This window comes from Myripristis murdjan, chromosome 15 (assembly GCF_902150065.1).
Source record: "Myripristis murdjan chromosome 15, fMyrMur1.1, whole genome shotgun sequence".
Taxonomy (NCBI): Eukaryota; Metazoa; Chordata; class Actinopteri; order Holocentriformes; family Holocentridae; genus Myripristis; species Myripristis murdjan.
The window spans coordinates 22,916,703-23,023,879 of NC_043994.1; the positions used below are offsets into that span (position 1 = coordinate 22,916,703).

General features: G+C 41.2%; 12 protein-coding genes across 24 annotated transcripts; 3 read left to right on the forward strand and 9 right to left on the reverse strand.

Moving 5' to 3' along the window:
• Window positions 1–841: 841 nt before the first annotated feature.
• On the reverse strand, window positions 842–15,740 carry rrbp1a (ribosome binding protein 1a). 8 transcript variants are annotated; one of them, XM_030070783.1, is made up of 27 exons: window positions 15,540–15,740; window positions 12,012–13,014; window positions 10,786–10,940; window positions 10,531–10,653; window positions 9,823–9,975; window positions 9,309–9,427; window positions 8,845–8,998; window positions 7,522–7,660; window positions 7,098–7,279; window positions 6,952–6,986; window positions 6,789–6,864; window positions 6,597–6,634; window positions 6,373–6,454; window positions 6,225–6,262; window positions 6,042–6,123; window positions 5,853–5,945; window positions 5,671–5,763; window positions 5,498–5,587; window positions 4,629–4,721; window positions 4,440–4,511; window positions 4,237–4,332; window positions 3,515–3,598; window positions 3,219–3,296; window positions 2,458–2,541; window positions 2,216–2,314; window positions 1,463–1,606; window positions 842–1,365 (listed from the first exon to the last, which is right to left on the reverse strand). In XM_030070783.1, the coding sequence occupies exons 2-27, from the start codon at window positions 12,994–12,996 to the stop codon at window positions 1,327–1,329; spliced, it is 3,426 nt and encodes a 1,141-aa protein (XP_029926643.1). In that variant the 5' UTR covers window positions 12,997–13,014; window positions 15,540–15,740; the 3' UTR covers window positions 842–1,326. The 8 variants fall into 8 exon arrangements, with proteins under 8 accessions (XP_029926643.1, XP_029926639.1, XP_029926644.1 ...); XM_030070779.1 differs by having other exon boundaries at window positions 6,597–6,637; XM_030070784.1 differs by having other exon boundaries at window positions 5,853–5,942; window positions 15,540–15,739.
• A 5,051-nt stretch (window positions 15,741–20,791) lies between these two features.
• snx5 (sorting nexin 5) lies at window positions 20,792–28,382 on the reverse strand. Of its 2 annotated transcripts, none has more exons than XM_030070053.1 (14): window positions 28,244–28,382; window positions 27,978–28,048; window positions 26,310–26,414; window positions 26,061–26,171; window positions 25,654–25,775; window positions 25,318–25,441; window positions 24,817–24,912; window positions 24,612–24,717; window positions 24,391–24,466; window positions 24,074–24,113; window positions 23,887–23,973; window positions 23,572–23,731; window positions 23,359–23,444; window positions 20,792–22,520 (listed from the first exon to the last, which is right to left on the reverse strand). In XM_030070053.1, the coding sequence occupies exons 2-14, from the start codon at window positions 28,011–28,013 to the stop codon at window positions 22,470–22,472; spliced, it is 1,200 nt and encodes a 399-aa protein (XP_029925913.1). In that variant the 5' UTR covers window positions 28,014–28,048; window positions 28,244–28,382; the 3' UTR covers window positions 20,792–22,469. The 2 variants fall into 2 exon arrangements, with proteins under 2 accessions (XP_029925913.1, XP_029925912.1); XM_030070052.1 differs by having other exon boundaries at window positions 27,978–28,146; window positions 28,244–28,367.
• A 164-nt stretch (window positions 28,383–28,546) lies between these two features.
• mgme1 (mitochondrial genome maintenance exonuclease 1) lies at window positions 28,547–31,459 on the forward strand. Its single transcript, XM_030070054.1, has 4 exons — window positions 28,547–29,269; window positions 29,933–30,167; window positions 30,264–30,396; window positions 31,115–31,459. Exons 1-4 carry the CDS (start codon window positions 28,717–28,719, stop codon window positions 31,247–31,249), a joined length of 1,056 nt encoding a protein of 351 aa, XP_029925914.1. The 5' UTR covers window positions 28,547–28,716; the 3' UTR covers window positions 31,250–31,459.
• A 1,517-nt stretch (window positions 31,460–32,976) lies between these two features.
• On the reverse strand, window positions 32,977–44,790 carry LOC115372298 (glycine N-acyltransferase-like protein 3). The gene is made up of 5 exons (XM_030070056.1): window positions 44,672–44,790; window positions 44,459–44,566; window positions 34,762–34,876; window positions 34,465–34,597; window positions 32,977–34,320 (listed from the first exon to the last, which is right to left on the reverse strand). Exons 1-5 carry the CDS (start codon window positions 44,744–44,746, stop codon window positions 33,921–33,923), a joined length of 831 nt encoding a protein of 276 aa, XP_029925916.1. The 5' UTR covers window positions 44,747–44,790; the 3' UTR covers window positions 32,977–33,920.
• Window positions 44,791–47,700: 2,910 nt separating this feature from the next.
• LOC115372299 (glycine N-acyltransferase-like protein 3) lies at window positions 47,701–49,891 on the reverse strand. The gene is made up of 5 exons (XM_030070057.1): window positions 49,817–49,891; window positions 49,606–49,713; window positions 48,551–48,671; window positions 48,254–48,386; window positions 47,701–48,109 (listed from the first exon to the last, which is right to left on the reverse strand). The coding sequence occupies exons 1-5, from the start codon at window positions 49,889–49,891 to the stop codon at window positions 47,710–47,712; spliced, it is 837 nt and encodes a 278-aa protein (XP_029925917.1). The 3' UTR covers window positions 47,701–47,709.
• A 2,104-nt stretch (window positions 49,892–51,995) lies between these two features.
• On the reverse strand, window positions 51,996–55,289 carry LOC115372297 (glycine N-acyltransferase-like protein 3). The gene is made up of 5 exons (XM_030070055.1): window positions 55,014–55,289; window positions 54,803–54,910; window positions 53,789–53,909; window positions 53,492–53,624; window positions 51,996–53,331 (listed from the first exon to the last, which is right to left on the reverse strand). Exons 1-5 carry the CDS (start codon window positions 55,086–55,088, stop codon window positions 52,932–52,934), a joined length of 837 nt encoding a protein of 278 aa, XP_029925915.1. The 5' UTR covers window positions 55,089–55,289; the 3' UTR covers window positions 51,996–52,931.
• A 1,645-nt stretch (window positions 55,290–56,934) lies between these two features.
• On the reverse strand, window positions 56,935–60,326 carry LOC115372956 (glycine N-acyltransferase-like protein 3). Its single transcript, XM_030071125.1, has 5 exons — window positions 60,113–60,326; window positions 59,903–60,010; window positions 57,765–57,903; window positions 57,476–57,605; window positions 56,935–57,339 (listed from the first exon to the last, which is right to left on the reverse strand). The coding sequence occupies exons 1-5, from the start codon at window positions 60,185–60,187 to the stop codon at window positions 56,940–56,942; spliced, it is 852 nt and encodes a 283-aa protein (XP_029926985.1). The 5' UTR covers window positions 60,188–60,326; the 3' UTR covers window positions 56,935–56,939.
• Window positions 60,327–62,427: 2,101 nt separating this feature from the next.
• LOC115372833 (cystatin-like) lies at window positions 62,428–65,607 on the reverse strand. The gene is made up of 3 exons (XM_030070978.1): window positions 65,303–65,607; window positions 64,086–64,196; window positions 62,428–63,044 (listed from the first exon to the last, which is right to left on the reverse strand). Exons 1-3 carry the CDS (start codon window positions 65,507–65,509, stop codon window positions 62,967–62,969), a joined length of 396 nt encoding a protein of 131 aa, XP_029926838.1. The 5' UTR covers window positions 65,510–65,607; the 3' UTR covers window positions 62,428–62,966.
• Window positions 65,608–67,251: 1,644 nt separating this feature from the next.
• LOC115372742 (cystatin-like) lies at window positions 67,252–68,464 on the reverse strand. Its single transcript, XM_030070841.1, has 3 exons — window positions 68,215–68,464; window positions 67,908–67,991; window positions 67,252–67,544 (listed from the first exon to the last, which is right to left on the reverse strand). The coding sequence occupies exons 1-3, from the start codon at window positions 68,419–68,421 to the stop codon at window positions 67,476–67,478; spliced, it is 360 nt and encodes a 119-aa protein (XP_029926701.1). The 5' UTR covers window positions 68,422–68,464; the 3' UTR covers window positions 67,252–67,475.
• A 504-nt stretch (window positions 68,465–68,968) lies between these two features.
• ephx5 (epoxide hydrolase 5) lies at window positions 68,969–73,208 on the forward strand. The gene is made up of 10 exons (XM_030070701.1): window positions 68,969–69,141; window positions 69,262–69,316; window positions 69,436–69,646; window positions 69,748–69,928; window positions 70,065–70,274; window positions 70,352–70,481; window positions 71,434–71,645; window positions 71,879–71,987; window positions 72,133–72,258; window positions 72,384–73,208. The coding sequence occupies exons 2-10, from the start codon at window positions 69,294–69,296 to the stop codon at window positions 72,583–72,585; spliced, it is 1,404 nt and encodes a 467-aa protein (XP_029926561.1). The 5' UTR covers window positions 68,969–69,141; window positions 69,262–69,293; the 3' UTR covers window positions 72,586–73,208.
• Window positions 73,209–73,429: 221 nt separating this feature from the next.
• Window positions 73,430–77,099, reverse strand: mad2l1bp (MAD2L1 binding protein). Its single transcript, XM_030070702.1, has 4 exons — window positions 77,079–77,099; window positions 75,787–76,219; window positions 75,406–75,689; window positions 73,430–74,110 (listed from the first exon to the last, which is right to left on the reverse strand). The coding sequence occupies exons 1-4, from the start codon at window positions 77,082–77,084 to the stop codon at window positions 73,589–73,591; spliced, it is 1,245 nt and encodes a 414-aa protein (XP_029926562.1). The 5' UTR covers window positions 77,085–77,099; the 3' UTR covers window positions 73,430–73,588.
• Window positions 77,100–77,310: 211 nt separating this feature from the next.
• Window positions 77,311–106,165, forward strand: kif16bb (kinesin family member 16Bb). Of its 5 annotated transcripts, none has more exons than XM_030070696.1 (19): window positions 77,311–77,481; window positions 77,620–77,689; window positions 77,800–77,916; window positions 79,208–79,324; window positions 80,101–80,198; window positions 83,861–83,976; window positions 84,079–84,221; window positions 84,562–84,730; window positions 85,231–85,356; window positions 85,967–86,151; window positions 86,289–86,354; window positions 93,188–93,307; window positions 93,486–93,537; window positions 94,680–94,817; window positions 96,196–96,278; window positions 98,746–98,834; window positions 101,393–101,575; window positions 102,443–102,530; window positions 103,299–106,165. In XM_030070696.1, the coding sequence occupies exons 1-19, from the start codon at window positions 77,435–77,437 to the stop codon at window positions 105,576–105,578; spliced, it is 4,287 nt and encodes a 1,428-aa protein (XP_029926556.1). In that variant the 5' UTR covers window positions 77,311–77,434; the 3' UTR covers window positions 105,579–106,165. The 5 variants fall into 5 exon arrangements, with proteins under 5 accessions (XP_029926556.1, XP_029926555.1, XP_029926557.1 ...); XM_030070695.1 differs by having other exon boundaries at window positions 77,312–77,481; window positions 102,440–102,530; XM_030070697.1 differs by having other exon boundaries at window positions 77,312–77,481; window positions 101,402–101,575; window positions 102,440–102,530.
• The last annotated feature ends 1,012 nt before the right edge of the window (window positions 106,166–107,177 follow it).

The window sequence follows — 107,177 nt, forward strand, 5'->3', positions numbered from 1 at the left end:
TGACTTACCTGCTTGTAGAAACAAACTGGGAGAGGCTATAGAGGCAAGCTCTGACCATTTCTTGCCAGACATAGTCCGTACATGCCTAAAACCCTGTACTCTATGTGGTGAGTGGGGCATATAAAGGGAATAAAATTGGATTCTTTGCATTGGCAAGTGAGCAACTGCCAGTGATTTGTAGCCACATCCACTGTTAGTTTAAAGGAGTCCAAATGGAGCAACTGAATAAAAGCCACAGAGGCCATTTTGGAATGAGCAGATAAAAGCAGCTAATCATCAGCTGTGTGTATAATTAATTCTCTGAACTGAGTGGATCATTTAAAGGCCTGGAGTCATCACCAGGATGTCTGGTACATCAGCAGCCCGGTATTATCCATGACGAAATGCTATTATAATCCAGCATAGCGCTCATCCATGGGGTCATGAATCCCCAACAACACAACCAAAAATACTTGCATTTGTGAACACATTTCCAACCAGATCAAGGTTTTGCCGGCCCACTTTGAGCCTTGACTTCTCTAATTTCTGCACACTGGAGGTAAAATTTGTACCAAGACTGCTTTAAAAAAAAAAAAAAAAGACATGACAAATATTTTTTAACCTTCACTGTGATGCCTGAGGATGCCTTCAGAACTGGGCTGTCCATCATTGCAGTCCATTATGTTTGGTAAATAGATACATACCTACCAGCAGTTTGATGTTTTGTGTTTGTCACTGGATCTGAAACTAATTCAGTATCTTCACAAATCAAGTAGTCAATTCAACTGAGTCTTTGCTTTGTCTAATATTTCCTGCTGTACAGTACATGTACAGTAAATGCTGAAGAATCACAGACAGGCAATCACATAGCTACACTGTAGTTTATTCATTCATACAAATTCAAATTCATACTGGGTCGTTGGCAGTAAGCTACAGAGGGTAGCGTACCCGAAATGTATTGCATCGTTGTACCATAAAATGTTCCCATCATTCAACCACATAGAAAAGACACATACAAAGTAATTGCACAGGTTGATGTACGTTTGACGTACAATCAGTTTCCCTTTTAACACTGAACTATGGGGAAATATGTGGGATAAGGCAGGGGGATAAATAACTTCTGACATAGCCAGAATTGTTGATGGAATGTGGGTTTCAATAAAGTTTGCAGCAGGATTTCTCCTCTAATCTTACATTGAAATCTTCATAATATCAAACATCTGATTCCTAAAGTTGCAACAAATGCAATTAACTACAGTACAAGAGAAAAAAAAAGTTTTGGAATGCATAACTATGGTAATCATAAGGCATATTTGGTAGTTTTGTGTAGTGTCTGCAGTCTTAGTCTCAGACAGACGTTCCTTCCTTCAGCTCCACATACTCTCCCTTGAAAACACACAAAAGAAACATGTCAGAATAAACAAGCAGGCGGGTCAAACCAATTCAGGCACAGAGATGCACAGAGCAGAGTCAGTGCTCTCACCTTGCTCTCCAGGTGCTCCTGCAATGTTCTGACCGTGTCCCTCTCTTTGGTGAGCTGCTCTTGAGTGGCTTTGAGAAGCTGCTGGAGCTTGGTGGCCGCCTGGCCCAGGTCTTTGGACAGCTTCTTCTCCTTCTCCAGACGCTCCTATTCCGACAGCAGTGTGAAACATTACTTCAGGTCAGATTTGTAAACTCAAAACACCACTTGGACACTGTTCACACATTATGTAAGATAAACTGGGGCAACTCTTCACAAAAGGAGTAATACACAAGAGTTTAAATGTCAAAACACAGCACAGACGATAGTTCAGGTTAAAGCCAGCCTAAAAAAAAATGTTTTTCAAGGGCTGACTGACCTGGCCAGGTCATTTTAAAGCTATCTGGTATGATGGAAGCTCAATAAAATATAATCTTCAATTTGGTCCATGAAGTGACCAGAAAAGCTCCGCCTGAGGATATTTTGAGGCCGCTGTTAAAACCTCTGAGATACAGCTTTACACTAGCACAAATACCTCATGCCTTGAAAAAAAAAAAAAAAAAATCAATACTATTTTAAGACAATCCTGAATTGGATTGGTAGCCATTGAAGAAAAGTGAAAATAGGGGGTAATTCACTGCAGCATTCAACAGTAATCTGCAGACTCTCTGCTGGGTTTTGTAGGTACACAGGGAGCTACAATAGTCTAGTAGTGATAAAATAAAAGCATGGATCATGGCTAAAGGTCAGGTCTTAGAGCATTATTTGTTACAACACCTTTAGTTGAGCAACATCTTCTGTGTCAGCCTGCGGTGAATCTCCAGCGGTCTTCAGGAGATCCAGTTGAGCTTGGAGTTCTGATACAGTCTTCTGCGCCTGAGATAAGACAGCAAATTGGACAAAGATGTTACCCACTGTCTGTTTATACAACTTGTCTTTGCACAGATCTGCTCAGCTGAATATTCCCGTTTTCACAGCCACAGTATTTACTTAATGGCTGCTACAAAAACAGACAGCACCTGTTCGTACTCCTCAGAGAGCTGCTGCGTCCGAGCCTCCTCCCCGAGCAGCTTCTCTGTTGTCTGATTCAACTCACACCGGACCTGATGACAGACAAATACATTCACACATGCATGTTATGAGCACATAAATGTGAGTATGTAAACACTCTTTGTGCCACTACTACTTGCCCGCACGCACAAACACGCAAAAGCTGTTCAACCTGTGTGCCAAGTTAGTTCACCTCTCAGACAAATTCAGGCAAAAGGTTCAAGTCAAATGCAAAATTCGCTGACGCTAAGAATCATTCAAAACAAATATCTGAGAAGTGAGGAGAAAAAGTGAGCATGCCAAGAAAGATGAAAAACAGCAGTGGTTAATGTGGAGCAGACAGCGCACTTGGTCAATGCAAACAGTGGTTAGCATAAACAGCTGCTGGGTCTGGAAGTACTGGACAGACTGGAAATACTGCAACAGAATCATTTGTTACTCAATATCCTGGTACTGTGGAAACATCCCTCATTCAGGACACGGCTTTGACCAAAGTCTGTTCATGCAGCAGAGGGTGTATACGACTGCCCCATAATCCAAATAGGTCCATAATAAATTTGCTGCATGTAAATCCATGACAAATTTCTGAGTTTTCTGCCAGACTGTAGCCAAACTTAGGCGCGTGATATCTAATAGGGCATTTTTTAGTTTCTGGCCTAGTCAGCGGAATCCACTGTCCAGTACTCTCCGACAGGAAGTGAAGGGTGCCCTGTGACCTTTGCACCCTGACCTGACTGGGTTGAGCCTCAGCTGGGCCGTTCTGCTCTCGCTGAGCCCGCATCGTGGCTTCGCTCAGCTGCTCTTTGACCTGAAACAGGAAGCCGTTGCTCGTCACTGGTTACATAACCTACATCCATCCACGAACCCCTTTTGTGTTACACGTCACTGGTTACCTTCCCAGCTGGTTGTGCGGATCAAGGAGAAACACCTATGAATTCCTTGAAATGCCACAGCTCATAGAAATCACTTGCACAGGGAGCCAAATGTCTAAGTGCTTTTGTCCAGAGGATGGGAATATAGACTTACCTGTGCGAGCTCCACCTTGTGTGCCTGGGCCTCCTTCTGGGCCGAGTCCAACTGGCTCTGGCACTCTGACAGCAGCAGCTTCAGCTGGATACACAGCACAGAGCAGAGAGGAATAAATATCACTCAGTGAATAGCTGTGGCTGTAAATACACAAGTGTAGTTGGTCAGAATTCGGCAGAGAGCATCAACGCCACAGATTAAAGCATATTTAATAGTGAATACAGATTTTTTATCTGACTCTTTCCAATGTATTTCAGCTCAATTCAATTTTGATTTTATGTGTATAGCCTCAAATCATCAGAGAAGTTATCTCAAGGTGACACATCACAACATCAACAAAGAAATACACATTTTTAAAAACTGCAGTAAGGAACTTCCTAGTTGTGTACAATTTGTCTCCCTCTTGTGGGAGTAAATGCTGCATGAAAAATACACTTTGAATTGCTTTCAGTGTTCATGTCACGGAATCATCAGACAAGGTAATTAGCAATGTGATATGAAGTGCTGTTGATGTAAAAGACATTACTGAAGGTCAACAATGCTCCAGTGAAGATGCAAATGCAAATAGCAAGGAGTTTTGTCGACCAGCCACAGGCTTACTCACCATTAAGTGTGTGCACCGCTCACTTAAAATATTGCTAAACAGGATAACTACAAATAGGAGGGAAAAAAATTGAATGACGTGCATCATGCAGTTAAAAAGGGGTGAAGAGCGACAGTACCTGTGCCATCTCCTCAGAGCTCCCCTGGCTGTCTGATGTGGCAGACTCTGACTGCTTCTCCAGCTGGGCCTCCAGAAGCATCACCTGCTCCTTCAACTGCAGAGGGATCCAAAGAGACAGTTTTATATAGCAGAACACATGTACCACAACCTGACAGCTTACCTCGAGAGACGATTACAAGTGCATGTGGCATTATTTCCCACCTGATCTACACTTTGGTTTTCAGTCTTCAAGCTCTCCACAGCCGCCTCCAGTGTGTGGGCCTTCTCCAAAGCCTGGGAGAGAGCGAGAAAGGGTCTACTGTTAGGAAAAACAGAGCACAGCGAGGGGAGCCACACAAAGTGGTGTAGCTGATGGTCAATAAAGACGTATTATAGTACAACAGAACTCACCGTCCTCAACTGCTCCTCTGTGGCAGCCATCTTGGTTTTCCATACCAGCTCTTCCTCCTCCACACTCTTCTGCAAGTCTTTCAGCATTCCTTCCTGAGGGATAAAAAAATAAAATAAAAAGATAAGACAAAACCTATAAACTTACCCCTGTTGACGTACTTACACATAAATCAATGCACATATCGATTTAGCTTATTTTTAGAGACCACTGAACATGTATATAGATTTGGCTTGAGCGATACCCAAAATTTTATATCATGTTATTGTTTTGTTGAAATATCAGAATTTTCAATATTATCATGATATTTGTGAGACTTTTTTTTTTTTTTTTTAAATCCACTTACTTAATTCTAAATGCTTCTCATTAAAACCAGATTTACTGTTCTATATGTACAGAAACTGCAAATTAATCAAAACTAAAAACTACCTAGGCATGCTATTAGTTACTCTGTGCAGCCATTAAACTGTTGTATAAATAACTGTGCTGTGCCAATAATTTGACTTCTTTTAAATAAAAAAGAAGTCAAATAAAACAATACATCTGAAACAAAATTAAATATTATATCAAAGGCTGCAAACAGTTATGCTATTATTACACAAAGTCTGAGAATTGTATATAAATATTAAACTGAAACGTCTAACACCTTTCACAATGATGCCACCAAAATAACTACACTCAATAATAATAATAATAAAAAAAGTTGTCTGCTTTGGTTTGGCTATGGTCCTGCGACTTTGGGCAGTAGTCTGCGGTGGACTTCAATATTGCGGAAAATATTGCATATGGCTACAAATGTCATGATATGTGATATTACTGGATATGGGCCAAACATAATATAAACCGGTTGCATGTCATAGCAGTCATTCACCGTTTCAGCCAAGACTGTCCTGTACTGTTCACACTCGGCCTGCAGTGTCCCATGGCTCTCCTCGGCCTCCTTCAGTTTCTCGAGCAACTCCTGAAGGAGACATAACAATCAGAACCTTTTCCGCCAGGCTAATTCAAACGTGTATACAGAAATAGTACATCGTTATGGCTTACAGGCAACTCTGTGTTCGACTGAGACTCCTGGCTCTGCTGGCTGTGAGTGAGAGCCTCCTGAGCTTTCTGTGCAAAGGCTTGTAACCAGTCGGCCTGAGTGGTGGAAAAGCAGGCATGAATAATTAACATGACCATTATTTTATAGAGCTCCTCATTTGCGAAATCTGTGACATCTTTCCTACCTGCTCTGTCTCCAGGGGTATCTGTGGGAAAAGTGTCTGAAGAGTTTCTTTGGCTTCAGTTTGAAATGCTGTCAGTTGTGCAATCATGTCCTGCTGAGAAAAATGGATATCGTGATCAGGGAGGCGATTAAGAGCAAAGCTGTGGAATCAGTATCATGCTGGAAGCTGTACGGCTGCAAATGCTCTTACACCATCATCGGCTGGTGATTTTTCCCTTGCTTCTCTCAGCTGCTCTTGTAGCGACGTAACTAGGGCATCCCTCTCAGTCAGACTAGCCAAAGAACAATAATAAACAAAGCAGGCAAGATCAAATTACTAGGACTGATAATGTGTGAGATTGTAAAGTTTACTATGAGAGGCTCAGTGACTTACCTGCTCTGCAGTAGTGCCAGCTCTGCAGAGTTATCTGTCTGCTGAAACAAACAGGAAATACGAAAGGGTCAATGGAGCTGATTATGTTTCTGTGTTATGTGGCGACCTTTGAGGCAGAAACATGCAACAAACTGGAGGGTAAGCTTACTGGTGTACTCTTCAGTTGCTCCATTTCTTCTTTGACATTTTTAAGCTCATCCTGAAGCGACGCTATAAGGCTGGCATCTTCACTAAAATGAATAGGGACAAACAGTTTGGATAAAGATCTAAAAAATACATATGTATTTATAACATGTTTTGGAATAATATAACAACTAAGTGGCAAGCCTGCAAGACCTGAGCCAAATGAATTGCCAGCCAAAAGGGCCATACCTGTTATTTCTCTGTTGTAGATCATCAGAAGTGTTTTCCTGCTAGAACAGCAAGTTGATTGTGATCAGCAGAGAAGATGACAAAATGTATGTATCAATTAGAAAAATAATCTTCTTAAATAATCAAGGAGTGATACTATTTAGACAGTATCCATATGGCAATGGATGAACAGAGAGATGCTTTATCACTTACAGCTGCTTCCTGCTTCATCTGTATCTGTTTCAGTTCCTCGTGAAGCGTGTTTAACTGGTTGTCCCTCTCCTGGAGGCTGAAAGAGGATGCAAGCTTTTAATTAAGGTCTGGAATAGATCTGGATCTGACGTTAACTCTGAAGTGAGAAGGATCAAACACTTACCTGAGCTTTAGCTGTTCCAGTTCTGCTGAATTCACCTGCCAAATAATACATGACCAACATCTTTAGAAATCAAACTTATGGTGTTTTCAGTCATGTGACCAGTTTGCAAAACTGCCAAACAGTCTCTGCAGACAAAAGTGTCTTACCTGGTTGTTATCCTCCTCCTTTTTGTTCTGACTTGCCTCTCGCAGTGAGTTGATGGAGGCCACCTGCTGCTCAAGCTGCCTCTTCTCTCCCTGAGTCTGCTCCAGCTGAGCAGTGAGGGCATCCACCTGGGCAGAGCGCTCCCTAACCTCAGACTCCATACTTGCAACACGCAGCTGAAGCTCTGTAGGGACAGGGATCACTGTCAAAAGAAAGCACTCACTGCCTATTCTCAATATTTCGTATTCTGCAAACCCATCGCCAGTTCCAGCAAAATCCCACGGCCCACTAATTTCACAATGTATGGCATCTAAAATCCAAATAATTTCCCCCTTTAACCCTTCACTCTTTGTATGCCAAATCATATCTCTGATCTGTTCAAAACTGTGATCCCATTCTCTTCCACAATGCACTAATTTCCCTGACCTGAGACAGTGCTGCTGTCCTGCTGGGCCTTCTCCATGCTGGCCTGCAGGGTGCTGTTGTTGCTCTGTGCTGCCCGGAGCTCCTCGCACACCTCCTCCAGTCTCCTCTGTAAAGCCTGCTCACCCTCTGCATGACTGGCCTGACAGACAAATGAACATAAGTTTGTCAAAAAACAGCAGGGGGCAGCAAAGACTCACTCTGCACTGATGACATGCAAGTCTACAGTAGTACACCAGCAGATCATGCCCCATTCCTATAAGGAATCCTCCAAATGATAGCTTTTCTCCCCACAGTCAAAACAAAAAGAGTTGGTTATATTTTTCTAGATAGTTACAGGTTTTAACATTATTCAGTATCCTCTGGCCTGAGAAATGGCTGGAGAAATAACAATGAAAAGTTAAGTGCAGTGAAACACACATCATGTTGGTCAAAATAATCCTTATTTGGAACTTGGAAGTGTTTTAGTTTAAGGTGATTATAGCGATGACTTGGTAACCAACTGCTGTGACAACAAATTCAGTAGCTGCAGCTAATGCAAATTTCTAATGTTTGTGTGGAGATTACCATTAAGTCCAGCTATGCATTCATATTTTAAACAGGCAAACTGCTCTCGAGTCAAAGAATTGGTTCATAGGATCAAAAACATCATCCCTTCTTCATCCAAAAGCCTTCAACATGTGTATATTGACTACAGGCCTAAACCATTGCATAACATGTTGATAGACCTTAAACTCCTGGAAGGGATGTTAGTAAATGATTAGACAGAATGAACACTTAACTGTCAGGAAGTGCTGACTCACTTGCTCTGCATGTACCATAATAGTTCAGGCAAACAACATTCCATGAGTATGTGAATGCAAAGGCTTAGTATGTGTTAAGTACTGTACAACAAATGAAAAGAAAATATGATGCAGTGGAATACTTCATGTTTAAAAGTCACGTCAGATGCAGTGTCAGTGTCTGCCTGCTCTTTTACTTATAGTTATAGAGGGCTGAAGCGGAGTGATGCTTGGGCACGCACGCATTCCAGCTGGTGTTGAAAAGCATTTCCCCTGCAGCCCCGTTATTGTGTGGCTGCATTCCAGCCCAGCCCCAGGCTCTGTGATTACAAGGCTATCAAACTTCCCATGACACAGCATTAGAGGGCAGGGGGACAGGTGGGCAAGGGCTTGGCTTATCATTTGGAGAAAATATGAAAACTAACTGGCCTGAAGAATAATAGGAAATTTCACCAATGCTGCATTAAAGGTAATCAAGTTAGACTCATCACATTCACAGTCACTGCAATAGAGAGGATGTGGTGTTCCCACAGGATGAGCCAACCTGCAGCACGGAGAGCTGCTTCTCAGCAGCAGTGACCTTGGCCTCCAGGCTTCTTTTGATGTGCTCATCAGCCTGCAGACTCTCTGTCTTCTCCCCAAGCTCCTTGGTCAGTTTAGCACAGTCCTGACGCAGCTTGGCCAGCTCTGCATTTTGTCTGCGGAAGCCAAAGAGAGAGAAGGAGAATGAGGGTGAGGCACAATTCATGCCTGACACACACACAGGCTGAACTCAGGCCAGCCCCAAAATCTGGATACTATCAGACTCCACAGACATACCTGTGAGCTCATAATGGTACATACTGTACTCTACATTGAAATTAAACTGTCAAAATCCCAGTGTTAAGAGGTAAAATACATGACTTCATGAATCTGCTCATTACTGATTCTCAGCTATCAGTTTTCTTTCCTCCAGACTAATGCAGATTAGTTCCTGCCATGCCCGCATAGGCTCTGGGAACCACTCACTTGCTCTCAGCCTGGCTAGTTGCCTGGTTGAGGGCATCACGGAGAATGGAGTTCTCCTGCTGCAGACGGGCCAGTTGGGCATTAGGACCTTTCTCCAGTTGGTCCTGCAGGCTGAGGATCTGACAGTTGATGGAAATATATGGAAATTAATGAGCAGTCAACTCACTCACGCCTCATTTAAACATTTATTTTCCCCCTATGTTTTATTTCAGTATAAGCACTTTGCAACATGTTATTTTTGATGAACTAGCCATAAGCAACACATCCCTCTTAAAATTGTGATTAAAATTAAATTTCTCTATAGGAACATGTAATGAAAGCAGACCATTAGCAGGAGAAAATGCTTTCCTCCTACTGACATTTTGAGAACTTGAACCGCATAGCATGTGCAATGTTATTTTCACTTAACAAAAAAAAAAGCAGCAAACCAACTCCTCACAAACAATACAAATCAGTTACATTTGAACAAATTTGATTTCCATATATATTCAAACATTTGTCTATGAGAACTGACCTTGGCATTGAGCCTCTGGGTCTGGGCTACATGGTCCTGGTAACTGGCCTGCATGCGAGCTTGCAGAGCAATCATCTCCTGCTCTCGCTTACTCAGCTGGGAACTCAGCCTGGTCTCAACACTGGCCACCTTGGATTTCTCAGCAGCCAGCTCCTGATTGGCACAAAGAAAGGAAGAGTCACGTCTGGATTACCTTTAACAAGTCTGTGGCCAGCAGCCAAGAGCGGTTTCAGGAAGTTTGCATGTCCCTTTGTTGGGAGTAGACAAATGACGATCGGTCATTTCCTCAAGTAAAAATCAGCAGCACTGATGCAGAGTTGTAGGGCTAGCAAAAGCAAAACTTCTTTATGAAAAAAAAAATAAGATGTAATTACTCCGAGGTTTTCTTGAAATCAGTTTGGAACAGAAGCATGAATTTGTTTAATGTGATTTGCAGCATTATTAATTAAAATACTGCAGGTTGACTAAATCAGAAATGTTTCACCAGGTTTTTTTTTTTTTTTTTTTTTTTTTAATGTTTTCTGGGATTTTCTTATTCATTCCAGGTTTTGTGCACTGGGTTAGGAGTCAGTGGCTTGACCCACCAAAGACACATGGTAGCCTAGGCCAGACTCTGGCTGACTCTGAAGGGAAACACTTCTGTGAAAAGAAGTGTCAAATTTCAGTGCAGTTTTTTGTAAGCAGAGATGGCCAACACATACAGCTAACCTTAGAGAGTTCTCTAAGACGGTTCTTAGCTGCCGCAGCATCCTCTTGTTCAGCTGCAAGCTGTTTCTCCCTCTCATCCAGCTGCTTTTTCAACATTGCCACTGGATCTCCTTTCTGAGTGGCCTGAAAAACACACACATATGCAGAGACACCAGAGTTGATAATCTGCCAGCTCTCACAAGCATTCAGCAATCCATTATGTGCCTTAACATTGCAGCTGGTGTTCCCCATCACCCAGTCTGCAGTCTCCCATACCGTTTGCCATGAGTCCTGAATGATGCCAGCCTTCTCCGACAGAATTTCGATAAGCCTCTGAGCCTCTCCCTCACTGAACACCATGCTACTGATGGTGGAAACCAGAGACTTGTAAGGCAGGTACAGGGGGACATCAGCTGAATCCACTGTTGCGGCTAGAGAGGCACAGAAACAGCATTACAATGAAATTTACAGTAGCAAAGCAATAAAGAGCAACATTAGCAAAAAAATAAGAAAATCTCAACAAAGTCCAGATAGTTTGCACGCTGATTTATTTCACTGATATGCTTTAAGGGTAAAAGCCAAATATTTTTGAGGGCCTCATTAGACTGCTACAATAAAACTGAATTCCCACACTGCCTCAGGAAACAGCCAGATTGTGAGTTCCCCTTTGGGACCAGAGCCCTGGGCAGCTAGGGCTGGCAAAATGATGGGGCACTGTGGCACCAGGCAGAGACAACCCTCAGGCAGAGGAGAAACCCCCTATTGTCGGGGCACTGAGAGCCTTTGTCAGCTAACAAAACAGGGCAGTGGTGTTTGAACAGGCCAGCGTGCTCTATGCCCTCAAGAGCTGAGTGCCAGACATTGCCCACCTCTGCCCACTGGCACTACTTCCCATGGATCCACAGCTCAAGGTTCATCAGAACTGACAGGGCATTAACCTTTTAGATTATGTTTGTATGTGCATGTGTGTGTCAGTTGTGGAGACGTGCCCCCACTCCCACCTTCAAACACTTTCCAGTCTGAGAGCTATACCATCACTAGTGTTATGGCTGATGTAGTTCCTGCCTATACAACCACTTCCATCAATTCAAAAGAGAGCGCAAGTGTAAACAATGATCATTGTAGGGTTACAACAATGTTTTGATGTATGCATTCTCAAGACACAGCAGTTCTATTGTTTACATTGCTTACATTTGGGTGCTTGTTATGTTGGCATAATTCAACCTTATTCTACTGCGGCACTAGACATATAGATGAAACATATGAAAAACGAAAGAGTAAATTTGGTCAGGCCTTGATTTTATACTACCCATATCTGATCAAGCAGACTGCCATTCAGCTAGGGGTTACCTTAACACAATTGCCTACTACATAGCTCTGCAGTAAGAATTGGATGTTCCTTTTGTTAACATTCCATGAACTGATTTTCTGTTGGTTTCAACAGGCAAGCTTTTAGGCACCCTTTCTCTACCATCTGGACTACACTGCAGTTGTCTGCTTACCAGTTTCATTTTTTTTCTTGGAGGCCTTCTTCTTGGGCTCCTGTGGTTTTGCTGCAACAGTGGCAGTCTGCTGAGATCCCACTGGGGGCACTGCCATCACTGGGACCTCTTTGATGACAGCCTCTAGCACTGGGGCAGGTTTAGGGGGCACAGCAGACTTGGAGGGAGCTGGGGCAGACTTGGTTGGGGGTTGAGAAGACTTGGACTGGGCAGCAGCAGACTTAGCTGCAGCTGGAGCTGATTTGACTGGGACTGAGGCAGGCTTGACCGGGGCTGGAGCTGGAGCTGGAGCTGACTTGGCTGATGCAGAGGCAGACTTGGCTGGGGGAGGGGCAGATGCAGTGGCAGTGGCAGGGGCAGAGTTAGGAGCAGGGGAAGACTTGGCCGGGGCAGAGGCAGGGGCAGAAGCAGGGGCAGACTTGACTGGGGCAGGGGCAGATTTGGCTGGAGCTGGGGCAACTGGGGCTGTCTGAGTAGAGGCCGGCTCCACCTTGGCCACCTTTTTCTTCTTTTTATCTTTGGGTGAGGGAGCAGGTGAGGACTCAACAACAACTGGGCCTGGGGCAGCAGTGGCCTTGGGCTGGGTGTCTGCGGGTGCTGGGGCTGGAGCTGGCTTAGGCTCAAAGGCAGGGACAGGTTCAGGAGCAGGAGCAGGAGCAGCAGCTACAACAGGGGCAGAAGCAGGCTCAGGGACAAGATCAGCTTCAGGGGCCTCTGGGATTCTCTCAGGCTCTGGGATTTTTCCATTCGGCTTTTCTTCCTTCTTCTTTCCACGGTTCTTCTTCTCAGATGCCTTGTCCTTCTTCTTCTTATCAGTGCGAGGCGGCTGCATTTTGCCCAACTCTCGGCGTTGCTTTGCCAGTGCCTCCTCATAAGAAGTCTCCTTCATGGAGAAGGTGGAGACTAAAGCAATCCCTATGGCAGAGATTACCATGAATCCACCAAACACCATAATCCCAAGAGTCTGGGGGTCATAGATATCCATTTTTCAGGTTTGGTTATCCTGTCAAAGAGAAAAATATATAACAATAATAGACTTTTTATCACAAGTTAGGAAGTATGATGGCTTACTTTCATACTGGCATAATCTGATGTAGGACACCTGTTTTTAACTAAAATATTTGTCTCTTTTTAGCAAAACAAGGAAATTTCCATAACCCACTGAAAGGGGAGCTCTACGAAAGGAAAAAACACTTAACATAATCAAGAGTTAAAGAAAGTCTTCCTGTTCCTATGCTTTGATCTTGTTTTCAAGGGTTTGTTTCTCAAGTGCAAACAAAATCTAAACAATTCATAAACAAGCCAAAATTCTAGTAACCATGCTTTCCCTGCAGAATTTAAAGAGGAATAATAATACTTGTGTTTCTATGCCTGAGCAATATGAAACTGACTGCAGCTGAGTTTCAGAAACAGAGCTTTTCATAAGATAGGACCATTATCTGAGTTAACTCAAAAGGCCTCAAGGTGTCGCTGTTACTCATTTTCATTTTTAACTTGAATCTGACTGAAGACAGTATATAACAGAGGACAGAGCGAACTTGCATACAATGCCTTCCTTTGTGAGGAAAATTCATTCAAAAGCTCAAATTCACCTTCAACCTCATATTAGCAAGTATCAAACACAGACTGCTCAAGTCCTACAGCCAGCATTGGGTACAATGGTTCAATGAGGAACTGCAACTACTGCAACTTACTAAGTTAAACAAAGTAAATCTAAATAAATAACAACACCTGGAGGATACTTGGTCTATCTTTTAGTATGCTTTAATTAAAATCTCTCATGCTGAATACCATATTCATTTCAATTTTGAAACTCATACAACATAGACTAATATCCCAACTTCATTACTGAGAGTGCTATACATTCTTATATTCTCAAAAAGACAGATAACAATGAAATTAGGTTCAGATTTTTCTCATTTTTTCCATAGAACAGGGAAAGATGGATTATTAAATAAACCAACTCATTTTGCTATTTTACCAACCAAATATGAATTTTTAGAATGAGAGAACGTCTAGACATTGGAGAGTTGTATGCCAAAGTAGACAGCAGATGATGAAAACTTTTCAGCGACAGCAAAATGATCAACATTTGGTGACTGGTGTTAATTTCCTCCCTTGTAACAACTCTTCCCTAAGGGCCTTTCAAAAGCTCAGTTCACTAAACCAGAATGTTTAGCCTGCAGGGGGGAAATCTGACTGTGGGAAACGACACAAAGACTGACACCTATTTTACTTTTTTTTTTTTTCAAACAAAATAAAATCAATCACACCTTGTATTTATGATGGCAGTGATTCAGTGATTCTGTCGGAAATATTAAAATGCACTAAAACATCTGTGTCTCTTCACATTTTAACATAAAAAAAATGTGCACAAGGCGAGCAGCGCCAAAGAGCTGAACTACTTCAGAGTCACCATTCATTAGAATGAAAGCCAAGAGTTTGCCCTGCCTCCTAATCTGTGATGTCACACATCCATGCATCTCCACTCAAAAAAAAAAGAAAAAGAAAAAAAGAAAAAAAAAAAGGAAGAAAAAAAAAAGACCACTGTGCAAGTCCCAAGTCAGGACAACTTTCTTGAGATAAAAGTACATTTTCTGGTCCATGAAAGATAGGATGAGCAGAAGATAAAGCTCACTGGGGTGTAAAGGTTAAAACAAATATTCTAGGAGTCCATAAAGTCAGCCTCTTATTCAACATGGTCAACGGAATACCTCCAGGGGGTGCATTCTCACAAAGACTACAGTCTTCACCTGAATGCCTCTGATTTGGAAAGAAAACTGATTCACTTACCAAAAAAAAAAAAACCAAAAAAAAAAAACAAAAACCTGTAGCTCTTGACTAAATTCTGGTACAATATGCAGATGCCCTGGCAGAGCTGCTCTTCAGTGTTTAATCAGTCCAGTGCTGCGTTTCAACTGGGATTCAGACAGTTATGGAGAGGTCCATCAGACTGATTCATTTACAACAATCCACATACTGTCCCATTTCATAACACATACACACACCAACCTCCAATAAAAGTATCTCTGGTAATCAATATTATAACATTAACTACAACAAACTGCTATAGAAGTAAAAGAAGAAAAAAAAAGTTATAGATGTCTGTGTAACGTTAGAGAGCGACCTATGTAATTTATCCAGTCTTATCGAGATAGAAACAGAAAAGTAACTGTACTATTTAACCACCCGAATCTTTTTTTACACATATCACTGAGGTTTATCATTATTTGCAAGCTAGCTTTGCAGCTAACACTCCATCAATGGACTTGGCTTGCATCCGCTACATAACATTAATAAGTATTTGCGGCAAACTGCATTACAAAAGCTATTATACATGTATGGACTAACTAGACAGCGATCACAAAACCGCAAAGATTTTCAAGTAACTTTGGGGTAAAAGAAAAAAAAAATTGGCTTTATGTAACACTAGTTAGCCTTGGAGTTAGCGGCACAGAAGTTAGCTCTCCAAGCTAGCTAACGTTGGCTGTGTGAATTTAAAAAAAAATCCAAGATTCCCACTCTTACCTCTCTGATGTAGCTACGCTTGCTTGCTTGAGAGAGATGCGGAGGACAGAAAGCTTTGGGCTGTGGGTGAAAGTCAGGCGTGTAGCTACCTTTTTTCTCTAGCTAACTTGATTTTTTCCCGAGCTCTCCCTCAGTCCAGTGGAGAATCCGTGGTCTGTGAAGTCGTGGCACTTTGAGCTGGCTAGACGCGCTGGCCCCTTGCCCTAGATAGCGACCATTAATCCAGAAAGCACCGGATTGGCTGGGATACACTCAACCAGGAAATGAACCTGCTGGGAGTTGTAGTCTCTCGCCTGCATATGGCTGACAAATTACAGGAAAAAACAGTGAGAAGTGTCTTTTTAAGGTGCTGAGCGACCACTAAAGACTAATAAATGCACATTGAGAGTTGACTGGCACAAAAAAAAAAAACAAAAAAAAAAACACATAGGCACTGGTCTGCATAGTGTTGGGAAACAGTGTGTGGCATACACCAAGAGACTGCTATCGGCCCCTACACTGAGGGGATCTGCTGGCTCCTGGTCTCTGCAAATCATTAAGTTATTGTGACTGATCAGCTTTATCCTATGATGACACATTTCTATCCTGATGAGAGCAGCCTTGCCTAGGATGACAATTTTGGACCGATGTGATAGGCAGCACTCTCCACCTCCATCGTCAAAACACCAAATCAAGTGATGGTGTTTTGGAAAAATGGTGTTATGTCTCTCCCAGCAGAGTCCCATCCCAGACACGTGGAGAGTCCATGCCAAGGTGCTCTGAAGCGGTTCTGGTGGCGCAACAGCTTATTAAGACACTTTATGTTGTTTTTTCCTTTGGTTTATGGTTGTTTTTTCACCCACCTGTACATGACTGGGCTCACTTAGTCTGACCATCTTTACTATGACAAAATATGTGATTTTTATAGCATGTCTATATGTTAAACAATAAGCATTTAGCTCATTAGATATAATAATGATATACAGACACATGCTACCATACAGGGAGGGAATCTTTATTCATCATTCATACAAGACCAGGAGTCACATCCCCTTCATCCTCCTCCATCCATAGTTCAGCGCACAGCGACATCCTGTGAGGATCATTTTATATCCAAAAATTACCCAGCAAGAGGCTTCCCATGCTATCATCACTTGTCACACCCATTCTGTATGCACAAATGTCAACCTGCAGGATAACATTGTTGGTACTATAATGACGTCCAAGGTGTGAAAGTCCTGCTTGCGCCTCCTCAGAATATTTTTAACCTGTTGCCACACCTTCCTTTATCTCAAAACACAAAGGACGCACATCAATACCAGCTCATACATCATTACAGTCTTGTAAAATGCACGAATTAAGCGCGGAACATGGCCAGACGCATCTACATAATCAAATCAGATCCTCTCCGTGTGCAGGCCAGTGGTGCTCAGTCATTAAAAAAAAAAGAAGGAAAAAATTCTTATCACAAGCATCCTTGATGTTAACATTCCTCAAGTTGCAAAGAAAACTGATTTGATAAGTGGAGACTCTTGTTACAGAAGACCTGTCACATGCTCTGACGTTTGTGCAATTAGTCAGCATTTATTTTATATTACCTCTCATTTCATGACAATATACCAAATGACCACTTTATAAAAATAAGATCTTTTTCTAACATGCCATAAAACAGTAACTTTAAAAGTGCTCTAAAACATTACTCCCTGGAACTTACTTAAGGAGAATAACATTTTTTATAAGGGCTCTATGAAACAATGCAATGTTGTATCAAAGTATACAATCTTGAGAGTGTGTGACTGACAGTGTACAACCACTTGTTTAGCCACTGGTCTCATGAACCTCTGGGCCGTGCTCTTCACTGAGACACAGGAACCAAAGTGTCGAAATGATTCTACCCTGCGTTTGAATTGTTTCAGCTCAGTGATGTGTGACATTTTCACTCTCCTTTCTCATACTGGTTTTGCATTCTCTCATTTGCAACGCCCTGCGGTGACTCATGCCAGCGTCCGACAGCTCAACACTGACCAGATTCCAGTTCACAACCCCCTCTTGTACTTAATGTACACAAGCCTCGCTCCTGTGTACTTTATAAAATATCAGTGTTCATCTACTAATAGTACCGCTTGGTGTTATGTGATCATCATGATTAGTTAGCCAGCCTTTTCACTTCTAAAACACCATATAAATCTCCTAAATAGTGTATTGCCAACAGTTATTACATTCAATTCAGACTTTGAAATGATGTTGTATGCAGAAGGGCAAAATACCCTAGCAGAGCACTGCAGGGAAGGGCACACTAACCTTCAAAAAATATTGATCCAATCATGCAACTTGCAGAACTTTTCAGTCCATTCATTCAGCTGTTCACTTCTGTGCTGATGACAGAATTATAGATGTAGTAACAAACATTATTGTTATGCAAAACTGTTAGTTTCCTGTCTTGGATATTGACTGTTATTAACGTAACCTAACAAAAATATTCTGACTTTTAGATTGTGATAGCCTTAACTTTAGAGTTATGTTCTTAAATATAGGTTCTTAATTCACAAAAAATCTGTTGGATGTTGTGCAAACATTGCAAACATACTAAAGTACATATTTCATAATGCATTATCAGCCAAAGGACCGTAGAGGATTTCCTGAAGTCCTCTACCGGGCTGCCATATAAGGCACTATGTATTCTCTTAGCTAGAATCCAATAATTGTTATTATCATGTACACCGTCTCAGAGTTTTATGAAGCTCAAAATTCTGTATAAGAGACAATCTGCAAATGTCTCCCATTGAAGAACAATACTGTAACAGCTATTTATAATATGTATGCAAGAGAGGTGAAGATGTTCCGTTGTTTGAGTCCAAGACCTCCAGCTCTGGTGGTGTGTCCCTTCTTTTATACTGCAAGAGTCTGTGTGTCTAACCAAATCAGTTGCAAAGCGTCGCCAGCTCTCCTGGAAAGTACAAAGTAAGCCCTGTGTCAGTGACTGTACAAGATAGAGAGAACTGGAATGGGTTACTGGTGTCACTGCATACATGCATCAGTTTTATCGGATGGGTATTGAGAAGACAGAGTTTTGTTCACTTCTGCATGTGAGGAGAAGTCAGTTCAGTTTTTTTCAGCAGACCCTGCAGGTGCATCTTTTTAGTGAGTCCCTTCAGAGGACACCGAGTTTCTATTTCAGGAGGCATTCATGCTTCATAACTCGGCTCCTCCTCCAAGGCTTCCGTGTGCATTTATCTTGATTTGCTAGTTGAACAGTGGAGAGCTGTGAGACACAATAGAAGACCTAACTATACCCACAGGCTCAGTCAGCACAAGTCAGATGATGGGACATTGTAAGCATGTTAGCTCTTTCTAGTTCATTAACTGAACTACCATCTCAACCACAGGGTGTTACACAGTGATCAAAGAATTGTATTTGTATAACTTGTATAAAGACAAGTATTTGTTGACAAATACTTGTATTTCGTGACATGAGACAAGGGAGAAAAGGTAGATCTGAAATAATTCTATTTCCATTACCTTTGCTCTCATATAATTGGATTGTGTAGAAGCAAAGTTGGTAAAACACAATGTGATCATAAAGAAAACAAATGAGCTAAAATTAATTCATGGCCAATAGCTGATACTATTATGAAATCACTGAATATGTGCAAAATCTGATTTATCATATAGTACATTCGGTGCCTCCAAATTATTTAAGCGTGCCTCAAGGGCAATAAGGTATTTCACAAAATCAGCAAAATAGGTCTTTGAAACAAGCAGACTTGTACACATGCTTTAATTTATACAGCCAAGCTCCAGGAACAGCATGGACTGCTCCTCCTATGCAGAGGCTCCAAACGTCAGTGCTTCAGAAGTTTTATTTTTGTCATAAAAGCAAAAACTGGAAGAAAAAAAAAAGTTCTGCCATAAATTACGAAGCATCTATCAGAAGGCAGCTAAAAGGAAAAAATGCCAAAAGAAATGCTGAGTTTATGTCTCAAAAGTAGTTTTATAAACCAAGACAGCAAAACACAGTAAGGTCACTGTGAGCAAATGCCTTAAAACTGATGCATCAGTATGTTTGGCTGTCTTACTTTTTCCACATGTTCCAAATGGAGCGTTTGCTCTGTCAATCCTGCAGAGCAGTAATTCTGTAAGGGCATGCTGTCAAGCATTTGTTTGCTCTGAACAAACAAACAGCTGGCAAACAGCTGGGAAAATATGCTGTGTGTGCTTGTGATGTGTTGCGATCTCATTGGTCGTAGTCCGGGGTTTCAGCCAATCACTGCACTGACTAAACACTAGAGGTCACTGTTAACAGGTCAGGTTGTATTGTCAATATTGACAAACCCTGCCAATCATACACAGGTATATACAGCACACACATGCGACCAATTCTCAAGAATCCTTCCTGCTCTTCTCAGTTTAACGTCAGCTTTCACTGCTCCACAGAACTGATGCGCTGATAAATATAAAGTTTAACAGTGAACATAAGGCCATTTGCTTGTTAAAAGTGAACATGCTGTACCAGTATTTTTCTTCATATGCTATTTATCTTAACAGGCCTATTCCTTATGTTTTTCTGAATGGAAAAACTAGACTAGACACTGAGATACATATTAACATGTTCAAAATAAACCAGTTTACTGCTCTTCCTAAAGGCAATGCCACCAGCAGTGAGCACATATGACACACAAGCACATCCTGGAACCTGATATGTATGTGCACAACACACACAAACACATAAAGTATACTGCAAACTCTGTTGGACAGTGTGTAGTGAATGAGGTGAGTGCTGAGAAATCTAGTCAAACCTTTTAATCAGACTTTGACAATGGCCTTTCATTGCAGAGAAATGTATTTGTTTACAATGGGTTGCTAAGTGCTGCTCACTAAGCAGGATATGTAGTATGCATGTTGGTGGAAGTTATTCTCATGAGTACTCTGGCATTTCCTCCTAGCTTACCTAATACACCACACTGTCCCATCCCACAATCCATTATCGTCAATGGATTTAACACAGACTTACATAGACATGTACTGAGACCCAAAGGCCCACATACACAAATCCCATTGATTCAGCTCTGCAGAAGCAGATAGACACCACCACCTAGTGGTTCAAAGGGTGTCCCTCCCAAAAAGGGGTACAGTACATTGTCTCTTACTATAAAAAGAAAAACTGCCCATTACATTAAAAAAGAAAGCCAGTTTTATAAGCCAAGAATGGTACAAAAAACAAAGAGTCATGTTCTACAAAACCCAACAACAAATACAGATTGCTGCAGAACAAATTTGGGAAAGTAGGATTTATTCGATGCCATTATTACAAATTTATAAAATGCTAATGTTCTGTAAGAAAAGCATTATGTGAAGTAATTCACACAGCGAGAATCCATTAGAAATACATTCAATTATCAAAAACTCTTATCTTTAATGCATTTTTAAACACTCCACTGAGCTTGGTAATGATTGCAAAGTATTTTTCATCCTCTTAGTGCATTTTATCTAAACAAATTCTTAAAATTCAACAATGACTCATAAGTAACAAAAAGAAAGCTAGGGCAAAATAAAGAAGAAAAAAAAAAAAAACACAACCACTATCTGAAAAGTGTGTGAATGGGTAAGCGTGGCTGGAATGAAGGAGCTGGTGAAGGCATAGTATGTGAACATTACAAGCTGATCAATGAAACTCAGGGTTTTGTGGCTGTAGCTGGTCATTACAACCCTGAGCAAATAAACCCCAGGAAATACACACTCAGATCCATATTCAGTACAAATATATTTTTTTCTCCTAAAACTGTTCAAAGATTAAATAGCCACGAGCTTGGCTTGTCTTACTAACCTCTTGCTCACACCTTTAATCATGTGTGGTTTATACAGCATATAGGCTTCAACGGCTGGCTTCACAGCAAACCAAGATCCAGTCTACAAATCTTACTTAATTGCTGACACAAATCAAGGCTGAGTTGAAAAAATGCATTTGTGCATAAGTCTGAAGTCATTTTGTCGAGGGAGTGTGCATCTTTGACAACTGTGAGATCTGAACCCAAGATTACAGAGGAATGTAAGAACAAATCCAACTGTCCATTCCTGCGGTGCTTTGCAGCTATTTTTGAACACGTAAGGATCTTTTTCGTCTTCTTAATCATGGAAGAGCACTTTGCTAGTGGTTTAGAGAAGTCTGGCTTGGTTGTACACTTATCTCAGAGTCCAGGAATGCAGAACATGAGGACTTTTTTCCAGGCATAAGTTTTTTTTTTCTGTTGTAAACTGTACATTTTCTATTTGAAACAGCCCCATCTGTGAAACGGTTTCATACCAAAAAAAAAAAAAAAAAAAGCCTTAGCTGTAAGCAGATTAATTATATGAATTATACGACAAAGGTTATGGTTATGCAATGAGAAAAATAATCCCCTAAGCCCATTAAAAGATAATCAAAATGCATTCAAAACAGCTAATTTTGATGGATTAGACTCTACACTACTATTTGGTGTATGTGAAGAAAGGAAGAGTTTAGAATGTGCCTTTATGCAGGCAAAACAAACAAACAAAAAAAAAAATGATCAAAAAGGCAAAACCTCCACCCCTTGCATCATTTATCATGAAAAATATGAGAAAGCAAGAACTTACAGAATAAGAAAAATAACTACTATTCATGCTGCAAAAGTATGGAAGACCTTAAGGGTGCTGGCAGCCTCAGTCTCTGGAGCCAAATACATCAGGTAAGAATTCCATAGATCATGGAAAGAGAAGACCACAAATCAGAGGACAAGGAATCTGTAAACATGGAGACACACTGCTAACAAGACACTTGCTCTTGTGCAGATTTTTTTTTAAAGTGGCATCTGACCCTGGGGAGTAGGAGCAGAGATAGTGCTTGGGTTTGGGTCCATGCCAGGCTCTAGGGACATCAGGATTCCCTTCACTATGTCTGGTCACTTGGTGATGATAGGAATGTCTGAAAACTGGTCAGTTGCTTTTGAGCAGGTCAATGCATCCCTGCAACAGAGTCACATTGTTCTGTGGACAGAAGAAAACAGCAAAGTTATTCTCCTGAGGTATACCTTCTTCTGAGTGGTTTGCTCCACTAGAAGTCATGGGGTGTGTCATAGCGCCTCAGTCTGCTGCTTGTGACTGGGTTGAAGTCCCAGGTTTGTTGTTTATTACGGTATAAACCTATTCACTTTTCAATGTCTCCTCACTTAAAACACATCCACCCTCACACATTATAACACTGGTAAAATGTGACAGTGGCGGCAGATCTTGCATTCTAGATCTATTTTGTTGTTTGGTGGTGTTTTTTTCCCATAGATGTTGTGGTGGCACAACAACTATGGAAAGCGTTTTATAAAACTTGTATCATAAATCTTGTCACTTATCTTAAACATCAACAGAAAACATCAGGTGTTGGTGTCTGTCCCTATTTTTGCACTGATGTTTAACAATCAGAGGTAGAAATCTGTTGTTTAAGAGGAGAGATTCTAATTTCACCTCTGGCAATATCCTCAACAGACCATAAGTCACAAGACATGTTGTGTTTTGTTTTTTTTTCTTTTTGAATAAGGGGAGGAGGCTCTTGCTTTTATTGACAAAAAGAACTTGCTCTCTTGTAGTTACTGTTAAACTGTGATGCTCCTTCCACTGACATGCACTGATTCCAGCAAGTACAGGCACGCTGTGTCAAGGCAACATAGGTATTCGGGAAACATCAGAAATTGTCAAAATGAAGCAGAAGTATGCAAAGCAGGTTGAAAGAAAGTGTGTACCACCGGTACTTTATAACAAAATTGGTGGAATGTACTGAACATCACACTCAGACAAAACGTCATACAGCAGGCGGCTGTACTGTGCTGCTCACCTTGGCATGCTTGATCTCAAGCTCAGCCATCTCTATGAGGTTCTTCCTGAAGGCCACAACACGCCTGCCCTTGAAACTGGTGAGCTCTACAAGGAAAACATGGAGCATAACAGGCAGGAGTTATAGAGTGGTCTTGCACAATGGCTGTATGCATGGCACATAAAGAAATATGCACCGAGTGAACCTGCATCAAGCATGCACAGATGCACAAACCTCTCTTTCCAGACTCTGAGAGCTTGTCAAACTTTTGCAGGCACTGCTGCTGGTGTTCCTCTGCCTGGGGAACGTCCTTGCTCTTCAGTCGTGCCTTATCCAACGCCTTGTTAGAGTGCTCATAGTCAGCTAAAGCCCGAGCTCGCCGGTACAGAAGGTCCTAGCAGACATGGCCCACATTGTTAAACCGGTGGAATAAAAAAAAGATGCTATTGTAATCATAACACAGAAAATGTAAAGATAATAACAAACTAATAATAAAAATTTCAATAACAAAGCCTGTCTCTTACATGAAAGCAGAAGAACATGCCTCACCTTGGCAGCCTGGATGTCTCTCATGTAGTATCTTAGCAGCTCAGTAAGTTTCAGCTCTTGGTCAGATGCCACTCTGCCCTCTACTTTCTGCAGGGCCACAAATTAAGACATAGCTAATACATGCTTAAATAAGGGGAAACCGGTGTGAAAATCGTCTCATTTTGTTGGTAAATGAGGTTTTTCTTACCCTAAGTTTCTCAAACAGGTCTGACAACTTGTCCAGATGTCTGAGGGAAAAAATAAGGCATTAAACCATCTACCAAAGATGTGAATTGTCTTAATATCATTATACTGCAATCATCCTAGTTCTCACACCACAACATCTTGAAAATTACTAATACGTTCCAGTCAACTGCAATATCAGATAAGCTTCATCATACTGAAAAAAAACAACAACTTCAGGTGTTTTTTGTATTGCTATGACTGTGTTGCCTAGCAGAGCATTTTGGCATCACATATAATCTTAAATAAAACTCGAGAAAGTAAGGGATGTAATGCACTCACTTCTTAAGCGCTGTACTATCATCGGCAGACAGAGTGTTCAGAGTGGCTGAGATGTGAATATAATCATCAGCAACATCTGAAATTAGAGAAACAATGGCCAAAACCATACATATTACAAATACAGATACATTAATTTCCACAGCATCCACCTCATTCAGCTGAGTATCAGTTTGCACCATGCAAAATACAACATATTCTGGTAAAGTAAAATCTTCAAGTACTTTTGTGAGAGCGGGTCATTTTCTCTGCTTTGGCAGTGGAATCTTTTATCTTGCTGTAATAGTCAAGCAGAAAAGTCTTCTCCTGTTCAAAGAAGTCATCAACTTCCTATGGGGAAAAACAGCCTTTGGTTATCTGGAAAGATGAGTAAAAACATGTGTCCCTATTGCAGTCACCCATACAAAACAGATCATGCAGAAACCTGACCTTTATCCCTGAGATGATGACCTCATCAGCCGTCTTCACCATGTTCTTGAAGAAACCTCCAAACATTTCCTTTGCATTCTTTCTTCTCACACTGAGCTAAAACAATCAAAGTTGTGAAACAAGAAAATCAGTGTCCCAAAACCTAGTGTGAAAAGATAATTTACTTCTAATGCAAAAGTTGACTGTTTCCAGGGAAGTGAACTGTGCTTGTTGTGTCGTTACTTTATTGTTGGAATAGCATTATTTGGCACAGATTCTCAATTTCTACACAAAGTACATTTTGTGGTATGTATTCTTCTGTAAGACTGCTGTCTAATTACACTGGTTCAATGTGTTATATTTTAACAAGTTCTGTTAACCAAAACCACTGTGGAGGACTAGACAGGAATTTATGCTGATCTCAGCAGGATGTAGGCTGTGTCACAAGTCTCCTGTAAACACTATTTCCTCTCCAACCAACTGACGGCCCGGGAAAGGAAGTCAGCAATATGAGGAACTCACATCCTGGTCATACTCCAAGAAAATCTGGAAGTTTCTGTCCTTGCTGAGAATGGCATGAGAGGACAATCTCTGCAGGAAAATTTCATGCACTTGGACCGTCTTCTTAAACACAGCCAGATATTCACTGGAAAATAAATGAATAAATGAATAAAAACAGAACACATTCACAAAAAAGCAGAGGCACAGCAAGCAAATTTACTGTAGATTTTTTCCTCCTGCAACAATCACTGGACATGTGTGTTTTTGAGATTTAATACACCATTGTGATATAGAGAGAACATGATTCATTCAGAAAAATGTGAAATATAGTGACTGGCTTTATTGTGTCACACTCACGCCTCCAACTCTTGTTTCATCTTGTTGTACTCCTCCTTAGTCATAGTGGCTTCACCTTCCCCCAGTTTGTGCATCTTCTCTCTTGGGCTCTCAAAATCGGGCTTTGGGGGAGCTGGAGGAATCTATGATAGGAGAAGTGATTAAAAAAAAAAGAAGAAGAAAGGACACAAAACTAGTCTAAATGCTCTTATTGGCAATTTAGAATATATAGGGCCTATATAAAAAGAATTCTTCAACTGGAGACACACACACAAAAATAATTATCAAAAAATAGAAGTTGTAACAGTCACTGGTGCCTTTGTTTGACCTTCCTCTTTTGTCAATCAGGACACAAACCCATACAGTGGTCATACTGCAGCCTGTGTACATGTGTGTATGTCGTATCTGAGTGTAGTACAGTAACTCACTATAAGGCCAGCATAGTCCTCTGTCTCCACCAGAGTGTCATGTAGCCAGATGAAGTCTTCATGCTGTCTGGGAACTGAGAACTCCGGCTTCTGGAAAGCACTGAGTGTGGTCTGGAAATGTTGGCGCAATAACATTTTTTAATATGGAAAACTGTTAACGCATTATTCAATAGCCTCATTGACATCTTTGAAAATCAAGTGAAATCTACAGTTGTTTTGATGTGTAACTGTTTAGGTTTGTGTTTTTACCTTTGTATGGACAGTAAATTTGACTTTGTCTCTTTCACAGAGTGCATCAGGAATGTCAATGAGGAGAGAGGCATCATTGTTTAGGTCCACAGACACAGAGCGCGTCTAAGGAGAAAGAACACAACATGATTTTTTATTCACCTCTGCATCTTGGTGTACACGTATTATATTGTAAAACCTTCAACCAATGTGTAAGATTACGATAAGTCACTGACAAAATGCTGGAAAATTTTGGCTGTGGATAGTATGCTTGTTAATGCTGCTTTCAACAAATATCCAACATGTTTTTGGTCTGAACATTTATCTTGATGAAATCACAAACAGTATTTTTTCCACTATATTTCAGCCAGATCTAAAAATAATCTACAGTGTTACTTTTTGGTAGCACACAGGGGAATTCATTTGAAGAAACACCACTCGAAAATAGTAACAAAAATAAATGTGTTGTTAATAGAAATGTCTTTAGCTCCTTGTTCAGCTGAAAATACCTCACAGCAAGGTCTATCCTGGTAGAACGGCTCTTTTTTTGCATCTATAGACTACCTGTGCACCCTAAATTGAATAAAGCACAAAATTACATCAGTGCAATCCCTGCTTTGATGGACTTAATGCACCCAATGTGTGAGTGGAGTGGGGCAAGTGGCTTGGAGGCAGTTTTGCTTGAGGTCCAGGCACAGACTTCAGACTTGCACTTACTGCAGTTTCAGAGCACTCTTATTTGACGGTTACATTCAGGATTGAAAACACCAAAGGCCAAATATTGGTACTGACAGGTACTATTTGTGGCAGCAACATCTAATGTCTGTCTATTGGTTGCATACAATTATGATGTTCTTCATGATGAATTACCAACTGAACCATTGAATAGCTAACCGAGTCTTAAATTAACACACTATCCCTGAGTTTGTACATGAAATAACACTTAAAATGGGATGGATGATTTCACTGAAATGTAAATTAATTACTTTACACTCCTTACACTCCTAGATGATATCTTTTTTTTTTTAAGGTTACCAACCCTTGACATGTAATTCAATTTTGGACAGACCCAATAAGTTACTCTCTTACATGCATGCATGCATGCATTCTCTTGCATAGACACAATCTATTTTGGGCCACACTTTCAGTACTGACCTCTCCAGCAGCTGTGTCACTACTGAATCAAATGGAAGGCATTAAATGGCATTATACGTCGCCACCTGCCAGCTTTAACTCTGGAGCACTGTATGCCCTTTATTGTGGCCTTGTCGTACTGTAAGTCCAGAGCCTGGACCACAGTGTTTTTCTATCTAAAGTTAGTCACTTCTCAGTGCCCTGCCCAACAGTGCATCAAAGTAAATGCAAATATTTTGACGCCGCTCGGGCTATGCTCTACCTTACCAGCTAAACACAGCCATTAACTTTATAAAGTTACTGTTTTCATACGCTAACTTAAGTCACAAACTTCATCTTTCATGTGCACACAGACTGCCACCATTCATTTGTCTCTCTATTTCTTGATTTTAAAAAAAGTTAGCATTAGCCAGCAGCTAAGTTCAATGCGAGACAAAAACAACACAAGGTAGCGACAAACATTAATAGTGCTTAGCTAGGAAGCAAACGTTAATGTTGGCTAGTGTTAGCAGGGCTAGCTTTGCATCATTATATGTCTTGTCCCGTTTAACTTACCTTTTCTTTATCGCTTTCATCTAGGGCAGATGTCATGGTGGGGGGGCTCACAACAGTGGAATGACTTCAGGCTGGTTAGCCAAACCGAATAACAAATATTTATTACAGAAAACCGTCCTAGTGAGCTGGTTAGCTGACAACCTGTCAAATCGTTTGTCTCGCCCTCATCCTGATGACAGAACAAACCCCGCCTTAAAATGAATTTGACTGGACAGTGTCAAATTTACAAAGACAATGATTGGTTTTTATCTAATCAATCATCTTACTTTGTTGTCCCGGCGGTTTGACGTGCCCCGGGCCTAGCTTCCTTAAAAGGCGATGTAGTAGCAACTTCTCCCTTTAACAGCAAACTGTACGCGTTAAAACAATGCAGACTGTGTACGTTTACAATTTCCTAACGGGCAGTAAACTCTGAGAGATGTAATGAACTAAAATTACTGCCGCCGATTGGACGCGCACACGGATACGTTTCAGCGATACCCTGAGCATTATGGGTAACGTAGTTTTTTAGTGCTACTGGTCCATTCACTAACCAGCAACTGAAACTCCAAGTCCCAGCTTCAGAGCTATGTGCAACCCAACGGCGCCTCGTTTGGGAACGGAGATTTTCGTAGCGACTTTCACCGGTGAAAAATGTGGGTGTTTAATGCTACCAAAACGAGCAGTGAATATTTATGACTACTTTTAATGTAATCTGCACGTAACTAAACCGAAAAGCAGTCTGAAACTCGCGGGAAGAATGTACTTATTTCCGTTGCTGAGGTGTGTTTTTGCTAAATGTGTGGTGTCAGTTGGAGGCTGTAACGTCTCTAAGCGGGGTTCTCCGTGCACCTATGCCTTCGTGAAGAGTTTGTGTGTTCATCATGGCTTGAAGTCTCCGAAGAGAAACAGCCCGTACAGCTCCGTGGACAGTGAGCGGTATTCCTCTCTTGTAAAGTCGGTTGTCTCCTTCAAGGTGAGCTCCCAAACCCCTGAGACCCTCGAAGACGAAAACGAGCACATTTATGGACCCGTTGTCAAAGCCCAGCCGCCCTCCACAAGATCGGAGCCCAGGGTACCCAGAAGCCCTCATCCCTTCTTTAACAGTGACAAGAGTCGGCTTGATGCGGAGCCCGAGTCAGGACATCCAGCCCAGATTTTGTTGAAGCGGAGCCAGGACAGGTCCACGATCCCAAGTGTGAGCCGCATCCTTCAGAAGACCCTGTCCCCCGAGCAGATATTTTACCTGGAGAGATGGAGGAGGAGGATGATAGCAGATCTGGGGGAGGAAGGATTCAAAGAGTACAGTCTGAGTATGTAATTGTTACCTGTGCATGTGGTGATGATGCCAAGGTTGTTGTAGTTACCTAAAACTAAACTAAAAACTCAAACTAGGTGTTTAAAAGCGTTTTAGGTAACTGAAATAAAATTAAAACTTTAGTTTTTTGGGGAGGGGGGGGGGGGGAACAAAAACTGCTTGAAACAATAACAAAACCAACCGAAATAAAATAGAATAATATTCAGAAAATGGCTTAAGTTTTCATCGTTGTCATTTTGGTCAAATTTGTCAACACAGCAAGCATGAGGAGGCATTGTTGCTAATACTTACATGCACCAAATATATGCACCACAACATACTGGGTTTATATTATACTATCTGTGCTGGACTTGTTCTGGACACACCCCCATATTATGATGTAAAACTAATACTGAAACTAATAAAAAATAAACTAAACTTTAACATTTTTAAACAATAAAAACTGAACTAAAAGTAGCACACTCACTCTGGAAATTAACTGAAACTAAACTGAATTGAAAACAACAATTAAAAACAAAATACAAATAGTAATGAATCAAAAATACAAAACTTAAAATAACTTTGGATCATACTAATCTAAATGAGGATGTAAATACTAATTTCCTTGCACACGGTGATGGATGTGACTCAATGCTGTTGTTGTTTTGTTTTTGACCAGATTTATTCAGGCAAGGCAGTCTTTTCCATTCAGCTGTGGAGAGCATTCTGACTTCGACACTGGAGGACACCAAACCCACAAAGGCATCTGGAGATTTCCCGGCTGAGATCGAGGGATACATGGAGAGCATCTCTCACATACTGGAAGATGTCAGGGGAGTGAGAGCCATTGAGAGTGCGGTGCACCATGGGACGCTGAATTATCTGGGTATTGTGGATTGTGTGGCCCACTACAGGTAAAAGTCCTGATGACTTGAAAAGACAGATGAATGCACTGCTTTTTTCCTCATTTTCTTGATCCATTTGATTTGCGGTACAATTTTCGTTCCTAGGGGTGTTCTTTGTGTCATTGACTGGAAGACCTCAGAGAAACCCAAGCCCTTCATCAGGAACACATATGACAACCCCCTTCAGGTGGCAGCCTATGCTGGGGCTTTGAACAATGATAACAACTACAAATACCAGGTGCTGTATATAGATGAATCATAGGCATTTTTTCATTGCTTATCTCATTCTCTCTCTGTTTGTGGTTTTCAACCAGAGCTGAAGTTTCCCTAGTGCAGTGGTTTTCAAGAGAGGTCTAGGGACCCTCAGGTGTCCATGAGGAGCGTCCATGGGGTCCTCAGCTAAATTAAGTTTAATTTCATTATAATTTAATTCAGTCAGAGCTGTTCTAATACAGAAACAATGTATGGGTGATTATTTTAACATTATGTTCTCACCACTTTGAAGCTATTTATAAAGTATGACATCTAAACCATTCAGTATTGAACATCAAACCAAAATATCTTTTCATATCACGGTTCTTAGGGCTACATCACTTCAAGTGGGGATCTGTGGCTTATTAAATGTCACCTTGGCAGTCCAGATTAGAACATGAAAAAGTTTGAAAACCTCTTCCTTAGAAAGTTGTAAGAGGATGTATGGAATGTAGAAAAAATACTCATCCAAGTGTATCATTATGAGCTTAATATTTGTGAGACAGATTTTCTCTTGGGGAAGTAATGGATACTTGCAGGGCCTAGCTTAGTTGCCTTGAGATAATTAAGTAAAGTGCAACAGTAAAACAAAAATGCGGTCATGAGAAGGCAATACCTCATTTTTGGGTCAGCTGAAAAGGTTGACAGTTACTGTTGTATTTTTTTTCCCTGTGCCTGACGTTTAGCAGTGGGTCTCTTTGCAGGTTGAAAATGGAGTCATTGTGGTGGCCTACAAAGATGGTTCACCTGCCCATGCTCATCTGTTGAACACAGAGCAGATCCTGCAGTACTGGGAAAGGTGGTTGGTTCGCCTTGAGAAGTTCATGGAACAGAGGTGAAGAAAGTCACACTGTAGAGGCAGCTTTGTATCGACCCCGGTAATGTTTCAGTTCGATAGGATGAAATAAGATTCTGTACAGTGTTTTTTCTTAACTCTTTTGTATTCTGACTTACATTTCTGGGGAGCAAATACGACAGAATCTTTTCCTTACCACTGTACAAAACTCTTTGTATTTTACTGTTAATAAAGTATAAAGTTCCATCATGAACACATTTTAGTATTGTTTGACTGTAGAGTCATATCTGAGCATGTATCAACCTAATCTTGTGTTTTACTCCATAAATGTAGTCAGCAGCTCTGTGATAGTCAAACACAGGATTAGAAATATGCCCAACAGTCACAAGTACTTTTTATTTAAAATCAAGTAAATCAAAGTGCTTTGTTGTGGAGAAAAAATATGTCACAGAGAGATGCACACTCTGGATCTAAACCAATTAAGCCATAAGTACACCACCAGGTAACTGTAAGCCATGGAAAACCCTACCTACAGTTATCTTTCAGTTAAGGTGGCTGGGCAGCAGAGTGCTCCCACACTGTTATGCTATATGACTTCAACTTTTGTGCTATAACTTTCAGTGTCCATTACCACCATTATTTAAGTTAGAGATGATGATAAGACAGATTTGAGAAGGAAAAAGTAGCATGCCTCTCTACAAGACATCAGTTAATGTAGATGTCGAACAGATAATTAAGCAATATCACGAGAGGGAATGCTGTTATACTGAATATCATCACGGCTGTGATTTGGTTGTACACACTAGGCTGCAGAGGAAGATGAAAAATTAACTCAGTTTCACCCCTGTTTATGGACGTCGCTAACCACTTTGATATTTTAAGACTTATGTTAATACAACAAATAGGAATAAAATCATCATTAGTGCAGAAGTAGATGTTTATGTCAGGATCAAACTGAATATGCCAGTTTGAAAAGGCGTGTTGTGAGACGGAATTTGAAGGTTGAAAGAGAGCCATTGTTGTGGTTGTCTTGCAGGTGAAGCCTCCAGAGGCGGGGGAGAGAACAGCCAAACTCCATGGTGGTTAAGCAGGCAGATGACAGTGTAAAGTGAGCTGGGTGGCTGAATTAGATCTGAGAGCACATGAGAGTGTGAAGATATAACTTACTTCAGAAAGATATGCAGGTGTTAGGTTTTGAAGTGCCTTAAAGGTGAGAAGCAGAATCTTGAAGTCAACACAGTATTTAACAGGGAGCCAATGATGTTGCTGGAGTGATATGTGCTATGGACGGAGTTCTGGGAAAGATACAAGCACCTGCTTTGCGGACCAGATGAAGTTTATTAAGAGACTTGAGAGGAAGATGAAAGAAAATAGAATCAAATTAGTCAGTACAGCTTGTAATCAGGGTGTGAAAAAGAATAGCAGTGATGTCAGTTGTGTCAGGGGAAGATGATTGATATGCAGGTGGAAGTGTGCTGATAGAGTAACATTGTTCAAGTGTGCCTCCAAAGATAATGTGCTGTCCAAGATGACAACTAGACTCTTAGCCCAAGGAAACGGAGGAGCTATTGTGATCTCAATAGTCAGAGAGCAAGTATCAGGTTTAGCTGAAGCGGATTTTGTACCAATGGGGAGAACCTTCACCCTGATGCCAGAGTAGGGTAGGAAACCTGTGTTGTTCCTCCTAGTCACCAACATGGCTCAATAAATGTCACATATCACAATCTCTTTAACTCAACATTAACACTTCAACACAACATGAACAGGTTTGATGCAGGTTTTATTCATCATTGTACTGTGTTCACGCATTTGGATAACCAAGCTTACAGAATTTGGTCTCTGTAATGAGTGCAATGCAAAAAAGAAAAAAAAAAAAAGAATAATGTAAACGCAATTCCAAAATGATAGAAAGTTTCTGTTGCCTGGTGTTAACCAGAAACTCAGTGAAATACCAGCACTCATGAATAGCGTAAGTAGCATATCTTCTCTCCACACAATAGATTCCGTGTTATTCATGACTGTTGATATTTCATTTGATTGCAACTTTCCAACGAACTACAAAAGAATTAAGTAAAATGTTTCAATGTATAACCAATAATTGAAACATATGAATTTACTGGCTTCAAAAATACATTTAAAAAAATCAAGAGGAGCATCACTGCAAGATTAAATTTCTCTTCTATATCTAGTGAGCTCATAGCTTTTAATGAATGAATCTAGTAAGCTTCTGTTGTAGAATCAGCTTATTCATATCAACCCATTTACACAGCATTTTGCTTCCTGTATCAGTAAATCTCGGAACTAATGCTGTGATTTAGGAGACATTATGCTGTGCCAATTGCTTATTTATAGCCATGAATATATATTTTCAACTGGTGAGTAGTTTTTCAAGTATAAATCTTGGGACGTGGATATTTCAACATGTAAATAACACTTTAGCTGAACAAGTTATACAGGATGAAACACACAAACAAAACACTTAATTCCAACACTTTTTCTCATTATGGTACAACATTGTAACCACACTTTAATTCACAAGAAAGCATTTTTCCCAATACCTCAACTGTTTATGTCTGATTGAAAGAACAGGAATAATACACAATAATCAAAACAACATTTTGCAATCTCCAGGCACATTTACATTAGATCAGTGGGTTCGAAGTTGGAGGTCATTGTCCACAAGCTCTGACATACTGACTTGGATGGAAAGGACCTCAAACGTTGAACTCAAACCAGGCTGCCCTGTATGAGGGATCCTCAGTAAAGCCCATCTTTTTGAAGAGCCTGTGTGACAACTCATTGTCTTCCTCTATGAAGCAGTACACTGGGTAGCCCTCAGCATGCAGCTTCCTGGCCAGGGTGCTGATCATGATTTTGGCATAACCCTTCTGTCTGTGCTCAGGCAGAGTGTATAAGATGCCCATGGCACAGTAGTTATACACCAGAATCCAGGACACTGGCTGACCCTGGTCGTCAGTGATGCAGCAGGATGGGAAGTTGCTGATGTAGTTTTTTACATTCCAATAGCCCACCTCGTCCCCTCCAAACTTCCATGTGCTGTTCACTAACTCAACATGGGAATCGTTAAGAGATGAAATCCTTGATTGGAGTTCACTGAAGATTTGAAAAGAGGGTAAAATTACAATCACCCCTCATGCAATTGATCTGTAATCTGACCAGACTTTTCCTAACTTGGATTTAGCTGAAACATTTAGACATGAACCTACACAGTTTTAGTGATACAATAAGAAAACATACCTTTCAGTTTCTACTGGGGGCAAAGTGCTGCAGTCTGGCAGGTACATAGTATGCACCACGCAGCGAAGCTGGGCATTGACGCCTCGGGCAGAAGACACGTCTTTTAACAAGGTGGCATGGGTGAGATCAAATCCTGTGGGTCAAAAGATTTGCATGTATTGACAAATCAGTCTCATATTTCTCTTTGCAAACAGTTCTCAGCCAAAACTGATTTGTGCTGCTGTTGTGTTTGCATGTGTCTGTGAGGACAGTTCTTCCAGATGCACCTACAGCTGCACAGCTCTGTCCTGAACTCACCTCCCACCATAAAATAAGTGCTCCAGTCAAGTGAGTTCTCCTCTGTCAACATTCTTCTCAGTATCTGTTCATCTGTGCTGTAGTACGACACACTGAGATGTTGTGCATGAGGGTTCTGCCATGATCAGCAAAGAGGAAAAAAAAAGCAAAGTATACTTTCTTAGGTTTTGTTGGCGTCTTTAGGTATTTGTACATTCCAGAGGTATTTGCGCTGCAGTTAGAATAAGTTGTTAAATGCAAAAAAATACATCAGCTCATGATATATAATGCACTGTTAAGAGTTTAAACCATCCAACAATATATGCAGATATATGGAATAAAAGACCTTACAGCACCTGGACAATTTAAATAACAGAATTTAAGGAAAGATTTCTAAGTCTGGGAATCGCCCATATTCTCTCTTTTAGGACACGTGACTTGTTTCATGAAGACCCCATTTGATACTCAAGCACATTTCACTTTCTTATACTTCTGTTTAAATAGATGCTGAAAGCTGTGCTTTTTGTTATGACCAGGGGTCATGTATCTGTTGTGTTTACTTTTTGTTGTGTGCTGACAGCTCTTTCTCTCCCCTCCCTCTCTGCATCAGAAATCAGCTGTCTGTTTTCATGAGCTGCAGGTGTGCGAGCCTCTCCCAGCTGACCACGTGACCGAGCTGCTGCCGCTGATTGGCTGATCATTCCCTTTAAATGCCAGCTGATCCCAGCCGTCAGTCTCTGACTCTCTGACTCCCAACCGACAGCAGCCAACTATTTCCAGCGTCTGTAATTTGAGTGTTAGATAGACATCGGTTTTGAATAGTGGAAAATTATCTGCCCTTAGCATTGTGTGTTTTGTGGTGACCCTGTCACCACCTTTGTAAATATTGTAAATATTAGTGAGAGAAGTAGCAGTCCTCTGTAGGAGGGAGAAGCCTTTTTGTTATAGTTCTTTTTCTCCTGTTTTACTTTAGATTAGGAGGTAGGTAAGTTTGATTGTCTTTTGTTTAATTTGTTTTCTAACAGGTAAGGCAGGGAGTTTGAGTTAGCGGTTTTATTTATTATTTTGGCTGTGCTCTCTCTGAAGTTTAATAAAACTGCTACTTTGCCTTCAAAATAGTGTATTGTTGGCTGGTGTACTTGGGAGTGGGAAGAGCAGGGCAACCATCGTGTGTGACCCTGGTGCCCCTAGGCCAGGGTCATAACATGATTTGGGGGCTCGTCAATTATTTTATTCGTTCGTCGTTTCGGGTAAGTTTGGTGAGTATTTGTCTTTTTGTCTCTGCTTGTCTGGCTGGCAGTCTTTTCTTTTGTGGGGGTGGCGGTATGGAGTTTAAATTGGAGGATTTCGCTACTGATCCAACAGTGGCAAAATTGGATAGATGTACGAGGGATGATCTGTGTCTGATTGCAACTTTTTTTGATGTGCATGTGCCTCTGAATGCAAAAAAACAAGAAATCAAGGAGCTAGTCTTTCAGGAGCTCTGTGCCAGGGGTTACTTTGAATCAGCTTCTGAAGTTGGAGCTGAGGGTGAAGCTGGTGTTACAACCCCACTCATGGACCCCCCTTCGCGAGGAATGAAAACTGAGGATCTCGCATTGACACTGCGTATAAGGGAGGTGGAGCTGCGAAACCGTGAGTTGGAGGTGGAAGCCATGCACTTGAGGGTAAGGGCTCTGGAGCTAGAGAGGGGAGCCTCTGTAGCTACCAGTCCCATCCCAGCATCCCAACCACCCTTACCTAAACCCCGAGCTCGAGACTGCTTTGATGTGAGCAAGCACATTGCCTTAGTCCCACCGTTCAGAGAGTCTGAGGTTGACTCCTATTTTAATGCTTTTGAGCGCATAGCAGCTACTCTGAACTGGCCAAAAAATATGTGGTCCCTCCTGCTCCAATGTAAACTGGTAGGTAAGGCTCAGGAAGTATGTACATCTCTGTCTATAGAGGATAGTCTTAACTATGATATTGTGAAAGCCACCGTACTTCGTGCTTATGAATTAGTGCCTGAAGCCTATAGGCAGAAATTTAGAAAATGTGAAAAGACTGCCACCCAGACTTATGTAGAGTTTGCGAGAGAGAAAGGCGCGCTTTTTGACAAATGGTGTCAGGCCAGCAAGGTTAAGTCTATGGATGACCTTCGTGAGCTCCTCCTGCTGGAGGAATTTAAAAACTGTCTCCCAGAGCGTGTTGTTGTTTATTTAAATGAACAGAAGGTCTCATCTATTACTGCTGCTGCCGTATTGGCCGATGAATTTGCGTTAACGCACAAAAGTGCCTTTTCTCCTCCAATTCGGCGGGATCCAGTTCCCAGCAGGAGAGTTAGGTCCCCCAGAAGTGTTCGCCGTGACCCCACTGCTGTGTCGGAACAGCGAGAATGTTTCTATTGCCATGAGATAGGACACCTCATCGCCAACTGCCCCACTCTTAAAAAGAAAGAGCTGTCCAAAAATGCCAAAACACCCTCACCGGTTGGTCTGATTCACACCAAATCCACATCTATTCCTCCTCAGCCCTCAGTCGAGTGTGAGGAGATCGATGAAGATTTCCGTCCGTTTGTGACCAAGGGCTCTGTTTCTTTAGTGGGTGAGGCAGATAGCGTCCCAATTACTATCCTCCGGGATACCGGTGCAAAACAATCATTCGTGAAGGTGTCCTGCCTTTTTCGGCTGACTCATATTATGGCGCAGATACTCTGGTGTGGGGAGTAGAGTTGACTGCGGTGCGTGCGCCTCTCCATTTTGTCCAGCTAACCTCTCCAGTCGTGTCAGGCAAATTCAAAATTGCTGTGAGGCCCCAGCTGCCGATAGCTGGCATTGACTTAATTCTTGCAAATGATGTGGCGGGGGGGAAAGTTTTTCCGTCCCCGGTAGTTACTGACGACCCGACCTTCACGGTTTGCGTCTCGCCCGCTGCGCTAGACTCGCCCCCTCTGTTTCCTGTGTGTGCCGTCACTCGTGCGCAGGCACGTAAAAATGCTGACTGTGTGGAATTACGTGACTCTTTTCTGTGTGATTTTGTTCAGACGGGCACAATCCCCGAAACTTCTGAGTGTGTGGATTTAGGTGACTCTTTAAGTGATTCTGTTCAGACAAGCGCAGCCCACAAAAATGGTGACGTAAAATGTAACGTGTCTGTTGAGCTTTGCCCCGATGAGTGTCTGAAAATGCCAGTAGATAGGGAGCATCTCATTAGAGAACAGCAAACTGACCCCACTTTAACATACTGTCTGTCCCAGGTAAATAAGCAATCCCCTGATAAGACTGTGACTTACCTTCTGGATGATGGTGTTCTGATGCGCTGTTGGTCTTCGAGTGTTACACATGAGTCCGTGCGACAAATTGTAGTCCCAAAGATTCTCCGCTTGCAGGTCTTGACTCTGTCCCATGATCATTGTCTGTCTGGTCATTTAGGTATCAGCAAAACCTATAAACGCATTTTGCGTTATTTCTTCTGGCCCGGCTTAAAGTCGGATGTGGTTAAGTTTTGTCGTTCGTGCCACACCTGCCAAGTCTCTGGTAAACCGAACCAAAAGATTCCTGCTGCTCCACTGCATCCCATTCCAGTAATTTGTGAACCATTTGAGCATGTCATTGTTGATTGCGTTGGGCCTTTACCAAAAACCAAGTCTGGTCACCAGTACATCCTCACGGTGATGTGTGCAGCCACCCGTTATCCTGAGGCTATCCCGCTGCGCACACTGAAGGCCCGTGCCATTGTCAAAGCACTTGTAAAGTTCTTCTCCACATTTGGTCTTCCCAAACGCATCCAAAGCGACCAAGGCACAAATTTCATGTCTAAGATTTTCGCTCAGGTAATGTCTGAATTAAATGTCAAACACCAAACGTCCAGTGCCTATCATCCAGAGAGTCAAGGTGCCCTAGAAAGGTTTCACCAGACGCTTAAAAGTATGCTTCGCAAATTCTGCACGGAGTCGAACCGTGAATGGGATGAAGGGTTGCCTTTGATGATGTTTGCTGTGCGGGAAACTCAACAGGAGTCCTTGGGTTTCAGTCCCGCTGAGTTAGTTTTTGGTCACACTGTGCGCGGTCCTCTGCGCCTGTTGCGGGAGCGGTGGCTCTCCCACCAGTCCAGTGGCCAGAACATTTTGGATTATGTCAGTTCATTTCGGGAGAGATTACATCACGCTTGTGAAATGGCCCGTGAGTCTCTCTCCTCTGCTCAGTCCAAAATGAAGCAAAATTTTGATAAGAAAACTGTGGTGCGTTCTTTTCAGCCAGGTGACCGTGTTTTAGTTTTGTTACCTGTTGGTGGCTCTGTAATGCAGGCAAAATTCTCCGGCCCATATGTAATTGACCGCAAAATCAGTGACGCAGATTATGTGATCCAAACCCCCGATCGTAAAAGGAAAACTCGTGTGTGCCACATCAACATGCTCAAACAGTATGTTGACCGCGCATCAAGTGCCTCGTCGCCGGTAGTCTCTCCGGTAGCCTCCGTCGCTGTCTCCCGGCCCGCTTATGACCCAAAAGATGACGGGCTGGATGACATTGGCGCTTCTGTTTTATGTGCTCGCCTGTGTAACACTGAGATTTTGTCCAATTTAGATGCCCATTTGGCACACTTGTGTGATTCGGCCAGAGGTGACATTAGTAAGCTCATCCAAAATTTCCCAAAACTTTTCGGTGGTACTCCCACCCAAACACACGTACTGTCTCACGACATTGACGTAGGGAATCACAAACCCATAAAACAGCACGCATATCGTGTCCATCCAACCAAACGTGCTGTAATGCAAAAAGAGGTAAAGTATCTCTTGGAGAATGGTTTTGCTGTTCCCAGTTGTAGTCCCTGGAGTTCACCATCGTTGTTGGTGCCAAAATCCGATCAGACCCCCCGTTTTTGCAATGATTATCGGAGGCTGAATAGCATCACCAAACCCGATTCATTTCCTCTCCCGCGCATGGACGATTTGGTCGACCGCGTGGGCTCGGCCAAATTTGTCACTAAATTGGACCTCCTTAAAGGATATTGGCAAGTTCCACTTACACCCCGTGCCTCTGAAATTAGTGCCTTTGTCACCCCGGATCATTTCCTGCAATACACCGTCATGCCGTTTGGTCTACGGAACGCACCTGCCACTTTCCAGCGGCTGATGAATACAGTGTTGTGTGGCGTTGAAAATTGTGGTGTATATTTAGATGACATTGTTGTGTATTCATCCACCTGGTCTGAACATTTGGACACTCTCTGTGACGTCTTCACCCGGCTGCAAAACGCTTCCCTCACCCTCAACTTGGCCAAGTGTAAGTTTGGGAAGGCTGTTGTAACATATCTGGGCAAGCAAGTGGGACAGGGTTGCGTTAGCCCTGTCTCTTCCAAAGTGCAGGCCATTCTGAATTTCCCAGCTCCTCAAACGCGCCGTGAACTCCGCCGTTTTCTGGGGATGGCTGGATACTATAGGGCCTTCTGTAAAAACTTTGCTGACGTCACAGCTCCGTTGACAGGTTTAGTTAGTCCTAAAACCCCTTTTCAGTGGTCGGGGGAATGTCAGTCCGCTTTTGAGGCTGCTAAAGCTCTCCTCTGCAGTGCCCCTGTGCTCGCTGCTCCCAACTTTGCGCGTCCGTTTAAGTTGGAAGTGGATGCCAGTGCGCATGTATGGGGTGCCGAATGTAAAAATTCGGTCACCATTTTATAGACAACATATTTCGAACATTTAGCTGACTTTCCTCACATTTAGCTCATTTTTCTTTCATTTTTCTTTCATTTGAGACAAAAATTCATGTAAAACAGCATGTTCTCTAATTGTTAAAAAAATGTGTACGCATGAAAAATAAATCTAAATCTAAATGCTAAATCTAAATCTAAATGTTAAATGTAAATCTAAATGTTAAATCTAAATGTAAATGTTAAATGTAAATCTAAATGTAAATGTTAAATCTAAATCTAAATGTTAAATGTAAATCTAAATGTTAAATCTAAATGTAAATGTTAAATCGGTCGCCAAGTGTAAAGCTAAATATTTAGAAATTATGCAAATTGGGCAGGTCAGCGCCCGTCGTCCACGCCCCTGGCAGTAGCCTCAGATCATGTGGCCCCGCCCACACCACCGACTGCGGCTCAGTGGGTGAGGCGAGGTGAAGAGGCAGAGACATGGCCGGTTCGCTCCCGACAGAGGAGCTCGAGAGGGCCGTTGTGGCCGGTGTGCGGGCTGCACTTCAGGGGATGATTCCACGGGTGCACTCCACACCACAAACGGTAAGTGAAGCAGTTGAATTTTAACTTATTAACTAATTCTGGACGGAGTTCCTGTTAACTTAGTTAGCCGGCCGACAAGCTAACGTCACCGTTTGTCAGTGTGACTTGGATGCTAGCAAAGGTTATGTGATCCACAGTAAAGATTAGCTATAGCTATGTTTGAAAAACGTAACCCCAGTTAACCACAACTCAGTGGTTACCAGTAGCAACAGTGACCATGTTTCATGTCTCTCTTTTTCAAGACCCTTTTTTGGAAAAATACTTTTTATATGGACATTCTGCAACATCAGCCCATGCTAGCTTTAAACTCAGTGCGGGGTATAGCTCTGTGGCAACTTCAAGCGTTTTTTTTGCTGCATCACAGCCCTTGTAACGTTTCTCATTCACAAAATCGCACATCCTCCTAACCCTCCAGCTGGAGCGGCATGTCCGCTGGCTGCTACATTCAACCGGGTGGCGGCGCACACTGGCCGGCCCACCTGATACCGGCCGGTCGGCACCACGCCCACCCGGTCAGGTCTGCCGGATCTGACAGGTGCGCTGCGCACACAGACTGCCATATATACCTTTCATCATAAATCAACTTTTGTTTATACGCAGTTGCAGCAGCACAATGGACAGCAACACAGACAACATGGTTGATTATTGATTGTGTGACTCCGCCATTCGCAGGTAATCGCGCTGCGCATTAAACGAGTTTGCTTAGGGCAGGAGGAGCTACGTTAACAGGAACAGCTAACTAAGCTAACAGGAACTCCGTCCAGAATTAGTTAATAAGTTAAAATTCAACTGCTTCACTTACCGTTTGTGGTGTGGAGTGCACCCGTGGAATCATCCCCTGAAGTGCAGCCCGCACACCGGCCACAACGGCCCTCTCGAGCTCCTCTGTCGGGAGCGAACCGGCCATGTCTCTGCCTCTACACCTCGCCTCACCCACTGAGCCGCAGTCGGTGGTGTGGGCGGGGCCACATGATCTGAGGCTACTGCCAGGGGCGTGGACGACGGGCGCTGACCTGCCCAATTTGCATAATTTCTAAATATTTAGCTTTACACTTGGCGACCGATTTAACATTTACATTTAGATTTAACATTTAGATTTACATTTAACATTTAGATTTAGATTTAACATTTAGATTTACATTTAACATTTACATTTAGATTTAACATTTACATTTAGATTTAACATTTAGATTTACATTTAACATTTACATTTAGATTTAACATTTAGATTTACATTTAACATTTAGATTTACATTTAACATTTACATTTAGATTTAACATTTAGATTTACATTTAACATTTACATTTAGATTTAACATTTAGATTTAGATTTAGATTTATTTTTCATGCGTACACATTTTTTTAACAATTAGAGAACATGCTGTTTTACATGAATTTTTGTCTCAAATGAAAGAAAAATGAAAGAAAAATGAGCTAAATGTGAGGAAAGTCAGTTAAATGTTCGAAATATGTTGTCTATAAAATGGTGACCGAATTTTTACATTCGGCACCCCATACGCATGGAGCGGGCGCAGTGCTCTTGCAGGAGGATGACAGTGGCATTGACCATCCTGTAGCCTATTTCTCCAAAAAGTTCAACAAACACCAGTTGCACTATAGCACAATTGAGAAGGAGGCCCTGTCTTTGTTGTTGGCTCTCCAGCATTTTTCTGTTTATGTTAGCTCCAGCCCAGTGCCCACGGTCGTTTTCTCCGACCACAACCCACTCGTTTTTTTGTTCCGGATGCAGAATAGCAACCAACGCCTTATGCGCTGGTCTCTTTTACTTCAGGATTTTGATGTTGAAATTCGTTATAAGAAGGGTTTAGACAATATTATGGCTGATGCACTGTCTCGCTCCTAGTTAGTGTAAAAAAAAAAAAAAAAAAAATCAGACATGTTCTGTAGGGGGAACATGTTTGATTTTCTTTGGGTGGGGAGGTGTTATGACCAGGGGTCATGTATCTGTTGTGTTTACTTTTTGTTGTGTGCTGACAGCTCTTTCTCTCCCCTCCCTCTCTGCATCAGAAATCAGCTGTCTGTTTTCATGAGCTGCAGGTGTGCGAGCCTCTCCCAGCTGACCACGTGACCGAGCTGCTGCCGCTGATTGGCTGATCATTCCCTTTAAATGCCAGCTGATCCCAGCCGTCAGTCTCTGACTCTCTGACTCCCAACCGACAGCAGCCAACTATTTCCAGCGTCTGTAATTTGAGTGTTAGATAGACATCGGTTTTGAATAGTGGAAAATTATCTGCCCTTAGCATTGTGTGTTTTGTGGTGACCCTGTCACCACCTTTGTAAATATTGTAAATATTAGTGAGAGAAGTAGCAGTCCTCTGTAGGAGGGAGAAGCCTTTTTGTTATAGTTCTTTTTCTCCTGTTTTACTTTAGATTAGGAGGTAGGTAAGTTTGATTGTCTTTTGTTTAATTTGTTTTCTAACAGGTAAGGCAGGGAGTTTGAGTTAGCGGTTTTATTTATTATTTTGGCTGTGCTCTCTCTGAAGTTTAATAAAACTGCTACTTTGCCTTCAAAATAGTGTATTGTTGGCTGGTGTACTTGGGAGTGGGAAGAGCAGGGCAACCATCGTGTGTGACCCTGGTGCCCCTAGGCCAGGGTCATAACATTTTGCTTTAACCAGTCTTTTCTCCTGGTTCTAGTTTGAAGTTATTTAGAGGCCAAATCATAGTTTACAGCCTAAGGGGCTTTACAGGCCGACAAATTAACAACAAAGAAAACAGGATGGCACTCCCACTACAGGTGAGGGAAAAAAACACACACCCACAGATAAAAGGGAAAAAAGGAACAAAATCCTCAGAAGGACCATGTAGAGAGGGAGCCTGTCCTGGCCAGTCAGATGTGCAACTGGTGCCAACAAGCAGGGCAAATAATGAAAATCACATTGCGAACATTATAAAATGTAGGGTTGAATTAATTAAAGAAAGTAGAGTTACACAAGATGAGAGGAAGATTATGAAATGTAAATTATATAAAGACCTCACACTAGCAGACAAAGCAAAGACAACTTGACAAGCAGCAGGACGGATGGACAGATTTAGGCGCAAGCGCGTATGCGTTTTCAAGGATAGCGACAGAATTTGTATTTGACGTACATTCGTTTTCTAAAGCCTTTCCTTAATGTCAGCCGTCGTCATTTAATGCGTAACCCAAAACTCAACCTTTACTTTAACTCTAACCCAACATTACTCTAAACTAATAAGCCAAAATGACCACCCAAAATGCAAAACAAACAAACGAACAAACAGACAAATCCGTCGCAATCCTAGGAAACGCAAATCTGCCAGGCGAGCAGCCACGAAGCACAGGGACGAGTCTGCTGCTGCTTTCTCAGGGGCACTTGACTGGGTTAAGTTGCTTTGAGCAGCACAAGAAACGCCAGTCAAGTGGCAGACAAAAATCAAATCAAATCAAATAAATTAAAAAACAGAGGAAGGCATATCTAATCGAAACCAAACAAAGCCTAAACGACACAGTCGCACTCACCTTGTGATCTGGTCGGCAAATGATGACCTTAAAATCAGGCCACGTATCAACAACAACATCCACTGTATTTACTTTATTCCTTTTCATGCCGTGTAAGAGTCCATACACCTACAAACACACACACATATGGAGTGAAACGGAGAAGACAAACGGGCTCTGCTGTGATTTTGCTGCTGACATAACGGGGAAAATGGAATTACGCGTTTAAGTTACCTTTAAACTTTTCGGTAAATGCTTGAACAAAAGTCCCTCAGCAACCCGCAGCTCTTCTGCATTCAGGACCTTCATGTTTGGTTTGTTAAATTTGCTGATGCAAAGCGTCTCCTGTGTTACGATATTCCTCCTTAGTTCCCGCAAAACGCAACCAAGTTTGCTTAATGAGTGAATTATCAGCTTGTCGTTCACTGCAGTCAGACACGACTGTCAATCTTTTTTTTTCTTTCTTTTTTTTTTTTAGTATATCATTGGTTACAAAGTTATAAGACGGTGGATTTTGTTAAAACCCAGCCTCACTGCCAGGCGGATCTACGTTTTTCAAAATTAAAGCCTGGTTGGTGAACATATATGCAAAGTATCAAGACGTCACTAATCAGTTCAAGATCTCATCATTTAAAAAAAAGCCGCCCACATCTGGAGGAGAGCCCTGTCTACTCGCTTAGACCCACTGTATGTCCCAGGTGTTTTACCATCTGTCAGCTGACAGCAGGGGCGCCGTATATGGGGGAAAAGGTAGGACAATTCCAAGGGCCCTTGCCTGACATGGGGCCCCCCAAAAATAGGTAAAAACTAATATAAAAATATTAAACCATCATCGAGTAAATATATATATATATTTTTCATGGGGCCCAAAATCCCTGGCGGCACCCCTGGCTGACAGAGCAATACACCATCAATCTGGCTTTCAAAATACTGGACAACCCGTGTGCCCACCTTCTCCACTCTCCAGAGTTCATCCCACTTCTGTCTGGCAGCAGATTTCTCTCGAATGCCTATAATAAAGAAAAAAAGAGCAAGCATTTCTTTCATCCTGAGGAGCATAAAGTCATTATCACTGCCTAAACTTTTTAATGCCTTAATATTTCTGTGTCCTTTATGTGCTCCTGTGCACAATAGATGAACCTGGGGAAATAAAGGTTTCATTCATTTACTGACTGATACAAAGTGCCAAAATCAGGAACATACCCAAGAAGGAATTTGTCATAATATACTGATGATGCATTTGCAGCCCTCCATCCATCCACACTCCCGCAAGATGGCAAATGAGGCTGTTAAACACATACAAAGAACCACAGCTTTTCTGAACCGCCAAAAAATTATTTAATACACAAGTGATGGAGATACAGACAGCTTAAGATGTGCAATGCCTGTGTAACTATAACACATGATGGGAAGGTGAGGGACAGGGTTATATACACTCAGTGGCCACTTTATTAGGTCCACCTGTGCAGTCTAATGCAGTTCAATTCAACAGATCTGCCATTGATTCTACCTTTTAAGAAAGTTTATATTATCCAGTGTTTGTTGACGTTGTGGAGAATGTGTACATTTAATTCTATGTTTACTGAGGTTGTAGTTTTCAGAGGTCTTGTACTGGGCTACATTATATTCAGAGGTGTTTCTGATTTTTGGTCCTCCCTATTTATATACATGAGGGAGGACAGAATATTGGAAACAACTCTCAATAAACTGCAGTCCAGTGCAACAGCACCAGTAACTCTATCAGCTCAATGCCAAACATAGAATTGAATGAGCACCTCTATTATTGTGACAAAAAGAAAATCTGAGCATTATAGGCAGCAGAAAAGGAAACTTTATGGCAGAATAGTTGGATTGAATTGGATTGTAATAGACTGTACAGGTGGACCTAATAAAGTGGCCACTGAGTGTATACCCAAATGAAAAAATTCACATATAGTCAATATAACTCACCAGAAAAGTATCTGTTTTAGTTTACAAAGCCAGTATTTGTAAATTCAGTCCAAAACTGCAGCCTGATTCATGCGATTTTGCCATGTGTGCAATGCTTGTGTAACTATAACACATGATAGCAGGGTGAGGGATATAAGCTTATTCATTGTGTAAAAGAAAACAAAAATCATAGTAGATAAAACTTATCAGAAAATTCTCTGTTTTAGTTTACAAATAGCCAATATTAAGATTAATTAAAGCACTGGTTAATTTATCAGTTTGTGGACTTTGGAAACCTTTGCACCAAACAACATATTCACAAGCTGCACATCCTCTGCAAGGATAGCATCCCTGTATGAAGGATTTGTGGTTTGTTCTTATAGCATCTGTATGTACCATTAAGTCTGATATATTCTGTGATGGAAATTCAAATACACACATTCACACACAACCAAAACACTTAATTCCAGCACTTTTTTTCCATGGTTCAACATTGTAACCATAGTTTTGTTCAAAAGAAAATCTTTCCAGCATTAAGCATTTTTCCCAATACTTCCACTGCTTATGTATGATTGAAAGAACATGAATAATGCCCAATAAAAACAACATTTTACAAACTACAGACACAGCAACAGCGTTAACATTTACATTAGATCAGCAGGTTTGAAGTTAGAGGTCAGTGTCCACAAGCTTTAACACACTTTAACACACACACTTATTTAACACACAATACGTATTTAATTAATTTTGAGTGTTTTGTCATTTATATTTTGCTTAACAGAAAAAAAATAGAACTAGAAAAAAACGTTCAACAATTAGTCTAATCATAGTCTTGAGCTAAATGCAAGTAATTCACATGACATGTCCTGTCAGCTCCAGTGACTTCCTCATTGTGAACCACCGTAATTCATTGGTGTTTTTTGTGACCAGCAGCTTGAGGAATCAAGCTGCTTTTGTGTTTAGTGCAAAACTCCCTCGAAGACAGGGGTAGGAAATCATGTGCCATAGTGAGCCGAAAGTCTGCAGGTTTTCACCGCAACCAAAAGTGCAGTGTTCACAAAGATTATATTAAAACAAAATCTGCAACTGATAGGCCATTTAATGGTATCTCCATCCATGTATCTAAAATGTATTTTTGTATTTTGAAATTAGAAATTACTTATATTTTAGTTAAATACATTTTGTCATAGTATTTTTTTATTATTATTATTTTGACACATTTGACAAGCAGATATTTGTAATTTGTAACAAGATACTTTTTGTAGTTTTTTGTTTTGTTTTGTTTTTTTTATTTGAAAGATACTTTTTGGTTCATTTGTGCCCATCTCTGGATGAAGAGGACCTCAAAAGTTGAACTCAAACCAGGCTGCCCTGTATGAGGGATCATCAGTAAAGCCCATCTTTTTGAAGAGCCTGTACGACACCTCATTGTCTTCCTCTATGAAGCAGTACACTGGGTAGCCCTCAGCATGCAGCTTCCTGGCCAGGGTGCTGATCACGATTTTGGCATAACCCTTCCCTCTGTGCTCAGGCAGAGTGTATAAGATGCCCATGGCACAGTAATTATACACCAGAATCCAGGACACTGGCTGACCCTGGTCGTCAGTGATGCAGCAGGATGGGAAGTTGCTGATGAGGTTTTTAATGTTCCAATACTCTGCCTCGTCCCCTCCAAACTTCCATGAGTTGTTCACTAACTCAACATGGGAATCGTTAAGAGATGAAATCCTTGATTGGAGTTCACTGAAGATTTGAAAAGAGGGTAAAATTACAATCACCCCTCATGCAATCGATCTGTAATCTGACTAGACTTTGTCTAACTTGGATTTAACTGAAACATTTAGACATTAACCTACATGGTTTTAGAGATACAATAAGAAAGCGTACCTTTCAATTTCTATTGGGGGCAAAGTGCTGCAGTCTGGCAGGTACATAGTACGCAGCACGCAGAGGAGCTGGGCATTGACGCCTCGGGCAGAGGACACGTCTTTTAACAAGGTGGCATGGGTGAGATCAAATCCTGTGGGTCATAAGATTTGCATGTATTGACAAATCAGTCTCTTATTTCTCTTTGCAAAAAGTTCTCAACCAAAACTGATTTGTGCTGCTGTTGTGTTTGCATGTGTCTATGAGGACAGTTCTTCCAGATGCACCTACAGCTGCACAGCTCTGTCCTGAACTCACCTCCCACCATAAAATAAGTGCTCCAGTCAAGTGAGTTCTCCTCTGTCAACATTCTTCTCAGTATCTGTTCATCTGTGCTGTAGTATGACACTTTTTTCTTGAGTTGTTGTGCAAGAGGGTTCTGACATGATCAGGAATGAGGAAATAAAGTAAAGTATACTTTCTTAGGTTTTGTTGGTGTCTTAAGTTATTTGCATATTCCAGAGATATTTGGGCTGCAGTTAGAATAAGGTGTTAAAGGCAAAAAATACATCAGCTCATGATACATAATGCACAGTTAAGAGTTTAAACTATCCAACAATATATGGAGATATATGGAATAAAAGACCTTACAGCACCTGGACAATTTAAATGACAGAATTTAAGGAAAGATTTCTAAGTAAAGTCTGGGAATGGGCCCATATTCTCTCTTTTAGGACACGTGACTTGTTTCATGAAGACCCTGTGGCCTCTTATAATTTTTTTTGTAAACCATATTCTTCAGTTGCTGTTATAAATTACTTCCTACCACTAATGACAGCATTCTAAATGATTAGAATTACACAAGATCAGAGGAAGATTATGGAATGTAAATTATATAAAGACCTCACACTAGCAGACAAAGCAAAGACAACTAGACAAGCAGCAGGAGGGATGGACAGATTTATGCGGAAGCGCGTATGCGTTTTCTAGGATAGCGACGGAATTTGAATTTGACGTACATTCGTTTTCTCAAGGCTTTCGTTAATGCTATCCGTCATCACATGCTGCTTAACCCAAACTTAACTTTTACTGTAACTCTAACCCAACATTACTCTAAACTAATAAGCCAAAATTACCACCCAAAATGTAAAAAAGTAAAAAGATCCGTCGCAATCCTAGGAAACGCAGTCAGGAAGCACAGGGACGAGTGTGCTGCTGCTTTCTCTTGGGGTACTTGACTGGATTAAGTTGCTGTGCAGCAGAAGAAACGCCAGTCAAGTGGCAGACAAAAAATCAAATCAAATAAATAAAAGACAGAGGAAGGCATATCCAATCGAAGCCAAACAAAGCCTAAACGACACCGTGTAACTCACTTTGAGATCTGGTCGGCAAATGATGACCTTAAAATCAGGCCACTTATCAACAACAACATCCACTGTATTTACTTTATTCCTGTTCATGCCGGTTAAGAATCCATACACCTACAAACACACACATATAGAGTTAAACGGAGAAGACAAACGGACTCTGCTGTGATTTTGCATCTCACATAATGGGGAATGCGGAATTGCGCGTTTAAGTTACCTTTAAACTTTTCGGTAAATGCTTGAACAAAAGTCCCTCAGCAACCCGCAGCTCTTCTGCATCCAGGACCTTCATGTTTGGTTTGTTAAATTTGCTGATGCAAAGCGTCTCCTGTGTTACGATATTCCTCCTTAGGTCCCGCTAAACGCTAACAAGGTTGGTAAATGGGTGAATTAGCTTGTCGTTCACTGCAGTCGGACACGACTGTCAATCTTTTTTTTCCTTTCTTTTTTTTTTTTTTTTTTTTTTTTTTTTTTTAAATATATCATTGGTTACAAAGTAATAAGGCAGTGGACCCAGCCTCACTGCCAGGCGGATCTACGATTTTCAAAATTAAAGCCTGGTTCGTGAACATATATGGAAAGTGTCAAGACGTCACTAATCAGTCCAAGATCTCATAATTTAAAAAAAGCAGCCCACATCTGGAGGAGAGCCCTGTCTACTCGCATAGACCCACTGTATGTCCCAGGTGTTTTACCATCTGTCAGCTGACAGAGCAATACACCATCAATCTGGCTTTCAAAATACTGGACAATCCGTGTGCCCACATTCATCCCACTTCTGTCTGGCAGCAGATTTCTCTCGAATGCCTATAATAAAGGGGAAAAAAGAGCAAGATAGATAGATAGATTTTATTGTCCTTTTTCAGGATAATTGTTTTCACTTTCTGTACAGCAACGAGGATTACACAAACAACATTACAAAGGGAACACCAACCAATACCATTAACGCATACCCGCCACCATACATATACATTTCACCACAGTTACAATCTTTTCATTTTCTTGTTTAGTTCACTTACGGTTCAGTTATTGTTTAATTCAGCAAGCACCTCTTTCATCCTGAGGAGCATTAAGTCATTATCACTGCCTAATACTTTTTAATGCCTTAATATTTCTGTGTCCTTTATATGCTCCTGTGCACAATAAATGAACCTTGGGCAATAAAGGTTTCATTCATTTACTGACTGATACAAAGTGCCAAAATCAGGAACATACCCAAGAAGGAATTTGTCATAATATACTGATGATGCATTTGCAGCCCTCCATCCATCCACACTCCCGCAAGATGGCAAATGAGGCTGTCAAAAATATACAAAGAACCACAGCTTTTCTGAACTGCCAAAAAATTATTTAATACACAAGTGATGGAGATACAGACAGCTTAAGATGTGCAATGCCTGTGTAACTATAACACATGATGGGAAGGTGAGGGACAGGGTTATATACACTCAGTGGCCACTTTATTAGGTCCACCTGTGCAGTCTAATGCAGTTCAATGCAACAGATCTGCCATTAATTCTGCCTTTTAAGAAAGTTTATGTTGTCCAGTGTTTGTTGATGTTGTGGAGAATGTGTACATTTAATTCTATGTTTACTGAGGTTGTAGTTTTCAGAGGTCTTGTACTGGGCTACATTATATTCAGAGGTGTTTCTGATTTTTGGTCCTCCCTATTTATATACATGAGGGAGGACAGAATATTGGAAACACCTCTCAATAAAATGCAGTCCAGTGCAACAGCACCAGTAACTATCAGCTCAATGCCAAACACAGAATTGAATGAGCACCTCTATTACTGTGACAAAAAGAAAATCTGAGCATTATAGGCAGCAGAAAAGGAAACTTTATGGCAGAACAGTTGGATTGGATTGTAATGGACTGTACAGGTGGACCTAATAATGTGGCCACTGAGTGTATACCCAAATGAAAAATGCACATATAGTCAATATAACTCACCAGAAAATGATCCATTTCGGTTTACAAAGCCAACATTTGTAAATTCGGTCCAAAACTGCAGCCTGATTCATGCAATTATGCCATGTATGTGCAATGCTTGTGTAACTATAACACATGATAGGAGGGTGAGGGATATACGCTTAGTCTTTGTGTAAAAGAAAAAAAAATCATAGTAGATAAAACTCAACAGGAAATTCTCTGTTTTAATTTACAAATAACCAATATTAAGATTAATTAAAGCACTGGTTAATTTATCAGTTTGTGGACTTTGGAAACCTTTGCACCAAACTACATATTCACAAGCTGCACATCCTCTGCAAGGATAGCATCCCTGTATGAAGGATTTGTGGTTTGTTCTTTTTGCATCTGTATGTACCATTAAGTCTGATATATTCTGTGACTGAAATTCAAATACACACACGCACACACACACACACACACACACACACACACACACACACACACACACACAACCAAAACACCTAATTCCAGCACTTTTTTGCCATGGTTCAACATTGTAACCATAGTTTTGTTCAAAAGAAAATCTTTCCAGCATTAAGCATTTTTCCCAATACTTCCACTGCTTATGTATGATTGAAAGAACATGAATAATGCCCAGTAAAACATTTTACAAACTACAGACACAGCAACAGCGTTAACATTTACATTAGATCAGCAGGTTTGAAGTTAGTGGTCAGCGTCCACAAGTTTTGACACACTAACTTGGATGAAGACAGAGATGGTCAGTATTTCAATTAAATGTATTTACAATACATATTTAATTAATTTTGAGTGTTTTGTCATTTATATTTTGCTTAACAGAAAAAAATTAGAACTAGAAAAAAACGTTCAACAATTAGTCTAATCATAGTCTTTGTCTAAATGCAAGTGAATCACATGACATGTCCTGTCAGCTCCAGTGACTTCCTCATTGTGAACCACCGTAATTCATTGGTGTTTTTTGTGACCAGCAGCTTGAGGAATCAAGCTGCTTTTGTGTTTAGTGCAAAACTCCCTCGAAGACAGGGGTAGGAAACCATGTGCCATAGTGAGCCGAAAGTCTGCAGGTTTTCACCGCAACCAAAAGTGCAGTGTTCACAAAGATTATATTAAAACAAAATCTGCAACTGATAGGCCTAATCAATTTAATGATATCTCTATCCATGTATCTGGAATGTATTTTTGTATTTTGAAATTAGAAATTACTTGTATTTTAGTTAAATAAATTATCTCATAGTATTTTTTTATTTTGATACATTTGACAAGCAGGTATTTGTAATTTGAGACAAGATACTTTTGTAGTTGTTTTTTTTTTTTTTTTTTTTTTTTGAAAGTTATGTTTTCGTGAATTTATGCCCATCTCTGGATGAAGAGCACCTCAAAAGTTGAACTCAAACCAGGCTGCCCTGTATGAGGGATCATCAGTAAAGCCCATCTTTTTGAAGAGCCTGTATGACACCTCATTGTCTTCCTCTATGAAGCAGTACACTGGGTAGCCCTCAGCATGCAGCTTCCTGGCCAGGGTGCTGATCACGATTTTAGCATAACCCTTCCGTCTGTGCTCAGGCAGAGTGTATAAGATGCCCATGGCACAGTAGTTATACACAAGAATCCAGGACACTGGCTGACCCTGGTCGTCAGTGATGCAGCAGGATGGGAAGTTGCTGATGAGATTCTTTATGGTCCAATAGCCCACCTCGTCCCCTCCAAACTTCCATGTGCTGTTCACTAACTCAACATGGGAATCATTAAGAGATGAAATCCTTGATTGGAGTTCACTGAAGATTTGAAAAGAGGGTAAAATTACAGTCACCACCATGCAATCGATCCACACAGATTACGAAACTTTAATCTGACTAGACTTTGTCTAACTTGGATTTAACTGAAACATTTAGACATTAACCTACATGGTTTTAGAGACACAATAAGAAAGCGTACCTTTCAATTTCTACTGGGGGCAAAGTCCTGCAGTCTGGCAGGTACATAGCATGCACCACGCAGCAGAGCTGGGCATTGACACCCCGGGCAGAGGACACGTCTTTTAACAAGGTGGCATGGGTGAGATCAAATCCTGTGGGTCATAAGATTTGCATGTATTGACAAATCAGTCTCATATTTCTCTTTGCAAACAGTTCTCAGCCAAAACTGATCTGTGCTGCTGCTGTGTTTGCATGTGTCTGTGAGGACAGTTCTTCCAGATGCACCTACAGCTGCACAGCTCTGTCCTGAACTCACCTCCCACCATAAAATAAGTGCTCCAGTCAAGTGAGTTCTCCTCTGTCAACATTCTTCTCAGTATCTGTTCATCTGTGCTGTAGTATGACACTTTTTTCCTGAGCCGTCGTGCATGAGGGTTCTGACATGATCAGGGATGAGGAAAAAAAAGCAAAGTATACTTTCTTAGGTTTTGTTGGCGTCTTTAGGTATTTGCGCATTCCAGAGTGGGTCCATATTCTCTCTGTTAGGACATGTGACTTGTTTCATGAAGACCCTGTGGCCTCTATAATTTTTTTTTTGTAAACTATATTCTTCAGTTGCTGTTATAAATTACTTCCTACCACTAATGAGAACATTCAAAATAATGTATAGTTACATTTGATACTCAGGCACATTTCACTGTTTTATACTTTTGTTTAAATAGATGTTGAATGCAGTCCTTTTGCTTTTACCAGACTTTTCTCCTGGTTCTAGTTTGAGGTTATTTAGTGCCCAAATCATTGTTTACAGCCTCAAAGGGCTTTACAGGCCCACAAATTAACAGCAAAGAAAACGCGACGACACTCCCACCACAGGTGAGGAAAAAAAAAAATCCCCCACACCCACAGGTAATAAGGAAAAAGGAACAAATCCTCAGAAGGACCACATAGAGAGGGAGCCAGTCCTGGCCAGTCAGGTGTGCAACTGGTGCCAACAAGCAGGGCAAATTATTAAAATCACATTGCCAACATTATAAAATGTCAGGTTGAATTAATTAAATAAAGTAGAATCACACAAGATGACAGGAAGATTATCAAATGCAAATTATATAAAGAGCTCACACTAGCAGACAAAGCAAAGACAACTAGACAAGCAGCAGGAGGGATGGACAGATTTAGGCGCAAGCGAGTGTGGGCACTTGACTGGGTTAAGTTGCTTTGTGCAGCACAAGAAATGCCAGCCAAGTGACAGACAAAAAAAAACAAAAAAAAAACAGAGGAAGGCATATCCAATCGAAGCCCAATAAAGCCTATACAACACAGAATGACTCACCTTGAGATCTGGTCGACAAATGATGACCTTAAAATCAGGCCACGTATCAACAACAACATCCACTGTATTTACTTTATTCTTGTTTATGCCGTGTAAGAATCCATACACCTACAAACACACACATATGGAGTGAAACGGAGAAGACAAACGGGCTCTGCTGTGATTTTGCTGCTGACATAACGGGGAATATGGAATTGCGCGTTTAAGTTACCTTTAAACTTTTCGGTAAATGCTTGAACAAAAGTCCCTCAGCAACCCGCAGCTCTTCTGCATTCAGGACCTTCATGTTTGGTTTGTTAAATTTGCTGATGCAAAGCGTCTCCTGTGTTACGATATTCCTCCTTAGGTCCCGCTAAACGCTAACAAGGTTGGTTAATGGGTGAAATATCAGCTTGTCGTTCACTGCAGTCGGACATGACTGTTAGTCTTTTTTTTTTATATGTAATCGGTTACAAAGTAATAAGACGGTGGACTTTGTTATGACCCGGCCTCACTGACAAGCGGATCTGCGATTTTCAAAATAAAAGCCTCGTCAGTGAACATATATGCGAAATGAGGATCTAATTTTAAATATATTCAAAAAAAAAAAAAGCAGCCCACATCTGGAGGAGAGCCCTGTCTACTCGCATAGACCCACTGTATGTCCCAGGTGTTTTACCATCTGTCAGCTGACAGAGCAACACGCCATCAATCTGGCTTTCAAAATACTGGACAACCCCTGCGCCCAACTTCTCCAGAGTTCATCCCACCTCTGTCTGGCAGCAGATTTCTCTTGAATGCCTATAACAAAGAAAAACAAAAGAGCAAGCACCTCTTTCATCCTGAGGAACATTAAGTCATTATCACTGCCTAATACTTTTTAATGCCTCAATATTAGTGTCCTTAATGTGCTTCTGTGCACAATAGATGAACCTGGGGCAATAAAGGTTTCATTCATTTACTGACTGATACAAAGTAGCAAAATCAGGAACATACTCAAGAAGGAATTTGTCATAATATACTGATGATGCAGTTGCAGCCCCTTACCCACCCACAACCCCCAAGATGGTAAATGAGCCTGTCAAAAATACACAAAGAGCCACAGCTTTTCTGAACCGCCAAAAAATTATTTAATACACAAGTGATAGAGATACAGACAGCTTAAGATGTGCAACGCCTGTGTAACTATAACACATGATGGGAAGGTGAGGGACAGGGTTATATACACTCAGTGGCCACTTTATTAGGTACACCTGTGCAGTCTAATGCAGCTCAATGCAACAGATCTGCCATTAATTCTGCCTTTTAAGAAAGTTTATATTGTCCAGTGTTTGTTGACATTTTGGAGAATGTGTACATTTAATCCTATGTTTACTGAGGTTGTAGTTTTCAGAGGTCTTGTGCTGGGCTACATTATATTCAGAGGTGTTTCTGATTTTTGGTCGTCCCTATTTATATACATAAGGGAGGACAGAATATTGGAAACACCTCTCAATAAAATGCAGTCCAGTGTACACGCACACACACACACGCAACCAAAACACCTAATTCCAGCACTTTTTTCTTATGGTTCAACATTGTAACCATAGTTTTGTTCAAAAGAAAAGCTTTCCAACATTAAGCATTTTTCCCAATACTTCCACTGCTTATGTATGATTGAAAGAACATGATTAATGCCCAATAAACAAAACATTTTACAAACTACAGACACAGCAACAGCGTTAACATTTACATTAGATCAGCAGGTTTGAAGTTAGAGGCCAGTGTCCACAATTCAAAGTCAATTGACCCCACTCCAGCATAATTATTTAGTAACACATACATGCCTCTGTTATAGTGTCTATTATGAGTTGTTAGTGTTTTTTTTGTTTTGTTTTGTTTTGTTTTGTTTTTAATTCTGTTGGTTTTAAGTTGCAACTGATAGGTCTAATCAATTTAATGATTATCTATGCTTCCTACTTATAATGTATCTAGAATGTATTTTTGTATTTTGAAATTAGAAATTACTTGTGTTTTAGTTAAATACGTTTTCTCACATTTTTTTATTTTGATACATTTGACAAGTACGTATTTGTAATTTGTAACAAGATTTTTTTTTTTTTTCATTATTTGAAAGATACTTTTGGGTGAATTTGTGCCCATCTGGATGAAGAGGACTTCAAAAGTTGAACTCAAGCCAGGCTGCCCTGTATGAGGGATCCTGAGTAAAGCCCATCTTTTTGAAGAGCCTGTATGACACCTCATTGTCTTCATCTATGAAACAGTACACTGGGTAGCCCTCAGCATGCAGCTTCCTGGCCAGGGTGCTGACCACGATTTTGGCATAACCCTTCCGTCTGTGCTCAGGCAGAGTGTATAAGATGCCCATGGCACAGTCGTTATACACCAGAATCCAGGACACTGGCTGACCCTGGTCGTCAGTGATGCAGCAGGATGGGAAGTTGCTGATGTAGTTTTTTATGTTCCAATGGCCCACCTCGTCCCCTCCATACTTCCATGTGCTGTTCACTAACTCAACATGGGAATCGTTAAGAGATGAAATCCTTGATCGGAGTTCACTGAAGATTTGAAAAGAGGGTAAAATTACAATCACCCCTAACGCAATCGATCCACACAGATTACGATACTTTAATCTGACTAGACGTTTTTAGACATTAACCTACACAGCTTTAGAGATACAGTAAGAGAGCGTACCTTTCAATTTCTACTGGGGGCAAAGTGCAGTCTGGCAGGTACATAACACGTGCCACGCAGATGAGCCGGGCATTGACACCTCGGGCAGAGGACATGTCTTTTAACAAGGTGGCATGGGTGAGATCAAATCCTGTGGGTCAAAAGATTTGCATGTATTGACAGTCTCATATTTCTCTTTGCAAACAGTTCTCAGCCAAAACTGACTTGTGCTGCTGTTGTGTTTGCATGTCTCTGTGAAGACAGTTCTTCCAGATGTACTTACAGCTGCACAGCTCTGTCCTGAACTCACCTTCCACCATAAAATAAGTGCTCCAGTCAAGTGAGTTCTCCTCTGTCAACATTCTTCTCAGTATCTGTTCATCTGTGCTGTAGTATGACACTGTTTTGTTGGCATCTTTAGGTATTTGCACATTCCAGGTATATTTGGACTGGAGTTAGAATAAGACGTTAAATGCAAAACATATATCAGCTCATGAAATACAATGCACTGTTTAGAGTTTAAACTAGGGCCCGACCGATTTATCGCCCGGCTGATTTAATCGACCGATTATAGCCATTAGAGAATAATCGCTAATCGGCCAAAAGTTGGCCGATTGACGCCGATGCTAACACTTATTTTTCACTAATAAAATGCAGGGAATATGGTGTTTTTCATAGAGATAATGTCCTTGTGTTACGTCTCCAGTAGAGGACGCTCCAACTCCTTTCATGTCACGTTCCACAGTCACCCCACATTTGCCTAAATAAGTTTATAACTAGTTTGTGAAATAAACATTAACTCAGTAAGTTTCCCATGACGTGCCTCGTTGTGTCTGTCACGCTTGACTGATATGTTTGCAAGCTGAAGTTAGGATAACCTAGCCTAAATGTTACCTTGCCAAACACTTTAACCGAGTCAGTAACGGCACAATAAACGTACAGTAGCCTACCTCAAAGTAATCTTACGCTCACTCAGGCAGCTTCACGCTACCAGACTAGATAAGACCGGAACAAATTAGGATAACGCGTCGTCGCCGTGCAAAAACCGTGATGGGCTGCATTTATTTATGGCAGGGCACGGACTGTGTTTTTTAACTTAAGGTGTTGAGGAGGAAAAGCGTTATAACTTCATGGAGGAAAGAAAATGTGAACGCACGTTTAGAGAACATCAGAGAGGCACATTTCAAATCATGTTTTACCAGAGACTTTTATGACGCTGTTTATCCACTTATCTATTACCTGCAGATAATAATTTATTAAATACACTCACTGACTACTTCATTAGACACTGTGCAATGTAATGCACACCAATAACAGCCCTACCATGAATTCTACTTTAACAGATGTATTACTTTGTAAATGTTGACACTGTCAGAGAGACTTCTTTATGTTTACTGACGTGATAGTGGGTGTTGCTGTTGGTGTGGAGAGCAGTATATTGAGAGGTGTTCAGAGTATTTTGACCCTCTGATGCATGTAAGTGGGGTTGACAAAATATCAGACATCTCAATATGATGCTCCTCACACCAACACCCTCAATAATAACCATAAAGAAGAATTACCAGCTTTCTTACAGTCAACAGCATTTTAAAAGGAATAGGTTTGGTTAGGAGTGTACACGCCATATTCATGTGAACACAAGTAAGACAAATGTTTAATGTCTGAGTTTCAAAATGGCCCACATAACTAGATGTAATGTTATTTTTTAACTAATGCATATTAGCCTATGTCTTACTGTTTTCTTTACAGATGGCAAAAGAAGGTGGATGTAGTATAGTGTGGGACTACTTCACCAAGGATGTCACTGGTGAAGCAGTCTGTAATATTTGTGGAGCTTCTGTAAGCCAGGGATCAAGCAAGCAAAAAGCAAGAAACACAACCAACCTATGGCAGCACCTTAAAGCTAAACATGATGACACGATGATACTGGCTTTTTGCACATCATATTTTTGATTTATATTTTGTTAAAATTGTTCATATGCTGCTTGTTGAACACAATTTCTGATAATAAAGGTATTTCTTATCAGAAATTGATATTTGCAAAGTGTTTGGAACAATATTTAAGCCATCGAAAGCAGGTATTTCGTCTTTTTTTAAATTGAAATATGTAAAAATTTATTCGGCCGATATATCGGTTATCCGAATTTTTATTCCTTAATATCGGAATCGGCATCAGCCCCCAAAAATCCATATTGGTCGGGCCCTAGTTTAAACTATCCAACAGTATATGGAGTTATATGGAGTAAAGGACGTTGCAGCACCTGAACCACATTAAAACATTTATAAAATGATACATTAGAGATTATGAAATGCCAGTTATATAAAGAGAACACAGTAGCAGACAAAGCAGTGACAACCAAACAAGCAGCAGGAGGGATGGGTTGTTATAAAGCAACAAGCATAACAAGGCCCAGCTCAATAAAGCCAAAACGACACAGTCTAACTCACCTTGAGATCTGGTCGGCAAATGATGACCTTAAAATCAGGCCACGTATCAACAACAACGTCCACTGTATTTCCTTTATGCATGTTCATGCTGTGTAAGAGTCCATACACCTACAAACACACCCATATAGAGTTAAACGGAGAAGACAAACGGACCTGCTGTAATTTTGCATCTCACATAATGGGGAATGCGGAATTGCGCGTTTAAGTTACCCTTAAACTTTTCGGTAATTGCTTGAACAAAACTCCCTCAGCAACCCGCAGCTCTTCTGCATTCAGGACCTTCATGTTTGGTTTGTTAAATTTGCTGATGCAAAGCGTCTCCTGTGTTACGATATTCCTCCTTAGGTCCCGCTGAACGCAACCAAGTTTGCTTAATCGGTGAAGTATCAGCTTGTTGGTCACTGCAGTCGAACATGACTGTCAATCTTTTTTTTTTTTTTTTTTTTTTTTTTTTTTTTTTAATATATCATCGGTTACAAAGTAACAAGACGGTGGATTTTGTTAAGAACCCGCCTCACTACCAGGTGAATCTACGATTTTCAAAATTAAAGCCTGATCAGTGAACATACCTGCAAAACGTCACTAATCAGTCCAAGATCTCATAATTTTGCAGACACATCAAGATTTAGAGAACAAATTAAATTATAGCTAAATAACTGAGATGACATGTCTTTGATCAGGATCAACACCCAGAAGGATATCAGTTTTGGACTCAGGAGGACGGTTGGGGAAATGGAGAAACTGCTTTCGCACAAAATGCCTAATCTGAACAAAGCGAAAAAGATGACTGTTAGGTGGTAAAAAAAACACTAATTATTGTACAGATCACTGATACAAGTAATATCCCTGTCAAACCAAGTGTGAAAGGTGAGGTCGAGACGAGCTGGCTCAAATGATTGTTGAGTGGTTGCAGGGCCGGGTCTACGCACGGGCAAGAGGGGGCCTGGCCCCCTCAAATAAATGTTGTGCCCCCTCAAACTAAATCCCCCAAAATATATTCAGTTAGACATGGTAAAAGGTGCTGGAGCACAATGCCCCCTCAACATTTGTGGCTACCCCCTCATACATGCCTGGCTAGACCCGGCCCTGAGTGGGTGCTAATATTGAAGACATATGTTGGTCAAAATGTTTATGAAATTGAATCCATATTTTAATGGGCTGGGAGACAACAGGATTTTCACTAAAATTACTAGCAGCCAGAGGCAACTGGGAGCACAGCAGAGAGTGTAGTGAGAAAGAAGATGATAGTAGCTCCATACAAGACCAGACTGGGCATGCTCCGGCAACCCTGTCTTTGACCCAGTAGAGCAATTTCTGGAAATTACACACCCAGTAGTAATGGATAAAGCTGGGCAAACATAGATCGCTCATGTCCTTTGGTAGCTGGAGACCTCGCCTAATGCAGGCTGATTTGCTACTCCAGAGAAATGAAGATATTTTTTTGTCTAGTTTGGAGAAGAAGCTTTTTCTTATAAACATGGGGAATGTGTTGAAGAATATACAGGAACTTTGTTAAGATAACCATCTTGATCAGTCTAACTCGACCCGCAAGAGAGAGAGGCAAGGAAGACCACCTGTTTAAATCATTCTTACATTTATCAAAAAGGGGGACAACGTTCTCAGAGAAAATATTATGAAATGACTTGGTAACAAAAATGCCCAAATAACAAAATCCTGTACATGTTTGTTTAAATAGGAAAAGTGAGTTTGGAATGTCTTCAGCAGCTGGATTAATGGGAAGAAACTCACTCTTTTGGAAATTCAGCTTACACCCTGTGAGTTTACCAAATCGCTCCGGAATCATTTGAATTGCAGGGATGGAGGATAATGGTTCAGACACATATAAAAGAAGGTCATCAGCATTTAAGGACAATTTGTGGGTCTCCCCTAAACGAGTGATGCCCTTAAAATTGTCTTCGTTGCGGAGCCAGATGGCTAAAGGCTCAATAGCAATGGAGAACAGAAGAGGCGATAGGGGCAGCCTTGTCTCGTTCCACGATGGAGGTGGAAGGGGGCTGACCTCACATTGTTTGTACACGCCGATGCGACGGGATGAATACAGTAATCTTATCCATGAAATAAAGTCTGAACTAAAACCAAATTTTCTTAAAACAAAAAGAAGATACCTCCACTCTACCCTGTCGAAGGCTTTTTCAGCGTCTAATGATACCACCACTTCGGGAGAGTCACTGCTTGCTGAGTAAAGAACATTCAGTAATCTCCTTGTATTTTAGAAAGAATGTCTCGCTAGCATAAAACCTGTTTGATCTGTGGGGATAAGACCTGGCAGTACTTGCTGTAGGCGTTTTTAATGTCTCAAAGTTTCTGTATCTTTCATGTGCTCATGTGCATAATGAATTAACCTAGGGGCAATAATGGTTTCATAAACTCACTGACTGATAAAAAGTATGAAAATAAGAAACATGTTGAAGAGGGAATCTGTCATGACATAATAAAAATGCAGCTGCACATCCCCCCCAAAAGATGGCAAATGAGACTGCCAAAAATACACAAAGAACCACAACTTTTCTGCACTGCCAAAAAAATTATTTAATGCATAAGCGAGTGAGATAAAGACAGCTGAAGATGTGCAATGCCTGTGTAACTGTAACACATGATGGGAGGTTAAGGGACAGGCGTAGTTATAGTGTTACTTATACCCAAATGAAAAATTCACACATAGACAATAAAACTCATCCGAAAATTATCCGTTTGAGTTTACAAAGCCAATATTTGTCAATTTGGTCCAAACTGCAGCGTAATTTATGTCAACAGTGCATCATAGTTTTAAAGTTTCCATAGGCTGGGCCTGATCTAGAGAGAAAATGAAAAACACAGAATGGTGATATTCAATGATATTTAGATCACAGTCTTTCTTTTACATTGCATAGGTGGTTCTACTGTCTGCAAAGTTAGCTGTTTTGTTATTCAACTTAGCATATGGTGAGGTAACATAACTAGAGCATGAAATCATTAGTGAAAATGTTATGGATCATCTGAACACAAGTGATGGTTATATTCTGCAAACAAAGCAGATATTTAAGATTTCCCCCGTCGCATTTTTCTATGAGCATTTCTCGTCCTCCAGCTGAATAAAACTCTGCCAAGGTTTGCTCCACACTGTGAATGTGCACTGGTAAGGCTGAGGGAAAAGAATGGACAAAAACGTGGAAAACATATATTAGCAACTTGAAGTTTTTAAATGCTCAGGCTTTGTATTGATAGTCAACTCTTTAGGTGTACCACTAATGAAGTACTACAGTAACACAGTGCAGAACTAAAATGTGCCCTTTCTCTGGTCCCGATTCAAATAATTATCCCATTCATTTTTTCCATAAATATTTCAAAAAATCCTAACTTAAAGAGCTCTGAATGAAACCCAACAGCAGCGAAATTAATCGTTTATTATAGTCGATTTTATAGATATAAAAACAAGAGTTCAAGACTGTGTACATGACTGTTATGTTATGTAAAACACTTAAAGAAATGTTGATTCCTGTTCTCCTATTTTCAACAGTGATGGTGAAAAATGGTGGGTGTTTCAAAAGAATGTAGGCCTATAAAAATGATTTAATGATGTCTAAGTATTAAGCGTGTACTATACATGATTAATACACACTAAAATATTTTTCTTTGAGGTACAGCTATATTTGCAAACTAATACTAAATTATGTTGCTGGAAAAATGACAAATTATAGCCAATAATGACTCCCATTATACAAGTCTTGGAATTTCTTTGTTTTTGTTTTTGTTTGTTTTAGGAGAAGTTCATTTGTACCAGTTCTTCCTCTACCTTCAGCTGTGTGTGGATCACTGCGATAGACGGAAGGATGAATGTGTTCAGCAGCTTTAATACTAGTTTATTTCTAAATCCAAGATGTAGCTTTCAAATCCACATGACATCCTGTGCAAATAAGAAAGCTGCAGACTTGCTATAATGTTTACTTTCTCACTTTGATGAAGCTAGGCTAATGACTCCCATAGGCTTCAAGTCTTTATGCTATGCTAACACAAAATGCTACCTATAGGAACGAAACCACCGGACATACAAAGGTGAAAATGGTAGCTGGTCTACCTTACACCAAAATGTTGTGGTTAATCATCAAATTCCAAGTGGCAAAAAAAGAATGGGAAATTTACTTTTGAATGAATCTGTGTTTAAGCACTTTAATGAAGTCATTACCCGAGCCTTGCTCTGGTCTTCATGGACTGTGCACTCTTGATCTGCACCACCCTTCCTGCAGGGCGTCTTCCCCAGCTCCGCAGTGATAATGTACTTCATGCCGGCCACCACCTGCAGAGAGAAACAGGTGAGACACATGGCACGCATTGGGGCGTTGACCCTTATAAAGCAAGAGCACCTCCTCACAGATGGGAGGCATCCTATACATTCCAGCACTGTTGCAGATATGAAGTGAAGTGATTAATCCTGATTCACGTCTCCCTCAGCGCTGCCATGCCCCCCTGCTGACACCAGGGGTCAGATGGGCTGACTGAGAGCGACTGGGTGAGTCACTCCCCAGGCCCACAAGTTGCTTCACATCTAATCAAAACTCCGCCCCATCAGGAAAACACAAATATCACATGCTCCAAAAGTGCCAGCCCTTATTCAAGTAAATTACAATGATCAAAATTCTACAGGAGTATTCAAGTGATAACACGGGGGAATAAGAAATACAGTTAAGAACTACATTTTAGGGCCATAATTTTTTTAGATCACTATTGCCACACACACACAAACAGTACACTTTGACAAAAATGTTATAGGAACACAATACAACACCAATATGGGCAATAAAAGCCTGCCTGGTTATGAAATAGGCCTGTGTGTAAAGTAAACAAGGATCATGAGGCAAGAGATGACAATGATGTCCAACTAGCCCTGTGGTAACTGCATAATAGCATTTTTAAATATACTCAGCAAAAGTAAATTGTTGTGCTTGTAGGAAGTTTTAAGAGAAAAATTCATTTCAGTTACATCACTGCCACTCTTAACAGTTAATATGGGACATTATGGGAATATGCATAGAGTTTACCAAAGTGCGCACATCCTGCACACTAGCTAATCCGCTCCCATCAAAATATAACGGCGCAGGCCACCATCATAACGTTATTATAACTAGATATTACAGGAATATACACTGTCACCACATCATGACAGTGCTGAAGACACACTCCATGTCCCTATGAGAAGAAATGTGTGTTTATTCTAAAATTGCTCTCTTCACTTAATAACAATGGCTGACAATTTGCACTGTGGCTAACAATGGCACCGCGACATGGTAGCTGCAGTTTCATGAACCGGACTGTCTCTCTATCAGGCGGACCAGGACCGTGGACTTTAGTGAGTGTACCAAACCCTGCTCATACCGAGTCGCAATGATTAAAAAAGACACCGACCTGCTTCTGGACTCTGATGATCCGGGCCACCTGGCTGAGGTACAGGTCGTTGGTGGCCTTGTTGTGCTCCACCACGGCGAACTTGAGGGCGTTCAGGGCCCCGCTGTCATTCACGTCCGCGTCCACCGGAGCTCCGGTCATCACCCTGGCGGCCACCCCGACGGCCAGCACCGCCGCAAAGACGGGAATAACCACCCTCCAGCGCATATTTCTGCAGTTACGACGATAAAATTGAGGGAGCTTGTATCAAAACAGCTGAAGGCCTGGGGACGTCTTATATAAACACGGACGTCACGGCTGGGCTGTGCGCCGGGGGCGGGAGCGGAGAGATTTAACCCAATCACTGCAAGACAAACCCACACTAAACAAACAGACCCTCAAAATGTTTCGCTGACAAGGCAATGCTCCCTAAATCAGAAAAGCACATATTGTGAATCAATACTCTGACCTCTGTCCTCTTTGCTAGCTTTGTGATGTTTTCTGAACATGTTTTTATCTGCTGGACTGGACCTACCGTGCTGTGGGTGAGGAGCTGAAGTCAGTTTCACATTCGTACCTTCACGATAGGGCAGTCATTTTTTTTTTTTTTAAAATAGTGATGTAGGCAGATGGATCAAACCATGACTGCAATAACATTTAGTCCTACATTTAACTTAAAGACCAGTTTCAGATTTGTGAAACCTGAAAAAGGTTGATTTTTCAATGTTTTCAGTCTGTATAAACCACAAGAGACAAAATCTAGATCAAATATTTTGGGCGGTCAAACATGGACTAAATTAACAGCTAGAGCTCTACATTGTAAAGAAAAAAAAAATCAGATTTGCAGATTTGTTAAAGTCTTCATTTTCTTCATTTGTTAGGACAACTTCAGAGTTGCTGTGGGGTTTATTTTCTCACTTTGACAAAGCTAGGCTAATGACTCCCATAGACTTTAAGTCTTTATGCTAAGCTAATGTGAAAAGCTACTCATAGGAACTGAACCACCGGCCATACAGAGGTGAAAATAGTATCAAACATCGATGTCTGTGTCTGCGTAATTAAGAAAAGGGGTATTTTACCCCAAACATTGGAGTATTCCTTTAAAAGGAAGGTCAATTGATAAGTGAATAAATTACTAAATACACTGTACAATTAAATGTAAACAACAAGTAATTAAAAGACCTGCGCTGAAGAGGAAGGCCTCGAAAATTAAATGTCACTGACTTTTTCAAAACTTACTGGATCCCCCTCGTGGTGACAAATTAACATTACTAAGGACGAGGCAGAACTAACCTACCGGACCCTACTGGTGGTGGCAACTAAATAGTGCTGAGGACAGAGTATAGACTATAAAAAACATGACCGCTGTCTCTGTGACGTCACCTATTGGTTTCTGAAGGGAGGTGTCTCTGTTTGTAAGAGATGAAGGAATCTGCTCAGCCCACAAGATCAGATGTGATCAGATGGCAGCAGACAAACATACCGTGGTTTCTTATAGCAGACTCTAAACTCAAATTCATATAATCACCACAGCAAAAGTAACTGCTGTAAGTTTTACGCATCACCCACCCTCAAAATATAACTTCACAATACTAGTTTGGTCCAGGTTGCTTACACTGGTTCCAGACGTGTCAATCACATGATAAATGGCTAATGAGATTAGAGCCCGTCCCAATGTAAAAAAAGGCAAAATATTTCTACAGCTGTGAGAAAAATTTTTATACATGCAAACTATATCTGGGTGCTCAAAACTTTCATGCATGCACAAAATATATATAGTATTTCTACAGCTACAAAAACTTCTTTACACATGCAAATTATATGTGTGAACAAAACCTTTTTTTTTTTTTTTTCCGAGCTCAAACTATGAATGACCCTTACTTGATTCAATTCAAAATCTCTATCTCTTAAAGAGTTTCATTCAGTCTTATGGTGAAGCAAAAGAAAACACAACACAGCATGGAGATGCTGCATGAGTTTTATTTCCAGTTGCATTGCTGCATTGTATTACAAGACATCATTCTACTGTCTGCATGTTACCAGTTTCATAGGTTATTCAAGTTAGTATGCTGAAGTTGGATAAGCAGAGCATTAAATCATTAGTGAACGTGTTGTGGTTCATCCGTGGAAAAATATGCAGTGGTTATGATCTTCCAACAAAGCAGTCAATGAAGGTTTCCCCTGTGGGATCTTTCTATTGGCATGTGTCAACCGTCACCTGCTTCCAGTTCTCCCGTGGCTTGCTCCACACTTCAAATTTGCACTGGTAGGCATGAGGGGACAGAATGAACATAAATTTGTAACACATGATAGCAACTTGGTTTTTGAGTTCTCTGGCTTTAATACTTCAACAATGTAGTCTTCTCTATAGGGGTATTGATAATAACAAAGCAAACAATTAGCATAGAGTGATTTCCATCTGTCTGCTTGGCACAGGTCTTAAAATGTGCCCCTTTCAGTGATCCTGATTCCAGATTTCAACATTTTCCTTATCAAGAGTGATGTCACCAACAGGAACACATTTAGTTGTTTCACGGTCTGATAAGTTGATGATGAATTTACCTCATACTAAAAAGTTGTGGCTGACAATCAAATTCCAAGCGGTAAAAAAGAATGGGAAATTTACCGTGCACCCTTTTTCCGAACTGCTGTTGTTGCATTGTACATCCTCCAGTCGCACGTCAAAGACATATTTCACTCCAGAGACCACCTGTAGGGAGCAACGGATGTGACATGTGACTTAGATTACAATGACACCACAGGAGATTATTATTTTTTTTTTTTTAAACTCACTATTGAGGCCTTAAAACACTCTGGTTCCTTTGGGGGAAATACAGTTACGTTTTGAGGAGGTTAAACTAAAAGTGCTGGCCTCACTTAATATAGTAAAGCCTGCACCAACCAACCAGAGTCAAAATGGTAGAGATACAAACCTGGCTCTGGGCCCTGAGCAAAGTAATCTCCCGAGTGATGCTGTTGCCTTTTGCATTGTGCTCGCTCACCGCGAAATTCAGGGCTTCCCTTGCATTATTGTTATGTTCTATGTCAGGAATATCTACCAGACCTCCTGGCACGGGCGAAGTAGGTACCACGCCTTCAAAAAAAGCCATAAGTAAGGGAATGATGATCTTCCAAGTCATATTCCAACCTGTGGTCACAATGCTGGGTTGAAGAAGAGATTGAAGAGTTTGTGTCAATACAACATCTCAAAGCCCAGTTACTATATAAACACATTCAGGGCGGGTCTGTACGCAGGGGGGTGGGATCTGAGGAAATTCATCCAGTGTCTACAAGACAAATCGAGATCACACATTTGATATATTCACAACACAATCACATGTCCATCTGCTTAAACGATTATTCAGTAATTGCAATACACTTTTACTTGCATATTGAAAAAAAAAAAAGCACTCAACCTTTTTCTAGGTTACCACAAATAGAACAAAACCTGGTTTTAAACTTTATGTAGGTTCTCAATTTTACTGTACTTCTGGTTTCATCTGTCTATATAAATTATTATTATTATTATTATTATTATTATTATTATCATTATTATTACTATTAATTGTTAGCCAGGAAGTATCCTCTCATCCACTTCCCCTTCACTCCAATTAAATTTTTGAGCGTACATGAATGTATAAATGTGAAACCAACTTCATTTTGTCGTTTACGGTAGTTCCACGATAACTAAACTTTAACGAGGAAATGCAGCCCTACAACATTTAGGGAGGTTTAACTTTAGTTTTACAGATCTTTTGTGCGGGTTCATTTTTATGTCGGCAAATATCGGACACTAAGCTAATTTTGGCGAGCGTGTCTGCCAGTAGAAACGGGAACAGCAGGTGTAAGTGGTTACAAAGGTAATATTACATAAACAAAGCTTTAATGGTACCGACTGGCAAAGTCCAGCCAATCAAACTACACACAGTTTCTAAAAGCGAAGTGGAAACTGAACCTTTTTCACCTTTGTCCCCGACCAGAAAACAGTGCAGCAGACATTTGGAGCGCCATAATGCAGAGGCTTCAGGTTTTGAAGTAAGTGGCCCCTTTTGAAACCACAAATTCTGCCTTCTGAATTCAGTATGATCAGCGTTGTGTGTGTGTGTATGTGTGTATAACTTAGATTCAGGTTTTGTTTTACCCACTCTGTGCAGACAGGATTTCTTCAGCTTGAATACCACGCAGCACCTTATCATAGGGTCAGCCGTGGCAGCAGGGGGATTACTGGCATACCTGGTGCATAAAAGAAGACAAATCAAAAGTATTCCTCTTGGTGAAGGATGGTGGGGAGCTGGAGACAAACCACTGTCAGAGGATGATAAAATTTATCCCTTTCAGGTGCAGACCTCAGATCAAGAGATTGAGGTAATTTAGAGCAGCCCAACCAAACGTTCCTCATCTTATAACTGTAATAAAACATGCATTTTTTTTTCTGTAAAGTAATAGATAATACTCCTATTCCTCAGGACCTTCATGAACGCATTGACAAAACCCGCTACACTGATCCCTTAGAGGACAGCTGCTTCCAGTATGGCTTCAATTCCACTTATCTGAAGAAAGTGGTGCACTACTGGAGGAATCAGTTTGACTGGAAAAAGCAAGTGGCAGTGCTCAATAAGTATCCACATTTCAAGACGAAAATAGAAGGTAAACCCATTGCTCCATACTGAATCGCCATATTTTTCTATCCCTTATAACACTCTGATCATTTAAATATTGAGTGCAGAGTATGTCCACTAATGTTGAATGTATTTTTGGTGTGGATGTCGTTCTGTTATTGCAGGACTGGATGTGCACTTCATCCATGTGCGACCGCCACATCGCGAGGGTCAGAGGGTTTTGCCTCTCATGCTTGTCCACGGCTGGCCCGGCTCATTCTACGAGTTCTACAGGATCCTACCACTGCTCACAGAGACCCAAGATGGCCTTGCATTTGAGGTCATATGCCCGTCCATCCCTGGCTATGGCTTCTCAGAGGCCCCGCACAAACAAGGTGCATAGCCAACTAAATGAAAGCGTACATTTGAGTTTGAGCAGCCGATGTTTATGGATGTTCTTGCACTTCTTTAGGGTTTGACAGTCTGGCTGCTGCCCGGGTTTTCCTGACTCTGATGGAGCGTTTGGGATTCTCACAGTTCTACCTGCAAGGAGGGGACTGGGGCTCCCTCATCACTACCAACATGGCACAGATGAAGCCACAGTATGAGGACCAGACAAAGTGTTTACACAAACATGTATCAGCTTGTCATTGCGTTGGAATTTCCACCACCCGTGTTTTGAAAGAGACCATTGTGAAATCCCCTAATTTTCAGAAACACTGCATGCACAGTGCAAAATTGCACAATTTACCTAAACCCTGTGACATAGCAAAACGATGATGACCATGACCGGCATACTGCAGCTTGTGGATTAACCAGCACAAGTACATTGTATTAAGTTGTATTTATCAATGCATTATAAAGCAGTATTAGAAGAAGGCATAAATCAGATTTACTCTATGAAAAGTCCTGCATTCAAATTGTTACTCAGGTACAGGTATAGAGATATTAACAGTAAACTGTAGTTAAATATCAAAAGTAATAATTGTGTTCAGTCTTAAATTGTTAATGCATTAACCTGTAAGAAGTCTTGTAATTTTGTAACTCTACCTACTCTAGCTACTGTCAGGTAGATTATTTTATTTGATTCAGTTTTTATTTAACAATGAAATACATCTATGCCATTAGAAATCTCCTTCACTGGAGTGTCCCGGCCAAGGCAGGCAGTGTCACATATCACAAGCACTAACAACAATGCATCATATTTAATGAGTTGCATGTAACAGCTTATTCTGCAAAGTAACTATAACTGCAGCTGTCAGATTTTACAATATTTCCATCTGAAATGTACTGCAGTAAAAGCATAGTCTCAAAATGTAACTACTCATTTAAGCATGAGTGCCTCTAACTTGTGTTCAGGGACAGTACTGGCATATTATGTGTTTATTACTTTTTAAGTAACAGTCAACATTTAGCACTTAATACTGAGGGATTTCTCAGAGCGAAATTTCACCACAGATTAAGATTAGATGCCATAAAACCATCAGTTTTGCGTGGGATTGATGATGCTTTATTACAAACTTATTTTACAGCTTATCTCCTGATCTTTTTCAGGAGTGTGAAAGGTCTCCACGTTAACATGATGATGTCAAGTAGGGGATTAAAGGTACTGTTGTCGCTCTTGATTGGTCCCTACCTGCCCTTCCTGGTGGGCCTCACCCGAGAAGATGTCCGCCGGTTGTTCCCGTTCTTTGAGAGGAATGTCTATGAGATTCTGAGGGAATCGGGCTACATGCACATTCAGGCCACTAAACCAGACACTGCAGGTGGGAACAGACACAGCTATGAAAATAGGCCCACAGATTCAGTCACTGACAGTTTTGATAAGTCAAAGAAGAACTTGAATGAACTCTCAAAGCCTTTGTGGCAGCAAAGATTTTGGTTCCCAGTTCCAGCAAATGAAATGTGACACAGGCTGCAAAACTCATTAATTAGTGTGAGCTAGTCTCTGTATATCATCATTTCAACCTTGGACAGCCAGTTTTCATCCTGTGTGCAGGCTGTGGAGTGAATGACTCTCCTGTTGGTTTGGCTGCCTACATCCTGGAGAAGTTTTCCACCTGGACTGACCTCAAGAACAAAGATCTAGTGGATGGTGGCTTGGAAAGGTACATGAGAGCTTTCATTTCACAGATAGTAGTTGGGAATACCTAACATATTAAGCCATGAGACACATTACAGAAGCCAGAGTGAAAAAGCAGCTCTCAAGTCCGGGAGATCCTAATGAATTGTAAAATGTCACATTTTGGGCAGAAAATTCAGCCTGGATGACCTGCTGACAAATGTCATGATCTACTGGACCACGGGCTCCATAGTGTCCTCCATGCGCTTCTACAAAGAGAACCTCAAGACAAACATTGACAACAGAGTGGATTCAAGGTGTGTAGCCTGCTGCTCATCTCGTTTTCTAGGGCTTTTATTTTGTCCATCTTGGTATCCTGCTTTTTCTCGTTATTGTTGTGTAATAATGACACTTAATGAACTGTTTGCTTTTTGTGTTTTAGGGTAGGGATATTTGTCCCCTCTGGTCTGGCAGCTTTCCCTGGTGAGCTGATGCACTGCCCTCGTTCATGGGCAGCAATTCGGTATCGAAACATCCGCTCCTACACTTTCATGCCTCGAGGTGGCCACTTTGCTGCCTTTGAGGAGCCCAAGCTGCTAGCCAGTGACATTGTTCAGTTTGTTAAGAAAGTGGAGAAGTGCTAAGCCTGTTAATGCACTCAAACCAGTGTAATTATCATATTTTGCTTCATACTGGTGTCAAATTTTAATTCATTACAAAATGGAAAACAGATGCAAATCCTTGTTACTCCTGTCATTACCACTCTACCTACTGCTTGTTTTGCCTCTAAAATCACAGCATTGTGAATTAAATTAGACATCGCTTCACTTGGTCGCTTCACTTGGTTTTAGAGCTGCAGTGATTAATCCAATAATCATTTAGTTTCCAAATAATAATCACTATTATCAACTATTTTGATAACTGGTTAATCATTTTGAGTCATTTCTACAAATTTCCAAATTCTCCATTTCCAGCTTCTCAAATGTGACTATTTCTGGCTTCTTTAGTCATCTATGACAGGAAACTAAATATCTTTGGCTTGTGGGCTTTTCTGATGTTTTATGGACCAAACATCTACTCAGTTAATCAAGAGCACAATTGACAAATTAACTGATAGTGGAAAAATAATGCAGCTGTCATTTGTTTTCATTCATGTAAAGGAATGTATTGACACTACTGATACTCCAGTCTCAAAAGAGTTGCACTAAAAACACTAAGCAACATTAATGCACTAAAAGAAACTAAAATGCTAAATTAAACATGATTTGCACCAAGGTTGTGTGTGTTTTTTAAAGTCCTTGATAACAGCAGTCATTAATGAACAGATATTCTAAGAAACATATGGAAAACACTTCATAAATGTAAGCAGGATCATGATTGTCAGCATCCTTGCCCTGTTATCAATTGTGGAGCAAAAAAAGCCTTCATGCATACATTCTGTCAGTATTTGAGAAACAAAACTATGCAGAAAGGATGAAAGCATCAAACTGTCAGTAAATTGTCTAATTGCAGCACTTTTAATCCTGATTTTAAAATTTGAAAAATTAAACAATTAAAATATGTACAGCTCAGAAGTTCAGTATTCAACTGAACTAACATTAAAAACTGATTGCAGATTGCAGAGAGTAAACTTCTTCCCTTCTGTTGTCACTTGCTAAAGCCTTTAATCGTCATGGGGGCCTGAAACCAAACATAATCCTGCCAGTCTGACTCCTCTGCGCAGGGTGTCACACAGATGCCAGGATCAGTTGACAGTGCAATAATTTGGTTCTGCACCCTGGTTGGCACTTTAAAGTTCAGTTTGGGCCGAAACCAAGCTACGCCGCAATCCCTGTGAGCCAAAACTAAGACCGTGGTGGCCATCAGATGAACAGATCTGGCATCAGACAAAAGGTCAGCCACAAAAAGTGTGCGAAAGAGTTGCCTTAAGCATGTTGACACGCGCAGACTCTGATCTCCGGCAGTCAGAGACAGGGCCTCCATGTTGATCTCATACATTTCTTTGGGGAGGATGAGCGAGCCTCCCAGAAGGAGCAGCACACGCGGCACCCGGCTGAGGGAGAACAGCACCTCCAGCTGCTGCAACACCTCCTCAAGCTCCTGGAGGGTCCGCTGACACTTGCGCAAGTCGATGTCTGCTGAGGGCCTCCAGCTCACCACCTCCTTATTCTGTAGGGAAAAAGAATCAATATTTTCATGGAAAGACGCACACAACTTAAATTTACTAACATTTTTTTATCATTTGGAGTCAATTTGTCCCCAGTAGTTAGAACACCATACATCAAAGTATCACTACAGGTACGGTTATGGCCCTAAAGCAGAGAGAAGTTTTTTGATGATTATAAATGGCATGTTATAGTTCCTCAGTGTCATCAAACACATCTAAAATAAATGTGTATAAAGAAGCCTGAGGTAAAATATGCCCCTAAGAAACACTGATGTGTACAAAACGTGTTACGCGCAACATGATGTTAAGGATACATCATGTTAATTTTATGTTTATCCACTTGTCCCCATTAAATCTGGATAAGTCATTAAATATGAAAAAGTTGATCAAATATTTAGAGACATTAAACATTGAATGGGGTCTAACTGACCCCACGGATAACTGAAGGTTAATTAAAAAAAATACATATACATATTATTATTGAGCACCTCCACTCACACTTCACAAAACTCTTGTCAATATACATTTGGCACATGCTGGGCAGGAAATAGGAATGTCATAAGAATCAATATTTAGATATCAAGTGAACACCAAAAATTTTAAAATGATACTGTTTTTAGTATCTATGCAATTTGTTAACTTACTCTTGAACTCTTATTCTAAAGTGGCCTTAGCCTGTATGTTTAAATAACTAAACACTTAGAACTGCAGCGATGCTTACAAGACTGGAAATCCAAATAAGAGCAGAAAGTCATACCACTGTAGCTGTTCTTACAGCAGGACATTTCAAACAGTTCCTCTAATTGTAAATTTCTATTTTTTGTGTTTTGTTTTCTACTTGAAGGCTCCACACTAATGTTTCTCTTAACTCAGTGTTCTCATGTCTAAGTTGGAGCTTCTGTTTTCTTGTTTGTATTTAAACAATGTCTTTAAAGTCCCCATGAAATGACCTCTCCTTCCTGTAAAACACAGCATCCTAAATAGTCATCCTGCACTAGTGGGTGTAAATTAACATTTCAACCATTAACACCCTCAGAAATCTTTAAACATCCTCTCTCATCCACCTATCCCCTCAAATAAAATTGTGTTTCTCTCCCAAACTGATATCCTATTGGTTTGCACTTGTGAATAATGTGTTTGAGCACAATATCCCACCCAAGCACCCTTTTTCAACAGGAACAAGATAAAAACAAGAAAGTTCATTTTCATGGGGTCTTTAGGTAAAGGAAATGACCACAGTTCTGGCATCTCTTGTTACGGGAGTGTTTCATATTTCTCCTGTTACAGTGGGATTGACCTGCACTGAAGCCTGCTGTTTCCTCTGGGAGTACAGCAGCTGGTCGTAGGTCATGGGCAGCTGCTGTCTCTGGTAGAGGATGCACTTGAGGATCTCTGTGACGAAACGGCAGCAGGCGTCCTGGGTGACGCTGCCGGGGAAGACCACATCCACACGGCCTTCCTCCTGCGCTCGCCTCACCACCTCGGCATCCCTGTCCTCGGTGTTATCAACCTCAGTGGTCGTCAAAGGTGGGGTTTCCAAACTCCTCTGTCGCGACGTGTCTGCTTCTTGTTGCATACAAGCTGTCAAAATAAAAACACAGGAGTTTGAGCAGGGTTAGCCTCGTCCTGTCCGGTTGTGATGCAAGCTAGCAGGCCGCGGCTAGTTGACGACACCTACCATGGCTGCTTGTTGTCGTGTTTTCCTTGTTTTCCACGCCGCTTGTATCACATTTATTTGCTTTTACTCGACGCTCTGACGGCACGTCTTTTGACTCACAGCTGGTTTCTGTCTTTCCAACCTGACTTGGGAGCTGTCCGTGGACTTCCGCAGCCGCTCGGTGTGAACAAGTCTGGGAAGCTCCTTGGAAACCGGTGCGGTCTAACGTCAGGACCTCGCACGTCACGTCGTGGCCGTTACGTACGCTGAGATCTTCCTCCGGAGAAAAGGACGGGCGCCTTTCGCCTCCATAATCTTCATCACCGATGTTGGAAATATCCTCGGTAACTTCTGAGTCAGCTGCTGGTTTTGTATGTGACTCCTCGGCCATACTTTTGAATGTCCCCGGGTCTCTTTCGCGCTGCATCATGGGAAACTGGAATCGACTCTCATGCTGCATTCAGGACACATGGAAAATGGGAGATATGGATTCTCTAATGTCATGAAAGTACTGCTCAACTATCAATGGATAGATGTACTTGATTGATACAAAAGTGGGATTTTTTTTATAGCCTGTTAGCTTGACAAAATATACCACTCAACACTATACAGACACACACACACACACACACATATATACACACACACACACACACACACACACATATATATATATATATGTGTGTGTGTATATATATACATATATATATATATGTGTATATATATATATATATATATATATATATATATATATATATATATATAGTATCCAGTGGTAAACACTATTACTTGCTGAATTTTGTCATTAACAAGGAAATAAGTGTGGTCCAACGTAGGGATATGCATTTTAGTGTTCTGATAATAAATCTCAAAAGAAATGCCACGACAAGACATGACACTTGGCCGGATTTTTCAGCATTACCATGATCCTCTCACTCAGCGCACATCTGATAAGTAGAAATGCAAGCCATACTTTTCAGAAAATGGAGTTTGCCGGCTTCATGTGAGTGTGGCCCTGGTGAAATTTCCATGGTGTGACCATTGAAATAAGCCCAAATCAGTATCTCAGCAATCAACGCGTCCCGTCCCGTTCCCGTATACTTTGCATGCTGAACACAATGCACACTAAATTAAATTACGTATAATTAAATATATTAAATTGTTGTGTTGATTTCGTGCGTTGCCCTCTAAAACGGATTTGAAGCTGTCTCAACTTTTTATCAATGCAAACACCATTGCAAAAAAAAAAAAAAAGTGCAGTGTCTCTACTAACACAGTCTGCTGGCGGCTCTCCAGCATGCCACTTTTTTTACCTGCATATCGGGCCTGTAGCCTACCTGTGCACACACTCACATGTTTGAAATCAAAACAAATAACAAATATTTTGAGGTTTATAATGCAAGCAATTACGCTAGACCCGACTAAAGGCCACTGCCTATGTTTTCCCAATAAGCGCGTATGCCGAGCACAGTTACAGCGCCACCAGTGGAGAGTTTGAGTAGAAAGCACACAGGTGAGATAATCAGGTGTGCAGGTGTGAGTGTTAAGGATCAGGGGGTTAACGCAGAGGTAGAGAGGACGGACGGTGAGGTTGCATGGTACGTGTTGGCCGGGAGGTGAACTGGATGTTACTCAACAGATTATAATCCCACCGTGTGATCTGAGCGCTATGGCTTCAGTGAGAGTCGCAGTCCGAGTCCGACCCCTGAGCAAAAGGTACAGGACTGACTCTGTCAACATTTGCTCTGTCAATTTTTATCCAACTGCATGCCCTCGCGGGGAAGCCCTGCTTTTGTTTAATCAAACTTTCACGATTAAAGCCAAGTTAAATAATTTCCACACGTGTTTCCACAGAGAAAAACAGTTGGCATCAAAGGTGATAATCCACACAAATGGGCACACCGCAACTATTGTCAATACCAAGGTAGGCTTACTCAATAGGCTGCCAAATATGAATAAATAATGCGGGCCTGTTTATTTATTTATTTATTTTTTTTTTTTTTCAGTTATACCTAATTTTTCTTTTAAATCCAGCTTTCACCCAGTGGTATTCTCAGGAACGGATTGAAGGAGAGAGGAAAGAGCTTTTCTTTTGATTTCTCCTATGACTCATCTGATAGAGGAAACCCCAGTTTTGCATCCCAGGAGAAGGTATCCAAATTATTTCATGTAACACCACATCTGTCTTAATGTTTAATTGTGAAAACCTAGCCCTTAGTGCATGCATTGCAATTACTTTCTGTACACCCATTCTTTGAGATTTAGGGACAATGTTAAAAAAAAAAAAAAAAAGTTAAATCAGTCAGCTTAAATCAGTATAACTAATTAAGGCCAAATTTTGTGTTGAAAATTTGTATGTATGTTTTGTATGACATTAATGTAATTTATTTATATGGATGGTGGACTGATTTAATTTTTCTTCAACTTACATTTCCCTTGAGGGTGAAATAAAGTAATAAAAATAATCAAGTGTTTTAATGAATGAGTGTATGGACTGTGAAGGGTTATTTAGCTACTTCAAAATGTTTTAGGCACAAATGGCTAATCAGCCTAACATATCTGTGAAAAGGGACAGAAATAGAGAGCGGCCTGTTCAAGAAAGACAAGAGACAAGACAGATAAATCGACACATTATCATACATCAGCCTCAAAAGGGACCAAAAGGTGTCACTGAGGAAATGTGTTAATTCTGCGTTTACATCCTGCCGTCATTTCACAGCAGCACGTCTAATTTTGACACAGTTCAGGTTTACAATAGCAAGTTTAAAATGAACATATTTTGTTCTTGAGTGAATCAAATGTGTTTATGATAACTGTATTCTGAGCTCCGTCAACCTGAATGTCCATCCAAAGTATAGCTTAACAAATTGTAGTGGGCAACATATGATGTATTATTTCTTGGGAGAAAAACGGTGACACTTTCTGATTATACAGCTAATTAATGAATTTACACTACATAAATCATTAAACACCTCTGTTAAAATGTATTATGATACAATTATGTTTTTGTGTGTCTGATAGAGATGACAAATTCTATGGTCTTGGGCTGACCAAAGTGCTGTTACAGAAGAAAATAAGCTAAATTACTGGGAGGGTGCCCCTTTTTAGGGTATATAAGACTTTATAAGACTGTAAAACTATGTGTTCTTGGCATAACTGAATAAAATAGGAATTAAAAAAATAAATAAATAAATAAAAATTAGAAAAAAATTTCTTCCAGTTCTGAAGTATTGGTGGTTAGCTGAGTAGGGAAGTGACTAAGGATTGTGCAAGTTGTTTTTCGGCAGATAGCTAAGTCATCAGGTCTGACCTTTCTGACTTTGTCTGACTGTATTTTGCAATTATAGAAGATGATCTTTTACTGTGGAGCCTGAATGTAGTGGAAATGTAATGCCTATTTAGTCTTCTTGTATTTTAATAAATCCTCTCTCTGCTGTTTTAGATTTTTCAAGACTTGGGCGCTGAGGTGCTTAAAGCTGTGTTTGAGGGTTTCAATGCCTGTGTGTTTGCCTATGGCCAGACAGGCACAGGGAAATCCTACACCATGATGGGACACACTGTAAGGCCGCCTCAGCCTCCATGGCACATTCTGGACATGTCACAGATAATTTTAGAGTGCTGTTTGCTTCACTTGTTTTAAAACGTACCTATCTTCAAAAGCATTTCCCAAAGGAGACTTGTAATATTTCCTGTTTGCATGCAAAACTTGGAAGACAGGCTCACCAGGCACGCCAAGGATGTCACATGGCATTCACAACACTATAGAGCTTACTAATGTCTTTGCACTGCTAACCCAGCAGGAGTGTATTACTCCTCACCGCATTAGAAACTGACTGATGACAGCCCAGTCAGATGTTCCTCTCCTTCTCTCCATTTATCTCCATGTTTCTCCACACTAATCAGAAAATGCGATGAGGGCAGCAGTCCTCTGCTACTCTCCTCACCTTGCACAGCATTGGAAATTTCACATTGCAGATGAGATTTCTGTTTGTGTACCGGCAGGCTTGTGCAAGGTCATCAGCAGTGCTGCTGTCAACAGCCTAGATAATTATATATGGCTCTTAATACTTACTATCTGTAACTTTGTAATTAAAACAAGAGGGCACACAACTCAGAGTGGAATTGCTTTTATGCTTCAGTAACTCCATATCTGATGAGCTGTTGTTTATGTTGTTCAGCAGTCTTTGCATGTATTGAGTTGTGGTCACAGGATAGCATAAGACACCCAAATTAAGAGAACACAATGGGACCAAAATGGCATTGTCATTTAAAGGCACATTGTGTTTGTTCAGTAGCATTTTGTGATACATAACATTTCTCTCTTTATTGTTCCAGGGAGATAAGGGTTTAATCCCACGTATCTGTGAAGGCTTGTTCTGCGAAATGTCCCAGAGAAACAAGAGTGATGAACTGTCGTTTCGCACAGAGGTCAGGTAAGATCATGTCATAGTGCCAGGACTACTGGAAGCCTGCCCAGTTAGCCAATAATTAACCTTCCCTTTGAGTGTTCAGAAAAGTTTATTGATGGCATTTTTGTCCACGATAAAAGAAGCAGCAGCATCCTGTCAACACTTGTTAGCAGTACTAGTGTAAGTCAGTGCCAGATGAAGACATCTCACAATTAGTGGCATTCACTCACATAACCCAGGGAAGGATTAAGTAATAAAGTCGAGGAAAATTAGATCCAAGTCAGTTACCCTAATGACTACCATAAAGTTCAAAACCAGGGACACAGATTTTTAACTTTAATAATGTATACCCAAATAAGACAGGCTTTATAAGTCTGTGTTGTAGTAATTATGATATTTTTTTAATCTATAAGGGATCCTTTTTTCATGGGCAACCAACCCTACCACGTCTAACATCAAGAAGTAAGAAACTTTTTAGAAAAAAAAAAAAAATGCATTTTTGCGTTATTTATGAAGGAAAGAGCTCAGTCCTTAATTGAACCTTTATGTGGTGTGCGTTCTACCGGGGCATCCCAGTAAGAAGCTTTCTAACACTATGCAGAGCTGAAAGGGGTGTATGCTGAATTGATGATGAATATTAGTGGACTCTGCAAGCTGAACCTGCACCTTACTTTTATTATTTATCACCTAAGTGTGACAGATGACAACAGGATGGAGCACTAGATATTGAGCTGCCACCTCTGTAGGTTATAATGAGTTAGCAGGTAATTCTTTAGTCAGGATGCACAGATGGCCACCTGGTGCTAACTGCAAACATAAACACCTTGACGGACTCTAAATGTCGAGTGGACCTGACTACCTAACCAGCTTTTATCGACAGCTGCCCTCGAGGTGCTCATGGGAGCTCTGCTTTCCTAGCAACATGGAAAAATGGTGCACTGAAATGGTGTTGTTTTAGTACCTTACAATGTGCTCCTTTTACAAAGACTTCACAAAGCAGTCCTCAAAAGGTCACATTGCAGTGCATTTTGATTGAGTCTATTTGCATTATCCACCAGGGCCTGTGCTTCAGTTGTTTTGATTGCTTTGACTGGTGGAGTGATGACACTAATTCTGTATCCCAAAGGCCTGGCTCTTTTTAAGGCTGAATCCACAATCCAAATGTGAACAAAAGGTAAACTCAGATATAGACGGTAAAGCCATGGAAGTGGATAAAGAAATTGCCTTGCAAATTGACTGACAGAGCTCTTGGCACAACACTGAAAATTTATATTGCAAATATGAATGTATTTTTGTATGTGTTTTGATGCTGTTAGTGGCTTATCTTGGACTATTACTGGTAAAATATGAAATGAGATAGACCTGGAGTTAGGGTTATGGCAGGAAAAGAAAGTGCTGAAATTTTTGTCCCTAATCCACAAGTTGAACTGTTTCAGGATTTGGGCGTATAGGCTGTACACATAATTAATGAGAACAGGATCCTGAATTATGGCTTTAATGGCAGCTCTCTGTCAGTTCATGTTAATGTCTTTCTTGAAGGGAATCTGCTTGGCTGTGAAGATCAGCGTATGTTGAGTATAATTCAAACATAATAAATATTCAGGTTTGAAGAAATAAGTGGGCGGAATGGTTACAGCATGTGTCTGCGTATGCTGAAAAAGCTCCAGGGGCTAGTAATTATTTTCCAAGCAAATACACAATAACATTTACTGCTTTCTGTGGATTCACATTTTATTTAAAAGCTTTATAATTAAGGGATATTCTTATGAAAGAGGATATAAAAAAAAATAAAGGTTTTGCCCTTGCCTATTGCAGTATTAAACTCTAAGTGGTGTAAATTCAGGTGACAATGTAATACCTTGACAGTAGTTACATGATTCTTAAGCCCAAATTCACTTTCATTGTGTTTTGAGAGAAAATTGAGGAATTTAAGGGTATTGAGTCACTGTGAAAGCATCATTCAGTCATTAGGTACCAAGTGTACTGGCACATTATTTGGGGTTTATTCAACTCTAGATTTGGGTTTTATTCAACTGTCTTTGCCAGCTCATGCTTTTTGACTACTGAATAACCACTGAATGACAGTGAAGGCTTACTTTTGCCAGATAAAAAAACAACAACAAAATAACACATTTTTGGTATAAATGATAAGAATTTTTCATTCAAGCAATTACTCAAGCTAAACCCCAGAAGCCACCAAAGATTATCCAGCTGAGGTGTGAAAGTTGAGCATTGGTCTCTAAATGTAGTTTCCAAAAGCATGAAGATTATTCACTAATGGGATTCGTTTGATACTGTCGCCGTGCTGGATGGACAGAATCCTGTCGATTCTTTCCCCACCAGCAAATATGAAAAACACAACACACCCAGCAATGTAACATTAACAAATTAGAGTAGACAGAGCAAAAGCCTAGGAACTGAATGTTTTGTAGTTTATAAATACAGATGATTAAAATGACTTGCTAAAGTGTTCAGTTCAGCCAGACAAGGTAGGGTGATTAATAGAAATGCTCTGTCATTCTGGCATGCAGCACATAGGAGACCGATTTATATTGTCCATAATACAGCATGCTTTCCATTTCTTATTTCAAACCGCCTGTCAGAACTGCCAGGGACTGCACACCAGTGTAGCTACACACCAGTTTATGAAATTTGTACTTTTTATATTTCTAGTAAGGCTGTCTCCCCACATATTAACGGTATAAAAACAGTTCTAGTCCAAATATGTAGAATGTGTATAAGAGATTCTTACTGACATTAAATGATCCGTTAATACCTACCCAATACCCATCCAATTTCCCCTCAGGGATCAATAATGTATTTCTGATTCTGATTTTTGAGGAGAAAGGCAGTTGGTGATTGTGCCTTTTTATAGCTTGCACTGGTGGTTTCAGTCAGTCTATTTTTCTGTCTGTATGACTTGTTAGACACAAAGAACACACTCACCACTTCTTGTCTGTGCTTAAGAATAGGTTTTGGTTCTACTTTTTTCCTTCCTCAACTCTGGTTATTTTTGCTGTGCAGCGTATGTGGCTGTCGTAACACATTTGACAAATTAATTTCATCCCTTCCATGTAAAACATTTCCTAAATGTTTTCTGCACCCCTCGAGGAAGTGATCGTATTTGAGTCCATATTTTGCTATCTTAAGGATCTTGTTGACAAGACATGCATTTTCAGCTAATCATTGTGCTATTATTGCTATGCTTTAATGGTAGTTTACTGCCTGTGGATATTTGGAAACAATCTAATACTGTGACATGAAAATTCAACATAATGTCAGAAAGCAACCCACATGGCTCATCCACAAGATAGACCTCTTCCATTTGGTTATTGTCCTTTTTTTGGGAAAAGGTTAATTGCTTTTACAAGGTTGAATTGGTTTTGATTCAGGTGCTCATTGACTTGGTTTTCATTTTCATATGGTGCGATAGTATTGAATCAAGCTTTTGGCCACAGTCTACTTTGCATAAGTTTCTTTATGCATTGCCAGTTCAAGCAGAGCAATTTGACTTGGAATTCATTGTGCAGTTCCTTTCATTGTACATAATTCAATAACACAGTTGTTGTCTTCCCATTTGTTGATATATACTATTAGCACTGAATCCCTGCATTAATTTGGGCCACTGTAGGTTTGTATGAAATCTGGAGTGAGATTTTAAATCTGTGTCCCTGTCTTGGCATCAGCTATTTGGAGATCTACAATGAACGTGTCCAGGACCTTCTCCAGAGGGAAACTGCACCCGTAGACAGCGGAGGCTTGAGGGTGAGAGAGCACCCGAGGGACGGCCCTTATGTAGAGAGTAAGACAGACTCCTTAACGCATTCGTCCATTTTCACCTCAGTTGAGTTGACTTTTCCTTGTTTCCTTGTCGGACTTTGAAAATCCCAACAAATGTCTCTAGATCTGTCCAAGCACCTTGTGCATAGCCACAGTGACATGGAGGAGCTGATTATTTTGGGGAATGCCAACCGCACCACGGCCAGCACGGGCATGAATGACGTCAGCAGTCGCTCCCATGCCATCTTCACCATCAGCTTCACCCAGGTGAACACACTCGAACCTCTAGTACACGGTCACAAGTTGAAGTCCTCCTTGGTGTAGTCAGTTTGAACTCTGGTAAACATTAAAAAAGTTTCCTTGAAAACTCTTTAGGTGTTGGTAAGAGCTTTCCCTCAAGAGCTCTAATTAGCTCCATCCTGTTTATCTGTTTTGTGCAATGATAATTTTTAACATGTTGCTTTCTCCATCTTCAAAGGCTTTTTCAGCTTTTACATCTTAAGGAGCACTTTTGTTGTGATACCGCCTATACGGCTAAGAATTCCTCTGTGAGATTGCCACTTTTGAACTAAACGAGGACTGCTCAGTAATGTTTTCCATGCCACAGGCACGGTTTGACGCAGAGCTGCCATGTGAGATGCTGAGTAAGATCCACCTGGTAGACCTGGCAGGCAGTGAGAGAGCTGATGCCACACGCACCACAGGCACCAGGCTGAAGGAAGGTGCCAACATCAACAAATCCCTGGTCACCCTGGGCAGTGTGATATCAGCTCTGGGTAAATGGAGGTTACAGCATTACTGATGCACCATGACACTACATCTTCATCTATTATTGACCCAGTCTGCTCACTGGTGGATAACAATTATAATCTGGGCAAGAACACTTATTTAGTTCACAGTGCAATCACTCCACTTCTTTCAAAATAACACTTAACAGGCCTTGCTTTCCAAGTTTGTCTGTGCTGTGGAATTAAAATTCTTAGTTGTAATAGTTTCTAGGTGATGTTTGAGTTCATTCCACAAAGGATATCCATCTAAAAAATGTGACCTCTGATAGCAAATTATGGCTGGAATGAAACTAACTAGAGTGGTATTATACTAGAAGCCATCATGAGGACTTTTACAAAATGAGAACATTTTTGCTATTCCAGTGATGAGCGTTTTTGAAGTATTGGGTGGTGAAGGTTTTACACCAAAATGGATGTATAGTGTTTTGGAATGAAATGTTTTTGAAACAGTTCAGTGAATCAGTGTTTCACCCCGTATGACTTCCCAGCTGATCTGAGTGAAGGGGGGCAGACGGCAAAGAAGAAGCACATCTTCGTTCCCTACAGAAACTCTGTGCTCACATGGCTTCTTAAAGATAGCCTGGGTGGAAACTCAAAGACTATAATGATAGCAAGTATGTAAAATCATTTTGGCTAATAGCATTTCCTGTCCCTTTTCCCTTATCATAACTTGAAGGTGTGTTTAGAAAGAGATAATGTCAAGCTACTTGACCACAGTGAATTGTCTTTGTTTACTGTCTTATCACACTACCGCTGCATGATGCGGTTCCCAGGTTTTGTCTTTGGACCAACATGTCAAGTCACTGACACAATCATGTTTAAAACTAAGAAGCATTTCCAAACTCAGGTCTCTTGTGTTGAAATCTGTGATGGACATGATTATACATTTCTTCATCATGTTCCATTTTGAATGTTGCAACTCAATTTTTACTTGTCTTAAAGGGCCATACCAGTGATTTCACATGTTTAGTGTAACAAACATGTGAAAAAAATATCTAAATATGTAATATCTCCAAAATATGTGTGTATATCTATCTATCTGCCTATCCCAACAAACTACTGTATGTTTGTTGGTATTGTTTTCATTATGCTCTTAATATTTCAATTTAATAATATTTCAATTTTATGCTATGTTTGCTACTTATGAAACTCTTTTGGACCTTTGTTTGTGTAAGGTGCTATGTAAATAAACTTGACTTCATTATGTTCTTTTCTGGTGATCTGTGATGGCAGCCATTTCTCCTGCTGATGTGAACTATGCAGAGACGCTGAGCACTTTACGCTACGCCAGCCGAGCGAAGGCCATCGTGAACTCACCTGTGGTGAATGAAGACTGCAGCGTCAGGTTGATCAGGGAGCTGCAGGCAGAGATTGCCAGGCTCCAAAGGCTGATAGAGGAAGCCAGTCAGGTCTGCTCCCACTGTGGGCAGCTGCATATGTTCAAACTCACATAAAAGGCCATCAAGCATGGTGCAGTATGCATGTTGACAAGGTTGTATTCACGGAGGTCATAGGCCAGTCTGCCTTTTGTTTGTTTCTTTTTCAGGTTTCCCGTGAGAACCCGACTGCGTCTTTGAAGGTAGAAGAGAGGCTGCATCAGAATGAGGCAAAGGTTGGCCACTCTCTGGAGTATGGTGTTTTGATTTATTCCTCTTTAAATGATGCCTGCCATCCCTGCTTGCTTCACTCCCCACCCCCTCCACCCCCCACCACATCCACCCCCCACAATCCCCAAGTTAGTGAAGGCGCAGCAACACCTCATTTGTGTATTTACAGCGTTGCCGTTATAATGTCACGATCCAACATTACCTTACAGAAAAATGCAAAACAACACATCAGCTGCACAAATCGTTTAACCTTGAAAAATCAAGCAAAAACTGTGAATTCATGACCTTTTTCTAGCATAATTCACGATTTCCATGTCTTCCTTGCCGTTGCTCTCCCACTCTCTCTCTCCTTGTTTATCTCCTTGCCTTTCTCATACACACATGACTGAGCCCACCAGATGGCCCTATGTGTGCCTGAGCATTGTGGCCCCATCCGGCCACCTCCAGAGAGCTTTTAGAAGTCAACATGAGCTTGAAAAATAAGCAGTGTTGAGTAGTTTTTTTGGCTGTTGGTCTACAGCCTATGATTCTGTAAGATTTCTCTGTCATTTTTTTTAAATAGATAAGTGATAGGAGGTTTTTGAGCACATATCTTGGGGCCAATTTAATATTGGTTAGCCTCACTCAACAAAAGCCCAGTATGATTCACTTTGCTGGCTGGCTCATGGACATGAGCTGGTGGATAACAAGACAGAAAATAATTGAAGAGAATCATTTGATGAGGCACTTTGTTCCAATGTTTTACAGTTTTTCTTTGTTCTTTTATTTAATCATAGATGCGTAGATCGTTATAAAGTCGACCAAAGACCAAACTAACTGTTGGAAAGTAAATGCATACACTCTGAAAACTGAAAGCATGTTTTTTTTTTTTTTTTTTGGTTAAGAGCTGTGATGAAGTTATTTTCTACACAGACGTGTTTGTTAGGTGTCCTTGCTCCAAGACGGCTGGATACATATGCATTTTTTTCATGCTCCCCTTATAATTTCTTCACTCTGTTATAACATTTGTATTGCTTTCGATTTTCATGTCCAAGATCCATAGTAATGTTTTTTTTTTATTTTCATTTATGCTGCTGCTCTAAGGATATACTGGAATAGATATTGCAAATGCTTCATTGAATACAAGGCCACCGAGTGTGTAGAATTGCAAAGTCGGCTTCATTAATTTGAACACAAACATTCAACAAATCGGCAAGCCTCCAGCAGCAGTTTTGATAGACGTTGCTGCTTGCAGTTAGGACATCCCACCAGATGGTGTCACTGCAAGTCTGGTGAACAGCCTCAGACTCTTCAGGGACTGGAAATGGTAATAAAAGTAGAGAGTCAACCTGGCATTTAAATTAAATTTTACATCTATTTAGAGGAGAACGGGATCCAAAAGTCAACTGAGCTGTTGTAATGGTCCTGAAGTTAACATGTGATGATGTTGGGAGAGTCTGATAAAGAGAGGCAAAGCCAAAATGCCTTCTCCAGCCACCCCATATGGTTTCTCTGAGGCTGGGAGAGAGCTGCAGCATCCTCACAGCAACACCCATCGCCTCTGTGTGCCAGCCCAGAGTTTTCACTAAACACTTTTCACTGGTTGAATTTGTGCCCAAACTCCCAAATAGCAACACCAAATGTCATCTGTTTGGGGCTCATCATACCCAGCCAAGTAGCCTGCTGCATTATGCATTGAACTATGGAGCACGGCGCTCATAAAATGTAGGGTGACATCATGTCTCTATCATATATGAGAGCCTTTTATTGGCTGAATACATTTGCGCATGTGAGGAATTTAGCCCAGTGCTTGTATGTGTTCTTTTCAGAGTATACAGAGTCTTTTCAGAGAGAATAAAGGACAGTGTGTGTCAAAAAACAAAACAAAACAAACAAACAAAAACAGATTTGGTTAAAAGAAGCAGATGGTTGTTAAAAAACAAGGGAACCCACTAGTTTTTGCATAGGGTTGAATTAAAGTGTTTAAGGACTTGAAACAGCGTTGATTCCAGAAATATTAGGCTCTTTCGCTCATAAAATGTCTCAGGATAGATTTGTGTATTTATTCGACAATATTAGTGCTTTTTTCTGCAATGCTTCCTGTTAAAGTTTCCTATTAGAAAAGTGAACACCTGACATATGAATGCCATTTATGAGTGTGAGTTGGAGAATTGACATTATATTCCGTATGGTGGGTAGCAAGTGACATTTAGTGGCTCGACAGCCCTTTATTCTTGACAGTGTATTGGAACTCATTAGCAGCTGTCACTGCTGCTAATTAAGAGGTCTAGATTATTGACATATGGCACTTTCGTTTCTGACCGTCCAGCGTATTAATTAAAGTGGCTGTGTTGTAAATCTCTGCCTGCATGTTCAAGGGGAAACGACTTTGTGCTCAGAGGCAACATCGTCCATCTCCACTGGCAGAGCTGAAGTGCAGAGCAATATGCCTTATTTGGGGCCGTGCCCGTCCATGTAGCAACACCTGTTATGATGCATGACACAACGTGGCACCTAGGCTAAAAGGCCACTGTACTGGTGACCGGCTGGCACACTGATATTGCCATAACTCTAACTGTTTGATGAATGACTTTATGGATTTGACATTTGTCTCCCTGTGCATTTGCATTCTGCCCAGGTGAAAAATGATAAGTGGGATTCCTACATCGAATGCTGTGGAGACATTAGAGGTGCCGGCTGGCTCTGTGCAGCACAGAGAGGCATATCCCAGACCCAGTTTCAGGTTACCTGTTTCAAAATTCAACACACGGACTGTGAATTGTACAGGTTGACTTGGCAAACTAAGGCCTAATCAAATTTGTGGCATTTGGTGAGAGCTGATTCAACCAAATGACCTTCAGCATTTGCTGTTTAATCAAATATGATGGCCCTGATGTAATTCGTCATGCTGTTTGACTTGCCTGTCAGGCAGTGTACGTAGGGCATCTTCTGTGTTTTCATGGACATGTCTTTTGTGTTGGGATATGTCTTCAAGGGTATGTATATTTTTTTGGTTAATTCTGATGCTGCTCTTGCTGAGGGCTGGATGAAATTTGTGCTTGGGCTGTGAGGGGGACAAGCTGACCAAGGAACAGTGTAAACAGAATTTGAATTCTGTATTCAAAGCAGATTTGGAATGCAAAGTTATTCGTCAGCTTCCCAGATTGGTTATAGGGCATGTGGGAAAGAGAAAGTAATTAATATGAGATGGATTCCAGAGCAGCCTCTTACCATACAGAGACAACAACAGATTGAGAGAACAAAAAAGGGTAGGAAGAGAGTAAAGTGGAAATGCTGTCCTACTGCAGGGGAATACACACACACACACACACACACACACACACACACTTGAACGCACCCAAATCGGTGTGTAGTGCTGCGGCCTGAGTGAGGTTTAAAAGGCTCCTCCAGCCATCTTTTATTGTAACACTGGTGGGAGGAACCTCAGTTTCCGTAAGAAAAAATGAGCAGAGCGTTTCTTTGATCTTAGAAGTCTTTGTATCCCCAAGACTCAAACATGCTATACTCAGCAGAATGAAATAACATAAACCTTGCATGCCCTGACGCTTGCTCTGTTTAATGTCAATTTGCTTCATACTCTTGGCAGTTATATATCATGTGTTGTCATTATAGCATTTCATGACCTTTACATATTCACAAGTCAGCACCTAAGCCTTGACACATTGCTTTGAATTAAGTTTGGACCTTCACTCCACAGTACAGTTTGGCTCTACAGTAGTGGCTCTCAGTTTGATTCTTGAAAATCAGTATTTATTCTGCTAATTTATAATGACGGGTACATGCATTATGTTTGTCACTCATGCTAACGAGGGCTGAAATCTGCTTGCTGAATCTAATTTTGGCCCCAAACTTAATCCTTTTGCATATTACTATAATATATGACAGTGCAGTTAGATTGTCCTTTGTTGAATTAAACAATCAAAGAGACAAATGAATAGTGTGGAAATTACACGGAAATATGAAATGTATTCAGAATGCAATAGTGGAAATATCTTTTTTTTAAAAAGTGTCAATTATAAATATGATAAATATGAAAATCTGAAGAAAGACAAATGGTGAGATTACAGCCTAAACACAATATTTGGAAAATGTGCTTTGATAAGTGACTTCAACTTTGGAGTTGTGACTTGCGATGAATATGTAATATCGACTCCAGCTGGAGAAATAATACAACAGTCATCCAACAATGTTGTTAATCAGATCAGCCATGTTGCTACCAGCATATGGCCTTTTCCACTTTTGAACCATAGTTTGTGTATTATTATACTATAACCAGAGAATTGAGTTTAGAGTCTATTTTATACGTAGCACACACAAATGAGACAGAGTAGAACTAAGGACCATTAACAAGACTTGAATACAGTGTTTCTGTGAGTAAATATAATGGAAAATGTATACCTAAGAAATGTTAACACAGAGCTATACCGTTTGAAAATTAGCCTTTGAATTGTCTTTCCTGTATGCATCATTTGTTCTAACTTGGTAAAGACCATTAATCTGTGGATATCAATGGGGTTCCTTTTAAGGAAATTAGCTTTTGAAAGCAACAGAGCACTGCAAATGCACACGTTTTTTCCCCCCTATTTTTAATGAAGAGTACCTTCTGATGAGTTCCTTTAGGCAAGTTGCTCTGCTCGACAAGGCTGATGGGCAGTCTGGAGAGGATGATTGGTCTGCCCGCTACAGTAGCATTTGATATGCATGCAAACCAAGTCGGGAACCTGAACTGTTGCGGCACTGAGAAAAGCCATTAAAAATTCTACCCAACCACAGATGATGGCTTTTAATGGGAGCTTAAATGCTGCCCAAGCCTGGCTGCTGGTCTAGGCCACAGTTAATTATGTTCACCAGCTGCCTCAATCTGAGGGGAGAGAGAAAGGCAGACTTTCTCCTCACAGCAGACAGACTGACTGAGTCACTGGGTGTGGTGGGGAGCAACTTTCTCTGGTGTGTGTATATGTGAGGAGAAAATAAGAGGATCTCATCTGTTCCTGGTGTCTTAGGAAAGTGACACAGTGCATTAATCTGCCAGACTGCTCCTCACCTCTAATGAAGTCTGTGAAGAATCCCTTTTAATTAAGTACAGGGGCTGGGGTCGATGCCTCTCCCTCTTCATTAGAAAAAAGGATTTCTCACATCTGCCAATGAGGGAGGTGGTGGTGGTGGACACGTCTCTTCACTCCACAGTCCAATCTATACAGAGGAGAGCAGGAGGAGGTCGAAAGGGAGGGGAACTAGTTTATGCAGAGTATTGCCTCTGAATCCTCCATGTGTGAGATATTTTCTGCTCTGCCTCTTGGGGAGGTACTTATGATAATCCATAGCAATGTGAAGCATTAGTCCACCATCCTAACGGAAGAATTCTTCTGATAGGGCCTCTCATGCTCGGGTAGACTCTTGGGTTATTGAGCTGGAGCCACTGCCCTGGAAGGAAAAGGTTGTTGGCCTTCAACCTTAGCCTTGAAAGTTAAGTCCCTCTTGATGGCTTAATTCAGTCTATTTTTTTAGCCTGGCAGGTCATCTGAGGGCAAGTGTTTCATTTCGTGTGGGATAATTGCCAAATTAACTGCTGAATTAACTTATATTCTGCCTACTCCCTGTCCGGTCGTTTCTAGAGCTTGTCTCTGCACCATTTTTGTCTAGTTAGAAATGAAATTGATATTAAATGAAATTTTATATGAAGGTAAATGAATATCTCCCTGTGATAGACAGACACACAATAAGGCAGTGTGGCTCAGGCTTCTATTCCCCAGCAACAATTGGAGGAGGCAGTGGAGCGGTGTATGGGACAGATCAGAGGTTTATGTATAGCCATCCTGCGCTTTAGAAATAGCTTTCACGGATTAAATCAATTTCTCTACCTCTTATCACCTTCCTGTAGAGAGGTGCTGAAACGCCATTAAATACATATTTAGCAGGGATTTCTGGACAAGTCGGATGGATTTTTCACGTGGACATTAATTTCTGTCTGACTTTCGGGTTGTGATGTAACTGTGGTGTTGCTGCGTGCGTGATTGGCTGTGATCTGAATGTCACTATGAGGCAGCATTAAACACTGACCCATGTGTGAAATATGGACATTTAAGTGTTTTCCATTATTCGCATCCTTCGATAGGTCGCGTGCGTCTTGAAATACCATTTTTCAAAGGGGAATATGGAAAATGCCATCATGAAATTGCATTATGATTCATTTTACCTCAGTTCTTCTCTTTTCCTCAACAAATACTGACAGAACGTGTTGCGGCATTTGTATGTGGTGAATGGCTTGCTTGCACGTGATATGAGGCCATCAGAGACAGAGGAATTCACTTTAGCTTGACCTTGCATACAACAGCTGTCATCCTTACAGACAAATGGTGGACAACACGACATTAGCACAAGTTTGTTGCCGTTATCAAAAGTTGACATGCTTTCATCAGGCCTGGGAGTATTTTAATAGCAATTTTGAATGTTTATAGCTATGTATCACTAAAACCAATGGTGCATGGTATACCACCCACATTCAGTGAGTGGGTGTGAGTGTGTATGTGTGGCGGCTCTGCAACGCTCAGTGAACACCATGTACAGTTTGACTCTAGCCATGATAATCTGAATGATTTATAGTGCCTCTCTTGCCGTTAGCCACTCTCCTGCTTCATGGCGACACATGGTTGGAACGCCACTATTATTCTGCTTGGCCTTCAGGCAAGGAAGAGCACTCATAAAGAATTCAGTTTTCTGCTGGTTGCCATTAAATGTCTGTCAGCATTTTTATTTTATATTGTGCGACATTCTGGCTACAGGCTATAGAAAGAGGATATTATTTTTTCCTCATGGTGCGTTCTCCTGCGTCCCATAGGAGGAAACGCTGGCTCTGAGGAAGGAGGGGAGTGGAGTCATCCTGGACTGCCAGCTTCCCCATCTGATTGGCATCGATGAAGACCTGCTCAGCACTGGCATTATCCTCTATCATTTGAAAGTGAACAAAGCCTCTGTCACACACATTGCATTTACATCATGTTTTCACCTAAAAGTGTGTATTTTTAGGCCTAAGAACCAACATTACATGTATGAGACAATAGCTGTTTTGAATCAGTTTATTTTATTTGTGTTGCATTTTTTTCCACACAAGTCTTACCTTTTTAATCTCACTGTAGGAGGGCAGAACCCTGATTGGCCGAAGTGAAGCATCATGTCGGCAGGATATCGGTGAGTTAGAATCAGGGTGGAAGTAACTAATTATATGTTCTCAAATTACCATTATGGAGCAGCTTTAGTAGAAGTCAGTGATTTTATTCAACTAAATACTGAAGGATTGTACTTACCTACATTTTACATCTCATCCATTAGAGTGCACATTTTGTAGGCCCTCTGTCAAAATCCTGAATTGACACCCGGTGACTCCACAGTGAACAGTCAGTCAGCAGAGATAACAGAGTAATGTGGCTTCACTTTGTTGGTGCACTTTTTAGAAGAATTTCCAACTTTTAGAACTGCATGGAAAAGATCAAACAACTACCAAAGTTATTGTTTCTAAAAGGCAACTTTTACTCATACAAGTACAGATGGAATTAGATATTTTTACAGTCATACTCCTTACCTCTACTTGTGTAAAATATCAGCAAAGTAGTTTATTCAGTACTCTACTGTCTACTTCTATTTCACAGGGTCCAGAATCATTTCCATTTGTTAAAACATGGTTCATGGAAAGTTCCTGGACCCTAATTTTGACCTTGCTCAGGAGGTGACCGCACCTCAGTACCAGGAACCTTTAGGAGGAGCTAGCTAGTTGACCTTGACCGGTTAAGCATCGATTTGACCATACTTCTTTAAGCATGCAATATTAAGAGTTATCAGTATCTGGTGAGAATAAAGTATTTTGAATACCTTGTGTGGCGAGAATAAAGTATTTTGAATACCTTGTGTGCATTGTTTAAGAAACTCAGCTTGACTTGGCTATTAGAAATGAAAAAGCGATTTTAAAATTTCACAGCGTTGGGGAGAGCTGGGCACTCGAGTGCACAGCCAAACAGTAGGGGGGGAAAATGAAGCAAGACTACAAAAAGATTAAGACTGAGATTTTTTTATGAGGCCTTCACAGCTAGTTCTTTACACAGTGGAAAAGGAAACAAAAGGCATTCCCTGAACTTCATGGATTCTGACAAGTCCCATGTTATGGAAGGTTCTGGGTGTTACCCCTGGTTGTCAAAAAGGTTTCTAGTGCTCTTTCCACCTCTGGTCAGGAGTCAGGATGTAGGCTCACTACAGTATGTTATCAGCTGCTGTGTCATTCATTAGACTGAGGGTAAGAAGCATCCTCTTGTATGATTTCATATTTTACTGTGCTGCAGCGCTCCACGGGCCTGGGCTGCTGAGTGAACACTGTGTGCTTGAGAACTGTGCCGGGACCGTGAGTCTGATCCCTCAGAGCGGTGCACTGTGCTCAGTCAACGGGACGGCAGTAACTCATCCCTGCACGCTGACTCAGGGTAATGTTTCTGCTACACCAAGGTGCTAATGTGATATTCTAAATGAAAATGTAAAAATAAATTCAAAAAAGCAAGGCAAGTCTGGACTAAAAGATTCAGAATTATTCAGTCAGTGGTATGCAAGACTTTCTGCTCTATTTTAAATGCATGCATACGAGATTGCTTCCTTTTTTTTTTTTTCACATGGACTCCACTTTATGACCCTGGGTCTCCTGTGGCAGTGAGACCGTGTGCACTCAGGGCATAAGTGGATTGTGAACACGGCCCTCCACAGGGCAGATGCCATTTCTCTTACTAAACATTTTGAAGGGCGAGAGGCCCTGGACAAAGCCCCAGACAAAGCCTCAGGCCCTCCATTTAATTGGCAGATGGAGCTGATAGGGCCGACAGGTTTGAAGTGGGCCAGAGCATTAACCTTTCAAAGGACGGAGCCTAGCTGAGCTGAAACTCCTGCCTCCCCCCAGAGAAGACCCTGCTTGCCAGGGCTTGGAGTTTTCCCTGCTAGCTGCCTCCTCTTTCACATTGCAGTGCTTTAGTGAGATAAAAACTGCACACAGAGGCAGACAGTGCAGGGCCTGGCCACGCTAGTCTCTTTTATAACCATTTCAATTTACCCAATATCCCCTTCAGAAACGGCTGCATCTGAAGCTATTTTCTTGAACAAATGATAGTAATTTTCAGTCCAACAGCAGCTGGAATCTATCACAGGCTGTCTTCTCAGGTGCTTTGTCACTCGTCAGAAGTCATTAATAGTAGCAAGATTAGTATTTGCCCTGCTGAAGAGAGTGGAGGAGAATGGAGAGAGACCCCAAAGAAAATCTGTGGATGTGGCCTATATGAGTGTGAGCCTGATATATAAACCCTAATATCACTTCAATTCCATAGCTTTACAAGACTTCCCAAGTTTCTCTAGCCTATTTTCTCTGTTAAATCATCCCCCTGGTCTAGGTCGGTGCCAGTCATATTGGAGATTGTGTTCTTCATGGCAATTCATTCACTTTACCCCAGCAAAAGAAAACTGAGGAGAACTTTTGAGCTATTTGTCAAGTCCCCCTTCCCTGCAGCAGTCCCACAATGACAGAAAGATTCCCTTGCCAAGGTTTATTGTTCCTCAGCTATTTATGCATGATGAATACTGTCCCACACCTCCAAAGGTGGCATGGTAGACTTGCAGTCCTAATACTGTCAGTTTCAACTCTCTTGAAACAAGTCATGTTTTCCTTCTGCCAGTCTTTCTCCAAACATAATGCAGAACTTGATGTTGAGAGCCCAGTTGTGTGCATAAGCCTTTATCACAGGATACTAAACTTTGAAGTGGCTGGTAAATTAGTAAAATGTAAATTTTCTCATGCAAAGCCTTTGTTTCTGCCATGTGTAGGTGCCATCTTACAGCTAGGGAGAGGGACCATGTTCCGCTTTAACCACCCTGTAGAGGCCGCCCAGCTCAGAGAGAAGCGCAAGGTACAAATGGCACCAAAAAACACCACAGACACACCTTTATAGGCTGTGCTCAGTCTTCTGCTTATTTGTAGAGAAGAAAGCACTGTACCTCAACTGCATTATGTGTTGATAATTTGAACAAGCTGTAATAGCTGCTGCTATCACAGCAAACAGAACTTGTGTTCAACTCTCAAGCACTTATCACAAACTCCACACCACAGCCAGTGTGATCTACATTGACTTTTCATGATCCATGCAACAACTACTACCCTCCTCTCAGCTGGCGCTGGCTGCTGCTGTTCCAAACTGTGAGCTGCCTGGGTAGTGTGAAACCCCACCTCCTCTTTGTTCTGATTAATTAGCTCACATAAAAGTGGTCTACATCATGTGCACTCTCTCTAAAAAGCTGAACTGTTCTCAACTTTAGAAAGCGTTTGCTCTGCCTAAAAAGAGGCCAGGTGCAGCGCCTTTTCAAATTGGCTGCTTTCCGTGTGCTTCACAGCAGCTCCCTGTTGGCTTTCATGTTTAAAAAAATAATAAATAAATAAATAAAGACTATGGAAGTTAGAAAAAAGCAGGATAGTGTGAACACACCTCTTCTCCGCACCACCAACAAGAGTTTCTCTGCTATAATTTTGAGTGTTTAGAATGAGTGTATGATTAAGTTGATTTAATCATACACTTGAAAAGCCTGTGCAAACTTCAGTCTGTATAACAATAAACAAACACACATCCACACTCACTTGCTCACACACACATACACACACACACACACACTGTTGTCCCTGTGCTGAGCCAAGAAAGCAGCATGTGCGTTAGAAATTGCTTTAAATTTACGGAACACTGGTTTGTAGTGTCATTTCATAAATTAATTAAAACACCATGGGAGCAATTTAAATTATGTTTATTTATTTATTTATTCATTTATTTATTTATTTTTACCTTTATTTTACAGGAAAGAAATCCCACTGAGATTAAAAAACTCTTTTCAGAGGGAATCTTGGGCAAAATGTCAGAAAAATAACATGCATGTTTAAAATTTATATATGTAATCATTATTTATTTATTTTTTTTTAAACATAGCAAACCACACAGAAACATAAGTTTGCGCAATCAATTGAATTGCATTGTGAAACTGAGTGGAGTGTTGTGTCATAGCAATGGTGATGGTTTACTTAAACCTGTTGATTTCTTCTAATGAAATAATTGTTCAAACTAGCCGACATACTGTCTTTCTCACACATACATATCTGCAGAGATACAAGGAAATGCCTTTGCTAATAGTCTGAGAATGTGGCAGGCAGCCAGTTTGTATGGGATGTTTTCTTTTCAAACAAACATACGTATTTACAGAGCCCAGCCCAGCAGGTAATGGAATGTATCCAGTCTGTTAAGAAACTTAATGTATATTTAGGGCGCTGATTTCTGGGCCTGCTGCCTCTGCGGCCCATGAAATGGCTTTAATGGTCTAGGAAACTGGCTTCTTGAAATAGTGTCCACAAACATTTACAGCCTGGAAATCTGGTAATACTTAGAATGCTGCCATTTTCATTGTAAATCAAAATTAAGTTATGTTTCTGTGTCCATGTTACTGTGGCTGTGATGAGCGAGTGTGATTTATTGTAATGTGTGAAAGAAAACAGCCTGGTCGATGAAAAGCCAACAACTCAAATTAGGACCCGTTTCGCCATTTCCTCTCATGCTTTCTCACATTTTATACTGTAAAATGAATTCATAGACCATTTTTATAGACAGAGCTGTATTTCTGGTTCCTGACAGCATTCTGCTCTCTGCATTATTGAAAACTGCGCACAGTTACAGGCAAGCGGAACGCAGACATCCCAGCCCCGCTGCGGTCCCAGGAAGTGTTTTTGCTATTCATTTTTAACATTGATTTCAAATGACATGATCTTAAGAGTTCAACACCTTCACTTGGTCTGGAAAATGTCATTGACCCAGAATGCCATACTGTGAGACTGCTTTAAATAATAGATTAAATAATGTCTGTTACATAAAGGGTATGGCATCCTATGTTAGTTTTAGTCTGATTAAATATGTGTAACCTCTCAGAGGTCTTTGAAGGGACACTATGCTAAAGATAAACTGTAAAAGCTACACAAAAAGGACTAGTTTTACTCTGTAGAAATGTTCTTTTGCAGTTTTAACAAAAGTGCACTTTCTGTCATAGAAGATGACCACTCATTTTAGGTATGCATCATCATTTTATAATGCTTTATACATTTTTATTTTTTGAAGTTCTTGTTTATCCCTGTCAGTCTGACAGTAGGTTGAGATGTCTCTCCAAATGTTGCACAGCTTGTCAGTCTCATGGGCTATGTTGTATGAAAAACGGTGATGTGTCATGAATACTGATGATATATTTACTATAATTAAACCACCGTATAATTACATTTCTGTTATAGGCTGCTGCCACTCATTTCTAACAAGGTTTTCATCTCAAAGTGCTTTCTCATTCTGTTGTCTCCAGAGGGGGCTGCTGTCTGCCTTCAGCCTGTCCATGACCGACATGTCCAAGTCTACTGAGAACCTGTCCAGGGTAATGCTGCTCAATCCAAGGTGAGCCACATGCAGACATGTTTAATAACTCTCTAAGTTCTGCGACTCAGGCATAACTGAAACACCTCCACCTTGATCTTCACAGTGTGCCTGCTCACTGAACAGTATTCACTGGGCATGCAGACCAAATCAAAGCTGTAAATCATGTTTGCTTTCATGTGAGTGGAGGTGGGAAGAGCACACATGCAAAAAGCCGCTCTGAAGTGCACCTGCTTTGTAGTCGAGCCCTGGACATCACAGCAGGCATCATTTCTGAGGTCTGGCATGATCTGATACCCTGATGTTTTACAGCAGCTCTGCCTGTCTGACATGCAATTTCCTTCACAAGGCAAGAATCCCCAAACGGCAGCGCTTCGGCAGGCAGGGACGCTGCATAGGTGATTTACAGAGTGAGATGGTGACAGGAGAGAGAGGAGGGAGCTGAAGCCAGGGAGAGTGAAGGGCGGAGAGAGAGCGTGTGTTATACTGGATTGATGTCCATAGGTGTTAATGGAAGTTACTGAGACACTTATCTGAGAGCAGTGCTCCTTTGACCGTCGGCAGTTAGACTGTCTGCCGCAGAGGAGAGATAACATACAAACAACACATAGAGGGAACATGTTGACACAATGCGCACAGAGAGTCGGCCTAAATCTTAATTTCCCGCGCACCATAAATATCCCACAGCATGTTCAGTTGAAACTCGTCTGCAGAAGTCAGCATGTGTGTGTGTGTGTGTGTGTGTGTCAACCTCAAGATGTGCACTGGGAGAAGACCTTTCTTCAGCTGCAGCGTAGATGACTAGTCCAGCCTTGTTCAGCTTGTTCGCTCAGCAACGCGTCCCTTGCAGCAAATCCTGGCAAGGAGGGAATTGATCTTTTAATTTTGACCATTTATGTTAGAACTGAGCTGGAGTTGTATGAGTGGTTGTTAGTAAATAATTTGATGTCAAGCAGTGGCTGTGGGTGTCTGCTCTGCTGTGGTAGTGACACAACAGGTATAAGTGAACTGACCTGGAATTGTCTGAGGGGCACTCTAATCACAACAACAGCAACCTTAATGACTGCATCACAGTTGGTGCCCTGACTTCTTCATTTGAGACTCCGGTTAGGAATAGAGAAGCGGCATTACCAAATAGTCTGACCTATTCCCGTGTCATGGGAACACTACACATTTTAAATTTTGCCCCAATCTTTGGTTCACTGATTTGTATGTATGCAGTATTTTTCCTGTTTACAATACCACCTGAATGATAATCAACTCACTTGGTCTTGCCTTTTAGCCTGTGTTGTAGAAAATCCTCCTCTTCCACTATACCAATAAAGCCTTCCCTCGAGTGACCCCACAGTTTGCAGATTTTAATGCAAGCCTTTCAAGTAAAGCATTATCTTACAGAGCAAACCAGCGGACTGTTTCCATTTATAAAAACGCAAAGCTGTAAATCGCCTGTATAATTTGCCTCCTGTCTGAGCTTTATTTTGGCTGAAATTAGTGGAGATGATCATGGCTCTCTTTTGTTAGATGGAGTGTTTTCAGAAAAGCTCAGGAATTTGATTGGTTTGATGATGCCACTGTTGGAGGCCGAGCTCTAAGTGGGGTATTGATTTTCAGTGCAGACTGTGCTTGGTTTCTCTATTTTTTTTTTTTTTCTATCATACACAAATGCTTCATGGTATTTGGTTGTAAATGTGGGAGCATCAAAAGAATATATTTGGCTTGTTGCTGGATTGGAACAAAAAATGATGGTTGGTCTGCTGGAAACTTCCAAATGGATAGCAGAAACGAGCAGGGTGGATGTTTATGTTTATGTGTAGGCATGTTTTTACATGTTGATGTGCCCTGAATATGAATGTTTGGCTGTCTACATGACATATTTGTTATATTGCCATAAAAGGTGGACCCCTGTGGTTGATTTAGTCTTAAATGGACTGTAACAGAGACAGTCCGTAAAAGATCAGCTGAAATGCTGCTCCTCCCAGCCTAGCAGGTCAGGACTCTGAGAGCTCCCAGTGGTGGAGTCGGCCAGCTGATGTTTGACCCACGCAGCTTTTAATGGCCACCTTCACTCTCCAAGTCCCTCCTGTGACAGCCCTCTCAGGATACTCCAACTCTGGTCAAAAGGCCAAGTGGAAACTTGACTGTTTGCCTTCTCTGGCCACAGACAGGTTGTTATTAGGAGCTCAGATCCCCTGAAATAGGGGAGACTTTGCACTGGCCAGTGTCCATCACTCTAGCAGCTCCTGGCCACCAAAGCCTCTCGCCTCCAGCTTAAGTGCTGTTAGAGCAATCTTAAAACCAATTGGCTCTGAAGACTGTGATTTTATTGTCCAGATTTGTTTTTTGTATTACAGTTATTTCAGTTTACTCTCAGCTGCCTCGTTTTAGTAAAGGTACAATTACCTGCTTCTTTCAGTTGTCCAGGTTGTAGTTTGGAAAACAGAAACAAGATGCCCTGGAAAAGTTTGGACACCAGAGGTGTGAGAAAACATTGTGTGTAAGACATATTGGAGCACTTACATCATGCACACTGCATACATGATAAATAAGTTTAAATAAATAAACTAAACTAAATAAATAAGTTTCATTAGGAGGCTGGAGGAGAAGCACAGCCAGGAGGAGGTGGAGTGGCAGCATGTCCAGGACAGCCTGCGCAGACACATCCAGGACATCAAAACACCTCCGAGGCTGCAGCGTGGGACGCCTGATCAACAGAGGGCAGGAGAGGAGACGGAGGGGAGAGAGATGGATGAGACCAGCTGTGGGTAAGCTAGGGAAAATGAGCTGTGCTGCTGTGCTGGGTCAGTGGTGATGCTGATGCAGCTAGCATTGTTGATCCATTTCAGTCCTCTGTCACTGCAAGACCAGAGCAGTGTACGCCCCTCTGTATGTGAAAGATTCAGAGCAGAGTAAAAGGTTCGTATCAGGCCTTACAACACTTGGTCAGCTTCTTACACCGGTAATCTAATGCATCCCACCCCAGATCAGTGTCCCTCTGTTTACTTGGATTGTGAGCAGAATAGACAAACATTGCTGAGTGCAAAACATCCTCTTTATTGATCTCCGGATCTGCAAAAATCCTTTAATCGTCAGGGGGACATGCACTCTGCCCCTCTTGTTGATGCTGTCAAGGCGTTAGTGCTTCTACTTTCCCACCCCCTCAACTTGCTGTAATACACAAAGCTCTGCCAAAGCTGCCGTTTGCTGTCAGAAATCATTCTGAGCTGTATATTTGGTCCCCCCCAGAGCACTGAGTATTGTATGTAAATCCTCAAATCTACATGCACAGATTCTATTTAATTTCACAGCTAGTTGAGTGGCTCTAATCTCATCCAGCCATTTGGGCTGTTTGCTTTTCAACTCTAATGGATGGTTTTTGTGAAGGGGGGTTGGAGGGTATTGAAATCTTGTCTTTTGCCTGCAAACTGTTTGAAGTCTCTAGTGTCACACCGCAGCAAATAATTAAATTGCTTTTGAAAACAAAGAGCCTGGCAGCATGTATTAGAATATAAACCCAGTTGCGCTGCACACCCCCTCATATTAGGATAAGATGTTTTGGTTTTTTTTCACCCTGATAGAATAAGAAATGTATTATTTCAATCTTCTATCTAAACTGTCTACTTTTTCAGCAGGATGGACAGGATTGCTGCTGTGACTGCCGACTCTAGACTCCCAAGCAGCTCTGCACCCTCTGCCTCACCGGAGAAGTGCATGACCATGGTATGTACACACATTTTTACTGTAATTATTTTTAATCACATTTACATTCTTTCCTTAATACAGACTTACAGATTTGTTTGGATTTACTCATCATACCATGGTTAGATTCTCTATTTGAAGTTTAATATGAATTTAGTTTTTAGTTTTTAAGGAACCAAATAAAGGTCAAATATGGAGTATGTAAGAGTGGTGAGCAGGGCTCTGCAGGTTGTGGTTTGTTTGCCAAAAGTGACTACAATGACACTGTGCAGTTGAAGCACTGGTCCCTTTTGTCTTTGCAAAAGAGAGCAAAATGTCAATACCTACCCTCCTCTCCAGCCAGGCCCAATCCAGATTTTTATGAGGCATGAAATGCTTTTTCCCTTGGCTTGTTTTGTTTGTTTATTATGCACATATTTCAACCCTATTACACTTTCCTGCAGGGGTTTCAAAGAAAATGGCATTCATTTTGTGAAAGCATATTGCAATGAGAGCACTTTTGAAATATTTCTGTTTATACATGTACCTTGTTATTCCTCGCTCTATTTGCCCATTAATGCCTTGATATATTCATACATGATTTAAAATCATGCTTTTAAGGTAGGGGTTGGAAACTCTAACAGTGTTCCTTTTCAACACAGCATTTGTAATTATTTTTTGGAGAAAAGCCGATATAAAAAAAAAAAAAAATCAGGATTATTGAATTGCCCTACATGAAATCTATAAAGATTTTTACTTTCACTTTCCCTCTCCCTCACTCTCTCTCACTTCTCTCACACTGCAAATTAGGACATGCCTGGGAAATGTCCTGTCTCTCACGCTAGTTTTGAAGTGGATGGAGATACACTGCAGGGTGGGATAAGCACCAGGGATGGTCAGGAGCAGGAAAGGGACTCATCTCATAAATCAGGGCCAGGGCTTATGTCTGAGAGGCTGTGGAAGAGAGGTGAGATTGGGGCTAGAATTGAAAGTTATGGGGGAGGGGGGCTTTTTTCAGGGGATGCCAGCCTCCAGCAGACAAGTGTCCTGGGCCTGGGTGATGGATGTGGCGTGGAGCCGGAGGGGAATGCTAACAAGAGCCATGGTGTTGTGGCTGACGGCTACAAGGGGAGCACTGGCTCTAGTGGGAGCTCATTAGGCAGCGTGTCCCACCTGCAGAGCACCGGAGGAGATAGCTTCAGGTCTGTCCTCCCACTGACGAGTGCTCGTTCTGAGCTCTCCAAAAAGACACACAGCGCTCAGGCAGCCTGCTGTCCACCCGAGGAAACTGTCTTTGAGGACCAGTCCAGCTGTGAAGAGATTGATGAATCCAGGGGTTCAGAGGAGATCCTGGGAGAGTGTGAAGCAGAGACTGCAGCTCAGAACACAAGACAGGGCTCTCTGGTCAATAGGGTTTCTTGGATGGTCCAAGAAGCCGCCTCCAGAGGCGTGAATTGCCTCTGGAGCTCTCCTATGGTGTTGCAGCAGGTCAGGGAGGAAGGGCTACAGCCTGTTGGGGCACGCTGGTACAGTCAGGTAGTCTCTCTGGTCAGAGGGAGCCAAGTCCTCTCTGCAGTGAAGGAGAGTCACGTCCTCTCCCTAGTCAAAGAGAGTCACATCTTCTCTTTGCTAAAGGACAGCTACATGTTCTCCTTAGTGAAAGAACTGCCACTCATACAATACATCAAGGTGGAGCTAACACAAAACTGTCAACCAGAGGAGGTAGCCAGGACAATTCAGGCCAACACCAGCCCAGACACAGCCTTAACCAACCTCCCAGCACCGTCCCGTGCCAAGGCAGTAGAATTGTCACAAAATCCATCTCAGGTCCAAGATGTGGGGTCAAGGGATCAGAGTGTAGAGTTAAAACAACAGGATATGGCTGATATTCATTTAAAACAAGGGGAGAGCGTGATGAAGGAACTGGCTTTCACAGCTCACCGCAGCCCTAAGCCGAAGCCACAGGCTAGCCATACACCTGTAGACAAGGATCTTCAAACTGCTGCTGAGCAGTCACTGAGGTACTCAGTGACTATGCAGATGACTGAAAATGTGCAGAACTTCTGTCAAAAGCTGGTAGAGTTCCCTGATGCTCTTGCGAACTTGCAATCTTTGCCCCTGCGAGAAGTGATAGACTCTTTACAGTCTGTCATCTCCACCTCAGTGTTCACCTCCCAGAGGACTGTGGCCCTCTACTGGCTGAGAGTGGCTAAATGCAGCCAACCACAGCCCTGTCCTGCTCTCTTGATCCTGAAGGAGTCTGGTCTCTACACCCTGACCTCTGACCCAGGGTGTCTTGTGCTATTCCATCACCTCCCTTTGCTGCAACTGAAAGAGATCCAGATAGGCTTAGCAGGCCAGACTCTACGTTTGATGGGCACTACAGAGGAGAGCATCCTGGGGATCTACACTCACAGCCAGAAGCTAACCAAAGAGCTGTGCCGTGCCATACTTGATCTAGTCTGCCTGGGGGACAGCAGGGTCTCTCAGCACCCACTGCTCCAAGGAGACTTGAAAGGGATGTCTCTAGGCTGGCAGGCTTATATTCCTGACCTGCTGTTAGATGCTGGTTTGAGGGTCTGCTGCCAGTTTCAGAAGACTCTTGCTGATTTGGTTTACCTTCTTCACGGTAACATGGGCAATCAAGAAAAGCCCAGTATGGGACAGGTGCGGCTACTACTGTACTCTAGTGTCCGGCTGTGCATTAGCCCCAACACTGACATTGAGCCATTAGCCCAGCTTGTCCTTACTGATACTCACCTAGGCCTGGTGCAGGAGGACATCATCTTTCACCCCGCTCCTTGCTCTGTCCATGTTGAGCCCCGCAACACCCAATTCCGCAACTTAACTCTTCGTCCTCGTTCAGATGTCCGATGTGTGCTTGTGCATGATGTAGATAAGATTGGAAGTACCAGACTAGATGTTTTCCTGGCAACGGTAGGGGCCAAAGGTCACCCTGAAAGGGTGACTAAGGCAGCTATCCCTCCTGTCCATGCCTCTAATTCATCTCCCCATGCAGAAGTGTGGAAATTAACTTTCGGTTGTTCCACTGAGGCTGCCTGCCTGATTAATCACTTGTCAGATGTCTGATCAAGGACTGAACAGCCAATAATGAACAGCCCAGCCAGGAATCTCTCACTCAGAGGGAGCCATGGGCGTAGTGCATCCCAGACAAACCATGCAAGATAGCTTCATAATGACATGACAACATTCATATGAATATTATGACCTTGGTTGAATTTTCTGTGTTGATTATTTTCTAGACACTTGTCATTTTAATCTTAGATTGATGTTGCACTTGTAAGTTTTACTCTAAAACGCTTGATATTCTGTTCTGTTCTGTTGCTTTTTACCAGACACTCTCCTGTAATTTTTCATGTTAAAAAGAGTTTGTTAGCTGACTGTGGAATGCTGTTTTTGTTAAGGATGTCAGAGGACTGAAACTTCAGTATTGTAAACTCAAGGACAGAAAACATGCATATCACTACCCCATCTATTACCAGTTTCATTTGTTTCATGGAAATTGTATTTTTTTAAGGATTTTACATTGCATCTCACCAAACACTTGTACTTAAATTACCAATGTTAAAGTTTTGCCAATGATATTTTATAAACATTATATTTAAAATAACAATGTTGAAATGGATAAATGTAATAATAAAATGAATTTAAAACGCCTCAGTTGTGGAGTTGGTTTGTTTATCTATTAAAATGTAGATAAGTTCCGATAGTTAAGCTTTTGACTTAGGAAAACAAAACAGTCTGATGCATCACTGCTCTGTTTCCATGTACTGTCTAATATTTTTTCTTTACTCATTTCTCTCTCTCTCTCTCTCTCTCTCTCTCTTTTGCTCTCTCACACTCTCTCTCCTGCCTTCTCTGATGTTAGCTGTGGCAATAGGTTGCTTTTTGTTCCCAAAGGACCCTTCTCTTTCTGTCTCGAAGACCCTGCATGAATCAGTATTCCACTCTTAGCACTGAACTCACCATAGGAAAGAGACGCACTTAGCATCTCAGGTCAAGGTGAGCCCCTGCTTCTCTTCAGCTACTACCTGCACAATGCCCAATGGGTTTACTTCTGCCAGTCAACACTGTCTGCCCATGGATAGACCTTTTTCATTGAATGAGGACTGCTGCTGATAGGTTGATCGTGTTCGATCTGAGAGAGACCAGCGTCAGCTTCACATTTCAGAATCTGGAGGCAGAGCCCGCTTGCTCCTCATCTTGACTTGAGTGACCCCATCCAGCATGGAAATTACCCAGACAATATAGTGCAATCAGTCCTTTTGTCCGCTTCAGCATGACTGGTGGAGATTTGGTCTCAAAATGAAGCAACACATCACACCTCATAATAGTAGTGTTTGAGCCAGGGTGAAAGCCTGGAGATGTGAAAGACTTAACTCCCCTTGCCCCAGAAATTTAATTAGTATTCAAGCCATCCACTGTGAGTTGGGCCATCTTGTGAATAAAACACAAAAGGCAGGCAAATCATAACCTAATATAACATTTTGAATTGAGACCAATAGTCCTAAGTGCAAGACAAGATTAGAATTATGGTTTTAATTTTCCACAGGTTCATTTCCCATATTTTCAGATTACGTCCAGGGTAATGTGTTGCAAATATTTTCACTGATTATGAAAGGTTTAATGTAGATGGCAAAATGAGAGACTGTCCTTTGGTAGATAAGA

Excerpts from the sequence above, each read along its gene's own strand:
- rrbp1a (XM_030070776.1), bottom strand. The coding sequence starts at position 12,996 with ATGGATATCTATGACCCCCAGACTCTTGGGATTATGGTGTTTGGTGGA. Across the intron at positions 6,987-7,097 it reads AGGAGGAGGATAACAACCAG|GTGAATTCAGCAGAACTGGA; the intron begins GTAAGACACTTT and ends ATTATTTGGCAG. Across the intron at positions 3,297-3,514 it reads ACAAGGTGGAGCTCGCACAG|GTCAAAGAGCAGCTGAGCGA; the intron begins GTAAGTCTATAT and ends TTCCTGTTTCAG.
- snx5 (XM_030070053.1), bottom strand. The coding sequence starts at position 28,013 with ATGACATCTGCCCTAGATGAAAGCGATAAAGAAAAG. Across the intron at positions 24,114-24,390 it reads GATAGTACAGCGCTTAAGAA|ACATCTGGACAAGTTGTCAG; the intron begins GTGAGTGCATTA and ends TTTTTCCCTCAG. Across the intron at positions 23,732-23,886 it reads GAGACATCCAGGCTGCCAAG|GACCTTCTGTACCGGCGAGC; the intron begins GTGAGGCATGTT and ends CATGTCTGCTAG.
- mgme1 (XM_030070054.1), top strand. The coding sequence starts at position 28,717 with ATGTACTTATTTCCGTTGCTGAGGTGTGTTTTTGCTAAATGTGTGGTG. Across the intron at positions 30,168-30,263 it reads GATTGTGTGGCCCACTACAG|GGGTGTTCTTTGTGTCATTG; the intron begins GTAAAAGTCCTG and ends TTTCGTTCCTAG. Across the intron at positions 30,397-31,114 it reads ATAACAACTACAAATACCAG|GTTGAAAATGGAGTCATTGT; the intron begins GTGCTGTATATA and ends GTCTCTTTGCAG.
- LOC115372298 (XM_030070056.1), bottom strand. The coding sequence starts at position 44,746 with ATGAAGGTCCTGAATGCAGAAGAGCTGCGGGTTGCTGAGGGACTTTTG. Across the intron at positions 44,567-44,671 it reads ATTTACCGAAAAGTTTAAAG|GTGTATGGACTCTTACACGG; the intron begins GTAACTTAAACG and ends GTGTGTTTGTAG. Across the intron at positions 34,598-34,761 it reads CACTTATTTTATGGTGGGAG|GATTTGATCTCACCCATGCC; the intron begins GTGAGTTCAGGA and ends TTTGACCCACAG.
- LOC115372299 (XM_030070057.1), bottom strand. The coding sequence starts at position 49,891 with ATGAAGGTCCTGGATGCAGAAGAGCTGCGGGTTGCTGAGGGACTTTTG. Across the intron at positions 48,672-49,605 it reads TTTGCCGACCAGATCTCAAA|AACCCTCTTGCACAACAACT; the intron begins GTGAGTTACACG and ends TGATCATGTCAG. Across the intron at positions 48,110-48,253 it reads CCCCCAATAGAAATTGAAAG|TGAACTCCAATCAAGGATTT; the intron begins GTACGCTTTCTT and ends TCAAATCTTCAG.
- LOC115372297 (XM_030070055.1), bottom strand. The coding sequence starts at position 55,088 with ATGAAGGTCCTGAATGCAGAAGAGCTGCGGGTTGCTGAGGGACTTTTG. Across the intron at positions 53,910-54,802 it reads TTTGTCGACCAGATCTCAAG|AACCCTCATGCACGACGGCT; the intron begins GTGAGTCATTCT and ends TGATCATGTCAG. Across the intron at positions 53,332-53,491 it reads CCCCCAGTAGAAATTGAAAG|TGAACTCCAATCAAGGATTT; the intron begins GTACGCTTTCTT and ends TCAAATCTTCAG.
- LOC115372956 (XM_030071125.1), bottom strand. The coding sequence starts at position 60,187 with ATGAAGGTCCTGAATGCAGAAGAGCTGCGGGTTGCTGAGGGAGTTTTG. Across the intron at positions 57,606-57,764 it reads CACTTATTTTATGGTGGAAG|GATTTGATCTCACCCATGCC; the intron begins GTGAGTTCAGGA and ends TTTGACCCACAG. Across the intron at positions 57,340-57,475 it reads CCCCCAGTAGAAATTGAAAG|TGAACTCCGATCAAGGATTT; the intron begins GTACGCTCTCTT and ends TCAAATCTTCAG.
- LOC115372833 (XM_030070978.1), bottom strand. The coding sequence starts at position 65,509 with ATGCGCTGGAGGGTGGTTATTCCCGTCTTTGCGGCGGTGCTGGCCGTC. Across the intron at positions 64,197-65,302 it reads TCATCAGAGTCCAGAAGCAG|GTGGTGGCCGGCATGAAGTA; the intron begins GTCGGTGTCTTT and ends TTCTCTCTGCAG. Across the intron at positions 63,045-64,085 it reads AAGACCAGAGCAAGGCTCGG|CCTTACCAGTGCACATTCAC; the intron begins GTAATGACTTCA and ends CTTTTCCCTCAG.
- LOC115372742 (XM_030070841.1), bottom strand. The coding sequence starts at position 68,421 with ATGACTTGGAAGATCATCATTCCCTTACTTATGGCTTTTTTTGAAGGC. Across the intron at positions 67,992-68,214 it reads TGCTCAGGGCCCAGAGCCAG|GTGGTCTCTGGAGTGAAATA; the intron begins GTTTGTATCTCT and ends TGCTCCCTACAG. Across the intron at positions 67,545-67,907 it reads GTTCGGAAAAAGGGTGCACG|TGCAAATTTGAAGTGTGGAG; the intron begins GTAAATTTCCCA and ends CATGCCTACCAG.
- ephx5 (XM_030070701.1), top strand. The coding sequence starts at position 69,294 with ATGCAGAGGCTTCAGGTTTTGAA. Across the intron at positions 69,317-69,435 it reads CAGAGGCTTCAGGTTTTGAA|ACAGGATTTCTTCAGCTTGA; the intron begins GTAAGTGGCCCC and ends CACTCTGTGCAG. Across the intron at positions 71,988-72,132 it reads GTGGATGGTGGCTTGGAAAG|AAAATTCAGCCTGGATGACC; the intron begins GTACATGAGAGC and ends CATTTTGGGCAG.
- mad2l1bp (XM_030070702.1), bottom strand. Across the intron at positions 75,690-75,786 it reads CACGACAACAAGCAGCCATG|CTTGTATGCAACAAGAAGCA; the intron begins GTAGGTGTCGTC and ends TTATTTTGACAG. Across the intron at positions 74,111-75,405 it reads AACAGCAGGCTTCAGTGCAG|AATAAGGAGGTGGTGAGCTG; the intron begins GTCAATCCCACT and ends TTTTCCCTACAG.
- kif16bb (XM_030070695.1), top strand. The coding sequence starts at position 77,435 with ATGGCTTCAGTGAGAGTCGCAGTCCGAGTCCGACCCCTGAGCAAAAG. Across the intron at positions 77,917-79,207 it reads GTTTTGCATCCCAGGAGAAG|ATTTTTCAAGACTTGGGCGC; the intron begins GTATCCAAATTA and ends CTGCTGTTTTAG. Across the intron at positions 83,977-84,078 it reads GGACGGCCCTTATGTAGAGA|ATCTGTCCAAGCACCTTGTG; the intron begins GTAAGACAGACT and ends AAATGTCTCTAG.